Here is a 108,042-nt window from a genome sequence, read left to right on the forward strand (position 1 = left end):
CCCCCCACCCGGGCTGTGCTACCAGGGGGCCCCCAGCACCATCTCTATCAGGCATCCCCACCCCGGGAGCGCGAGGCCTGGGACTCTGCCCCGCCTCCAGCGGCATTCTCGGGCGCCCCCTGCCCTGCGCCTTCCTCTGGGCTCCCCCACCCCGTGCGCCCCCCGACCGACCCCCGCAGGCTCTCACCTGGCGCAGGTTGCGGAGCAGCTCTCCGGCCTCGTCCTGGCGTCCCTGGCGCACGAGCGCCAGCAGCTCCTGGATCATGCCCACCCGCCTATGGTAGGGGGGCAGGCCGGCTCCGGCCCCAGCCCCGGCGCGGGCCGCCTTGTCCCCGGAGCGCAGCAGCAGCGCCGCCCACAAGTCGCCCCGCTCGCGGGCCGAGCTCCGGCGGCGGGGAGCTGCCGTGGCCGTAGCGGCGGCGGCGGGGGGCGCGCCAGGGCTCTCGGCCAGGCTGCCCTTGGTCTGCCGGGTGCCCATGCCTGTGGCGCGCTTCAGCGCCGGGCCGCCGCCGCCGGCTGCTCCATCCCCGGGCTCAGCTCGGTGCTGCTGCTGCTGCTGCTGCTGCTCCTCCTCCTCCTCCTCCTCCTCCTCAGCCTCTCAGCTCCGCTCCTCTCGGGTTCTACCCAACGACTCGGGGCCACGAGCGGGGCCGCAGCTCCCGCCCTCGGCCGCCCGCTGCCCACAAGCCCTGCCCAACCCAGCCCTGGCAGCCGCTGGGGCCGCAACTTTGGGGAAACTGTTGCACGCGGGCGGGGCCGCGGAGGGAGGGGAGGGGGCAGGCGGGGCCCGGGCGGCATAGGCTCCGCCCCTGAAGACCACGCCCCCTGGACCGCCCTTCCCGGGCCGGGGCCCCACGCGTGAGCGAGCTCTCGGCCCCACGCCGCCACACGCCTTCGGTGGCGCCTCGCGGTCCCCTCCCCCAACGCAGAATAGGCGGGGCGTGGGGTCCCGGGCTCCCTGGTGGCAGCGGGCTCAGTAGCCTCGCAGAGCTGGTGGCAGATGCCTCGGCTGCGGCGGGCTGGGCTGGGCTGGGCTGGGCTGGGCGGGAGGCACCCCGGGGCCGTCTCGCTCCCCGCTCTTCCTCCTCCTCTTTTCCTCTGCCGGCCCAGCTTCACCGCTCCCTCTGCTGGCGGCCCAGCTGCCCGAGCAAGGGGCGGTGTCTGGGGGTGCCCCGGCTCAGAGGGGGGCTGCAGACTCCGCCCCGGCTGAGCGCCCGTTGCTCTCCCCCACTACTGTGCGGCACCCGAGACTTAGCTGGAGGAGGGGGGGCGCTCTTGTCTCCATCCCCTCCCACGGCTGCGGCGCTATACCGGGACACCTAGCCACTGGGCACAGCCCGTTGTCGCTTCCAGCTCTTGGGTCTCACAGGACCCTCGGTGTTCTCTTCCTTGTTCCCCACTGCCGAGGTTATTCTCAAAGGGGCCGGGGGTGGCGGGGAGAAAGAGAAGACTGAGTCCTCCAATGGCAAAGGCCTCCCTCTGCAATGGAGCAGAGGGCATCAATCGGGCTGGCCCAATCCTCCTTTCTTCCGCCGACCACTGCCCTTTCCCGACCCCAAGCCCTAGCCCAATCCTCAGTCAAAATTAGACTCGTGCCCCGTCCGCTCCAGTTCTGAGGAAACGAGGAAATCGGCCCAAGGGGCCAATAAAGCCACATTAGGTGAAGTGCCGCCTTTCTACCCTCGGTCACCCCCTCATCTCCTCCAGGAAAGTCTGCAAGTCCTACTCCTCACCCATACAACCTACCTAGATCTGCTGGGACGGAAGCGGTCTCGGGCTTTTTCCATGCCTCTCTCTCCATCCCACTAGATCCTTCCCTGGGGTGGAGACAATGTCTCCCCCGTCAGACATGTGAGCCAGCTATAGCCTGCCTATATCTTTTCTATTCCTGATCCCTACACACACACACGTACACACCCACACACCCACCCCCAAAGCTGCTCACAGAATTCCCCTGTGACCTTGAGAGAACCCCTTAATCGCTGCAGGCCTCAGTTTCCTCACCTGTAAAATAAAGGGGTTGCCTTTAAGTTTCTTTCCAGCTGCCGAGCTAAGTCTCTACTCCTCTCCCACACTTGGGCAGGAAGCAGCGACTTAGCTAAAGCTAACTGGACCTCAGCGATCCGAATTGGTCCCTCCGCTCCCATCTCCCCTCAGGCAAGCGCCTGAAGGACTCCTTTGTGCTAGAGGCTCCGAAGGCCGGGGAGGCAGCCCATTTCCCTCTGGTAGAAAGCCTGCTGCGGCTGCTGTTTCAAGAATACAAATCAAATAACACTGTTTCAGTTCAACAATACTGGGTTTTGTGCGGAAACCTCCCAGTCATCCATCCACAGTAGCGGAGGCCAGACCTTTTTGGCCAGAGTTGGAAACTGAGGTCTAGAAGGTGAAAGGACTTCCTTGCCTGGGGTCACACGGAGTTTTAGAGGCAGATCAGAGCCCCTACTTTGCTCCAAAGCCTTACCTGATCCCCCCCCCCCCTGCTGCTAGTGTCTTTCCCTAAAATTATTTTGCTATCTCTTGGTTATGTATCCCAGGAGCCACATGTTGTATCTCTCCTTGCTAGAATGTAATTTCTTTAAGGTCAGGAATTCTTTTACTGCTTCCCCATTGGCTAGCACAGTGCCAGGCACACTGTGAGTGTTTACTAAATAAGTGCCCATTGACTCATGGGGATTCAAAGCCAGATTGCTTGGCCGGAAATCAGTGTTCTATAAGCTACTTCAGCCCTCATCTGTAACATGAGGGGATTGGACTAGATGACCCCTTAAGGTCTTGCCTAGCTCCCAATCTGTGTCCTTCTGCCTGAAGTAAGTACCCACAATTCCCATCCGCTGCTAAAGAGAAATCTCCCAACCCATCCTTCCTCCACCCATTCTACGAAAGCCCAAAAGGCCACCCCTTCTCCCTCCAAAAGCTCGAGAGCCCCTCCCTGGCGTCTTTCCCACAGCCCCTCCCCTTTGCTATCATCTGGCCATAACCATTTACTAAGAGCCTTCTTCCGTGTGCTGGGCACTAGGCAAAGCCCTGGGAATACCAAGGAAAAGTAGTTCCTGCCTTCGAGGAGCTCACACTCTCCTAGAGGGGAGGCTGGGCACAAAACGCCCAGGGCAGGGGGGGACCAAGGCTGAGCCCCTGGTCCAAGGGTTCCTCACGATTTGGGGTGTCCCAGATCCCTTTGGCAGGCAGTCTAGTGAAGTCAATGGATCGCTTTTCAGAAGTATGTTTTGAAATGTCTAAGCTAAGACACAAGACTAGGAAGGAAACCAATTCTACTGAAATATAGTCATCCCCTCCCTCCCTCCCCAATCTAACTCCAAAGCAAGGTCACAGACCCCACGTTAAGAACCCCTGGACCCTAAAGCCACAGGAGTCCTGCCTTCCCAGCCCTAACAGAGAGTAGGGGGAGGTTCCTCTTAAAGTCAGTCTCGCATTGATGTTGCTCGTTATCTTTGTGGCTGGGCTTTGGAACAGGAAATGGGCATGAGGTGGAAGGGAGAGTTTCTCCCTCTTTCCCTCCCTCCCTCCCAGCCCCTCTGGAAGCTGCTCCCTCCTGATGGCTCATTAAGGTTGAGGGAGAGGACGGAAACATTTCTAGGCTCTGGGGAAGGCTGAGAGCCACAGCTGCTGCCTGCATTGCTGAGGAAACCATCCCCAAGGGGAAGGAGGGATGTCAGGAAAGGGGAAAAAAACAACTCAAGGCCCCTTGTCCTTTAGCCCATTTCCGGCTTAGGAAGGAGGAGATCCTGTTTGCTGGAAGGCTCACCTCCCTGGAAAAGACATCTGGGAAGTCCCAGGACCCCAACCCAGCCTGGGCAAAAGAAGGCTGTGCCCACCTCAGTTCTTCTTCCTCAGCCTCTCGAGGCAGATCCCCTAATCACATCTCCAAGTAAGGGACTTGCCCAAGGTCACACACATCTGGTGAGCTACTTAAATCGCCCAGTGACCTTGGACTTGTCTGTTACCTGACCCCAGTCATCCAATCTTGTCAAATGATGGAGCTGGACTAGTGAGATAGCCCCCAATATCCCCTCTTACCTTAAAGGGAATGTCTATGGTGTCCATACAAAGAAGAGCTTTCCTGTTCAAGGGAGAGGGAGAGACAAACAGCTTAGAAAGTCAGAAAAGGAAGAGGTGGCCACCTCACTCTGACACTTGCCATTTAACAGGCTGAAAGACAGAGAATGGGGAGGGAGGACACAGACAGAGAAGGACAGGGGAGAGGGCGAAGAGGCAAGGGGAACAGGGAGACAGAGACAGAGGAAAGACATAGGAGAGAGAAGAGAGAAACAGAGGGAGAGAGAAAAAAGAGAAACACAAACACACAGAGCCAGAGGCAGATTGGCTCATAACCAGGAGGCATAAACTGCATACTATTGTCCAAATATGCACTGATTTTATAAGCCAGAGGGTCTATGGCAGGAAGGGACCTGGGACACGATTTAATCCAATCCTTTCATTTTACAGATGAGGAAACTGAGGCTGAGAGAGTCAAGTGATTTGCCCAAAGTTACACAGGTAGTAAGTCCCAGAAGCAGGATTTGAACCCAGGTCCTCTGATTCTCTAACCAGTGTGGCTCCATATTGTCCCCCCTCCCCCCCATTAGAATGTAAGATCCTTGAGAGCAAAGACATTTAATTTTTATTCCCCAGTGCTTGGCACATCACTGGCACTTGCTGATTGAGGCTTCATTGAGTGGTGCCACTGAAATTCTTTTCATTCCTCCTGGAAAGACCCTCAGAGGTCAGGCAATCAGTCTGTAGTCCCTCCCTCCATTTGACAGAAGAACAGAAACCACTGAGGCCCAGAGAGAGAAAGTGGCCCGTTTGGGGTCAAAGAGCTGGTGAGTATCAGAAACAAAATCTAAACCAGGTGTGCTCTGGCACCAGCTCTAACCCGGCTAATGGGAGCTGGGTGTTAAATTTTCAACATGAGCATTTACACCTCGGACACTGACAAAGTCATATATTAATGACTGCTTTGTTGATTGCTTACACTTAAGAAAGTGATGGAGGAAATGTTGATAATTCAGATTTAAAGTGTGTCTGCATTTCCCCCAGAAATCAATAAATGCTGAAAAAGCCTTTGACAAAATACAACACCCATTCCTACTGAAAACACTAGAAAGTATAGGAATAGAAGGACCTTTCCTAAAAATAATAAACGGTATAGAAACAAGCATCATATGCAATGGGGACAAATGAGAAGCATTTCCAATAAGATCCGGAGTGAAACAAGGATGCCCATTATCACCTCTATTATTTAACATTGTATTAGAAACATTAGTAATTGCAATTAGAGAAGAAAAAGAAAGTGAAGGTATTAAAATAGGCAAGGAGGAGACTAAGCTATCACTCTTTGCAGATGATATGATGGTCTACTTAAAAAATCCTAGAGAATCAACTAAAAAGCTAATGGAAATAATCAACAACTTTAGTAAAGTTGCGGGTTGCAAAATAAATGCACATAAATCATCAGCATTTCTATATATTTCCAACACATCACAGCAGCAAGAGGTAGAAAGAGAAACACCATTTAAAATCACCCTAGACAATATAAAATACTTAGGAGTCTATCAAAACAAACACAGGAATCATATGAACACAACTACGAAACACTTCCCAAACAATTAAAACTAGATCTAAACAAGTGGAAAAACATTGATTGCTCGTGGGTAGGATGAGCTAACATAAAAAAAAAAAAATCCTTACCTCTGTTTTAGAATCTAAACTGTGTGTCAGTTCTGAAACAGAAGACTGGTAAGGGCTAGGCAATTAAGTGACTTGACCAGGGTCACACAGCTTGGAAGTGTCTGGGACCAAATTTGAACCCAAGACCTCCCATCACTTAGCCTGGTTCTCAATCCACTGAGTCACTAGAGTTAAAAAGAAAATGATGGGGGGCAGCTGGGTAGCTCAGTGGATTGAGAGCCAGGCCTAGAGATGGGAGGTCCTAGGTTCAAATCCGGCCTCAGACACTTCCCAGCTGTGTGACCCTGGGCAAGTCACTTGATCCCCATTGCCTACCCTTACCACTCTTCCACCTATGAGTCAATGCACAGAAGTTAAGGGTTTAAAATAAAAAAATAATAATTAAAAAAAAAAAGAAAATGATGGATAGAATATCTCTATCTCTATCTCTGGATCTTGGAGAATGGATGGTATATATGGATCTCAGAGATAGTACACATGGAGGAGGGATTGTATGCCCAGGCCTAAGCTGGTTATAATTGGTGAGAGAAAGCACACTTTCCTCTCACAAATGTTGTGGTATAATCTATGCCTCTCCTCCCTAGCAGGCTTGATTGACTAAACCTGTCAGTTGTTCCCTTCTAACAATTTGCATAGGCAGGGACCCCTTGAGAGGCTGTGTGGATGATTAGCCTCCCTAGGTCCCAACCTGAGGTTGGATTAGTTGTGGATAAGGGCTATTGATTGGCTATTGGAAACAGTATAATCTGACTGTGTGTTGATCTCCCCTTCCCAAGGGCTTTAGTATAGTAACCACTCAGGAAAGGTACTTGTTGGTAAAACACTATATTGAATCTATTGATGGGGTAAGGAAACAAGGTAACAGGATTGAGGATCTAGGAACCCTATTGCTAATTGATTGGCTATTATGTAATTGTTGATCAAGGTCTGGAGATTGCTAGGCTTGTAGAAACTGGAGGTTCTTCACCCTCTCCCTAACTCTGACCTGACTTGGCCACAGCCAAATCAGAGATTAGGGAAGGCTATTGATATGTTGATAGATGAATCAGTAAACTCTCTCAGCTATAACAATAATGTCGATGGTTCTCTAGCTCTCTCAGTAGGATCATAGGTCACATGTTTCAGGCCTACCCCTTTCACTCTTCACCTCCCACCTTCCCAAGTCCCTGCTCCAATCTGAGCCAACTTGGGGGTATTTATAGGGCTGGGGCCAACTGCTTTTTGCCCCTTGGCTCATGACACCTGGGAACATTCCAAGGTTCTCAATTGCCAGTCCTGTCACTCAAAGTGGCATCCATCTTGTCCTGGATCATGATTTTAACACTAGCTGCCCCCAGCTGTTCACTTTCCAATGGAATGTTTTCCTTATGCATCCTTTGTTTTCAATGGGCAACTTCAAGACAAAAAATAACCTGTGCTCCTTTGGTCTACAGTTTCTTGCCCAACTTTGCAATCATTGGTAATCCTTTCGGTATTGCTTCTGGTAGTGTTGTTTATGCCCATATGAATCACCATAAGTGAGTAGGAGTCATCCATTTGGACAAGTCCTGGGAAGTTCTCAGTTCTGGGTCAGAAACAGGCCTGGGAAAGAGAAGAGACCTATTGTTGTTATCTCTGCTCTGGACTCTGAGTGGTGCCGTCAGCTCTTTTCCCTTGGCAAGCTGATTTCTGATCTGACAGTACCTGTGACTCCATTATTACTTGGGAGACAAGCCGATGCTTCCTTTTCAGCATCCATTTTCCTTCTCTTTATGAACAACCTCATCTTTGTCTCTTAGACTCAGAAAGTACAAGTATTCCTTCCCTTCCCTTCCCTTCCCTTCCCTTCCCTTCCCTTGCCATCTTTTGACTTCTCTTGTCTTCCCTTGCCTTGCCTTCTACTCTCTCACCCCAGGACCTCAGTCACCTCCAATCCTTTATTTATCTGCTTTTTATTTATCACTTCCATAGCCTAGCCCTAGATTACTCCCACCGTCTGCCTTCTCTGCCTGTGTGCTGTTAGAAGGTGCTGAAGGAAGTGGGGCAGCCACGCTAACTGGGGCTATGGCAAGCGGCTGTTCTATAGTCTTAGGTGGGCTCTTGCCCCAGCCCAATGATGCTTTTAATCTTCCTGGATTGGTTTCCTATTGCAGTCCCTTTAGTGGTGGCTCCAAACCTTTTCTCAAACCACATCCTGGCTCCCTCTCACCTGAGAGCCTCTTTTTCCGTGCTCAAAAATGAGCCCATCAAGTTTATGGTCCTTCTCAAGAGCCTAAACTTCATCTTTCGCCTTCTCTCCTCTTTTGTTCCAGCCCTGGGAGATGGTGAAGAGGCCCTTCTGGTTGCCAAGGCCAACCCCTCTACTTGTGCCCTGGATCTTGGCAGTGCCAACCCTCCACTAGGACTCACACCCACTTGTCTCCTCCTCTGTCTTGTCACTTTCCACCATTTCCTCCTTCTTAATTTTCTTTTCTTTTCTTCTTTTTTTACAGATTGGTCTCCCCCTCTTATGCAAGCTGGAAGTATGGGAGCTTCTCCCAAATGTGCCTGACTCTCAGGTATGTGCCAGATTCCAATCCCATTGCAGCATGGGAACTTTGAATTATTCCTCTTTTTTCTGACCAGGGCCAGTTACTTGCCAGGAGAGAGGTGGGGAGGAGGTGAGACTCATCATATTAATTCAGAACTTAGTGAAGGCACCCAATTGCCAACTCCCACTGCACCTCAGAACCCCCATGCTCAAGAGATCCACCAGCCCCATCCTTCTTGGGAGCAAAGATTATAGGCATTCAACCCTATCTCCTGTGGATTCCCTTAATTTTTTTAACCTTATCTTCCACCTTGGAATCAACATTGTGCATTAGTTCCAAGAGAAAAGAGTGATAAGGGCTAAGCTAGGGGGTTTAGGTTAAGTGACTTGCTCAAGGTGATACAGCTAGAAAGATTTGAAGCCAGGAACTCCCATCTCCAGGTCTAATTCTCTATCCCCTGAGCCACCAAATTAGAGCTCTTACTCTAATTTTTAATCTCTCCTCATCCATTGGCTCCTTTTCTGGTCTCTCCTAATCCTAAAAACAAATGAAAATTGTTCTCTTAATCCTATGTCGATGTGGAATCTAGAGACCCCAAACTTGTGGCCTAGTAGATCTGATGAACCCCAAGTTTTAGGAATAGCTTGCAGGTTGGGGACTCCCAAATCTTGTGCTTGTTCCCTGTTCCCGTGAGAATCCACCCTGAAGGGAATCTCAGACTAGCAGTTGCAGACCGAATAATGGACCCTAGTGTAAAAGCTAAGTGATTCTTTTGCCTTAGAAGATTCTCCCATTGGCCCACATCCCCCTTTCAGGGATCGAACTCAGGACCTTCAGCTTACAAGACTGACACACTGCCAACTGCACTAGAGTCACTTAGCTTTTACCCTAGGGTCCATTATTCAGTCTTCAACTGCTAGTCTGAGATTTCATTCAGGGTGGATTCTCACGGGAACAGGGAACAAGCACAAGATTTGGGGGTCCCCAACCTATAAGCTATTCCTAAAACTTGGGGTTCATCAGATCTACTAGGCCACAAGTTTGGGGTCTCTAGATTCCACTTCAACACCTATTATTGTCTCACAATACCCATCCCAGCCCTTTCTTAGCCAAATCCTTGAAAAATCTGTCTACACTCACTAATTCCACTTGCTTAAAATGTTTGTTTGTTTTTTCAAATTGAACCCCCTGCCTCCATTTTTTTAAGGAAAGCTTCTCATCCTCTTGCATGCTGGTTTCTATCCCCAGCAACTCAAGTGAAAATGATCTTCCCCATGCCACCAGTGATCTGTTTGTTGCTAAATCCAGTGCCATTCTTGGTCTCACAACAGAAACTGTCGGGAAGGAATTCTTGGTTTGTGAGTTGAGAGAGAGCTCCCAAGAATGGTGAGTAGAGCCAATGGTGGATGGGAAAGGGAGCATATGTTTATGAAGAGCCTACTATTTGGGGAGCAGTTAAGTGGTTCAGTGGATTGAGTGCCAGACCAAGAGATGGGGGGTCCTGGGTTCAAATGTGGCCTCTAATACTTCCTAGCTGTGTGACCGTGGGTAAGTCACTTATAACCCCCATTACCTACCCCTTTCTGCTTTCTCTTCTGCCTTGAAATACACAGTATTGATTCTAAGGCAGAAGATAAAGGTTTAAATTTTTAAATTTTTAAAATTTTTATTTTTTTAATTGATAGTTGGACTAGAGTTATAATTTAGTGTCTACCTCCCCAATAATATTTCTATCAGCCCATGTGTTCAAGCAGTTGTTTTTCTTCTATGTTTCTCCTCTCGCAGTTCTTCCTCTGAATGTGGCTAGTTTTCTTTCTCATAAGTCCCTCAGAGTTGTCCTGGATCCTTGCATTGCTGCTAGTAGAGAAGTCCAATATGTGTGATTGTACCACAGTGTATCAGTCTCTGTGTACAAGGTTCTCCTGGTTCTGCTCCTTTCACTCTGTATCAGTTCCTGGAGGTCATTCCAGTTCACATGGAATTCCTCCAGTTCTTTATTCCTTTGAGCACAGTAGTATTCCATCACCAACAGATACCACAATTTGTTCAGCCATTCCCCAATTGAAGGACATTCTCTCATTTTCCAATTTTTTGCCACCATAAAGAGCGTGGCTATAAATATTTTTGTTCAAGTCTTTTTCCTTATTATCTCTTTGGGGTATAAACCCAGCAGTGCTATGGCTGGATCAAAAGGCAGATAGTCTTTTAAAGCCCTTTGAGCATAGTTCCAAATTGCCATTCAGAATGGTTGGATCAATTGACAACTCCACCAGCAATGCATTAATGTCCCAATTTTGCCACATCCCCTCCAACATTCATTACTTTCATCTGCTTTCATTTAGCCAATCTGCTAGGTGTGAGGTGATACCTCAGAGTTGTTTTGATTTGCATTTCTCTAATTATTAGAGATTTAGAACACTTTCTCATGTGCTTATTGATAGTTTTGATTTCTTTATCTGAAAATTGTCTATTCATGTCCCCTGCCCATTTATTGATTGGGGGATGGCTTGATTTTTTTAAATTCTTTTTTTTAAAACCCTTAACTTCTGTGTATTGGCTCCTTGGTGGAAGAGTGGTAAGGGTGGGCAATGGGGGGGTCAAGTGACTTGCCCAGGATCACACAGCTGGGAAGTGTCTGAGGCCAGATTTGAACCTAGGACCTCCCGTCTCTAGGCCTGACTCTCAATCCACTGAACTACCCAGCTGCCACTTGATTTTTTGTACAATTGATTTAGCTCCTTGTATATTTGAGTAATTAGACCTTTGTCTGAGTCTTTCGTTATAAAGATTTTCCCCCCAATTTGTTGCTTCCCTTTTAATTTTGGTAGCATTGGTTTTGTCTGTAGATAACCTTTTTAATTTAATGTAGCCAAAATTATTTATTTTACATTTTGACATTTTTTCTAACTCTTGCTTGGTTTTAAAATCTTTCCTTTCCCGGAAATCTGACAAGTACACTACTCTGTGCTCACCTAATTTACTTATAGTTTCCTTCTTTATATTAAAGTCATTCACCCATTCTGAGTTTATCTTGGTATAGGGTATGAGATGTTGATCTAGACCCAGTCTCTCCCATATTGTTTTCCAATTTTCCCCAGCAGTTTTTGTCAAATAGTGGGTTTTTGTCCCCAAAGCTGGATTCTTTGGGTTTATCGTAGACTGTCTTGTTAAGGTTGTTTACCCCTAGTCTATTCCACTGATCCTCCTTTCTGTGTCTTTGCCAGTACCACATTGTTTTGATGACTACTGCTTCATAGTACAGTTTAAGATCTAGTATTGCTAGGCCTTTAAATTTTTTAAAAAATCACTATCATTTCCTATAATGCCATTCCATGGGCTGGATCCCAAAGATATTTTTTTAAGGGGGAAAGGACCTACTTGTACAAAAATATTTATAGCAGCTCTTTTTGTGGTGGCAAAGAACTGGAAATTGAGGGGATGTCCCTCAGTTGGGGAATGGCTGAACAAATCATGGTATATGATGGTGACGAAATACTATTATGCTATAAGAAATGATAAACAGGATGATTTCAGAAGAAGCTGGAAAGATCTACATGAATTGATGCAGAGTGAAATAAGCAGAACCAGGAGAACATTGTACACAGTAATAGCAATATTGTGAAAGACTTAGCTACTCCCAACAATACAATGATTTAGGACAATTTTTAAGGACTTGTGACAAAGAATGCTATCCACTTCCAAAGAAAGAACTGTTGGAATTGGAATTCAGATCAAAGGATACTATTTTCTACATTGGTTTATTTGTGTTTTTATTTTGGGGTTTTGGTTTTAGATGAGTTTGCTCTTATAACAATGACCAGTATGGTAGTATGTTTTGCATGATAATACAATGTATAACCCAGATCTAATTGCTTACCATCTCTGGAAGGAGTGAGGGGAGAGAAAGGTAATTTGGATCTTATAATTTTGGGAAACATAAGTTGAAAATTGCTATTACATGTAATTGTGAAAATAAAATATCTTAAAAAAATTAAAATATCAAAATATCAAAAAACTTATTTTTTCTTCCTCCCCTCCACTTCCCAAGAGATACCTCTATAAAGGCAAAGCAAATCACACATTGTTCATATCTGAAAATGTATACCTCATTCTGTACTTCTGTTTATGGGATCATAAGATTTAGGACTGAAAGGAGTCTTGATGGCCACCTAGGCATCTTCCTGCTCTGTAAACTCTCTGCTAAGAGATGCTTCATCATCAGTCTTCTGACATCTGGATTATACACAACCCTGATTTATCTTCCCTGTTTCCTTGATTGCTCTTCCTTCACCAGTCAGAGTGCTGAAGTCTTGCATTATTTTCTTTGTCATTGACATCAATGGGTTGTTCCATTGCTTCTTCCTAATTCCCTCTGCATGGGTTCATGCATGTATTCTCAAGTTTCTCTAAATTTTTCATATTCATCATTTCTTAATATTTAAATATTATTCCATTAAACTCAGAGGCCACAATTTATTCAGCCGCTCCCAGATTGATCACTATCCAATTTCCTTCTCATACTTTGCTAATACAAAAAATTTCTGATATAAATATTTCTAGGGGTCTTTTCCTTTGACCTCCTCAGAGAACATTCCTAATAATGGTATTAGTGGGTTAAATTGTATGGAGAGTTAAATGATTGTGGCAGGATAATTTCAAATCGGTTTTCTAAATGGTCAGACTTGTTCTTAACTCAACCAACCATCTTGTCTTCCCATAGCTCCTACAACAGATCTCCTTTTGTCTTCTTTGCTAACTGATGGATGTATGAGATGAAACCTCAGGGTTGTTTTAATTTAAATTTCTTTTATTACTAGTGAGTTAGAATATTCTTTTATATGGTTGGTTGTTGACAGCTTTGTTTTGAAAGTTACCTATTTGGGGAGCACCTAGGTGGCTCAGTGGACTGAGAGCCAGGCCCAGAGAAGGGAGGTCCTGGGTTCAAATCTGACTTCAGACACTTCCTAGCTGTGTGACCCCAGACAAGTCATTTAACCTCCATTGCCCCTAACCCTTACCACTCTTCTGTTTTAGAACCAATACACAGTATTGATTCTAAGATGGAAGGCAAGGGTTTGATTTTTTTAATTAAAAAGAAAACTACCTATTTGAACACATTAAATGGAGAATAGCTTTTATTCTTATATATTTGTATCCATTTCCTACATAGCTTTGAAATCAGACTTTTATCTGAATTTTTTAATAAAGATTATTTCTAATTGACTCCTCTCCTAATTCTAGCACACCTATTCATTTGTGCAAAATTCATTTGTGCATTTTCAATTTTACTTAATTAAAACTGTCCCATTTACCTCCTATGATCCTCTCCATCCTTTGTTTAGCCAAGAATTCTTTCCCTAGTCTTTGATGGGCAAGCTGCTTTCATCTATTTTCCTCAAAGACCTTCAGTGGCTCCCATGAATGATAAAGGCAAACCGGTTAGCCTAGCATTCAAATTACCTCCAACCTAGACTTTTAGCCTTATTTAAACACATTTCTCCCAGTACTCCAGGGTCCATTCAAACTTTTCCAATACTTGTCTTGCCCTTTCCCATCTGCATCCATTTTTATTCAGTCTTACTTGGAATCTCTCTCTCACTCACATTTCTTCTTCTTTTTTTTTTTTTTCAACCCTTAACTTCTGTGTATTGGCTCCTTGGTGGAAGAGTGGAAAAAGGGTGGGCAATGGGTCAAGTGACTTGCCCAGGGTCACCCAGCTGGGACATGTCTGAGGCCGGATTTGAACCTAGGACCTCCTGTCTCTAGGCCTGACTCTCAATCCACTGAGCTACCCAGCTGCCCCCCACATTTCTTCTTGATAGAATCCATCACTTTCTGCCCTCCACAGCTCTGAGTGCCCAATTCTCCATGAAGTTCACTGACCCCAGTTATCCGTGAGTGATCTGACTGGTTTTTAATTTTACCTGGCTGTTTTTGCACACATAATGTGTATTCTGCTTATCCTTTTCCTTAGGGTGTAAGCTCCCTGAGGGTAGGGACTGTGCCTCCTTCTGTCTTTACGTGTCCCTGGGAATTTAGCTCAGGTGAAATGAATTGATCTATCCCATTGATTCCCCAACTAAGGATTCCTCCAAATTACAAAGCAGTGGGGACCCCTTCAGAGCACTTCTTCCATTCCACCTCATAACAGCCCATTGGCAGGGCAAGGAAGGTATTTTCATCACCCCCATGTGCCAGAGACAAAACTAAGGCTGAGTAAGGTGAAGTCTGTTAGCCAAGATCATTTAGAGAGTAAATCGGCAGAGTTAAAGACTTGCACCCAGGTGTCCAAATTGCAAATCCTTCATCTTTTCCTTAGCCCAAGCTGCCTCTAATATGTCTATGGATTCCGTGTCTCTCAGCCAGCTCTCAAAAGCTGTCTGTGTCTTTGGCATAGTTGGCAGAGAGTCCCAGGCTCAGCCTCTGTTTCTTTATGTGTGAAATGGGCACAATAATGGCATCCATCTCACAGGATTGTTCTGAGGATCAAATGAGATAATACACATAAGGTTTCTGCAAACCCCAATTGTTGTTACTGTTGTTACTGTTATTACTACTATGAGAAGCCTGTTAAGAAGGCATCAGGAATACTCAGTAAATCATATTACTCTATTGATATTACTCTATTGAAACAAATTCATCATTGGGGCAGTTAGGCGACATAATGAATAAAGCACATGCTTCTTGGAGTAAGGAGGATCTGAGTTCAAATCTAGACTCCTTTACTAACTAGCTTTGTGACTCTGAATAAGTCATTGACCTCTATCTCAGTTTCCTCATCAGTGAAAATTGGAATAATCATACTAATCTTAGTGCTAACCTCCCAGAATTGTTTGAGGATAAAATGAGATATTTACAAAGGACTTTACAAACCTTAAAGGGCCTTATTAATAGCAGCAATGATTACTATTATTACTTCTTATGTGCATAAGCAGATAAATTCTAGAATGTATTACCTTTTGTATTAAATTGGATTGTGGGAAGATTAAGTCAAAGCCAAGGGGTGGGTACAGGGACCAAAAGCAAGTGAGACCTCCATAGCTCAGGGTAACAAATTTATTGGGCATGGAATAGAAGATTTGTTGTGAAGTCATTTTTCAGTCGTGTTTAATTCTTCCTGACTCCATTTGGGGTTTTCTTGTCAAAGATACTGAAGTATTTCCTTCTTCAGCCCATTTTATAGATGTGGAAACTGAGGCAAACAGGTAAAAGTGACTTGCCCAAGGTCACACAGCCAGTAAGAGCCAGAGGCCAAATTTGATCTCAGGAAAATAAATCTTCCTCCTCTAGATCCAGGGTTCTATCCACTCTGTGCCCTAGCTGAGTGGTTTCCAAGGAAGGGAAGGTGACAGGGATATACTGGGAAATGTAGGCACTATCAGCATGTAAGATAGCGACAAAATCAAAACACATCTTCTCCTAACTTCTTCTTTCTCAGGATCCAGGGGGTAAATTGGAGCCCCTGGAATCCTGCAGCATGGCGTGTAGTCAGCAGCTGCAGGGGTTATTTAGGACTCGGGACTATTTATGGGCAAAGCCAAAAGCCACACCTGCTAGCTCAGCTTCCTCTTCCCTTCCCCGCTCTCCAGAATGACAGTCTTTCTCCCAGCTGAGCTTTTGACTCCTCCAAGGAGGTAGCCAGCTCTCCCTGTGCTCATAGCGGAGCCTCCTCCAGCTGGGGTGGGCACTGGCCAGGAACTGGCTCTCAATCACGGCTCCTTCCAGCAGCAATCTCAGCCCCATTCATCTGGCACCTGATTCATGAGTCAACTGACTGTCTGGGAGTCGCTGCTATCCCAGATGGACGGGTGTCTTCCCAAGAGAGCTGACCAGGGTCTTATTCCAGATCACTGATCCTGGATGGGTCCTCCCAACATCCCCAACATCCCCATAAGCACACTCACTCTTCTCATTTTGCCAAAGGCAGCCCCCTCTAGGACCCACCTTCTCGGATTCTACCCGGGTTTCCCATACTTTGATGATGTCTCCCCACAGATTGGTGACGTCTTCCCTCAGCTTGCTGACTTCTCTTCCCAGTTTGGTGACTTCTCTCCTAGTTTGGGGACATCTACCCAATTTGGGAACTTCTCCCCACAGTCTGGTGACATCCCCTAGTTTGGTGACTTCTCCCCAGTGTGGGGACATCTCCTCAGTTTGGAGACATCTTCCCAGTTTGGTGACATCTGCCAATTTTGGTGACTTCTCCCCACTGTTTGGGTACATCCTCATTTTGGTGACATCTCGCCAGTTTGATGATATCTCCGCAGTTTGGAGACATTTTTCCAGTTTGGTGACATACCCTAGTTTGGTGACTTTTCCCTTGTTTGGTGATTTTCCCCAGTTTGGTGACCTCTGCCCAATTTGGTGACATCCCAGAGTTTGGTGACATTTCCCCTGTTTGGGGACATCTGCCCTGATTGTTGACACCAATTAGTTTACTGATTTCCCCCCAGTTTGGTGACTTCTCAGCAGTTTGGGGACAACTCCCAGGTTTGGTGACATCCCCTAGTTTGGTGAGTTTCCCCCAGTTTGGGAACATCTCATAGTTTGGTCACTTTCCCCCAGTTTGGGGACATCTCCCCAGTTTTGGGATGACCCTAGTTTGGTGGCTTTTCCCCAGTGTGGGGACATCCTCTAATTTGATGACTTCCCCCAATTTGGTGATATCCCTGTAGTTTGGTGACATCTACCCAGTTTGGTGACCTCTGCCCAGTTTGGTGTTATCTCCCCAGATTGGTGATATCTCTCAGGTTTAGTTTCTCTAGCTTCCAGCAGTCTGTCTAGGTATAAGCTCGGATGTTCCTCCTCCCCCTGCTTCAACTTTTCAAATGAGCCCCATGCATTTGATTGTTTAGCATGAAGTCTCATCACCTCTGCCAAGTCCTCCCTGCATCTCCTAAGATATGTCATGTTTGCATGAGATGACAACTCTAGATCTTGATGTTGCTCAGGCCACAATGCTAAATTGGGATTGTTCCTTGTTTCTGCAAGAAATTTATGGGATTTGGCAAACCTGTGCTACATTTTGGTTTGTCACTGTTCCCCAATTTTTTAGGTCAATAATAGAATCCCATAAATTAAAACAGCAGAGCACCCCAAGGTAACGATTGCTTTATTGAACATGTTGGCCATCTATCTCTTCTCCACTAGGTCTTATAGTACAAATCCTAGGCTGGCTGGCCAAAACTGTTATGATGATAATAACAGATAGTTTGGAGAAGCAGATAAATGTGTCAGGGCCAAATAGAGCTTTAAGTCAAGAGCCAGAGATTGACAGGCTTCAGTGAGGAAAGGAGGGGGCTAAACACTCCTGGCTCTCAAACCCCTCCCCCTCTAACTGCTTCTGCTTCAGTTGATAATGAAGACAGGAATAAGATTCTTCTGGTAAGTTTCTGTTATGGCTGAAACCCCAATAATGTTCCTTTTCTTTAATTTATATTCCTCTCAGGTCAGTTAGAGGAGATATAGAAGCTAGCTATCTAACAGTTGAGGACAGAGAAGATCTTCTTAAACTGGCAGCCAACAGGATTCAAACTAGATGTTCAGACTGAGTTGTGAGTATCTTTCCCAAATAATTATCAGGCCCAGATTTGAAGATAAAGGTAATAACAAGGAAAACTAGAGAAGTTAATGAAGGTTTTAGGATAATGAGAGGAGACCCCGAACTGCTGATGCTGCCCTTCCCCCTCCTCACAGGAGGGGATGAAGACACTTAACTAAAACTGGCACTCTTGCTATTGATAAATATCTTTACTCTCTAATCACTAAGTAATTATATAATTATATTAATGAAGAATAGTAATAACAAACAGGCTAACCCTATGAGTAGAAACCACTGGCTTATGCTACAATGGCCACCTCAGGAGAAACCCCAAGTAAGGAGTAGCAAGCAGAGTGTCTGCTCACATCTACTCCCACTAAATAACTGTCTCCAACCCTTCTCAACTGCCCCCTCACCCAAAGTTCTCCAGGGGGTCCCCTGGAATTCTGGGTGAGGCTATCCCTGTACCTTTGCAGGGATTCCATGCTTTGCATCTCCCCACAACAGTAAACTTTCCATCATTGTAAGGAGATCAATCCAGCTACACTAATGCCAGACTTACCGTTAGAAGGGGAACCCATCCATAGCTGTGCAGATACCTTGGACATAGTTCAGAAGACGAGAGATAACCTGACCGATATTCCTTTGGTCTCTCCCGATCTCACTTTGTTTACTGATGGTTCTGCATTTGTGGTAGATGGAGAACGGTATACCGGCGCGGCTGTAGTAACTCAAGATGAGACTTTATGGTATGCAGCTCTACCTAAGTCCATGAGTGCTCAAGGGGCTGAAATCCTGAGTCTCACCAGAGCTTTAGAAATTGGCCAGGGTCAAAGGTTGAACGTATGGACCGATAGTAAATATGCATTGTAGGTCACATCAAAAGGGTATGGATGAAGTCTCATTAGGAAACAGGAGGGCAGATGTAACTGCAAAATTTGGGGCCCGGTTCGGCCCAGTCCATGTGCTTTTTGGTGACAATTCCCCAGGTTGGTGACACCTCCAGTTTACTGACATCATATAATTTGGTGACATTTCTCCAGTTTGGTGACATCACTTAATTTGGTGGCTGTTTGGTGACATCTCCCCAGTTTGGTGACATCTTCTCATTTGGTTGACATCACCTAATTTGGTGACTGGTGTCATATTCCCAGTTTTGTGTCATATCCCCATTTTGGGGACATCTCCCCAGTTTGGTGACATCTTCCCATTTTGGTGAAATCACCTAATTTGGTGGCTTTTTGGTGACATCTCCCCAGTTTGGTGACATCTTTCCTATTTGGTGACAATTCCCCAGGTTGATAACATCTCCAGTTTACTGACATAATATAAATTGGTGGCATATCCCCATTTTGGTGATATCTTCCCATTTTGGTGACATCACCTAATTTGCTGGCTCTTTGGTGAAATCTCCCCAGTTTGGTGACATCATCTCATTTTGGTGACATCGCCTAATTTGGTGACTGGTGTCATATTCCCAGTTTTGTGTCATATCCCCATTTTGGGGACATCTCCCCAGTTTGGTTATATGCCCTTGTTTGGTGACATCTTTATAGTTTGGAGAAAATTCCCCAGGTTGGTGACACCTGCAGTTTACTGACATCATATAATTTGGTGACATTTCTCCAGTTTGGTGACATCACTTAATTTGGTGTCTATTTGGTGACATCTCCTCATTTTGGTGACATCGCCTAATTTGGTGACTCGTGTCATATCCCCAGTTTTGTATCATATCCCTAGTTTGATGACATCTTCCCATTTTGGTGACATCACCTAATTTGGTGGCTTTTTGGTGACATCTCCCCAGTTTGGTGACATATTTCCTGTTTGGTGACAATTCCCCAGGTTGATGACATCTCCAGTTTACTGACATCATATAAATTGGTGTCATATCCCCAGTTTGGTGACATCGCCTTAGATTTTGGCTCTTTGGTGATATCTCCCCAGTTTGGTGACATCTTTCCTGTTTGGCGACGTTTCATCAGGTTGCTGAATGGTGTCATATTACCAGTATTGTGTTATATCCCCATTTTGGGGACATCTCCCAGTTTGGTGACATCTTCTCATTTTGTTGACATCGCCTAATTTGGTGGCAGTTTGGTGACTTCTCCCCTATTTGATGACAACTCCCCAGTTTGTGACATCTCCAGTTTACTGACAACATATAATTTGGTGGTATATCCACAGTTTGGTGACATCTTCCTATTTTGGTGACATTGCCTAATTTGTTGAATGGTGTCATATTCCCAGTTTTGTGTTATATCCCCATCTTGGGGACGTCTCCCAGTTTGGTAACATCTCCTAATTTGGTGGCAGTTTGGTGACCTCTCCCCTGTTTGGTGACATCTTTCCTGTTTGGTGACAATTCCCCAGGTTGGTGACATCTCCAGTTTACTGACATCACATCCCCAGTTTGGTGACATCTTCCCATTTTGGTGACATCACCTAATTTGCTGGCTCTTTGGTGAAATATCCCCAGTTTGGTGACATCATCTCATTTTGGTGACATTGCCTAATTTGGTGACTGGTGTCATATTCCCAGTTTTGTGTCATATCCCCATTTTGGGGACATCTCCCAGTTTGGTGACATCTTCTTATTTTGGTGACATCACCTAATTTGGTGGCAGTTTGGTGACCTCTCCCCTGTTTGGTGACATCTCCCCAGCTTGTGACATCTTTCCTTTTTGGTGACAATTGCCCAGGTTGGTGACATCTCCAGTTTACTGACATCATATAATTCGGTGGCATATCCCCAGTTTGGTGACATCTTCCCATTTTGGTGACATCACCTAATTTGGTGGCTCTTTGGTGACATCTCCCCAGTTTGGTGACATCTTTCCTTTGTGGTGACAATTCCCCAGGTTGGTGACATCTACAGGTAACTAACATCATATAAATTGGTGTCATCTCCCCAGTTTGGTGACATCTTCTCATTTTGGTGACATCGCCTAATTTGGTGACTGATGTCATATTCCCATTTTTGTGTCCTATCCCCATTTTGGGGACATCTCCCCTGTTTGGTGACATGCCCTTGTTCGGTGACATCGTTATGGTTTGGAGACAATTCTCCAGGTTGGTGACATCTCCAGTTTCCTGACATCATTTAATTTGGTGGCATATCCCCAATTTGGTGGCATTTCCCCATTTTGGTGACATAGCCTAATTGGCTGAATGATGTCATATTCCCAGTTTTGTGTTATATCCCCATTTTGGGGACATCTCCCAGTTTGGTGACATCTCCCCATTTTGGTGACATCACCTAATTTGGTGGCAGTTTGGTGACTTCTCCCATGTTTGGTGACATATCCCCCATTTGTGGCATCTTTCCTTTTTGGTGACAATTCCCCAGGTTGGTGACATCTCCAGTTTACTGACATCATATAATTTGGTGGTATATCCCCATTTTGGTGACATCTTCCCATTTTGGTGACATCATCTAATTTGGTGACTCTTTGGTGACATCTCCCCAGTTTGGTGACATATTTCCTGTTTGGTGACATTTCACCAGTTGAGTGACATCTCATTTTGGAGACATTGCCCAATTTGGTGGCTCTGTGGTGACATCTCCCCAGTTTGGTAACATCTTCCCATTTTGGTGACATCGCCTAATTTGGAAACTGTTGTCATATCCCCAGTTTGGTGACATCATCCTAGTTTGATGACATTCCCTTTTCCCCACTTTGGTGACATGCCCTTGTGTGGTGACATTTTTCCTGTTTGATGACAATTTCAAAGGTTGCTGACATTGCCAGTTTAGTGACATCCCATAATTTGGTGACATCTCCCCAGTTTGGCAGCATCTTCCCCTTCTGGTGACATCACCTAATTTGGTTACTGTTTGGTGTCATCTCCCCATTTTGGTGACATCGCCTAATTTGGTGACTGGTGTCATCTCCCCAGTTTGGGGACATCTCCCCACTTTCATGACATTCTCTAGTTGGTGGCTTTTCCCCAGTTGTGAGACATGTCTCAAGTTTAGTGATATCTCCCCAGTTTGTCAACATCTAACCATTTTGGTGACATCTCCTAATTTGGTTACTGTTTGGTGTTATATCCCCAGTTTGGTGACATCTCCCCAGTTTGGTGACATTCTGTAGTATGGTGACTTTTGGTGACTGGAGTCATCTCCCCAGTTTAGTGACATCCCCTAGTTTGTTGATATCTCCCCTCGTTTGGTGACATTTCCCCAGGTTGGTTACATCCCCTCGTTTGGTGACAGCTACCCAGCTTGGTTATATCCCCTCGTTTGGTGACAGCTACCCAGCTTGGTTATATCCTCTCGTTTGGTGACAGCTACCCAGTTTGGGTGCATCTCCACGGTTTGGAGATATTTCTCTAGCTTCTTTATATCTCCTAGTTCAGTGATATCTCCCTAGATTGGTGACATTTCCCCTATTTGTTTACACCCCCCAGTTGTGAGACATCTCCCCACTTTGGCAACATTTCTCCATTTTGCTGACATTGTCTACTTTTTTGACTGTTTTGTATCATCTCCCCAGTTTGGTGACATTCCCTAGTATAGTGACTTTTCCCCACTTTGGTGATATGCTCTTGTTTGGTGACATCTCCCCACTTCAGCGACATCTTCCCATTTGGTGACATCGCCTAATTTGGTGACTGGAGTCATATCCCCAGTTTAGTGACATCCCGTACTTTGTTGATATCTCCCGAGTTTGCAGATACCTCCCCTTTTTGGTGACATTTCCCCAGGTTGGTTACATCTCATTTGGTGACATCTCCCCAGCGTGGTGATATCCCCTCGTTTGGTGACAACTACCCAGTTTGGGGATATGTCCACAGTTTGGAGATATTTCTCTAGCTCATTTATATCTCCTAGATCAGTGACATCTTCCTAGATTGGTGACATTTCCTCTGTTTGTTTATACCCCCTAGTTGTGAGATATCTCTCCACTTTGGTGACATCTCCCCACTTTGGCAACATCTCTCCATTCTGCTGACATTGCCTACTTTTTTGACTGTTTTGTATCATCTCCCCAGTTTGGTGACATTCCCTAGTATAGTGACTTTTCCCCACTTTGGTGACATGCCCTTGTTTGGTGACATCTCCTCAGTTTGGTGACATCTGCCCAGTTTGGCGACATTTTCCCATGACATCGCCTAATTTGGTGACTGTTTGGTGTGATCTCAGTTTGGAGACATCTTCCCATTTTGGTAACATCGCCTAATTTGGTGACTGGTGTTGTCTCCCCAGTTTGGGGACATATACCCCCTTTCATGACGTCCCCTAGTTGGTGGCTCACCAATTTGGTGACATCCCCTAGTTTGGTGACAACTACCCAGTTTGGGGACATATCTCCAGTTTGTGGATATTTCTCTAGCTTGTTTATATCCCCTAGTTGGGTGACATCTCCCTTGTTTGGGGACATAATCCCTACTTTGGTGACTTTTCCAAAATTTGGTGAAATCTCCCCAATTTGGGGACATTTCTCCAGTTTGGTGACATCCCTTAGTTAGGTGACTTTTCCCCAATTTGGGGATATCCCCTAGTTTCTTTACTTTTCCCCAGGTTTGGGACATCCCCTAGTTTTATGACTTTTTCCCAGTTTGGTGGTATCTCCCCAGGTTGGGGTCATCTCCCAGTTTCGTTACATTTACTAATTTGTTTACTTCTCCAAATTGTGTGAGTTTTTCCCAGTCTGCTCTTATGCTCTAGTTTGGTGAAATCTCCCCTATTAGGAGAAATCCCCTAGTTAGGTGACTTCCCCAGCTTGGTAACATCCCCTAGTTTTGTGACTTTACCCCAGTTTGGGACATTGCCTAGTTTGGTGACATTTCCCCAGTTTTTGGACATTTCCACATTTTGGTGACATTTCCACGGTTTGTTTATATCCCCTACTTGGGTGGCATCTCCCTCGTTTGGCAACATCACCTCAGTTTGGTTAAATCCTCTACTTTGGACACTTTTCTCAAGTTTAGTGATATCTTCCCAGTTTGGTGACATCCCCTAGTTTGGTGCCTTCTCTTCAGTTTGGTGGGGAGAAGTTCACAGTCCATTTGCCATATTAAAGGACATGGGTCTGAGCTCCATCTCCCAGGATACCCTCAACCAGTATCCCCTGCTCTGTTCCCCACTCTGTCCTTTCCGCCCCATTGCTTACAACCGAACTGAGTATAGTCCTAACTACAAATGTCTAGTTATGGCTCTGGGTAATGGTGGTAATAAAAATAGCCTTGCTTAGCACATACTGGGTGCTTAATAAATGCTTTTCATTCATAATAATAGTAACATTCTTTTATATGAAGATTTATAAGGTGCTTTTCTCACCCCCACCCTGGAGGAATGTGACCATTGTTACCCCCATTTGCTGATAAGGAAACGGGATCAGAGGAACCAAATGGCTTGTCCAAAGTCAGTGAGTCAACAGTGAACCAGCATTTACTAAGTGACTGCTGCTGAGCATTTGGTGGGGTATCAAAAAAGGTGAGCAAAAAGGAGGCCCTGCTTCTAAGGAGTTTATAGTCTAATAGGGGAGAGAGAACATGGGATATGGGGTACAGGTAAGATATGTACTGTGTAGGGGTAGTTAGGCGGTTCAGTGGATAGAGAGCCAGGCTTGGAAATGGGTGGTCCTGGGTTCAAATCTAGCCTGACACTTCCTAGCTGGGTCACCCTGGGCAAGTCACTTAACGCCATTTGTCTAGCACTTAACCACTCTTCTGCCTTGGAACCGATACTTAATATTGATTCTTAGAAGGTAAGAGAATATCCATCCATCCATCCATTCATCTAAGCAAATAGGTGATCTGAGAAAGGAAAGCATGAGGAGCTTGAGCTGGGGATCTGAGCTGAGGCTGGAAGGAAAGGTAGCAAGCACCAGGCTCGGTGGCGGTGGGGGGGGGGGCCGGGAGAGCCCCCCGAGCAGGTCAGGGACAGGCCAGACCAGCTTTTCTGGGAACTTCCTGAGTGCTTGTTCTCTTTCCCCCTCCCTCCATGTCCCTCGCACCTGGAAAGGCTCTGACGCACAGTAGGGCTTTCTGAAGGACTAGAATTTCCAGGCTGTCTGCTAGGGTCCAGCTGCATCACGTAGTCCCATTCATTTAAAAGAATCAATAAGGGAGACGTGTCTATATCTATGTGTTTGTTGATGTTACATACTTATAGGTTTCATGTTGTTTCTATGCATTTCTATATCACATATAAAATGACAAAGATATGATTTCTAGAATTTTTATTTCAAAGTAAAATTAAATCCATCTCTGTGTGCGTGTGGGGGTCGCCCCGAGTGCTTGTTCCAGGGGCTCTTCCCGAGGGCTCCTGGGGAACCAGTGGAGCCAGAGCAGCCTCTGTTTTCTTTCTGTCTTACAACCCTCTGGATGACGTCCTTTCCTCCCATTCTTCCTCACTGATTATCTGGGGTATATCCTATTGATTATATAAGCTCATGTTGTTCTTATTCTATTTTTATTGATGGAAGTCAAGGGCTTGACTTCCCAGGATCACAAATCGATTAAGTATCTGAGGTTGGATTTGAATTCCTGACTCAAAGTGGTCTTTGGAGCTTTTTCCAAGTACTTCTAGAAGTCTATGGACCCCAGAGAACTGCTCCTACCCTAGTTCTTAGGATTCTGGGGTCATAACAAGAGCTGGACATATCCTCCATCCTTTCCCCTCATTGGGCAGAACAGGAAACTGAGGTCCAGGGAAAGGAAGCGACTTGCCCAAGGTCAAATATAGGTAGTATGTAAATAGCAGTCAGAATTAGAACTCAGGTCTTCTGACTCCAAATCCTTTTATTCTCTCTGTTGCACAAATTGCTCATTAACTCTGATGCTCCCCAGATTTGGGCCATTGTCCTCCCTCTCTTTCACTGGCCAAGATTCGCTTCCAGTCCCCAGGGCTTGGCAGTCCCTAGAAGACATACAAATGCCTGTGGGTTAGGGAGTAGTGAGCGTGGGCCAGAAAGGCTTTGGGGCGCCATCTTCCGGCGAAATAGGGACTCTGCACCCCCCAGTGGTACTGATGCTCTGCCAAAGGACGCCTGCCTGCGCCTATCCCCCACCTGTCCTAGTTGAGAAGGTGATTTCTCCCTTGACTCTCCTCCCCCTTCTCACTCTCCCCAAAAGCCAGAAGATCTGGGTTCAAAACTCACCTCTGATGTTTACAAGCTACGTCATCTCAGCCAAATCACTTTCCTCTCAGTTTCCTCACCCACAAAACGAGGGGGACACCATGATCCACCTCCTTCCCTCCTCTTCCCCAGTATGGACTCGTGGGATTCAGAGCTGGAAAGGAACCACCATCTAGTCCACCCCCATTTATTTTTCAGAGAAAGAAATTAAGGCTGAACGATGACTCGCCGCCATGATAGTAATCCGAGTTGAACCCAGGTCCTCTGACCCCCAGAGGAAGGGCCACGCACATCTTGGCTCGGAGTTCGGCTTTGATTACACCATCTTGGGTGTGAGAACGACTCCCTTCCACTTGGCAGGCCGGGTGATCTCTGGGGCCGAGTGGGCTGAGTCTGCCTCGGGCATTCCTTCTTGGTGCTCCAATCTCAGCTGAGATGTTCCCTTCCAGAGCCTAACTGAGGCAGTGAGCAAATGAGGGGCAGAGCCTCGGCCTTCTGCCACGCGCTCCTAAGCAACTTTATCGAACAATCAATTCAGAGACAATTGGGGCAAGAGAAAAAGCTCACTTTTTTACATCACTCAAGAGTTTTGGGGCAGCTCGAGGCTCAGTGGATAGAGCACTGGGCTAGGAATCAGGACGACTCGTCTTGTTGAGCTCAAATCCAGCCTCAGACGCTTACTGGCTATGTGACCCTGAGCAAGTCACCTAACACTTTTTACTCCAGCTTCCTCATCTGTCAAATGAGCTGGTGAAGGAACTGGCAAATCACTCCAGTATCTCTGCCAGGAAAAGTCCAAACTCTTTTTGCCTCAGTTTCCTCATCTGTCAAATGAGCTGGTGAAGGAAATGGCCAACCACTCCAGTATCTCTGCCAGGAAAAGTCCAAACTCTTTTTGTCTCAGTTTCCTCATCTGTCAAATGAACTGGAGAAGGAAATGGCCAACCACTTCAGCATTTTTGCCAAGAAAACCCCAAATGGGATCATGAAGAATCAGACACAACTGAACAATATAAGGGTTTTCACAAAGAACTTGCTCTGGAACAACCCTGGGGGCCAGGACAAAGAAGTGTGGCTAGAGGGGAAAATAAACCCCAGAGAATGAAGGGGATTGGCCTGCCCACCGCCACATGGTCAGCTAAGGGTCAGAAGTAGGATCGCTCGTGACTCTGTGCCCTCACACCACACAGCCTCTAATAAAGAATCTGGTCCTGGCATGTCTGGGCTTCAAGGAATACCATCTGCTGTTTGTGGAGAAGAACACTGGCCCAGGGCTCAGGCACTTTTTGTCAGTGGTAGAGTCTAGTCCAGGGGTTCCCAAACTTTTTTGGCCTGCCGCCCCCTTTCCAGAAAACATATTACTCAGCCCCCTGGAAAGTAATTTTTAAAAAATTTTAATAGCAATTAATAGGAAAGATAAATGCCCCTGTGGCCATCACCGCTTCCCCTGGATCCCTGCAGCACCCACCAGGGGGCGGTGGCACCCACTTGGGAATCACTGGTCTAGAGGAAGACACAAGTGGAATTTTGGGAGCTGGAATTGACTCCTCTGGACGGTGAGCAAGGTCACCTGGTTCCTCTTCTATCAAATAAGGATGGTATTGCTTATTTTGCCTGACCTTCCACAGTGGTGAAGGCTCCAATGAGATAACTTAGGGGAAGATGGATGTTAAACCATAAAGGGTTCCCAGGGATGCTCAGTCACTATTGGGAGGCAGAGGGGAAAGAATGCTGGACTTGGAGATGGAATCCTGCAGCAATATTTGCTGTGATTCCCAGCAAGCTGCCTCAGTTTCCTCACCTGTTAAGTAGGGATAATCTGACCTGTAGTACCTACCCTGTCGGGTATGTGACTGACATTTAGAAGGTGTTTTTGTGTGGTAGATAAAGAACTAGCCTCCGAGTCAGGAAAACTCGGCTTCAAATGCTGCCTCTTATGGATGTTGGCTATGTGACCCTGGACAAGTCACTTCAAATACTCTGATGCCTTCAGGCTTGTCTCATGTCTGTGACTTGCAGAAATTTCTTCTCTATTCTAGACCAAGTAAATCAGTGGTCCCCACCCCTCTAGCTATGTCTGTCTATTCCTTTGTACCTATGTACATAGGGGTATATCCCCATGGAAACAGCAATATACCTCACATTTCTGTGGTGCCTTTTTTTTAACCCTTGCCTTCCATCTTAGACGCAATACTATGTATTGGTTCTAAAGCAGAATAGTAAAGGCTAGGCAATGAGGGTTGAGTATCTTGTTCAGGGTCACCCGGCTTCGAAGTACTTGGGGTCAGATTTGAACCCAGGACCTCCCACCTCCAGGCCCTGCACTCTATCCACTAAACCATCTAGCTGGCCCCTATGTATGTGACGCTTTTAAGATACACAAAGTATTTTACATTTATGAAGATTTCTTGGATCCTCAGTTTATCCCCCATTTGATGACCTGCTCCAAGTGTGAGGGGCTGAGAGAGGCACAGAGAAAGGAGAATCAGAGAGAGAACAAGGAAGGGGAAGAGAATAAGCATTTCTATGATACCTGCTATGGGCCAGGCACTGTGCAAAGCACTTTACAAATATCTCATTTGATCTTTGTAACAATCCATTAAGATATCTCATTGGAGAGAGGGGCTAGGGAAGAGAGAAGGGGAATGGATGGATGGATGGATGGATGGATGGATGGATGGATGGATGGATGGACAGATGAATGGATGGATGGATTGATGGGCAGATGGACTGATGAATGGACGGACGGATGGATGGATGGATGGACAGATGAATGGATGGATGGATTGATGGGCAGATGGACTGATGAATGGATGGATGATGAATGGACGGATGGATGAATGGATGGATGGATGGACAGATGAATGGATGGATGGATTGATGGGCAGATGGACTGATGAATGGACGGACGGATGGATGAATGGATGGATGGATAGATGGATGGATGGATGGATGAATGGACAGATGGATGGATGAATGGATAGATGGATGGATAGAAAAAATGCTTACTATGTGCAAAGCGCTGAGCTAAGTCCTGGGGATACAGATCAAAGACAGTTGGGTGTCTGCTCTCCAAGAGCTTACAGTCTAATGGGGAAGACAACACACATGGACGGTTTCAGCTGCTAGTCATATGGAAAGGCCCCACAGTCCTTAGGGTATATATAGTGAAAGAAGATGGTGGCAGACAATCAAGGAGGGAAGAGGAGAGCTCTGTACCATTCTCTAGTTCTTCCCTGGATCTCTGGAATCCAAGCAAGAATTATCAAAGGAAGAAGAGGTGCAACTGATACTCATACCCAATTGTTCAGGTCCAATCTGGAGCAGGTTCCCCCAAACCAAAACTTACAAGATTAGAGCTTGGGGGAATGAGGAAACAACCACCATTCATTTTATAAGGAGAGGCACAGAAATGGGAGATCCAGGCCTCTCCAGGCACACTTAGCAGCTGCCCAACTGGAGTTTAGAGTCTTGTCATGGTGGTATTCAAGGGAAGGAGCTGCTGTGGGAGGAGGCAAGAGAACGAGACTGGCTTCCCTAAATCTCCACTGGGAAAAGTCAGATAGAACTGTTCCTCTGCCCTTTCTCCAACAAGGCCTGGAGACGGGGGGAGGAGGAGAGATGTCATTCAGGAAGCAACATCTCATTTGCCAGATAGTGCTGCGCTTTAAATATTTTCCTTTTTCTCAGTGGACTCGAGATGGTAAACCAGGCAGCTTGAACTTTTCTCATGGCCGGGCCAATCTGGGGGAGCCATTTAATGGAATCATTTTGATCAGTTAAAACCACTGCCTGTCTGTGCTTTGCTGGCTGACCTCATCACTTGGTCTGGTTCTCTCCCTTCCTCATTCACTACCAGGGATTTCTCGTAGTGAATCATCTCTCAGGGAGGCAGGACAGGTATAAGGGGAAGAGTGCTGGCCCTCAAACTTGGGCTGTGACCAGTCATCTCTAATGCTTCTCTTAAGGCTTCTATCAGAGTAATTTGGTGCTGGATACGGAGACAACTAGAGAATTCTGGATTTGGGGGTCAGAAGAGCTGGATTCAAATCCTGACTGTGGCTGTGCAAGGTTAGACAGGCCTGTTTCTTTATTGTAGAAGTTTGGACAAAATGGTTTTTCTTTTCTTTCCTTGTTTCTTCCTTCCTTCTCTCTCCCTTTCTACCTTTTCTTTCTTTCCCTCACCTTCCATTTTAGAATCAATATTGTGTTGATTCCAAGGCAGAAGAGTGGTGAGGACTAGGTAATGGGAGTTAAATAACTTGCCCAGGGTCACACAGCTGGGAAGTGTCTGATGCCACATTTGAACTCAGGACCTCCCATCTCTAGAACTGGCTCTCCATCCACTGAGCCATCTAGCTACTCCCAGGATGAAATGATTTCTAAGGTTCTTACCAGCTCTAAATTTTATAGTTGATCCCAAATGGAATCAATAAATGACTTTAATGTTAGATAGACTAAATGACTGCCAAGGTGCCCAATCCAAGCTTTAATGACTTAGCACCTTTCTGACCAGTGAGGTTGGAGACTATTTGCTTAGGGAAAGGGCAGGAGAGGCAGGGCAGAAGCAGAGGTGACTCCCCTGGCCAGTCTTTACTGTCGTTCTTACCTCCCAAGGCAGGAGCTGGTTTCAACAATGAGCCAGATCTTTTGCCCCAGCTCAGACTGAAGAGACCAGAGGATTTAAGGCTCAGATCCCTTCATTTTACTGAGGAGGAGATAAGGGACAGTGTAGAATTTTTAAAAGACAAGAGTAGTAGTAGAGTTCATTAAGGAAGAAAGGCTTTGTCATGGTTTGTTTTAAAAAGAAGTCATGGGCTCAGGGGATTGAGAACCAGACCAAGAGATGGGAGGTCCCGAGTTCAAATGTGATTTCAGCCACTTCCTAGCTATGTGATCCTGGGTAAGTCACTTAACTCCCAATTGTTAAGTTCTATCCCTTACCATTCTTCTGCCTTGGAATCAATACAAAGTATTGATTCTAAGAGAAAAAAGGGTTAAAAAAAAAATCATGGCGTCACTCTTGGTTTGGAGGATTTACCAATTTTGTCTTGTTGGTAGAGTTGTTTGCATTTCAAAGGGCTCTGAGCTCTTGGAAAGGAGGGTCTCGAACCTTTGCATCCTCAGCACACAGTAGACACTTGATAAATGCTGACATGACTTCTGATCTTCACTTCCTGTCTCCTGCCCTCTCCCTAACTAAATTTTCTCCATATTTTGAGAGGAACAGTGGCTAATGGAAAGAATGCTAGATGTAGAATGAGAGGGCTTGAGTTTGAGTTGTAAGGATTTCCCTTTACTAGCCATCTGACCCTGGACAAATCACCCAGTTCCCATTCATTTCTACCTCCATCCAGAAAGGGAAGCGAGCCTAGCCAGAATCTCCAAGGTCTCGTGGAATTTCAGGGCTGGAAGGGACCTGAGGTCGTGTTTAACCCATACTTACATCCTCCCTCCAAATCTCATATTCCAGCTCCTCTGCAAAATTCCGTGACCGCCTCAGCCCAAAGACCACTGTCCCTTCTCTTCCTAGCTCTCTTGGCCCCTGCTCCCCTGCATTATCAGGACCCAACTGGATTGTATGCTCCTGGGAGAGGGGAAGAGAACAAGACTGGCTTTCACGTTCTTCCTTGCCCAGATTCGGGAGGTGCTCAATAAATGCACAGATTGATTAAAACTATTTTGCCAGGCATCAGACTCGGTATCAGGAACACAAATCAAAGTTCCTCCCCGTAAGGGACTTCAGTTCTAAAAGGGATACATAATAGGTGTGTACACACTCTGTCTGTCTGTCTGTCTGTCTGTCTGTCTGTCTGTGTCTCTCTCTCTCTCTCTCTCTCTCTCTCCACACACATACATGTGACCAGGTATATAGAGAACATACAAAGGAGATAGAAAGTAACCTTGGAGGGGACAATGTGAGCAACTCAACTATTCCAGTCCCTGAGACCCTCTGTGAAGGCGACTTTCTTTTTATTTTTTAAACTCTTACCTTCTGTCTTAGAGGTGATGCCATGTATTGGTTCCAAGACAGAAAAGTGGTAAAGGACCTGGTAGTTGGAGTTGAGTGATTTGCCCAGGGTCACACAGCTAGGAAGTATCTGAGACTATAGATTTGAACCCAGGACCTCCCATCTCCAAGCCAGATGACTATCCACCGAGCCACCAGGCTGCCCATGAACGTTACTTTCATCAGGAAAATGCACAGACCTGCCGGCTCTGTGTCTAACAGAGACTGAAGGGGCTCAAGTCAGGCTTGCTGCCGTCTTTAGAGGGCAAAGACCACTTATCCATCCCTCAGCTCTCACGCAGTTTAAAAACCTGACATTTTGGTAACCCTTTTGGTTTACAAAGCACAGTCCCCAGTAATTCCAGGGCTACAAATCCTTCCATTATTTCAGATGAGGAAGCTGGGGCTGATAGACACTAGGCGCCTTGCCCCCTGCATCTCCCAGTGACGGGAGCTGAAGCTGATCTGCTGACTTCCAAGAGCCCAGGCCTGTGGGCTGGGCCAGCCTGCCAGGGAGGCTCTGACTCGCTAATTCTCACGGCTGGTTATTTCTAAAGAGCCGGCCTGGCAGCTGCTGAAGGGCCAGCCTGTGCAAAGAGGTCAGAGCAGGGCCTGGCCCTGCGATTTCCCTGGTAGAGGCGACTCTCCGAGTACAGGTCAGCACCTTCTCTACGACTGATCCTGAAGGGTTATCTATATAGCACTGGCAAGTGGAGGAGGGACTGGCCCAGAGTCTTCCTGTTTTAAGCCAATTCTCTGCCAAGGCACACTCGCCTGTCCCCCCAAGAGTTGGGTTCTTTGCAACAAAAAAGGTGGGTTGGTTTTTTCATCGCGAGCCTGTAATGAACCCTCGGTCCAAGTCTGGACCTCTCCCTGCTATGGGAACACAATTTCCCCAAGAGGAAACAGAAGGCACCATTGAGGTGTTGGATTTCTGGCTTCTCACAAAGCAGCGTTGTTTGTGATTTCATCATCAGAATGGCCTGGTGCTGAACTGCACAACCTGGGCTCTTCCTGGGAACGGAGGAAAGTGCTCTTCAGGAGAAAAGAGGAGCCTCCTTGGTCTCATGGTCTCCAAGAGGAGAGGAGAACCAGGACACCCAATTATGCTGGGAATAACTGAGGGGCTTTGTAATAGGAGATGGGCACTAGAGGCAGGAGTCCCGTTTGGGTAACTAAGACATAAGGCTCTAACTGGTTGATGTAACCAAGATGGATGCTCTTTTCCTTCTACCTATTTAAACATTTTGTACTCAGCTGACTGATTTACCTTTGGGGGCAGGTTTGCTACTGTTTGTTCTTCCAATAAATTGATAAGCTCAGAGAGCACCTCAACAGCTTAGAGAGAAGACAAGACCCACTGGGTAAATATATAGCTTTCAGCAGGGAAAGGCAGCCCACTGGAAATCTCACTCTGGGAAAAAGAAAATGCTGAGCTACATTAAAGATGTTCTATTAATATGTTCTAGAACCAACAGATCCAGAAAAACCTTCAGAATGGGGAGGCAGAAGGCTATGGTGGAATGAGCATTGGACTCTGCAGTCAGAGGACTTGGGTTCAAATTCCAACTACCATTTATTACTTAGTATGACCTTCAGCAAACTTCTGGTTCAACTAGATGGCCTTTAAGGTCCCTTCCAGCTCCAAGTTTATGATCTAACCCAACGGTCGGCAACCTTTTTGGCCGTGAGAGCCGTAAACGCCTCTGGAAGGAGGAGGATGGAGGTAGAAGGCGCTGGAATAAGGGGGGGGGCTGAAGGGCCCTCTGGGGCACATCCTGGGGCTCTGCCCGGACTGGCTGGTGGGGAGGTGGAGCCAGATAGGGCTCGAGAGCCATAAGTTGCCGACCCCTGGTCTAACCCCTTCACCTTCAGCTGAGGAAACAGAAGACCACTTACTTAAGGTATGACTGAGGAGTCCTCTCCCTCCCCCGTCGTTACCACCAGTCTCTTTCTAGATTATTCTTCCCAATGATCTAATTCAGGGCAGAGCCTGATGGTCTAGAATCCAGTATTTCAATTCTATTTCTTCTTTTGTATGCTTTACCCGTGGCCCTCAAAAAAGCACAAGCAACCCAAGCAGAACAAATACCAAGAGAAACCTAAGTAAACTCAGGTGTTTTTATTCAGTAAAGCATATATGCACATCTTACAAACACAGAAAATTAACCTAGCAGAGAATGCCATTACCGGATCAACTACTAGCCATCATGCAACGAGAGAAGTGAATGGGATCATCCGGCCGTTTGGGCATTGACCTAAAAGATGATCAACAGCCAAGGCTCTGACTCTCTACAGGATGCCAAAAGATAGACAACAGTTTGCTAACTACAGGAAAAAAACACTTACCAAGAGAATCGAGCCGGATTCAAGTCACACGGTGAAAGGGAACAAAAAAGGAGATCAATATGATCCGAAACCACCACTCTGACGTTTAAGTCCTTGACCTTCTAGCAGCCACATTTGAGGGCCCCTCCAAGGGGCTGCACCCCACCCCCCACCCTACCAGACCCAAGAGCGAGTCTCAAGGAAGAGACACCAGCCTGAGGAGTCAATCCCATGGTATGAATGGGTGTCCCTGCCTTTGAGGAGTTCCAAGGAAGCCTCCATTTCCTCAAGATCTCAGCCATAGCCTGGAAGCTGCCTCTCTGCTCAGCCCTTCAATTGCCCCAGGGGCCCATCTTCTCCAACCTGCTACCCTTTGACAGGTGCTTGTTTGACTAAATAATGAACATTGGTTATTTTCCACTCTTACCTTAAGCAAGGTTGGATTCTCGGGGTATTTTTTGGCACTTCCTAGCACCATTCTTGACTTCATTTCTTACCTTGGCTATCAATTCCCCACTCCACCCCACTCCCTTCAATTAAAATATCAATTATCTGCAACATATATACATATCTGACAAAACTGAGAGCAGAACAAATCAGATAAATTTTTTCGGCTGCATCTCCCACCCCTAAACACACACTCGAGAGACACACACATACACACATACATACACCAGCTATAAATCTATTCATATAGCTTCACTTCATCAGGATTCTAAGTCAGTAGCAGCTTCAACTAAAATCTGGAAGCCTTTTAATGATAAGACATTTCTGGAAATCAAGCCTAAGAGTGATTTCCGAATCTGCTCCTGTCTGGAGCTCAAGGTCTCCAGAAAGAAACCTACATTCAACAAGTTACCCATGCGTCACGTCAGCAACAAATACCATAGAGAAAAAACATTGTCTATCAGAAAAAGATGATTATTGTGCTTGAAATGTACTCAGGAGAAACACTGAAACAGCACATTCCTGCGATGGCCTGTCGGAACAGTCTTCTGGGAAAAAGCCCACAGCAGCTTTCCATCTAAGGGAGTCTGGGACAGAGTCTTGAGGCCAAACTAGCTAAGTCTGAGGACCCAGGATTAAAGGAAAGAATATGGGCTGCTCTTTCCAAGGCAATACATTAAAGGTCCTTAATTATGAAAGGTCATCAAGGTGACCCACATTTCAGATGAGTAGGGAAAGTTTATAAAATGTTCTCCCTTCTTGCAGACTGAGGAGGAAACATAAGAAGAGAGTGTTAGAAAAGGTAATACAAATTCTTTTTTAAAAAAGGGGGAGAAAAAAAAATCAAACCACAATGAGAGAAGGAAAATCAAGGGAAAAAAATGAGATGAACAAAGTGTCATGGGAGAACCAAGACTCATCTGGCTTTCATCGAGGGAAGAGGAATGAAAATCAGTCACAAACATGTTCTTTTCAGTGTTACCAATTCATGATGTGCAATTCTGCTTCCTGAAGCTGCCCTGGATGAGAATGAGGAGGGATGAGCTCAACTCCTTATCTTCTTGTTTCGTTCAGGCCCAGATTTCCTCTCAGCCCCTCAGGCCAGAGGGTGACATGGCTCAGCTCCTTGGAACAAGGAAGCCACTTTTTCATTTCAAAAGGGAAAGAGGCCAAGAGAGGAAGGAAAAAATGACTGTGAAGCATCCGGCCACAAAGGCCAACAAGGCCATATCTTTCCACAGTCCCCACACAAAAAATGAAACTTAGCACTTTAACATGGGATGACTCAAAGGGATTCATCTTTTAAAGATATTTGCTTTACTTGGGATAAAAGCACAGGTTTGTCCTAACTACTGCAGTACTAAAACGTGAATATGTATTTTAAAATTTTTCTTCTTCCTCCCCCTCACAAAAAGAAAAAGAACAAACCTAGAAAGATGGATATCTTTTCTTGCAAGCAAAGAGCGAACTGAAGAACGGGCATTATTATTATTATTGTTATCCTTATTAAGCCACAAAACCACTCTGGATCAGTGGCTTTGGAAATGGAATATCCTATCAAAGGTGCAGACAGCTTCAAACCCCACTGTACGCATACTACTGCTGGGCTAAAACAAAAACCAAACTCAAACAGCCCCCGATGAAGAATCTGTATCCTCTGAGACATTTGCCAAGGCATTGTCCCCAGCTCTGACGCCTCCAGCCAGGCGAGATGTAGCCACATTATTACCCTATTTACACAAACACACAGCGGCAGCGGTGGTGAAGTCCACAGGTAAAAGATTGAAAGGTTCTGGTCGCACCCCGGTGCGAAGTGAGTGCATCATCTGACCAGCTTCTGAATATATTGTTTTCTTTTATAAATATGTACAAATCAATTAACAGGCACTTGAAATGTCTTTGGTTGGAATAACCCAACATTGCCAGATAATATATTCACAGAGTGTCCAGATACAGGCTGGGCTCAGCAGGCAACGATTGCGGTTCTTTCGGTCACTCACAGAAAAGGGGAGTCACAGGACTAGGCTTCAGCCAAAGCCACCTGGAACAGAGCACAGGAAAGGGGACTGGTTAGGATGGGGAAGCTCCCATGGGCTCTCATTCCTTTATTACATATTACTCCCTTTGGTACACTCCATGTCCTAGGCCAACCAGCCCACTTCCTGTTCCATGTGTACTAGATTCCATCTCCTGAGGGGCAGCCAGGTAGATCAGTGGATAATGCACAAGGCTTGGAGATGGGGGTTCTGAGTTCAAATCTGACCTCAGACACTTTCTAGATGTGTGGCCCTGGGAAAGTCACTTAAGCCCCATTGCCTAGCCCTTATCATTCTTCTTGCATTAGAACAAATACATAGGACTGATCCTACTACAGAAGTTAAGGATTTATTAAAAAAAAAAAAAAAAAAGATTGCATTCCTCTCCCTTTACTTTTGCCCAGGCTGTACCCCAGGCCTGTCTGTACTCCCTCATCCCTCACCTCCCCCCCTCCTAGAATCTCTAGCTGCCTCCAGAGCTACCTCCTATAAGAGATCTATCCTGACGCTCCCAAATGATTTCCTCCTCCAACAAAACAAAACAAAATAAAACCAGCATGACTTTATTTTTTTGTCTGTGCACAAGTTGACTCCCCCCCCAAACAGAATATAAGTTTGAAAGTAAGGATTATTTTATTATGGCCTCTGTCTCCTCCACTGCCTAGTAAAAATGCCCAGCATATATATACAAGGGGCTAAACGTGTGTGAATGATTCCATCCAGAGCTGGCTGCAAGTATCAGCCGGGATGGACCTCTTAAGGAGGGGCTGAAATGGAATCTAGCCACCATGACGTGCTGCCCAAGCTGACCATGGGCTTTGCCCATGGCCTAACTCCTACGCCACACCCTTCTCTTCTGGCATCTGCACAGAAAGGCCGAGGAGGGGGCTCCCAGAACAATTCAGAGGGTCACATGGTTCCCCTGGCCATGGTCTAAAAAGCTAAGAGCCAACCAATGTCAGATCCTTCAACTCACACAAGGAAGATGATTGGCAGAGGCCACAGAAAGGACGAGAACCAAAGGAAAATGCCGGACAAGAGACATGAAGGGATGAAGGCAATGAGGCTTTTTTTTTTTAAACCCTCACCTCCCGTCTTGGAGTCAATACTTTGTACTGGCTCCAAGACAGAAGAGTAGTAAGGGCTAGGCAATGGGGACCATTGCCCAGGGTCACATAGCTAGGAAGTATCCGAGGCCAGATTTGAACCCAGAACCTCCTGTGTCTAGGCCTGGCTCTCCATCCACTGAGCTACCCAGGAGCCCCCTACTGAGGCCTTTTGCTTATGGAATAGACACCCCCTTCCCCTTGAGTTTGTTCCTTTATTCTCAGGTAGGGAGCAAAGATGAAAGCCTCCCAACCTGGGAAAAGATGCTCATCTCCCCGCTATCTGAGGTCCAGGATGGGGAAAGGTGGCCATCTCCCTCCCATCTTCCTGCTTACCTTTTCTGGGCAGAATTCCGCATTGTTTTGTCGAAGTTTGCTTGGCCTGCCCTTGATGACAGCATAGCAGAACATGGTAATCACCATCACAAAGAGGAAATAACTGGTATGCATGAGATGCAGGTTTATCAGGGACCGATCATCCTGCACAAAGGGAAAGAGTTGAAAAACCAAGCTGCAGCAGGCAGTCTGAGGAGGGGGTGGAGGGGAGGCTCCTGTTCTCAACCTACTGGAGAAGCCTTCACCTGCCTCAGTATGAAGGTAGTGAATCTTTCTGGTGTCACAGACCCCGAGAGAAACCATGGATAAATGATAAGAAAGTACAAGAGAAACTAACTATATGGCAAAATATTTTTTAATAAACACGTTCAGGGACCCCAGCTTGAGAACTCCCATATTCTGCAAGTTTACGCTGGGAAAAGAGTTTTCTTTCTGTTTCTGGATTCCACAGGGCCAAAGCTTGAAAGGATGAAACCAAAAGTCATGTGGCTGAAATACTAATACCCCAAACCAGCCAAACCTGGCAATCAGCTGCTAGGCCAGCATCCTCCTTTTCCATCCCCAGTCCTGCCTGGAATACACCCCCTTCTCCCTGATACCCTGGAGGAGGGAGGGGAGAGTCCCTCAGGCTCAGGCCAAGACCTTTCCTCATTCCCCAGCTCCAAAGCCAGGAGTTCCGCCGAGCTCCTCTCACCCCTTCTAAACAACTCTATTTACTTCATGTTATTTTGCTGCAGCAGACTAGAAGCTCCTTAAGGTAAAGCTGTTTCCTATTTTTAAACTTTGCACCTGTAAGGTCTGGCATACAGCAGCAGGTCCTTAATGAGTGCTTGCTAAACTGAAATGCTTCACCTCCAGGAAAACACTTCTCCTTGGCCTTCTTGGACATTCCAAAGCCTGGGCTGCCCCTCTTCCCCCTTCTTCCTTTCCTCTTCTCTCTTCCCTGGAGATCCAAACTACTCTCCTGACTACAATCATCTCCCAGCTCAGGCAAGAGCAGAAGGAAGCCCTGCTCAGCTCCTGGCACGCCCACGTGTCCACCTTGCCTGCTTTCTGCAGCCCAGGGTTGGGAGGTTATGGCAGGAGGGTAGGGGGCTGGTACTAGACTGGCCCTGCACCTACAGTCCACTCCTTGTATCCTGCCTCTCACCCAATCTCCAGTCTGAGCACACCCAGCTCACACAGAAATGTCCCACTTATCTGGGAAGACCAAGCATGGCCAAACGTTTGTCCCAGTGGAACATGAGGAGAATGCCACACATGCAAAACCAGCCACCTCTGCTTCCTTGAAGGCCAGCTTGCTGGGGAACTGGCCAGAACCTACATTTCTAATATGAAAACTGGCCCTGGAGCTTGGTGGGGACCTTTCTGGGGAAGGTCTATGTGAATTCCAGCCCCTTCCCTCCAATGCTGGTGCTGGCCAGTGTGCTCACGGGGCAGCAAGATCTGTCAAGAAGGATCATTTGTTTCCCACCACAATACTGAAGCCTGAACTTTGGTCTCCTCCTCATTTTCTATGTCCAACATGCTCATTCTCTAATGATGTTTTAAAGTTTCTCTTGTCTAAGCTTTTGGGACAAAGGCTTTGGACTTTGGCCTGATAAAGTGACCCAATGTAGATGCTTTTCTAAGGCTTGTTAAATGTCACATAAGAGGGGAAAAATGGCTAAAGCTTCCGCCTGTGCTCTCCAACCAACTCCACTTCTACAGAAAAGGAGGTCCTCATTGACCAGACAAGATAACATGGTAAAAGGGGAGACCACAGCTTCTTCAACACAGAAATGAAAGAAAGCTGATTTTGGTCCAACACACAAGGAAAGCTCCTAAGAATTAGAGGTACACAAAAGTGCTCTGGAAGGTGGAGGGCTTTAGGGAAAGACCGAATGATCCCTCACCATTAGGCTGGACTAGAGGCTCTTCCAATTTGGAGATTCTGCAATGATTCCACTCTAAGTTTTCCACCTGGAGGTTGGCAAAAGAACCCCATGGTTTATCAAGTAGGACCTCAGGCTCACTGAGTGGGAAGCAAGTCTGTAACATCCCTGCCTGCATTGTTTTCCACCTCTCCTAACCTCTTCACCTTCCCATGCAGCCAAGCTCCTGGCCCAATGGCCCTGTCCACTAGGAGGCCTTTCCTCACCCACTCTGGCCTGGGGAGCTTGTCTGTGGGCTCCTCTGGGCCTATCCTGTACTCTTCAGTGCATTCTATATCTAGAGGTCTTTGGGGATATCAGTGTCCTGCACAGGCTCTCAGGGTGTGACTTTCCTCCAGGAAAGGGTTTTCTGGGATGCTGAATGTCCCTGACAATGGCAGGCATGTAGGAGGTGCTCACTACCTCAATGAAGATAGACAGAAACCAAAAGAACAGAACTAAAGCCGTCTGGCCTCAAGTGGCCAGCTTATTCTGACCCCCAGTGCATTTGACTTTCCAGAGAATGTTTCAATGGAAAGAAATGTTCCAAGACAAAGAAACCCACAGCTCCACCCCAAAGATGAACAGAACACACAAGGCTTTTGTCACTTACGTCTGGTACAATGACAGTGAGTTTGGGATTTAGAGTATGGTAGACCTTCCCGATGGCCCCTTTGTAACACCAGAGAGGATTGTAATCCTGGGCATATTTTGTATTTGGGTCTCTGGCGGTGGTGAAGACTTTATACCAAAGTGTGGCGTTGCTGTAGGTTTCCGGAATGCAATGTGGTGGTTGTCTGGGAAGGAGGAAAAAAACCTTGATTTGTGCCAATCACTACCCAACTGCCCAATCTGTTGGGAGCCCCAAAGCAGCCAGGCAGGGCTTCCTGATTCCTCCAAGAAAGTTGCTGCCTGCACACAAGGCCTGCAGGTCACTCACTGTTTGTTAGGCACATGAACAAATGGCCACATTCAGTGGGGCCTGGGCATAAAGGGAAATAAGGGCTGCAAGTCCCAGGACCCTAAACAGCTCCTCTGGCTTCCTGAAGGGAAAACCCAGCTCCCCCAATCCCCACCCTAAGTAGCATGGTAACAGGGCACCCTCCCTCATTTTTTTTTTAAACTCTTACCTTCCACCTTAGAATCAATACTGTGGATTGGTTCCAAGACAGAAGAGCAGCAAGGGAGAGGCAATGGGGGTCAAGTGACTTGCAAAGGGTCACAACTAGCAAGTTTCTGAGGCCACAATTGAACCCAGGGCCTCCCTTCTCAAGGTCTGACTCTCAATCCACTGAGCCACCTAACAGCTCCTGACACGCTCATTTTGAGAAAGATCACTCCTAAGGGAAGAGAGGCCAAGCCTGATAGGAGGTTTGGGCCCCAGATCTAGCTGTCTGTGCCCATGTCCACACCTGTATGCGCGTTGGCTATACCAGGTGTCTGTGACTGCCAATTCGCACAGATCTGCTATCAAAGCCATTGCATCTCGGCAGGCACGAGGGTTTCGTCAATCACTGCTATGGGCCCCACTGAGAGAATTCAAAATGAATCCTCCCATGCTTAAAGGGGTCTTCAAAGAGATGTGGCCGAGGAAGATGCTCCAGACCTCAAAAGAAGTGTCTCAGTCATCTCTCAGACTGCTGTATAGGCATGTTTTCTGTCTAGACCTGAGAGCAAGGAGATCTGGGAACCCCGACAGGTCAGGCAGGCACTTACATGGTGACAGGAAACACAGTGGTAGCAGCTGTGAGAGTCATACAGGCAGTGAAGACCACCTGCTCGCAGTGACCATGGAGCACACAGTCATCAGAGTTCCAAGCTGCAGGCAGAGTAAACGTAATATTGATCTCCTCATGGGCTTCTCTACCTGCGAAAAGGAAGCAGTCAAGGAAGAGATCATTGGAGTGATGTTTCTCTCTCACTCAGTGCAGATAAGTCTGCCACTCACCCGGTACCCGAGGAGCAAGGCTGCAGGGATTAGGAACACAGCGGAACTATAAAATAAATAAAGTGTAAGTGAGAAGCATCCACTCAACTGGGAACCACAGAAAGAAGTTAAATGTTAACTGGGGTCTGAGGAGTCAAAGAAAACCCCCGAAGCTTTGGCAAGGAGAAAGGGCTGAGCTGCTAAGAGTGGGAGCTGACCTACCAGGCGCCTCCTCCCAAGTCTGAGAGAGCCAGAAGGCAACAGTAATAACTTCAAGCTCAACTAGTGAGGGGGAGGCAAGAGCTCTGAGTTCCCAGGTCTCTTCTGAAGTATCCATTCATGTTTTGGCAGGTCCCAGCCCTAAGATTCCCAGGACACATCCCTGGGCCTCTGAGGCCGTGGGACATTAACAGTTTGGCATCTAACTGGGCTTGTTTCATGTGCTAAGTCTTGTCTCATAAGCACTTCAAGGACGGGAACTAGGTCTTGCACTTCCCTAGTGACCCGCATGGCCCTGACTATCCATGAGCCTTCACTATGTACAAGGCCCCAGAGATACAAAGTCAGAAAGGTGCCCTCAAAGGCTTTAGTCTTTCAGGGGAAGCAGCTGATGTCTGTGTATTTATAAGTAGGTATATATACAAAGTGTGGGCAGGATGAATCCAAGAACATTTTGGAGGGGAGGCAAAATAGCTAGCTAAGGAGACTCAGGGAAAAGAAAAGAAGGAGGACAGCATTCTCAACATGGGGGGACATCATAGGCTAAAGATGGAGTGTGTGAAGGATGACAAGAAGGCTAGTATGACCAAACCAGAGTATGTGTGAAGAGGAGTCAAGTACAATGAAGTTGTCTGGTTTTAGAGGGCCTTAATTACCAACCACAGAAATCTATTTTTGACCCTCAGAGTAACAGGCTGATGCTGGGGTTTACTGCTGAACATGCAGCAGACTTAAAAGGATTTATGACTGATAATGGCTATTAGGACCAGGATTAAATGGACCTCAAAGAGAGACAAAGCCTGAATCCAAATCAGAGTCTGGCAGCTTAAGGACAACTGTTCTACCTTAGTGCAGGCTCCATCAGCCCTGTGCTAACTACTTACTGCCTATGGGAAAATGGAGAAGACCAAAGAGATTTAAAAAAAAAAAAAAAAAAAAAGGAAAGAACCTACTTGTACAAAAATATTCACTTTTTTTGTGGTGGCAAAGAATTAGAAATTGAGAGGATGTCCAATAACTCAGGAATGGCTGAACAATCTGGGGTATATGGTGATGGAATACTACTGTGCTGTAAGGAATGATAAGCAAGACAATTTCAGAGAAAGCTGGAAAGATCTACATGAACTGATGCAGAGTAAAATAAGCAGAACCAGGAGAACACAGTCCCCAGTAATAGTAATATTGTTTGATGATCAACTGTGAAAGACTTAGCTACTCTGAGCAATACAATGATCTGGGACAATTCAGAAGGATTTATGACAAAAGTTGGAATGCAGATCAAAACATATGATTTTCCACATTAGTTTATTTGGTTTTATTTTGGAGTTTTGGTTTCATATGAGTATTCTTTTATAACAATAACCAATATGGAAGTATGCTCTGCATAATACATAGATAACTGACATCAAATTGCTTACGATCTCTGGGAGAAGGGAGACAATTTGGATCTTATAATTTTGGGAAATGTATGTTGGAAACCAATTACATGTAACTGGGAAAACAAAACACTTATTAGAAAGAAAATGAAAAAATGAAAAAAAAGAAAAGAGAGAAAAAAGATGGTCTCCAGCATACCTGAAAGCCCAATCTGATGGCCCAAAATGGTGGAATACAGGTGTGTGACATTTCGGGAATACCCTCCAAAGGGCTTTAACGGATCCAAGGTCAGAGTGATAGCAACAGAAATGTTGGTTGGACCGGAGTCTTCGACGGCCTGAGGTGCCTGGGTGGCTGACCGAGCCTGCCCACTGGTCACTGCAGTCTCTGAGGTGGCAGTGTCATTCAGGAGATGCTTTAAAGTTTCATTCTCCGAAACACACAAGTCCAAGTCATTATACCTCAGAAGAAAAGTGTTCCAATCCTTATACAAAGAACAAAACCATGAGATGCCCTGAGTGTGATAAATCATATAAGATGTGTTATTTGTGTCTGATGTCCCCCAAAGTACTGCTATCCCTGTCTCCATTCAATTCCTATTCTAGTCCCCTCAGTGGTCCCAAAGTATGTGCCACTGAGGCAGAGCTCTACTAGGCCTTCCCTTCAATGCTAGAAAAGATTCACAACAGACAGGCTCAAGAACACATCTAGCTAATAAGCTCAGGGAGATCCATCCAGGCTGACAACCAAGTGGTAAGGTTTCTTCTGGCCACAAAAGGGCTGTGATCTACACTGGCCAAGAGAAAACTGTCTAAACTGAGAAGATCACAGCTCTTTCTAAGTAAGACCACCATCACTTTTCATCTTCAGGGCAGTTAGAACCTTTTCAAAATACTTTTCTTTATGATCAGAGAGGCAAGCAATCCTTTACTTGCATGGGAGTGTTTGTTAGGTAAGCTAGGGAGCTAAGCCATAGCTTCCTGTCATCCAAATAGGACAGCAGAAAGGACTTTGTTTTCAGTTCCAGGAAGTTTTGAAAACTGCCTAATCCATAAGCTTAGAAATTTGGACAAAGGTGGTACTACCAAAGTGGCAACCTTACTTCTTAGAAATCATTTTGACTTTATTTATGGTGAAAAGCAATTCCTCCTGAAAGCCTTGTCCCTCCCAAGATCTGGCATCCATCAATCCTTACTGAATGTCGCCAACACTGTTTACCTGGGTCTATCTACCTCCCCTTCCCCACAATGGACTCTGGACTACAATCCTGAAGAGGGACATCTTTTAAACTCTACAAGTTGTTGTTCTTCTTCTTTTAAACTCTTACCTTCTATCTTAGCATCAATGTTAAGTATCAGTTCCAAGGCAGGAGAGCATTAAGGGATAGGCAATGGGGGTTAAGGGACTTGTCTAGGACCACACAACTAGGCAGTGTCTGCAGTCAAATATGAACCCAGGACCTCCATCTTGGCACTCTATCCATTGCCCCTCTACAAATTCCAATGACTTCAGGATCTTGAGGGCTTTCCAAACACATGCGTGATAATGGGTCCTATCTAGGTTTAATTTTGAAAATGACACAAGCCCTATATTAATTTTAACAGAAGCTCAAAATAAGACATCTTGCTTACTATGACAATTCCCATTTGAACAGTTTGCTTATTTTTCTTCTGCATGACATTAATTTACCAAAAGCAGCCGGCTCTTCTCTAAGACAAAACTAAGGGGGGACATTTAACCTTCTCACTGTTCTCATCCTAACTTCAGTTATGGGATCTCTTGGATCTGATGAAAGTAGCTCCAGTTAAGCATGGCTGCCCTAATGAATATACCAGCTAGATCAACTGAAGTTGGGAGTAAAAGCTCCTAACTTACATGCTTCAACACAGGGCCTTATACACACAAACAGCTTAACAAATACTGGTTGATCTGAATTGAAGTGAACTGATGAAGAAATGATGGCTCCAGGCCATTTGGGAACACAACTACCTATACCTAAAACCTGAAAAACCTTGGAATTCCCTCTCACCGGGCATCAAAGCCCACAACTCTAACTGAAAACTCCTAGTGAATTGTAGACAGTGTGTAGATTCCTCCAGGGCAAGTTCTCCAGTCTATAACTGATCCAGGTTCTGCAGTTATCTTCCTCTCCCAGAGGCTGCCTGTCCACCTTTTGGTCAAGGTTGTTAGGACTCCCATCACAGGGGAAGAAGAGGGACAACTAAAACTAGCTAAAAATTCCCCTTAATTGCATGCTGGGAAAAGATTTCATGGTAGATATGGCTGAAACACTTTTGATTAAAACATTACAAAGGACTGATTTATCTTGCCTCCTTCTGTTCCCCTACAACATCATCACCGTCAACACAAGCTAACTATAATAAAGAATCTAGAACCTCATTTGGCATCAGGAAGTCAGGATCCCAACAATAACAATGAACCAAGGTAACTCTCCCTCTTCTTTATTCTTTTTCATATACAAATACAGCTTAAGAGAAAACTGGTTTTTAAAGGAAAATGAACCAGAGATTTGTTTACATATATTAAAGAAACACTTTCCAGGTTACTTAATCCATTAGAAAGCTGTATCCAATATAAACAATGACGTATAAAACAGTAAGAAGTAAATGTATTATTTCAAATGGATTTTATCTTTCAAAACTTATTTAATTTAGAAAATTCAATATGTGGTACTTAAAATTTCCTCTGAAGGAATAAACCTTTTCTAAAAACTACTGAACAGACTGGACTGATTGAGAGCAGAGGAATCTGGAGTTAGACACCTGAGTTTGAAGTCTAGTCCTGATACTGTCTATATGACGTTGGGCAAGTTACAAAATTTCACTGGGTTTCCTCATTTGTAAAAATCAGGGAGAGGGATTGTTTTCTTGATTTCAAAAGTAAACTTATAGGCTCATCAGCAGGGCAATAGTACAGCAACCTTTCTACCTTGCAATCCCCAAAGCAGGGTATGGTTTCCAAACTTCATATGGCCTTAATTTTCTCAGTCTGCCTTGACCCAAGGAAGGCCAAGACTGGAGCTCTCAGCTACAATCTCTGACATTCTTGATGCTAATACCAAGTGGAAGTTGCTTAAAGCTCCAAAGCATTTCCCTAGAAGCAGTGATGAACTCTGCTGTAGGGGAGGAGAACAAAGCTGTGATTTAATCAGTGGAGGGAGCTTCCATCATTTGGATTCCCTTACTAAGGCAGGCTAGCTACTCCTGTTATTTCATATGTCGGCATGGAAAGATTAAAAGCCTTCCAATTTCTTTACCAACCTGTCACAATGACTGTATTGTATAGGTTCAATTATAAAATATATATGAACCAAAATCTTTGCTGGAAGGACAAATAATATTTTTCTGGCAAGGGGAAAAGGAGAGGAAACTCTTTGTTGTATTACACTTAAAATAAGGCTTCCCTAGGTATAAAAAGTTCAAATTAAGATGCTATCCAGGAGTAGCTGAGTAATACAGTGGATAAAAAATATGGCTTAGAGACTGGTCCTAGGTCCTGGGTTCAAATATGGCCATAGATACTTCCTAGCTGTGTAAGCCTGGGCAAGTCACTTAACCCTCATTGCCTAGCTCTTACCGTCCTTCTGACGTAGAAGCAATACTAGTATTAATTCTAAGACAGAAAGTAAGGATTTAAAAAAAAAAAAAAGACACATCATCAAAAGTGGCTGTTAATGTTTTTCCCCTTCCCACAAAGCCCAGCTAGCGTCAAGTAGAGAAGAATCTACAGTATTCCCTTACCTCTGCCATTTCTGGTGACTTGATCTCCTTTATTTTAAAGAAATAGCCGAGGGTCAAGAAAGCAATGGCCATGGCACTCACGCTGACCATAAAGACGACCAGTGGAGGGCGACTGCTGATGTGGGCCTTCAGGTTCTCCAAAGGGTTGATGGTAAACATTATTCTCATTAGTTCCACCTGAAGGAAGAACACACCGCAGAGAACAGAAAAGACTTCTAAGAAAATCAAACCATCTCAAAAGGTCATTTTATCTCCTATTGAAAAAGCTTCTCACTCCCGAAACTGAGAAATGTGACCAACTCATTCGAAAAGGGGCTGGCCAACTGGTGCAATACAAAATGCATGGTGACATGAATTAAACATCTTCAAAATAAGAGGTGTCTGGTTTCCTTTGCCACCAAAATTTCCACCCACAAAAATAATTACTCTAAGGCTGAAAATATAGGCTGCACTTTCATACAAAGTCTGGTCTGTGTAAAACCTAATATATCTGCATAGTGTGATGGAGAGGGTCCGGGGTGTGAGTCCTGTCTCGGCCACTAACTGCTCAGTCTGAGTTTTCTTGTCTTTAAATGAGGTTGTGTTAAATGACCTCTAAGGTCCCTAAGGCTCTAAATATATGATATAAATCAGTGTTATTTTTAAATATACAGAATAATATCTATAATGTATAGTACTCTATAGCCATCTATTCATGTATATTTTTTTCTTTCAAAGACATTTCTCTTTGGAGGGAAGGGGAGGTTGGCCTTCATTCAGATCAATGAACCAAGCTGTTCACCTGGATGGCATAGTCTTCATATAAAAAACTGCAACTTGAGCCCCCAATGTAAATACAATACTACCTCAACTGGACTAGAAGGCCCAGATCGTGCAAGTTTCCATGAAGGGAAACTAAATAATATATTCTTACTACCCTGACACAACCCCGTTGGGAGGCCAGCTGCCAACTGGTAGACTTTAAGTCTAGAGAGGGGAAAAAAGACACAATGTCTCTGTCTCTATCCTCCCACCCCTCAAGCCACCATCTGCCCTTCCTTAAGGGACAGTAACCATTGTGTAGGCATATTATGAAATAAGAAGTCCAAATTTAAGAGGCCTGGGTTGTTCTGGGTCCACAGGTGAACCAGGACAAGATTGTAGAGGGTTCAAACGCACACATTTTGGCCACTAAAGGAAGGATCAAAGGCTACAAAAAGCAATAGTTTCTGTTGGTGGATCAACATTTCCAATTTGGCTCTCAGAATTCAAAGACCATGCCAGGTGGCCAAACTGCTAATAGGGAGAAAATATGTTGTTTGATGACAAAGACCTCAACGGTTCTTTAGTAAAATTCAAACCTCTCTAGAAAGAGATCCTGCCAGCTGTGTGGTTATGGTGGGTTCACTTTCAGTGTACTGTTGAATGTTATCTTAGCAGATAAGGCCCATGACAAAAAAAAAAAAAAAACCACACCAACAGAAAGGCACTAGCAATCTATCTGAAAGTTGTGTGCCCTCCTATTCTCTTCCAGTCACAAAATCTCAGTCATCCATAATTCCTTCCTTCCTTCCTCCCCATCCCAACCTTCTGCTGGCTTTTGAAATCTCTCTTCCATTCACCTAATTCTTCTTCCTTTTCATTCCTGTTGGTCACCACCATCACATAGGCCTCAGTTCCTACTGTGGACCCTGCAATAAAGAGGAACCTCCCTACTAAAGAAATGTATCCCACATAGTAAGGGAACAGCCACAAGGAGGGAAGGCAGAGGTATGAGCAAGCCTGAGAGGCTTATAATATACCTAGTGCCTGACTGGCTTAAGAACACAAGTTTAGTCAATAATTGGTAAGGCAAGCACTGACTTCATTCATTCACACATCCATCCAAACTATACTTGAATACTTATTCCCTGTAAAACACTACCAGATAGTAAAAGGCTTATTCCTGCTTTCAAGGAGATGGTCACTCTTGTCCATCACTAGTTTAAATGTCCACAACATTCTGCTCATAGTCCAGAACTACTCCCAAACACCAACCACCCTTCACTGTACTAAGAAAAGCCAAATATTCCTGCTTCTCTTTTGGGGATGCCCAGGCAGGGATATCATTTAATAGTCTGATTTTTGTTTTGGGAAGTAATGTCTTAAATAAAGATTATTTGTGAGTTGCTTTGAGTTTTCTTCTTTTTCCAGAAGGGAGGGAAGCCAATGAAATGAAACCCTCAAAGACTATAATTTTACCAAAAGAAAAGAATTCCACCAATATTTGGTGGCCACTGATGTCACAGCAAAGAGATGCCAAAGATCTTGAAATGGGGGGGAGTTACTTTAAAAGTAATGGAATTTAGAGGCAACCTGACATAGTAGATGAGAGATGGAATTGGAGTCAGGAAAACCTGTGTTCAAATCCCACCTCAGAAATTTACCAGCTGTGTAACCCTTCACCCCTCTAGGCCTCATTCTCCTCATCTGTAAAATGGAGGAAAGGGGGTTATCAAAATAGGCTATCTCTAAGGTTCCAAGGTTCCTTCTAACTCTAATGAGAAGAGCTGAGAAAATATGCTGCCTTCCTTTCACTGATGGAGGATTGTGCACCTGCAGGATTGCAGAGGTTGTTAAATGCTGGGTTTTCTGAACCATTTTCTTTCTTTTTTTAATCTTTGTTACAAAGCCAGGGACAGGGGTGGCTCCTTGGGTGGAGGAGTGTGTAAATGGAATTAGCTCACCCTCATTCATTCTTTAGACTTTAGCCACCAGGAATAATGTCACTCCACCCAACTTAGAATTAAGTGGGGAGGGGGAGGTCTGTGACCTGCCTCGATAGTAAGTGACAAATCAAAAAACAAGTGACCCCCTCCCCCCCCACAGTCCAAAACAGGGTTGAGGCTACCATTTGTCCACGTGAAACTGGAGGTGGACACAGGAAGTAATGAAAACTCTTAAATACGATGGCAACTTCCTGTGAGGGGCTTTTTCCCTTGGCACTGGAGGAACTCAGGTGAGATCTCAGACTGCTTCCCCTTGAATTGTCACGTGGGTAAATTAGGCTGACTCTCTTTCCTTTTTCCCTTGGCATCTCTGGAGACTCTAGCCTCAAAGAGGCCTCTCATCTTGGAGGAAGCCTTGCGGCTAGAAGCCTTATTTAATTAACCTCTGTGCTGTCAATAGTCATTTCTTTTCTCTTTTTCTGTAGCTTGCTCGTGTTTTTTCCCCCTTCCCGGTTCTGCTAATTTGAGAAGATGTATTTAATGATCTTTGATGAAAGATCTTCCCCCCAGGGGTAAATTACTTTCTCTACCCTGGGAAGACTTCTGGTCCGTCCAATTGTTGGGATTAAATCTGTATGGATTGGATTAATCTGCCCTGAGGCTAAAACCTCAAAGCCTTGAGGGAAGGGAAAAACAAACAAACAAACAAACAAACAAAACCAAAAAAGGTGACAAGGAGGGTTGTTTGTTTTTTTTTCTGAACTGAGCTCTCCAGCAGTGGGGTCCCCCTGCGCTATCCACTGTGTTTGATCTGGTTTTCTTTCCTCTTGAAACCCTGCGTTCTCTATCTCGGTATGAGGAAGCCAAGCTGTCTTCGCTCTGGGGTTTGGCTCTCTCTAAGCCACCATCTTCTGGGCGTTTTTGCTGTGTTTCTCTGGTTTTTTCCTCCAATCACCTCTCCAGTGTCTGTGTTTGACTCCCTGAGTCCTATGCCAGCAAGGCCCTCTCTCCAGACCGGTGCACCCACCAGCCCTGAGATTTCCCGGGCAGCTGGAGACTCCGCACAGCGCGTGGGGGAGGCATCTTGGGATCCTGGGATTCACCTTCTAAGCCCTCAGTCCCGACAGTTCAAGTATTGAAGCCTTTTTCTTGGCGTACCTCTTTAGCTGTGCTGCAGTAGGGTTCCCCCTGCTCTGGCCCATTCTTAGAAAGGCTGCTCTAAGTATTCTTTCTTCTCAAAGCACATTGTTTTCTATCTCGGTGCGTAAGGGTGCGTAGGTTTTAAGATTCGCTCCATCTCCGCCGCCATCTTAACCAGAACTCTTAATTCACCTCTGTGCCCCTCTGCTGGGGCCTCTGAAGCCTTACCTGGTTCGGGCCTTTGGTCTAGGCCAAAGTTTCTCTCTCATTTTCCTTACTGTCAACCTTCCTAATTGTAAATAAACCATCATAAAAGTCATTCTGACTTGGGTCTTTTATTTTGGAATCAGGTAATCAATTCCTAGTGACCAAACTTTAAATATACAGTCCAACCATAATCTCCCCATTTTCCCCCTTTACAGGAAATGGGCAGAAATTGATATAAAAAGAAAAGATATCAAAAATAGAGGAATTAAATTAATAAAATTAAATTAAAATAGAAAAACAACATTCTCTTGTCTCTAATCAGAAAACTATTTTAAAAGTTAGGATCTGAGGAGTTTTGAAAGAAGATAGAGCATTTGTAAGTGAAACCCGAGGGTACAGGCATGGCCTTAACTGGAAGCCAGCTTGAAGTTAGTCTGATATAGGAAGAGGGAGCAGAAGAGGCAGAGATGATAGGAGCAGGTGAAGACTGGTACGAACTGGTGTGTAATCTGCCACTTAGCTGGTTCTTGCATAACAAAGAGGCCCTACCTCCTTTTGTAATGAATACTGGGAGCTAAGAAGTTCACCACCTGAACCTGTGATCATGAGTTATTCAAACATCTCAGGACTAAACAAAACTGAAAAAAATGATTTGGGGAGAGGCATCATTTCCTGGTTCTTTGTTACCCTAAGAAAGGCTGCTCTAAGTATTTTTGTACACATGGGACTTTCCTTCTGTCTCTGAACTCCTTGGGGTGTATGCCTACTAGTGTTACTAATATACTGTATAACCCTGGACAAGTCCCCTCACCAGCATGAGACTCTATTCCCTTCTTTGTAAAAAGAGACGTTTGGATGAGAAGGTCTCATCCAGCTGTAAGACTCTACAAACTAATAGCTGCCAATTAGATTCCAGGGGACTATCTGGAGTCAGTCACTTAGTGCCATTTGGGAACATGTCAAAATGTACACTAAGTTCTAAACAAAATGAAATCAGAGCTAGACCAGCTATCTCATGAGCTCACAGCTAATCACTGATCCTTTGCAAATTTATCCTGGAAGCATCAAATTTAAATGTTTCCCTAACTAAACTCTTTTCCTCTGCAACCAAAGAATGACTGAGTTTTGCCTTGGCAACTGATGTCTGTGAGTGTGAAACCCCTTGCCCCCTTTTATGATTATAGCAGTATTAGCCTTTATGATTATTTTAATAACATAATCATTAGTTTTGAGTGAATAGCCAAAGTGTTGACATTTGCTTTATAAAAACTGTAAAGATTAGCTAAGAAAGTTACAGTTTAAGGTGGTATCAAATCTTGTTTACATCCTTTTGACCTTAGGCCTATAACCAAAAGTTACTACCAAGCCCACCACACCCTGCCTTGGGTGCAAGCACAAGATGGTGAAGGGGTGGAGGCCTGCTTTGGGTGAAAGCCCAAGATGGACACACCGGAGGAGGGCCCTCCTGTTTCTCTAAACTGCTGACTCCTAATATTGTCAGTAAAAGATACCAAGAGTGTAAAGGCCTTTAAAAGGTCAGCAATAATAATAGCCTTAAGTTACCACCCAAAGTGATCTTTTACAATCACTTGCTTAATCAGCAGTTGCATTACTAATTAAGTATCACCTATGTGAAAGATTTTAGCATCTTTTTCCATTTTTGTATCACTGACACTATGTCCTAAGATTTCTCTATAAAAACGGCCAGTTCCTAAGGCACGGGTCTCTGGTTCTGATGGGACCAGGGTCCAGCTTTATTGTGAGGTGGGCCTCCTCTCAATAAACCTATTATTTAGCTTGGAATTCTGTATTGGCGTGACAAATTTTTACCACGTCTTGAATAAAAATTAAGATTGTGGGTTTTTGTTGAGTCCTTTTCTCTTTGGGAGGGGAGGGAAGCAAGTGAAAAGAAACACTCAAAGAATAGAATTTTAGAATTCAAAGGAGATGAGGTACAGTTGCTTAGTCCATTGACTTGTTTGATGATTGATTTATTAAGTAATTTTCTTCTACAATAAAAAGTTCTATTTGGAGATATTAAGGAAAAAGGTGGTAGTTGTTTGAGTCATGTTTGACTCTTTGGGGTTTTCTTGGCAAAGATACTGGAGTGGTTTGCTATTTCCTTCTCCAGCTCATTTTGCAGATGAAAAAAACAGAGGCAAACAGGGTTAAGTGACTTGACCAGGGTCACACAATTAGGGATGTCTGAGGTCAGATTTGAACTAGGTCCTCCCTACTCCAGGCCTGATGCTCCATCCACTGTGCCAATGGAGAAAAGACTATGGCACCAAAACAGAAGGCAACAATAAAGAAACGATTACTGTAGAATAGCAAGTAGCTTGTGCCTCCTCAGCTGATGTGAGCTGCAAGGTTTCCTATAAGTTGGGGCTCCTTTTCACAAAGGGGTTTATAGTAGAAGTTGTGAAATCATGGGATTTTCAAGTATATATTCCTCAGGGAGCCTGGAGCATAATGTCAGCTCAATAAAAAGCAAGAATCAAATGGATATTAGGTAACAAAGAATGAAGCTAGGGTTAACTTAAAATTCCAGGCCAATCAGTCCTACTCACTTGAACTCTACTCTCCTAAGAAACCAAGTAAATAAGGACATAAGGAGCAAGCAGACAAGGCTCCCAGCTGATCTTCCTGTCCTCGATCTAGTTTATTTCCTTCATTAGCAAGGAATGGACAGAAAAGGAGCACTCTGGAGGGGTCACAATTCTGGATTATACTGACTTCGTCAAGGAGAGAGGGTTCTGAAGCAGCCTGTCATGATACACTCAGGATTTGAATGATTTGCCAGTTAGTCCCACATATCACTTCTGGAACTCCAGGCACATAGCAAATACCAGGCCTCCAAGCAAACCTGAGGAGATGGAAGATCCCCATCTCAGCTGTGACACCAGCATTTATTACATGGTCACTTCATTCTGGAATCATGTTTGTAGACTGGAAACTGGAAGGTACCTCAAAGATTGTCTGGGTCAATCCAGCACATTTGGGAATAAATGGGAGATTAAAGCCAAAAGTGCCACTAAAACTCTAATCTAAGGATCCCAATGAAAGTGTCCTTCACCTTCTGATTTCTTATAGCAAGTTAAGGCAGAAGCTTAAGATTAATTCAAGAAATAGAATCAACTATCACGTGGCATAGAGCCTTTCTTTATTCCTTCAGATGATGTCACTCCCCCACCCCGCCCACTGATTTTGTCTCTATGTATCTTCATTTGTGTACCTATTTCTGTACAGGCTGTGTCCTCCTCTAGACCAGAAGCTCTGGGAGTAGGGACTAGCCTCACTTTTCTCTTCTGATCTCCAGCATAGTGCCTTGCACACAGAAGGCACTCAATAAATGCTTAATGATTAAGAATATTGAGTGCCTCCTGTGTGTAAGGCAATTCAAAGAATGAAACTCTGAACTCAGAAGTCCATCGATATTCTAATCATAGGAAATACAACCCCATCTGATTATTATTTTGGTCTGTTTTCATTAGTGTAGATGCACTCCAGAAGGTATCATGGTACAGTTGCCCAAGGGCTAACCTAAGAGTCCAGAAGCCCTGGATTCCAGTTTTGCCTTGGCCACTCTGTATAATTAATTCTGGACAAGTCACCTGACTTCACTCTCATGGCAGGTGTCATCTGCATGGCAGCTCCCCTCCCAAGGATATCTTATCCCATCCTGAGGACATGTTCTACCTTCAAAGCCTGGAAGTCGTAGATTTTGATGGTGTTTGAAACTTTTTATATAGAAACTGGCCATGGGGCCCTTTGTGAGGCACTGAACCCCTTATTTTACCCCTCTGGGATGGGAAAATGAGCTATGCCCCACATAATTCCAAATGAGAGACTCTTCTCCAGGAGCCCAAGTGATAATCCTAAATGGGGAAATCCTCTGCAGAGTCCCATTGAGAAGAGAGCTCTCTAAGCTACTACTATAGGCCGGAGCCATCAAAGGAAGTCTGCCTGCCTGCCAGGCCATGTGCTCAGAAGGCAAGAACAGCTCAGATGGACTAGGACAGTACAGTCACGTGGGGCTTCCCGAGCTTAGCACAGCTCCAACTGCACCAGAGAACATATAGCAGAGGCTCATGTTTCTGCTGCCCCTTTCCTTAAACAACATCGACCCCAATGCACCAAGGAGAAAACTGACACTCCAAAAGCTGGAGAGATGGGCTATGATCATCCAGCCAGCCAGTGGCAAAGCTAGGACTCAAATCCACATAAGAGTCTCTCTTCATGGGCAGCTAGGTGGCTCAATGGAAAGAGATCTGGGCCTAGAGATGGCAGGTCCTGGGTTCAAATATGACCTCAGACACTTCCTAGATACATGACCCTGGACAAGTCAATTAACCCCAACTGCCTAGCCCTTACCACTCTTCTGCCTACACAGAACTGATTCTAAGGCAGAAAGTAAGGGTTAAAAAACCCCAAAAACCTCTCTTCTTACTCTCAGGAAGGAACAGGGCTCTTCTGGAAAGCTTCCTGGAGTGCTGGCCAGCAGGAGCTATCCAATGCTCCCTTCCTAACATTCCTACAAGGGAACAAGAGAATAACCCTTGTCTGCTGTCTGAGACTTTACAGAAGGAAAAATGAAGAAAGAACAACCTATTACTCATGAGCAAAGTCAAGATACTAAACATGTAGGTGAAAGATAGATTAGACTGAGTCTGAGAAGCTGGGGAGAAATCCCACCTAAGTCCCTTCATGACTCTGGGCTATTCCCCCCACAAAGGGTAAAGGGAAAGAAAAGATGGACTAGAAGACCTGAGGTCTATTCCAGTTCTAAACTGTGTACCTGGAACATTGCAAGGCACCATAGGGGCACAAAAGAAAAGTCTCTATCTATGAGGAGTTCACAATCTATTTGGAGAAACAAGAAAAAACAACAACACTCCTCCCCAACCCCTAACAAAGTATCATACAGATTTAATGACAAAGGGATGATTAGAAGAAAAAAGACAATAGCTAAGAAGATACAAAACTGTACAATGAAGGCATCTGGTGCTCAAAGAGTTACAGAAAAGAGAGAGCAATCATGGAGGTGGGCAGCCACTGTCGCGGAAAGCTTCACAGAAAAGGGGGACTTACTCGAGCTTGAGAAACAGACAAGATGGGGACAACTGGAGAAAAGAGGGAGGGCATCTCAGGCAAGGGCCTAGGAAAGAATGGAAGAAGACAAAAAGAACAAAGGCCCTGAGGTGGGAGTGAACACAACACATTGAACAGACAGTAAGGGGATTGCCCCCATTAGAAAGGACCCCCATTGGGGTCCAGAGGGAATAAGATTGGATCAATGGTCAGGCTGGATTTAGAAAACAAGAGAGTCACTGTGAGAATTTAAGCAGGGATGAGACATGGTGAAGAACAGGATACGAGACAGGGGTAGGGATCAGAGAGGGTTTGAAGGCAGGGAGACCAGTTCAGAATTCATAGATAGGAATACTGGGTTACAGATTTAAAGTCCCAAGTTCCCTTAGAGGAAATCCAGATGAGGAAAATAAGGTTCAGAGTCAGGGACTAGCCAAGGGTCACACAGCCCATTAATGACCATGGCCAGAATTATTCAAGTGTGGGGTAAGAAGGGCCTAGCCCAGGAGACTGAAGGGGAAGATTCACAAGGCATTTCAAATGAAGAATGGGTGATGCCACTGCAATGGGTAGATTTGAAACATGGGAAGGAAAGAAGGAGGGGACCCCAAGTACTAAGCCTGGGAAATAGCATGAATCCTGGTACCCATAGAGATGGGGAAGGAAGTTAATAGGGAGAAGAGTTGCTTCAGGAATAAACTCAAGGTGACAATAGGCATTCAGGAGGGAAGGTTCTCAGAAACAAAATGATCACCTTTGTCTGTGGGGTAGATACCCAGAGATGAGGCTGACCAAAGAGCTTAGAACTCTCAGTTTAAAGAAGAGAATGCACTGTGAAAGGAAGCATGGGCAAGTGACTGAGGGCAAACAGTAGGGCAATCAAGTCCCTGAAGAAATTTTTTTTCCATTTGTTCAACCACTCTGAAAAATCATTTGTATTAAGCTAATAAAGTGACCAATACAAAGATGCCACTCCTTCCTGGCCATTCCCAAACCTACATGTTCTTCCATCTGCAAGATTGTGGACTGGACCACTAGGGCCATGGATTTAAACATATAAACCCTCATTCTCAGCCTACCTGGAATGAGACCAGCGTGGTCCTCCCATCTCTAATTCCTCACTTCCTTCTATCTCTGACCTCCTTTTACCATCTCCTAAAGAACAGAAGCCCTTCAAAGAGAGACTATTCTGCTTTTTCTTTGTTTGCATTTGGTTCCTTGTGCCAGCACAGTGCCTGGCACAAGGAACTCATTAGTTCATTCATTCAAATACCCTGCAAGGAGATCAAAAACAAAAATAAGGCCTCCCTGCCCCCCATAATATTACAATATTCACAATGACACTTTCTGTAGTAGTGAAGAACTAGTAACAAAGCAGATGCCCACTGCCTAAGGAATGAAGGGTGAGAAGGAAGGGGAAAAAAAAGCATTTATATAACATTTACTATGAGTCAGGTACTATGTGAAACACTTTACAAATATGATCTCATTCTCTGATTCTCCCAACAACCCTGGGAGAAGAGAAAACTGAGGCAGGTGAAGTTCACTGACTTCCTAAATGTAGTACATTTAGGCCTGACTGAGGCCAGATTTGAACTCAGGGCTTCTTAACTCCAGGCCAGGTGCTCTATCCACTGTGTCACCAGCTGCCTAAACAAACTTCGGTACAGGAATATTCCTGTGCTGTAAGAAACAATGACTAGATGAATACAGAGAAGTATAGAAAGACTGATATGAACTGATACAAAGTGAAGCAAGGAGGACCAAAAAAACTGATACAAAGTGAAGCAAGGAGGACCAGAAATACATGTTGACAACACCAATGCAAATGGAAAGAACCCCTGCCAATGCAACAATCCAAAAAGAAGAGACAGGAGAATCCTCTCCCCTCCTTCTCTTCAAAGGTGGAGGATAACATGTGTCAAACACCCTTAGCTTGTCCAGTCTTTGTTGACATAAATTCATCTTGCTGAACCTCCTCCAGGAAGATAGCCCTTCAGGAAGGGGTAGGAGTGGGGATACACTGGAAAATGATGTCAAAACAAAGAGGTCAATAAAAACTTATTTAAAAAGAGAATAGTGGCTCAGGATGGACCTATGAATTAGTCCAACCACTCTGCAGAGAAATTTGACTTTATAGAAACAAAAAGACTACATTGACCACATGCCCTGGACCCAGCAATCCTATAACTGAGCAAACACACCAAGAAAATCCAAAACAGAAAAACAAAGGTTCCACACATCCCAAGATATTCATAGCAGCATTCTTCCCAGGCACAAAGAATTGAGGAAAAACAGATGCCTGCCCACTGACTATGGAATGGCTTAAAAACACTGGTAGTGTTCAGTAAAAAAGGACACTCACGAGGGACACAGGAAACATTAATGCCAAGTCAGAGGTTGACCTAGGAATGGATGCCAAGACTCCAACAACATAGATGACAGGACACTAAGAGGAAGCTAAACAACCAATGTAGAACAGACAACAGAACCTGGGTCCTTCCTTGTGGCAAGTGCAAGGAGGGGGCTGTCAATGAGGACAGAGGTAGAAGGGGTCACTGCCTTCATCAGATGTTTCTGCTCAATTGCTATTCCTTGTCACAATGGAAGGTCCCATCTGTGGGCATAACAACCAAAAGGCCTGAGACCCTGATATATAATCAATTCCATAGATAAGGGGCCTTTTAAAAAGCTTTGTGGCAAGCAGGAGGTAAGAACAAAGAAAGGTAAGAATGGATGATAAAGAAAAAGAACTTACTTGACTCCTGAATCAGTTCTGTTTTTCTCCAGCAAGGAGGATTCTCTTCAGACTAGGAAGAAGAGAACAAAAAATATAAGCAGAGTGAAAACAAAGATAAGGAAGCATTCAACTCTCTAGAGAAAGAGAATGGCTGAATAACATCTAAGACAGGGGTCGGCAACCTTTTTGGCCATGAGAGCCATAAATGCCACATTTTTTAAAATGTAATTTCGTGAGAGCCGTACAGTGCTCACAGTGCAGCTCCTGTAACAACACCTGAAAAAAAATTGACTTTATGGCGCCTGCAGAAAGAGCCATATGTTGCCGACCCCTGATCTAAGAGAATCTAGTAAGACTGTACTGTCTGAAACCAAGAGGAGGAACACTCCAGAAGCTACACAAACTAAAAGCAGAATAAGGAAGAACTGAAAGCAGAGACATACCAGTCCCAGGCACAGAAAGGAAACCTGCACTAAATTAGATTAGAATACAGGTTAATGAATCCATCCATCCATCTTGACATCTGAAGATGTTCCTCCTCTCAAGAGAGGTACAGGGGACTATATCTGGGGAAAGTTTACACCCACCAACAAGAAATGACTTTGGTTCTCTTTACTACAAAGAGTTTGGTGGAGGTGGGAATTTTGGGGAAATGACAATTATTTTTTTAAAGCACTTTTTAAAAAAGTCACCTAAGCTAGACAAATGACATCCCAAGGTACTAAAAATAACTCATGGATGTGACTGCTATGACCTTGCAGAGAAGAGGAGACAGGTCTGGTGAAGGGCCAATGAATGAATGAATGTTGCCCTAATTTTCTTGAGAAGGCAGCATATTATGGGAAGAATACTACATCTGGAATCAAAGGATCTAAGTTTGAATCTCAGCCCTTTTAACCTGGATCACCTTGGGCAAGTCACTGAACCTTGCCTGCCCTGACTCTTTTCTATAAAATGAGTCACGCCTAATTCACTACTGAGGTCTAGCTCCTCCAGAGCCAATGATTCTGAGGTGGGTCCTTTAAACCAGATTAGAGAACTGGACTTCAGTTCCTGGCAAAATCCCAGTGAGATGAATTATTTAAGAAGAGACAAGGAGGACTTGGAAAGGGAGGATACAACCACTAAGAACAATCATATCAGATTAGCCCCATTTCCATTTCTGACAAATAATAAACTAGGATTGTTATGGATTAAATATGCCTGTACCTCACAGAGACATGATAAAGTCTCCCCTAACATCCTTGCAGACAAGATGGAGAGATGGGGACCAGATGATAGCATAAGGACGTGCACCAGGACCTCACTGAACAACCAGGTTCAAAAAGTATTGACTAATGGATTGATGCAAATGAGAAGTCTTTAGTAGTCTGTAGGGGCAAATTCTTGTCAATTAGACTGCTACAAATCAAACATCCATCCTCTCCCTCCATCCTAGCTAAGACCTTCATGAGCTCCCTTGTCCCCTAATAGCCACCTCCTCCTCCTCAGTCTCCCTGCCACATCAGCCCTCTACACTGCTGCCAAAGAAATTTCCCTAAAACCCTGTGGCATGCGAGTCTGTTTAACATTTTTATGAAAAATATGTATTTAAGGCATTAGTGGGCATGCTTATCAAATATGCAATGATATAAAGCCTGGGAGAATTGATTGCTATAACACCAAATTGCAGAATGGGGATATACAATGATCAAGACACTTTACTGTGGGAGGGCTGAAGCTAAGAGGATGAAATGAAATATATAAATGTGTCTTCACTTTAAGAGATCAAGATCCAGGGAGCTTAAGACTCACAGGCAGAAAGCATCAGAGGCAGGATCTGAAGCTCAGTCAGAGCTCCTTCTCCACTGTATCCTTTGCCACCACAGCTAAAGTGGAGTTTCTCTGAAGGGAAACACCTAGTGAGCTCAAGGGGATGACAAGCCCAACAGGAGTTACTGAGTCAATCCAATTGATCATCAAACATTAAGCATCCAGGATCACAGATTGCTAGGGCCAGAAGGGGCCCTACTCTACTACTCCATTCTTTGGAGACAGACAGCCAAGTAGGGTGTGGCCAGCCAGGGAAGAGCTCACAGGACTCCATCCTCCCAGTCCTTCAGGATAGTAAGCTCAGGATTAACAAGGACTCCTCACTATCTCTCATCCCCATATCCAAGCTTTTGCAGGATCTCTTGAATATACTCTTCTCTTTTCGGATGCTGTCCCCACGCTCATCACCACATGCCCAGTTTGCTGCCCTAGCCAAGTGGTGGGGTCTATGTGCCTCAAGTTGCTCCATCCTCTAATCTATCTTCAATTCAGTCACTAGTAATTTTCCTAAAGTACAGATCTAACCATGTCACCCCCTACTCAATAAATTCCAGAGACTTCCTATTGCCTCCAAGACCATACATAAAATACTCTGCTAGGTATTCAAAGCTCTTCATAACATGACCTCCTCTTCCCTTTCCAGGTTTCTGACACCTTATTCTCTGACATATTCTTTGATCCTAGGGACATTGGCCTCCTGCCTATTCTATGAACAAGAGCATCACCTCTTGACTCTAGGTATTTTCTCTGTCTCCCATGCCTGGAACACTTTCTCTCTTCATCTTCACCTCCTGGCTTCCTCTGAGTTCCAACAAACACCCCATCTTCTACAGGAAGCCTTTCCCAAACTCTTTTCATTCTAGTGCCTTTCCTCTCTTAGTTCTTTCCTATTGATCTTTAATAAGCTCATTTGTAAATATCTGCTACTTGATGTTGCCCCTATTAGATTGTAAACTGCTTGAGAATAGTGGCTGTCTTTAGTCTCTTTTTGTATTTCCAGCATTGGCACAGTACTTGGCACATTTGTTTTTCAGTTGTGTCTGGTTGTTGGTGTTTTCTTGGCAGAGATACTGGAGTGGTTTGCCATTTACTTCTCCAGCTTATTTTAGAGATGAAGAACTAAGACAAACAGGGTCAAGTGACTTGGCCAAGGTCACACTGATAATTTCTGAAGCCTGATTTGAACTTGGGAAGATGAGTATTCCTGACTCTAGGGTTGGCTCTCTATCCACTGCACCACCTAGCTGCCTGGGCCATAGTAGACTCTTAATAATATCTAATGACTGACTAATAATGTAACTGTCAATTGTCATTATTATTGGTTAAAAAAAATGGGGATGATTAATCTGGAAAAGATAAGGGGAGGGTAGAGAGTGAACACATGACTGATATCTTCAAATATCACATGATAGAAAGAAATTTGTCCTGCTTAGGGACACAACTTACATTTATATACTGCTTTAGAGTTGGCAAAATATTTGCTTTCTTTATAATAACTTGGAGAGGTAATATAAATGTAATTAAAATATTATCCTCACGTTATAGACAGGGACGTTGAGGTCTTGTATGCTTTCAGTGCTTTGTTGACTTTCAGAGATGAGATTCAAAATCAGGTCTCCTGGCTCACTGTACCATTCCCGTTGCTGATCACCAGAGAACAACCCAGGACAGATGGGGAAGTAACAGGGAGGCAGATTTCTGTTCAATATAAGGAAAAACTTTCCTAACAATTAAAGCTGTCCCAAAGTGGAGTGGGCTACTTCCAGGGGGTAGTGAGGGCCATCACAGAGGAATGGTTAGAACACTGGCCTTGGAATAAGACTTTGGATGTGAACCCCACCTCAGCCCTTCCTTCTCTATGGGGCCCTCAGTGTCCCCAGATGGCAAGGCTACAGAGCAGGTACAGATCTGTACTGCTTAGTTCTCAGTGGGAATTCCTATACTGGATGACACCACATGTGAGGTCCAAAAGAAAGGATTATGACTGAATTCCTTGTCACCGGAGGTCCCAAATTGATTTAGGGGCAGAAGTCATCATTCCATAGAACTAGACTATTGACTACTGTAGTCCCTTCCTGACCTAAAATTTTAGGACTGGCCAAACAATGGTCAAAAGCAAAGGTCGGAGGCAAAAGAATATTCAAGAGAGGAACGTCAAAGAAGGAAGGAGAAAAGTTTCATGAAGGTGGCAGTCAGATGCTGCTAAAAGGTTAAAAAAGAGGGTCACTAAAACAAAGTCTCTGGATATAGCTAGCAGGAAGCCATAAGAGCCTTCAAACACGAAATTCTAATGATGTGACAGAGATGGGATCCAGACTGCAAGGAGTTAAATATTGGAATGTATGGTAAGGAAATGAAGGCAGAAGGAAGAGTCTATTCCTTTTTTAAAAATGTGACAGCAAAGAGGAGGAGAGACAGTGTGATGCTAAAACGGATAACGGGAAACAAACTAACCAAGAGGAGATGATTTAAGAATGTTCAAAAACCAGAAGGGAGCTGAGGAGAAATTTGAAGATACCAAAGAAAGGCTCCAAATGGCAGAAGACCCTCAGGAAAGATGGCAACAGGGGTCAAACCCAATATTTCTAAATTAGATGTAACTAGGATTTCATACTCTGAGTCTAACTTCAAATATGAAAATTGGGAATTTTAAAAAGAGCTCCATATTTTGAGACTCTCCTGACTAATACCAGCTTGTTTACTGAATGTGGGTTGAACTGACTCATAAAGGAATGCATCTCCCAGAGGCAGTAGGTAGTGCAGTGGATAAACAACAGGCCTACAGTCAGGAAGGTCGGAGTTCAAATCCAGCCGCAGACACTTACTAACTGTGTGACCCTAAGCAAGTCTCTTCACCCTGTTTGCCTCAGTTTCCTCATCTGTAAAATGAGCTAGAGAAGAAAAGAGGAAAATCACTCCAGCATCTTTGCCAAAGAAATTCCATATGGGATCATGTAGCATCAGACTCAACTAAACAACATCTCCCAAAAGTCTCTTACCAAGCACTTTTTAAATTAAAATCACAGGAACTGTAGAGCTGGAATGAGCCTTGGATTAGAAGTCATCTAGTCCAACCTCCTCATCTTAGAGAACAATACTTCGGGGAAGTGGCAAGTGACTTGCCCAAGGTCACTTACCATCTGGTTACTCATCAATAGAGTCAAGGTCAGAATCCAGATCTCCTGCCTTCTTTTCAGTGTCCTCTCCATACAGGGAAGGATGCCCTAAAGGTCTCTTTGTGATCTAGACCAAAATAAGTTTAAACAACTCACCTGACTACAAGCCATCACAAAACTGCCATTCAGTTTAAAGGAGATTTCTCAACTCTTAGGGGAAATCAGCTCACTCATAAGCACATGCTTAACACACTTTTTTTTTTTTTTAAGTGAAAACAGAGCAGCTCAAGTGTCATTAATTGCACTAGTGAGGCATCAAAACTGCACATTAGTAGATTTAAAACTTGAGGAAAAAGTCTCAAGGGATTTTAAGCAAACTTCTTGTCCTGAAAGCCCTGGCCTTTACTTCCTGAATTATTTAGCAACCCAACAATGCTTTAGAGCCATGTTGTCAAACCTATGGCACAAATGCTAGAGGGGGCAGTTCCCTTCCCCCTCTCCACAAGCACCTAAGGACATTACTCACTTCACTCACCCCTCTGCCCAGCAGCCTAGTAGGAATGCTTCCTCCCTCCACTGTCTGGGTAAAGGGGGGAGGTGGCAGCAGGGGACAGCTCACATTTGGTGAGGGTTGCAGTTTGGGCACTTGGTCTCTAAAAGGTTTGCCAACACTGCTTAAGTGTATACAAGGTATTTTAAAAATAAATCACTGCTCCAGCCAAAGGCCCAATCTTCATATGTCTTAAGAAAAAAAAAAGAAAAAATGGTTTTAAAGATGGTTATGCCATTATCCAGTGCTGGCAATAAAACGCCAAAAGAAAGAAATGAGGGCCTTCTTGGTCCCTTCACAGTTGAAATAACACTGCACTTAAATCAACTGAAGAAGGCAGATAATCTCAAGACAATTCAACTTTCTCCAGAATAGCAATGGCAAAGACATGGCACTCAGGGCTAGCAATGGGGAGCTACTCTGTTCCCCCTCTTCCCAGAGCCCAAGGACATTTTTTGCATGCCCCTCCTGTCCAGCCCCCCAAAGCAAGCACTTTCTCAACTCTCTCCAGTAATCAGGGACTCACAGACAGCTTGAATTTGCCCTCTGGGCACTTGAACTTGCCAAGGAGGCTCTATAATTTCAGCCCATCAGTTCAAGATGGGGAAGCCAAAGAATCCAGTGAAAAGAGAACAGGTCATTATGCAGGACCCATGTGAGGAGGTAAAGGTGATTTCACAGTTTAATAACCTTTCTACAATCTGAACACAGAGTTGGCTCTCCCACCCCAGGCTGGAACAAGGAATTCTCCTTTAATGGATATAAGGAGAAAACAATGCACTCCAAAGACAGACATCATGACCTCTCTTCAGGCAGTATCACAAAGAGCAAATATATCTTCCCTGAGCAACACAAGTAGAGCCAACCCCCCCAAGCATTTTGAATCACCTCTTCTGTACTGGCTAGGCAAGACCCTGTGCTATAGTAGGTGCTGGGGGTAAAAAGGAGAGGTGAAAAGCAGCCCCTGCCTTCTAATGTAGAGAAGCTACATTTCACTGTCAACTACTCCCCAGCCTGGTCCAAGAGGGTACTGGAAAACATGAGAAGGAGCATTGGTTACTAAGTGCAATGGCTATTTGTGCCCAAACCCTTCCATTTGCACACACTATTAGGGATGGAAAATGAGCCTCTAAATACAGAATTTCCAAAGTCTAATTCAGCTTCCAACTTATTAACAGGTGTGGTTGTAATGTGTGACTCACTGGACCACTTAGGCTTGGCAGGAGTAAGAGGGTAGGAAGAGGATAAAATGTTACTACTGCCCCCAGGTATTCCACATGATGATCCATGAACCACACACGGATTCATTTAACAGTGTTTACTTTGCAGGTTGAACAAGTGTTCTCACTTCTTTGGCCTCAGTTTACTTATTTATAAAAAGGAGGGTGTTAGCCTAGATGACCCCGAAGGTCCAAAGAGCCTTATGACCCTCTAACCATCTGTGCTAGGTAATACACAACCTTGGCCCTGTGCCATTGTGGGAGTTAAAAGATGACAGAGAACAAATACACACTGCTTCTGGAAGACCCCAACTCTTAGGCTGCCTATCCCCTACCTTCACCCCTGCTTTCCTCATCTGTAAAATGAGGGGATTAGCCTGAAGGACCCCTGAGGTCCTGTCCAGCTCTGAATCTATGACAGGAGGAGGATAAGTGGCAGATTGAAAAGGGCACAGCATCGTAGTTTATAATTCCTGGGTTAGAAGCCTGGCTTTGCCACTTGTTAGCTGTGTGTTAGCTGCCTGTCCTCAGAAGTCATCTACAAAATGAGAGGACTGGCCAAGATGACCTTGAGTTTCCCTTTCATCTATCCTTTAATCCTATAAATTCCCTCAAGTGTAAAGAACAGAGTTCCTTCTGGGGCCTTGCGACAGTCCCACTTACAAATTCTGCCAGGGCTGTAAAGTCCCAAATATTTGAAGACCGGCACCTTCAATGTTCTGGAACTTAGGAAGGGGAGCTGCTGCCTCTATGTAGGACAACAGGGTGAGAAAGGTCAGAAAATGTGGTAAGAAGCTTCTGTTATGGAATTTCAAGGACTCCATTTTTAAAAAAGCTCATTTGTCTGCTAAAATAGTGTATGATGTGGCCAAGGCTGCACTGTTATTAAAGATTAGCAGCCCACTGCTTAATCACGCGTTAGCATGAGCCACATGAGAGGTGCCTGGGAACAGAATGCAAATCAGGAGGTCATTTCTTACCCTATAAAGTCACTACAAAAAAATGTCAGATATGGTAGACCACACAAGTGTCTAGGCCTCAGGCACCCAAGATTGGTCAAAGTCCCATTTTTTTTAAAGGAATGAAAATGCTAAAAGAAAGTGCCGGTTATTTAATGATCTCTTGATAAAGAGAATGCTGAGGTCATTTAACGTAATCTATTAAGGGTTGCTGACCACAAGGCCAATGCTACAGTAGTGGCCAGAAGAGCTGGCTGAAGGCTCACCCCAAAAATGTTTAATGAGAATTATGAGCCTGTTTGGGACCCCAATTAACACCCAAACTAAATTACAAGCAAAAATCTGAAGGAAAGGATGTAGTAAAGGAACTCTGGGTTCCATTTGTTCCTGAAGACAGCACCGAAAAATAAAGCAGTGAAAAGGAACAGAAGGGCAGGACACTGAAAAGCTAGCAGAGCCTGGAAACAGACTGTTTCTATGATCAGGCATTATTGTGATCACAAACAATTAGAGGGTGCTTTTAATTTCAAAGAACCTCCAAGTACCAGTTGAGATGAATAGCACTGGGAAGGCCAAGGCCACTAGCTAAATTACTGTTCTGTAGACAATAACAAATTTTTCAAGTCCATGGGGGTAGGTACTATATAGATGGCCATATTTTCACTCTGTTGACCTAACCACAAATACTGCAGCTGACTCACCCAGAGATCAAATTAAATTCTCTGATCATTAGAAGAGTGGTCAGCAATCTGCTTCCTTTTTCATCATCCTTAAAACCAGCTTAAATACTGCTTCCCACCATTTGCTGCTTAATAAGGACTCAAAAGAATTCAGATTTATAAAATGCCAACTGCATGCCGCTGTTTAGAAGGGAATAGTCTCACCATTCCTCAGAAAGGCACATAACCTAAAGGCCCCTCTACTCCCAGACTTCTGAGCTGAAGGGATCTGGCCTGGAGACCTTCCATTCTCAAGTCTCATGCAGGGAAGGGGAATCAAGTACAGAGTGACCACCTGGGATCTGCTGCCTCAGAAGTGTGTCCTTTACAAAGGAAAAATGATGGAGGGCTGCCCTTTCTCATGGAGTAAAAATATGTACCTCCAAAAGTTTTTACTACTATTTGGAGTAAAATTTATAGATATGACGGCTAAAAAGGTGTATCATGTGGACTATGATGTGGACAAGGCTGAACTGTTATAAAAGATTAGCAGCCTATTGCTTAATCATGCATTAGCATGAACCACAGGAGAGAGGTGCCTGGGAACAGAATGCAAATCAGGAGGTCATTTCTTGCCCTATAAAGTCACAGAAAGAAATGTCAGCTCTGGCAGAACACACAAGTGTCTAGGCCTCAGGCTTCCAAGACTCATCAAATCCCCATTTTTTGTTAACCTTTGGGAGAAGACTGGTGGGGAGAGGGGGAGAAGGACTGGACCCATGGCCACCCAGTTAACCAAACCCATGTCACCACAAGCAGCAGCTTTCTTTCCCACACAATCACTGGCTCACCTCTGAAATCAAAGTAGTGACCCAGTCCGGAGGATTAAGTCTCTCAATAGGAACTTGTGATCTTCTCTGAAGGCGTCTGCAAAGGAGGTCCAAAACCAACATGGAGCTGAGATAGAAGCTGCCTCCTGGCAGCCAATCCCTCTTTTGGCCATGAAACAGCCTGGCCACCAGAAAGATGGGCAGGGCCTCGGGGCCATTACAATGGATGACCTGGACCTAGCTTGGTGATGAGACCTTGGGGTTGCACCAGCTTTAGAAAAAGTTTTCATTATGGAATCCACAGAGGCTGGGGGTTAGGGTTGCCTTGGGATTCTCTCTCTTCTTTTTCTCCTTTAAAAAAAACAAAAAGCCCAAATCTTCTGTCTTAGAATCTATATCGGTTCTATGGCAGAAAAGGTTAGGGGCTAGGCAATTGGGGTTAAGTGACTTGCCCAGGGTCTCATAGCTAGGAAAGGATTCTTTTGGACTTTAGAAAAAAAGAAAGGTAATTTTGCCTCGGGCCAGGGAGAAGTTAGGTGAGTGGAGGCAGGTTCCCCAAGGGGCAAACACCCTAACCAACTTCTTTCTCCTGGTCCCTTGCACCTGCAGTTATACTCTTTAAGTCACCTGCTTCCCCAACCCCTTCTCTAGGCAACGTGTTCAGTGACTTGTCAAGAGGGAAACGAGCCCAGACACAGCGCGGATCTCCTCTTTCCCACCTCCGAGTCCCAGTCTACCACCCCCAGTCTTTGAAAGAAGGGCCCTGAGGCGAGGGGACTCCCCGCCGTCCCGCCTCACTCTCTAGGCCGGAGGGTCCCGGCGGGCCGCCCATTGCCTAGGACGGACACGAGCCTCGAGGATTCTGAGTCATGTAAACGCCAGGTAACCAAACCTAAGGAGGAGAGCAGTCCTCTCCCCAATCTCTCCAGGCCTCAGTTTACCCCCAAGTAAGAAAAGGAGACAGGTGGAATGGGTTGGGGTCCCCCCCAGCTCTGGAGGGGAGACACGTGGCCAACTCTAGCTCTTCCTTCAAGCAGAGGGGGACAGGGAGGAGGAAAGGGATCTCCAGGCACGCGCCGCCCCCACTCTCCGGGCCCGGGCACTCACCCCTCCGCTGGCTGGCCGGTGGGCCGGGATGGAGGTTTCGCTAACGGGCCGCGTATACACGCAACAGCAGCGGCGGAGGCAGCGGGGCGGACGCGGGCACAGGGCCGCTCTGCACCATTCTCCCCCCGGCCCGCTCCTGCCTATCGTTCCCCGCTCCGCTCGGAGGCCCCCGGACGCTGACAGGCCCAGGCCGCGGCAGCCGCCTCCGCCCCAGACACCGCCGCTCCGGCTCCGGCTCTGGGCCGCAGCAGTTTCCGGGTAACCACGCCGCCGTGACCCCTGACCCCGGCCGGCCCCGACGGCGGCCGGGCGGAGACAAGACTCCTCAGTCCGCGTGGAGCCGGCAGGACGGGACGAAGCGGGGAGGGGCGGGGCAAAGTGACGCCCTAGCCAATGGCTGCGAACCTAGCGAATGGGGCGGGGGGGGGGAGGGGGAGCTCGCCTAACAGCCCTGGCACAGTAGGCACTTAATGGATGATGCATCCTTATCCGCTGCCTTTACGGGCTCATCCAGCTCTTTTTCTGATACGGGAGGCAACGTTCATTCATTTCCAAAAATGCATTTATTAAGCACCTACTGTGTACCATGTCCTATGGGAACAAGCATCTATATAGCGCCTACCACCATGTGCTAAGAGGATCTCGTTTGACCCTCACATCCACCCTGGGAGGTAGTGGTGGTAGCAATAATAATAGCAAACATTTATATGGCACTTACTATTGTCATATCCACTCTGGAAGTAGTAGTTGTAATAATAATAATGGCAAATATTTAGATAGTCGTTACTAAGCAGTAGCAGCAGCAAGAATAGCAACAGCTAACATTTATAGACCACTTACTACATTCCAGGCTCTGTGATAAGCACTTTGCAATTATTATCCCATTCCCTCCTCACTACAGCCCTGGGAGGGAGGTGCTATTATCATAATACCCATTTTATAGATGAGGAAACTGAGGCAGAGGGGAAGTGATTGGCCCAGGGTCCCACAGAGCAGTATAGTAAATAAGCGGAGGGTTGATGGTCCAAGTCCAGGAGATGTTAGTGCCTCAGTGAAGTGAGGGCAATAATAGTCTTGTCCTCAGAAGATTGTTTGGAGGAGCAAAAGAATTAAGTGGGAAGGGGAAGGGAACAAGCATGTATTAAGCACTATGTGTCAGACACGCTCCCCCTGGGATGGGGAGTGGGGGGTTGATTTAATACAGTGAAGCTTAATAAAAGCTTCATAATAAAAAAAATTAAAATAAAAAAAAAAGACTTTAAAAGAAAAAGTTTGTTCCCTCCTCTTGGGCAATTCTTTTTCATCCCCGCCCTCCCCTTGGAGACCTTCCTCTGTTTGCCAGCTCTTGGCCCAACTAGCTTTTTTGTTTGTTTGTTTGTTTTGGACCAAATCTGTGATTTCATCAGAGTAAAGGGAAACTTACTCTACAGCTGGAAATGGTGCCTTTGCTGCCCCCTCTCCCACTGTCCCACTTCCCAGGGAATTTCCAGATTTCTATGATCTCTTTTAAGCCCCAACCCAAGTCCCACCTTCTACAAGAAGTCTCTCCCAACCCCTCTCAGTTCCAGGGCCTTCCTGCTGTTAATTATTTACTATTTATCCTGTATAAAGTTGGTTTATTCATCCTTCTTTGCTTGTGGTCTCCTCCATTAGATTGTAAGCTCTTTGAGGGCAGGAATTGTCTTTTGCCTTTTTTTATAACCTGGCACATAAAAGGGGCTTAATAATTTTTATTATTTGAGTAAAATTTTTTTATTGTTGTTTATTCATGGACTGAAGAGACATCTGCTTGAAGGAATGAACTCATCCTTTGAAAAGTGGTTCCATCCCTTCTAAATCCCAGTCTGAGAGAGTTGCCTGGGACACAGAGGGGTGAACTGACTTGCTCTGGGGTGCCCAGCCATTAAATTTCGGGGACAGGACTTAAACCTGGGTTTTCTTCCTGAGTCCTGTGACCAACTATCTGTTTGCTTCACCAGGCCATCCTTCAGACTCTCTCTTCCCTTCTGCCTTTGATTTTTTTCTTTCTTTACATTTCCTTCAATAGATTTTTGTATTTCTTGTGCAGAAAATATTTCTGGATGTGGAGTCAGGAAGATAATATTTATTTAGCTCCTATGTGCCAGGTAATGTGCTCCTAAGTATTTTAGTATTTCATTTGAGCTTGACAACAATGCTAGGACCTGGGTGTTGATTATCCCCATTTGACAAAAAGAGAAATCTGGGTTTGAATTCCATCTCAGACATAGACTAGTTGTGTGATTCAGGGTCAACCATTTAATCTTGCTGAGCTTTTCCTTTTCTGTCATGTTAGCCAAGCTCATCGTGTGAGGGTTATCTCAGAGTTGTTTTAATTTTCATTTCTCTCATTAATAGTGATTTGGAGCATTTTTATATGACAACAGATAGCTTTGAGTTCTTCTTCTTTCCCAGTACTGACTTTCAAAGAGCCCTGGCCCTTGTGAATAGATTTGAAGTCTGGGTGCTACTAGAAGCTAAACTACACCCCATCCCACTTCCTTTGTGTCTTCCAGAGAGATGTGGGAGATTTGCCCAAGATCTCGAACATGTCCTTGACAAGTCCCCATCGATCGATCCCATTTCTAACCCCCTCCCCTCCTCACTTACCCATTCATTCAAGACTTGCCTTATCTTCATTTCCAATCAATCTTCCATTGGTAAGGCTCACTGGTCACGGTAGTTTTAACTTCCTTTGTTCAACCAGCTCTTTTTGTTTGGGAAGGTAGTTAATGATAAACTCCTCTCTGAAATGCATCAGCCTGGTTCTGATTTAAAGGGGCAGCAGGAAAACATCTACCCTTAAAGGTTCAAAAATTCAGATTTCTTTTGGGTGTTCAGCTCATCCTCCCTGATTTATGGCGACTCACTTCTTGGGGCAGTAGCTACAGAGGAAGGTATTTTTGTGATGGAAACAATCACCTTTCAGGCTCTCAGGGGGAGGTTTTTTTCCTATTGGGGAGTACACAGAATAAATTAATTTTACATGATAAAAGCAGATTTGATGTGGCAGCTGACATAATTATCCCATGACAAAAATGCAGTAGCTTGTGTGCGTTACTGAACTGGGCACTGAATAGCCAAGATCAGGCCATTCATCCAAGGTCTTAAGAAGGCAAGGTTACATGACCTGAATAACTACAAGCTAAGGCGTGTTTTAGGTGGCAGCAAAAATTACACTGGTTTTGGAGTCAGAGGACCTAGGTTCATATCCAGACTCTGCCACGACACTACCAGTTTCTCCCTCTATAAATGAGGTTGACTGGATGACCTCTAAGGTCTTGGGTTCTGATGGTCAGTGACTAGATGATCAAATCCTTCCCGGAATGTTCTCCTGTCCCCCTCCAAATCCTACCTCTTTTTTTTGAAGGCTAAGATCAAATCTCATTTCTTCCAGACAGCTTTCCCAGGCATCGTAGGTCCTATCGAGCTTTCCTCCAAACTCAGAGCATGTATTGCGTAGACCTTTCATTTTGTCATTAGCCCTACATTACCTTGGAACATCTCTGATTAGGGTTTCATAATATTTCTTGAATGATTTGACTTTTTCCATCTCTGTCTAGCCTTTCTCACTAGAGCATAAACTTCAGGAGGCCAGAACTGCCCAGCTCTAGAATGCAGCCCAACCCTGTTTGATCAATTGAGTCTAATGAGCGCTTACCCTACAAATGGACTTGTCTTAGCTGGAGAAACTTTTCTTTTAAAACAGTTTTTACTGCAGCCTGTGTCCCATAGAGGCCAATCAATCTAACAGCGAGCATCTATCTATTTGCCTACTCATTTATTTATTGATTTGTTTATTCATTCATTTATTTATTTGTCTGCCTGTCTTTTTATTTATTTATTTTTTAAGACCTTGCCTTCTGTTTTGGAGCCAATACTATGTATTGGCTCCAAGGCAGAAGAGTGGTAAGGGTAGGCAATCGGGGTCAAGTGACTTGCCCAGGATCACACAGCTGGGAAGTGTCTTGAGGCCAGATTTGAACCTAGGACCTCCCATCTCTAGGCCTGGCTCTCAATCCACTGAGCTACCCAGCTGCCCCCAATAGCTAGTATTTATTAAGTGACTACCATACACCAAGAAGGGAGCTGCCCAACGGGGATGCAAAGTTTAAAGATGAAAGTCATTGCTTTAAAGAAATGTACATCCTAAGAAGGGAGATGTGTACTCAGATACTACAAAAGAAATGCCAAGTATTTGGAGGAGAAAGGCACCAGTCACTTGGAGGCAATCCAATTTGGAAAGGCTTCCTGTAGAAGGTGATGTCGTAGCTAAATTCTGAAGGAAGCAAGGGATTCTATCAAACAGGTAAGGGAGGAATACTATCCTTTGAGCACCTCTGGTTGTCCAATGGCTCCGGGTTGGGGTGAGAGTTGAAGCTGGGAAATCAGCTACTGAAATAGCCCAGGTGAGAGGCAATGAAGCTTAAACCAGGGTGGTGGCTGTTGTGAGTGGAGAGGAGAGAGATGGGAGAAATATTGGGGCGATAGAAACATAATTTTCCAACTGATTAGGAGATGTAGGGGTGAAAGAGTGAGGCGCTGAGGATGACGGTGTGAACCTGGATGACTGGAAGATAATAGTCCCCTTGAGTGAAAGGGAAATTTGGAAAAGGGGTGGATGTTGAGGGGAAAGCCAACTGAGTTCAGTTTTGGATATGTTGAGGTTGAGATGCCTATGCGGCACCCAGTTTGCAATATCTACTAGGAAGATGGAGAGGTGCGACTAGAGGACAAGAGAAAGGTTTAGGACTGGAGCTGAGAAGTTATCTGTGGAGAGGTGATCGTTAAATCCACCAGAGCTGGTTAAGGTCCCCAAATGAGAAGAGCAGAGAGAGAAGGCCTAGGACAGAGCTCTGGGGTAGCCCATAATAAAATGGATTTGACAAGGATGATGCAAAGGGGAGGAATGGTCAGACATGTAGGAGGACCAGAAGGGAGTGCCATGAAAACCCAGAGAAGAGAACGCAGGAGGGGACGGTCAATAGCCCTAGAAAAGGATAAAGGCTGAAAAAAAATCTCATCTGATTTGGCAATTAGGAAATTACCAATAATTTGAGAGAGCAGTTTCAGTTGAGTGATGAGCTCGGAAGGCAGGCTGCAAAGGGTTAAAAAGAAAGGGATGAGGAAGTGGAGGTAAAGGGTACTGGACAGTTTTTTTTCTAGGAGTTTGGCCATGAAAGGGAGAAATATAGGGCAATAACTTAAGGGAATGGTAGAATTTTTTTCAAGATGAGGGGAGACTCGGACATGTATGAAGGCAGAAGGATCCAGTAGACATGGAGAGATTGAAAATTGGAGAGAATGATTGAAGTGGGGAAGCTGCAATTTGCTAGAGAAAATCAGGGAGGATGTGATCAAGGGTCTGGCCTTGGCAAAGGCAAAGAGAAGATCATTTCATTAAATACTGGAGGAAAAGAGAAAATGGGGAATGAGCTGTAGAGAAGAGGGAGCCCATAGTGAATAGCCTCTATTTTCTCAGCAAAGTATGAAGTGAGGTCCTCGATTCAGAGGATGGGTAGGAAAAGCCTGAAAAGAAAAGAGGTCTGGAACAGCTTTTCTGGACATGGGAAGAGAGAATGAATCAGAGAGGGTAAAGGATTGCCTTGTTGCTGTGAGAGCTCAATTTGCAGTTGGCTACACCCAGGGCCCAATTTGACTCCTCGTCGGTCCTAGCCAGGGCCGTCAATATCAGTCAGTGCCCATTGTAGTGGTAGGTTTATATATAGTACATCTTTAATAAGTATCATTTAATTTATTTAATAATTAATAATAATATATTATAGAGTCCCTTTACTTGCTTTTTAAAAAAATTCTTATCTACTGTCTTGGAATTGATGCAAAATATTGGTTCCAAGGCAGCAGAGCCGTAAGGGCTAGGCAACTGGGGTTAAATGACTTGCCCAGGGTCACACAGCTAGGAAGTATCTCAGGACAGCTATAAACCTAGGTGCCCCCCATTACTTGCTTCTAAAGATGCTTACCAGTCTCTGGCTGCCCTCCCAGTGCAGGAAACTGGATTTCTTCTTACTTGATGGACTTCTATTAAGCACTGTTGTTCCTTGGGACTCCTAGGAACAGTTCTGGCATAAGAGGGCAGCAAAGGGATACCTAGAACTGCCCCACAGCCATCGGCATCTCCGCTCCTTTTGAGAAAAGGGTTGATTCTAACTTAACAGCTCACATTCTGTTTTGGCAACAGTGATGGGCATTACCCAGTAACTGCTTTCATAAGTGGATTCCTTTTCAAAACAAACTCTTAAAAATTCTGTGTACCATAGGAATTGCTGAATCCATACAGAGTGGCCCCTTTGGGTGGTGCCCCTTATCACACGCTTGATGGCTGCTCCTGTGTACTCAATCTGTAAATGATTATTCCTTCGAAGAGGGCATGCGAATCACGGAGGTGATGCACTTTTATTGGTTTGCAGGTTACATAAGCAATCGATAAGCCTTTATTTAGCAGCTATTATGTGCCAGGAACCGTGCTAAGAGGCTGGACAGCGATACGATAACAGAAGTCCACTGGAGGTGCTATATACTTCAGTCTGCCATCTGGTTCCAATCCAGTTCAGAGTTGATTCAGCACCCTCATGATTACTGGAGCAACATGGGGGATTAAGAAAGGATTCCTGTAAGAGGCAGCCCCCTAGCTGAGCTTTGAAGGAGGCTGAAGGATCCTAAGAGGCAAAGAGGAGGAATGAGAGCATCCCACCATGGAAGACAAAGGCACAGGGGACAAGAGACAGAATTGAGTTTGCTAGAACAAATGTTCATTGTGACTGGGGAAGGGAATTGTGAAATAAACCTAAGAAGGAAAGGCTGGAGCCAGATTGTGAATCACTTTCAATACTAACAGAAGGAATTTGTATTTTATCCTCAAGGTAATAGGGAACCATTGAAGGTTCTTGATCAGAGGAATGACATGGTCACACTTGTGCTGAAGTAAGATTATACTGACAACCTACTGGAAGTTGGAATGGAAAAGGGAGAAAGGAGGAGCCAGGAATCCAAAGATGAGGCAGTTGCCATATGGTAGCATTCTGTCATTATCTAAGCAGTGAGGTATAAGGCCAAAATGTTGGCCTGACAGAGAAAAGGGGCTTCTCTCTGACCAGGGGCAGATGTGTCTGAAATGAATCCAGATCCTAACCCACTTTATTGACAGGCGAGAAAGACACTGAAAGAAGTCAGCCTTAAGGAGAGGGTGATGGACAGATCTTTATTCCACAGAAGCAGTATACAGCCAGAAGAAATGTGTACATTTATGGGCAAGTGAGACACTGTTGCGTGTACCTGGATTAGCACCTTAGAGACTGCAGAGGAAATGAACAGCCCAAAGGAAAAGAAGAGTGATCGGGGTCATGGATTACCTAAGAGCAGTGGCAGGAACGAGCCCCCTCAGGTGGCCTTGCTGACCGGCCCCTGAGTCACCTGCTTCTTCCCAGCACTCACGGGGAGCAGTCCTTGTTGGGACAAGCTGTGCACAGCCTGGCAGGTCATACGAGTAAATAAAGTGTGTTTGTGGGGTGGGAGGAACAGCTGCACCCCGATTGGGGTCTGAAATCACTGCTGAGCAAACTCTACCACTGAGAGGGTTTGTGGGAGAACAAGGGAGTCACCGTTAACTGATGGGGAAATGGGGGAAGCATGGGAGACGGATAAGTACACAGGTAAGTTCGGGTGAGATTTACCCTTAAAAGTTAGAAAACATTCCCCTGGAATACTTGCCTCCATCCTGTGGGGGGCCTCACAGAGTTTCAGAAAACAGCAAACTGTCAGGTGAAGACACACGGTGCCCAGAATGTACCATCTGTGATGAGTGCCAGTTGGCGGCACGGAGGGTGAGGGCTTTGCTTTCTCTTTCACAGAGCAGGGCGTGCAGGCCTGCTCTATCCTGCTCAGGCCCAAATGCCGGGCATGGCCAAACAGTTCTGACAATGGAATGTGTTCCCTGCAGGCAGGCAGAGCCCACCACCGCTTTGGCCCCGGGGCCAAACATCCCCCTGACAGCACTACTTTCCCCTGACCATCCCCATCTGCACATCATTCCCTGTTCTTTATTCACAGCAACCCAAGCCCTGGGCCAGTTGCCTCCACTTCTCAGCTGCCCTGAGCAAGGGAAACGCATTCCAAGACGGGCTCACCTAAGTGGTTCAGGGGCCGCAGAGCGGGTCGGTGTTCAGCGGCTGCGTACTAAACAGTGACAGGCAGGACATGAAGGAAATCGCTGCCTCGATACGGTCTAGTCTGGGTTTGCAGAAGAGCAAGGTCAGTGCAGGACCCAAACGGACCCACCTTGGACGGCCAAACCTCTCCGTTCTGCCAGCTTCGTTTTAAAGGGCTCACCAAAAACCATTCAAAAGGCAGACAGTCAAAGATCATTTTTCACCAAAAACAAAAACTCACACGTTGCCATGCGCAGCAGAATACCGATTTTCTTTACATATTTACAATTCTACATATTGACTCCTCAATAGTTTCCATCTTTGTAATTACAGAGTCATCGCAAACCTGGGGACAGCAGTACCATTAAGTTCCCTCTTGAACACACATGACCTTCACTAGTCTTCTTACATGGAAAGTAATGATTGAACCCAAACCAAACCACAGTGCATGCCCGGGAGGAAGCATGAGGAAAACCTGTTAATGACGCTAGTGTTTCTTAAAAATGACAGTGGCTTTGTGTAGAAAAGGCAGGTTCAGTTAAAAAAAACACACCAAAGCCTCCTAGGAACCTACTTCAATAACTAAAATAAATAGTATTTATTACACATTAACCCTCCCCCAACTGTACCTTGAGAAACGTACTTCTTTCACCCTTCCTTCTAAGTAGGTCTTTCTACGCTGGCTTCCGATCAGCAGGAAGTGAGTAATACAGCCTAACTCGGGCCTAGGTCCCAGCCAATCCTTCCCCGTCGGGGCTTATCATCCCGCATAGACCTGGGGTTGCAAGGGTGGGGGGAGTTTGTCATTTTCGACATTTTCAGAGTCAATCGCTGCTAAGGGCTGGCTGGGGGGCTTGATTTCCAGGGGATACTTCTCCACGATATCTTGAACTTCCTTAGCAATTCCATCTGTCCAGTCGATGAGGTCTTTTTCAAGCTTCTTGGCTTGGCTCATGAGCCTTTCCTGCCGCTCGTTCAGTTGAGAGAGAAGATCCAAGTTTTTGTACATCTGCTGCACCCCGAGGCAGGCATCTGGAGCCCAGGGCTCGGACTCGGGCTTCTTGGGAGAGCTCTGGCCAGACATGTAGCGATCGAAATCTTCTTGACTTAAATTCAAAGACTGGGCATCCAGTTTCTCAATGAAAGCCACTGCACAGCACTGTGAAAGGAGAGAGAATGACCGTGAGCCCAGGAGACAAGCCAGCGGCCTGGACAGGCCCAGAGTGTCCAGGGACAAGGCGGCCATGGAGAGGCCCCATAATGCCAGGAGACGGAAGGGCTTTCTCTGAGAAGCCACTCACTGGGCCCTTGCCTGCAGATGGTAGAAAGACAGACAAGCAATTCTCCAAGGCATACTTTGCCCACGTGGCATATATAAAAGCATACAAAATAGAGATGGAAACATATTGAATTGTTAATAGAATCATTAAGAACCAAACCAATGAGGATCTCAGTGGCTGAAAATACGTTCACCTCCTTCCAACTCTCAATGGATTTTTTTAAGCAGTCTCTGCTCAAATTGTCACCTTGAAGATCATGAAAAAAGTGACCTCCATTTTCCTTGCCCTGTGTGTGGCTGGAACATGGTCCCCTCAACTTAAGAATCACAACCTCAGTGAGTGCCTCTGAGGTGAATTAGGCTGGCCATACCCTGTACGGAACCTTCCCAGCTCCGCGGGGATTAAGTGATGTGCTAATAAACACATGAGCTCTGGCTAAATCCTGGATGAGGAAGTGTGGCTGGAGGTGGAGGAAATCTCTACTGACATGGAGAATTGGAACCAGCAAGGGCTCACATCTTCTGGGCAGCCACATTCGGTACAAGGGCTGCCTCTTGCTGGTTTCTGCCTGGAGAATGCTAAGCCAGCCTCAGGCCTAGGAGGGATTTGTTCTGATCCCGTTAGTGGTAAGCTATTGGTCCAGAGATGCCTGGAGAGTCATGGACTTCCCAGGAGAGGAGGTTGGGGTTCACTCCCAGCTCACAGGGGCCCTCTAGTGGACTAAGTGCCCAGCCCAGGCTACAATACCGAGGAAACCAGCTGAGCCAAACACCCACCAAGTTGGTAAAGTAGTAGCCATCCTCTCCAGTCATCAGGCGGCTTGGGTTACAGAATCGGGTGATATACTGGATATTCGACTGAAGGCGTGGGGGGTTGCCCTTCAGAACGATGTAGATGAGGGTGGGCAAGAAGTCGTCGGCAGATGCTGGCTCATTCTTGGTGATCTTGATAGCATTGAAGATGTGTTTGCTACATTTGGTGATGCAGGCCAGCTTGTCCCGAGGAACACGCTTAGAGTCCATCTCGATAATGTCTACGGAGCAGAAAAGATGCGGTCTTCAGTCAAGAGCTCCCCACATGATCTACATCTTGGCATCAGTGCACCCACTTTAAGCAAAGTCCAGTAAAGGAAAATCTTGGCTTTTCAAACAGACAAGTTAGGAGAGAATTCTCTGCTTTAAAAGAATGAATGGCCAGTTAGAGCTCACTGTCATTAACCTAAGGAGCTCTTCTAATGCCTTCTGATTCTCAGACTCCAAAGTGTACAGTCCCCAGACGAAGGGGAAGTAACATCCCCTGCACAGGAAGGGTCCATTTGTTGGCTTACCCTCTCCCCAGCCTACCAGCCCACATTATATCGGACAAGTTTTCAATTTACACACAGCTCCTACAGAAAAAGGGCAGTAAACCACCCCGCCCCCCCACCCCCCGCCACATAAAAATCCTTTGTCAGTAATCGGCCCATTCAGATCTAAACTTGCAGAGCCCTATGGAGCAGGTATGTCACTGTGCAGTCTCTGAATACCTACAAAACTGAAAATGTGATTGAAGATGGGTTTTTTCTTTTCTTCACTATGAATTTAAATTCCACAACACAAATATTTTTGTATATGACAAATAACAGGAGAGGAAGAGCGCTTTGACTTTTAGAAGCCTGGACTGGATTGGAGAACTCAATGGTCTGGGTCATGGAAGGAAACTAAGATCACAAGTTTAATCCCTATTTGGACTTGTTGCCTACACACAGGAGACTGATACATCGCGTCATTAAAAGGGCTGAGAAAGGCTGGAGATGGCTTACCATAACCATAGCCACTACTGGAAAAAAGGATGCCAGGTGCCCATCCTCCTGATGAAGGCCAAGGAGAAGCATCTGCACCTGTGAAGATGGCCTTGCTGCATGGTACATTCTCCCTGGGTATATGCCAGAAGTTGAGCAGCCTGAGTGCTCTGGTCACATTGGGAATCCACATTTACCAGCTGTTTGGTTCAATGGACAAGGAGTAGGCACCTCAGGCCCAAGACCAGGAATGGGCATCCCTTCCTCATGATCAGAGGCCCCCAAGTAGGTCAGTGTCACTGTTCCCCTGTCTGCCAAGGCAATCTGCACTTAAATAATAGCTAGCGGTCAACTCAGGCCTCCCTTCCTAAAAGGAAGAATGTGGATCACTCCAGTCCTACAACAAACAGCAACCTCAAAAGGACCCTCCTGCCAAGCCAGACCTATCTTTTACTGACCTGTAATTGCTTTCACCACCATATCTGAGACTTCTGGGATTTCTTCATTAACAGGAACACAAAGCATCTGTGGAGTGACCCAGTGCAAGGCTCTAGAAAAAAGTAAGAAATGAATGAAAATTTACCATGCCAGTGAAGAAATTTCCCAACTATCTGCGGGGGGCCATGGAGCTTGCTAGTTCAGTTAATGGAAAGTAAGGAGCAAAATTGTCTAATCAGGCAATTCAGGAATCAAACCCAGAGTTGCAAATGGTGTAGGTGCTCCATAATTATTTGTTATCTGACGAACCAGTGTCCCCATTAGGGTACAAATGCCTGCCATGAGAATAATAAATGTGAACATTTATGAAATGAAATGAAGTTGTCCTTCAGAGCCATTTGTAAAGGTCTCTTTACAAACAAAGGAGAGAGGTCTCCTGTTCTCCATTCCCAGGGATGGCAGAAGTGATGAAATGGGGCTGATCCCAGCTAACTGAGAGAGTACAGGCTCAGCACTCAGAAAACGGATGCTAAAGCCAATTCTGCTTCCTACTAGCAGCATGCTGACATCAGGCATGTCCTTAGGACTCTGGGGGCCTTAATTCCTCCTCTTCTAAAATGCAGAGGTTGGACTAAATTGGAGGTTCTTCATCTGTTCTCTGCCATGACCCCCTTTGGCAGCCAGTCCAGTGAAGCTTATGGATCTCTTCTCAGAATAATGGTTTTAAATGGGTAAAGTCAAGACCATGGGATTACTAAGGGGATCAGCTATGTTGAAATGTAATGATCCTAATAGTTACCAAACAGTTCACAGACCCATGGCCCTGATGAGCTCTAAGAAAGACCCCTCCCAGCTCTACATTCTATGTTTGTACTCTAAGTTGTTGAGGGTAGGGTAGACATTTGAAGATTTCTGGGAGTTGGGGTTAAAACAATGGAACAGGACACCGAAATACCTTATCTGAGGAGAGTGTTAAGCATATGACAAAAACTCAATAGGCCTTTGTGTGAGTTAGGGGATACTGAGGATCAGGTGGATTTAGTTTTCAATCACTGCTATTATTGGCCTTCAGAATTCCTTCAATATTAAGCCACAAATATGATTGCAGATCAAAGCACACTGTCCTTCAGTTTATTTCCTTCAGGAGGTTTTTTTATTGTCTATGTGTCATGTCTTCAGTCGCGACATGGGAAATATGTATTACATGAAAGCCCTGGTATAACCTATATCAGACTATTTACCTCCTTGGGGAGAGAAGGAAGAGAGAGAATCTGAATCACAAAATGTCAACGCCACTGTTAAAAATTCTACATGTAATTGAAAAAAAAATTCAATTAAAAAAAGTATTAAGCCACAAATGTTTTCCTTTACAGTGGACCCAGGACAGGGAAAAAGGAGCCTGCAGTTTTGTTGCTTTCCCTCCTAACTTCTAAATCATTCTAAGAGCCTCTGTTCCCTCCACCACCCACCCCAGATTTTTTTCCTCAGACAAGAACAAGGAAACACACACCTGATCCGCTTTTGAACAGCAAGATCCTTCTTCTCATCGTCAGTAGTTTCTGGACAAAACACATACTTATACAGGCGTGTCATGATATATTTCTCAATCTGGTCCATTGCTTTCTCCATCTTCTCTGGGGGCACTGAGAAATACACACATCTACATTGATTAGAGATCCTCGGGGAGTTGGGGGCCTTTGGTTAGCATTCCCTAAAAATGCCACGAGATCACCAAATATGAAGGAGGAATCTGACAGTCATATACTTGGAAACGAACATGTGCAAACACACACATATATATACATATATATGCGGACTTTCGTTTTTCAAATGATCTGAACTCTTACTCCTGACTTTTAGAGTGAATCTATACCTGGACTGGCCTGTTGGTTTGTGGGATTAGAAAGAGGTGAACTTGGGATACAAAGTCTACTTGGAGGGTATACTCAAAACCTATTCAAGTGCCCTGAACTCCCATCCCAGCTGTCCCACATGGAGTCCAAGGGTCTTCCTCTCATTTCTCTGGAGCGAAAGTCCACTGGAATGTGTGCCTACTTGATGGAAAGGCACATATTCCAAGTACTCACTCATTCAGTAGATTTCATAGCCTGGATGCACTGCTTTGAGACGCATCCTCTCCTCTACCATCTGTTTTCTCTGACCAAACAATAAATCCAGTTGTCCTGGCCTGAGTTTTTTGGTGATGCCTCGAGGACTAAGAGGTCTGATACTGACCCTAGAAAGCAACCACCATTTCTACTTGAGCAGGAATCAGATCTGCTGGCTGCCAGGGAAAGCCTGCCTCTGTGGGGGTCTGTAGCCTCTCAGCATCCCGGTCCCAGCTAATGTGGAAGGACAGAGACAGAAGCAGATCTCTTACCTTTCCCCCGGGTCTGGAGTCTCTCGGCCACATTCTGGTAAAAATCTTGAGTGCACTCCGACTGCTCCTCAATACTCAATTCCTACAACAGAAGCCAATGAGATACAATCAGCGCCAGCTACGCTGTGACGGTGAGTCTAGGAATGCCAAGAAGCCTCTGACAACTTCTCCTTCAGCAAAGCCAGCCCAAGCTGTCCTCTCGGCACTGTCTCCAGAGATGGACGTGGCTGCTCTGACAGTCTGGGCATAAACAAGGCATAACAGTTTTTGCCTTGTGGCCTCAGACTCTAAGGGGAAGCATGGTCTTCAAAGCTGACATAGGAACGTTCCAGAAAAGGCATGCACCAGTTCATGGGGAGGTAAACCAAAGTGGGGTCATCCAATCAGACAAAACTTAGGGGAGCCAGACCACTGCCTGTTCACTGGGTAGTGAGACATGCCAAAGGCTAGATGGAAAAACTGAACAATTATTTGTTCAGTGACTCCTGGGTGCCAGACATTTGCCAGGTGCTGAGGTAACAGACACGAAAGGGAATGAACTGCACCCCATTCACAGATAAAATGTAGGCTCCATGCAAACTGAGTACAAAGACAAAAATTGGGGGTAGGGTTGGTAACAGAAACTGGAACAGCCTTCAGAGGGAGAAAGGGAAGGAGGGAAAGAGGCAGCAGCCCTAGAATTGAGCCTGGGAAGGTGTGAGGGATGCTAAGAGGCACCCAATTTCAGGTCTGGGGGCAGTCTAGGCAAGGCTTTGCAGAAGGATTTGAGGGCTTGGATAAGCTCCTTCTGATTTCCTGAGCACTATAAACCAGGCTGATCAGTGCAGGGGATAAGGAGGCCCAGAGGCATCTCCCTTTTTGTCCCATCCCTTCCCCCAAAGCATCAAGCTCCTGGGTCCTTAGTAGGAGGCCTCAAAGTGAATCAGTTCCTGTCTGCAGTGTCTCTTCACTTCAAGGCATTCTCCTTCAGCCAGTACATTCTTAGGAATGGAGCAAGCTTGGGGCTGGAAGCCAAGAACCCTGGGTACTCTTTTCTGGTTCTGCAATGAATTCCGTAGGTGACCTTGGGCACAAATGCCTTCTCCTAAAAGAAGAGGGATCTGGGCCAAGTGATCTCTCCAGTACTTTCAAGCTCTATCCCTAAGGGCTGATTGTTCTGCTGAATTTCCCAATGAGTATGATGGAAAGAAGGCCATAAAGAAAGCCTTGCTTTGTTGTTCCTGGCCTACCACAAACCAAAAGATTCTGTCAGACTCTGCAAACATAAGACTAGCTTGGAGAAAGCCAATGGAAGGGCCACAAGAGTGTAGGCCACAAAGGTCTATCTGGAGTCAGCTGCATAAACACCCCATTGCCCCAGGACTTCTCTGGCAGTTTTCCCATGCTAACTCCAGACAAAAAGAGAAGCAAAAGAATTCTAAGGTTCCAACCCTCACCTTGCTTCTGGTTTGATGTGTGGCACCTTCATCTGAAAGATGAGGGACCTTCTAGTTCCAACACCTGATGTGCCCAATTATGAGTCCTGGCCACCTACCCTTTTGTGATGCATAGCTTCCAAAAAGATCTTAGTCTGCTTATAGATCTCTTGGCCTGTTTTGTGGAAGGTCTTGAGAAATTCTATGAACTCCTTGGACACCCTGTCCGTCTCCAGGCTGGCCTGTCGGTTAATGGAAGGGCTTGCGGCTTTTGCCTCTTGAATCTCTGCTGGGAAGAACAAATATCATCAGGCTTCTCATGTGAAACCATGGTTTCAAGGCTTGTAATTTAAGGGCCCTGGAGTTATTTATGATGCAGGTTAAAATGGAATTAAGACTGTTTTATGTCTACACATCAGACAACTCACTCAAACCAAGCTGAGCTTCCACGAGTAATAAAGACCAAGTTCTTACAGAACACACAGTTTGAAGTGTTCAAAGTCAAGAACAAACTGCTGCTGGACCCTGTGTGTGCTCTGGCCCCACTATGGGCAAGCTAAGCTCATGCTGCTCACTGCAGAAATCACTGTGGTGCTCTGCCTGGTGCCTTTAATCACTAACTCAGAAATGCCATTGAGGATTTGGAAGGCATATTTTTGCTCAAAAGTCCCCCAGGAGTTCAAAGTAATCCATGGGCAAACTGACAATGGGCAGATGTGCTTATAAGTCCTAGAGAGAATTATGGGTAGTTTAAGAAATGATTGGGCCGCCCTGGCCTCTCTCAGTGTCCATCTGTCCATCCCACCCCACCATACGTACATCTGACCAAAAATAAGAAATTGAATTTAAACAACAGAGGTCTTGAGTGAGCTCACCCAGCTCTTAATCTGACTGTCAGCCCTGTTCAACGGGAAGGAATAAGCCCAAATGATTGATGAGCATGATGGAACATAAAAGAGACTGGGGGGCTGGGAAGATATTGAAGACTTTTTCCAATCAGCCCATTCCAAACATCAATCTCTTCTCCCTTTACCCCACTTCCACATGCAGAAAAAGGAATGTGATTTTAGTGTCACACACGGAAAAAGAAAAAAGCCATAGCTCTCTCAAAGAAAAAGGAACTCCCTCAACAAAATTTGAGCTTGTCAGGCCTTGCAAGTCTTCCTAGTAGAATTCTGCAGCTTCAATCCCATTTCAAAGATACTGGACTCACTCATGGCAACTAAGTGACAGAACAGCATCAGGGACACCCACCAACGAGCTCAGAATTTTCTTTTCTCCAGCAGGAAAACTAGTAAACTCATGAAGGAAATAGCTTTCTGAAGAAACAAAATAGACCTTCTCCCCCACTTCTCAGTATTAACAGGGAATGGAGAGTACTGGTATACTTGGACTTCAAGTGATGGCTTAACCTTTGGATTTTAGGCTTGAAACTCATACAACTAAACTTCAATAACGATTTAAGATAATAAAACTCACTATTCCAATTAGAGGAATTAATTTATTTCAAGGAGAAATCTTGTGCTAGCCAAGTTGGTGGATGATACTCTTTAATAACTGTAGCTATCAAACTGAGAAATCTACCTGTCCCTTGAAAGGGTATTAACTGGCAATTAAGATGATACAGCATTTGCTAATGTCATCTTTAATCTTTATCGTGTTAAAGCAATAGAAGCCAAGTTTCCCACATAGTATTATAAGGTCCAGGAGAAAGAAAATGTGCTTTTATGGCTATCTATTTGATTTAGAATAAAATGTACATGTAATTCTAACGCACTAGTTAATATAAAAATGTAAACGACACATTCTCCTTTGAAAAGTGGTTTTTCTGACCTCCCTGAAAAGTTTGAAAGAATCTTTTCAGTTTAAGAATTTCTTCTTAACCTTCCTTTCAATGCAATATACTATAGGAGGAACCTGAAAATTAGAGATTCAAAGCAGGAAAAGACCCTAAAGACCATAAAGGCCAGTTCTCTCATTTTACAGATGAAGAAACTGAGGTACAGAGAATTAAGTAAAAGTAAAAAGATATATGGTGGATAAAGTGCTGGACTTGGGCTCAGGAAGACCCATTCAGATCTCTGATACTTACTACCTCAATGACCTTAGCCAAGTCACTTCCACTTAATCTGTTTCCTTTACGAAACTTTGAGAATATAGCTCAAATGAAATGATGCTCTACAAGATAAGCAAGCAACTTTTCGGAAGTAAGATGTCAAGCTGCTGATCCTTGTTATTGTCTATGATTCTATGATTATCACATAAAGAAATGGTACCAGATGGTAAAAATATTCAAAATTCAATCAATAATCACTAAGTTAAAAATCATTAAGTACTAAGTATAAGCCAAATACTTCCTCTATTAAAGGACATTTTGAAATAAGAAAATTTACTTTTTAAATGCAAATATCTTCCACAGTAATTATGCCAGTCATTGGTACCTTAGTGTGAGTTACTTAAAAATTGTTTAATCAGTTTTTCCCCACCAACTATTTACCTGAGATCCTTTTCCTCAGAAGGAATGAGAATTTTGAATGGAGGATGGGGAAGGAAAAGCATGGAACAAAATTATGGAACAGGGACACAGGTAACCCAGTAATGGTCAAAAGGCCTTAAGAAGACGGGAAAGAAAAAACCCCAAAACACTCATTTTGCAATTTTGCCTAGGGCTCTAGTGGAAACTGCCTGCCAGGTGCTACTGAAAGTAATCCCAGGGCCCAAGTGGAGAGCAAGGCCTACACTCCAGCAGCAAGTCTGATGTTTTAAACATCCCACTCCTGGTTTTAGAAAATTCAGTAGACACATTCTGCAGTTCTTTTCTGTGGATTGACTCAAAATCAATCCACAATTGACTGGGGTGCTGGTATTGCTACAGCTCTACATGGAAGTGAAGCTTGTTGTTTAAGCAAAGAACACCCCCCACATTTCCCCTTTTTTATAGGTTTATTCCACCAACAGGCTGAGGAAGGTTAAGTTAGGAATGAGACGACCCAACAGAGAACAGGAGGAAAGATCCTATTTGATAAGGATAATAATCAAGGCCAGGACTAGACTAGTGCCCCACCCCATTGCTATCCCACAGCTTCTCAGATAGATCCCTCTATGCAAGAAGAGAATATCAGAGCAAGAATGGAAGCATTCCAGGAGTTTGCAACTAGAGTTGTGCCAATGTAGGGATTCATATTCAAGCTGCCCACCACCTATGCTCCTGATACAAACTAGGTGTTTTAGTTCAGGTATTTATGCAGACTGTAGCCCAACTCTGACAAGTGTCCAAAGAGAGAGCCTTCAAGTTTTTCAATGTGACCTTTAAGCCTTCCAGCTTTCTCACATTTAGATGTTTTCCCCTTTTTGTTTTCTTGAGTTAACCCATCACCAAAGGCATATTTTGGTTATTTCCAAAAGGTAATATTGATGCTCTTGTGCAGGGATATCTAGCCACAGAATAAAGGGAGCCCTCATGCATTTCTTCAAGGCATGCTGAATTATTTAAAAAAAAAATACAACCACCAAGAACAAAAAATTTTAGTCATGAAGAAAGGGCCTTTGAAGTACTGTTTTTGCACATACAACGAGCTTATTAAAATATCAAATTATACTGGGCAGATAGAGAATTCTTCTCTATGATGGTAGCTCTTTAAGAGTTAAAGTAATTGGGTTTAAAGGAACATTCTAAGGTTACTTAAAGAAAGCATTCAGGCCTGGTTTTGATTTTCCCAAACCAAAACTGGTTTGTAAAAGGTTCCCACCACCCAGTTGCAGGAATCAAAGCTGGCACAACCTTAGTTTGCAGACTGTAGAGTCAACTAAGTCAGCTCACTCAATCTACGCAGCCAGTGCCGGGACGGGCGGTCCCGGAAGGTTACCTTCAGAAGGCGAAGCCAGCTCCCAGGCAGGAGCAAAAATCTCCTTCAAATCCCTGAGCAGGTTATCAGTGTTTCGCTCCCTCCCAAGCTGTCCTTGCTTAAGAGTTTTCTCTTGAGCCACTGAAATAAATGCAGGAGCAAGAAAAACACCAAAAGCAAGAAAAGCAAGTAACAGGGGCATGAAAAGGAAGAACCCAGGGCCTTAAAAGCAACATGCCTGGAGCTGCTCTGGGCTCCAAGGCTGCACCCAGGCCAAACTGAGGCAGTCAGGCATCCTAACTAACTAACAGACATCATCTGGGAAAGAGCCGATCAAAAGGGACCCTTTGGACACTGAAATACACACAAATAGCAAAGTTTTTACAACATGATTTCTAAAACCTCCTCACCCATTCCAGCTTTCTACAGAGATGTGAAAGGAGGTAGACTCTCATTTCTAAATAAAAAGACAATTATTTCCAAGCAAAAGCATCCAGACCAAAGCACCAGAAGGTGTTTTATTTAAAGGGAAAAAAAGATTTGGGCTACTTTAGAAATGCTCTTTATATAACATACTCCACATCTTGCCTAATATTCCTTCTCCACGCTACGTTTTTCAGTCCCAGAGGGCAGTCCCAACACATGGCCATTAGGCACGCCAGCCAAAAATCAGACTCCAAGCCTGAGTCTACACATTAGACACATGTTAGTGGCAGCCTGACCTGAGCACCTGGGGCCAAGAGATCTGGATCCTAATCCCAGTGGGCCTGCTCCTAATGACCAACAAGTCCATCGAGCACCTCTGAGGCTCTGCTTTCTACTTTGCAAAATGGAGTTTACCAGCTGATCCTAAAGGCTTCTCTTTTGCTCTAACAGATCCATTCTCAACCCTGAAGCCATCACCTTATTATCTGGCTCATACAACTTAGCCTGACTCACACATTCTCAAGACTGATGGGGTTTCTGCCAAAGTAGACAATTTAATTCCAGAGAAGGGGATTAGCAAATAACTATACTCAAGCTCCTCAGCTTGAATAATAAAGTAAGTGTCCACCAGAGCTGCAGGAGATGTCCCTATCACAAGGGCTCAGTCCATTGGAAATACAATCTGTTGAGAATCACATTATGATAAGTTCTTCACTCAGACTCTGGATAGAGGCCAGACCCTCTTCTCTAGCTAGATCACTCAGTGTGCTACTGTGAAATAAGGCAAGTGAGTGGACATTGAAATCACACAGAAGACATGAGGAGATGGTCTTTTTAAACAGATTATGCTTTAGTTAAAAGTGAATTTTCATCTTAATGAAAAAAGATAGCAATAGGCTCCCAGGACTAGAAAAGACCTGAGGAAACTGTTTCATTCATTCCTTTGGCGCTAGGTCAGGCTCTGGCTAGTCTTTCCTTGGGGTTCTAAGATTGGAATCTTTTGAAAATGGGCTGCAAGTGAGCAGCTGCTTAGAAATAATAAGGCTGGCTCTCAAAATTACCCAGTTTCCTATACAACTTTAGGAAGCCCCTCCTCCCCAGTAACCCTTGGGTCCTAGGCTATAATAATGGGGAGTCTTCCTAACAGCCCCCTGCTTCAGCTCACTTGTCTGGTGATACTAGAGACCATTCCAGAAGTTGGCTAAGAATAGACTCCCCACATTGACTCGAAACCTTAGAATTGTCTCTGCCAGGACCACTCTCCCACTCTGATGACTCCCAGCAAAGCTTTCCAGCTTTAGCTGGTTTTTACACAGGCAATGGAGTTGTCACAAAGCTGCTGATGTGGTCTTGAGAAAGCAATTAAACATCTCTGGGGAAAGAGGGCCTCTCTTTCTCAAATGAGATTTGAACATGGGGCCAGAGACCTCGGAGGAATGATGTACAGGAGAAGAAATGCTATAAAAGACCAGAATGTTCAAGTCCTGTGTGTGGTGATTCCAAGTCTTTTGGTGACTCTTCCTCCTTAGAATATTATCCCCTATAAGATACAAACTCCTAAAAAACCAGAGCCTAGGGGTGGCTTGCTAATGCTATGCCTGTAAGCCCAAGCTCTGCCCCACATTAGAGCCTGTGTTCTCTAAAGACTTCTCCAAGTGGAAAGGTAGAAGAGGAGAAGAGGGGACAGTTACCCTTCTTGGGGCCACCTCGGGAAGAAGCACTAAAGAATTTCTTCACTGTTGTCACCTTGCGACTCTTCTCATTGGTTTTCTTTCCCTCAAATTTGGAAAAAGTGAGGGATTGGGCCCCTTGGCTGCTCTGACTGCTAGCAAAGGCTTCTTCTTCTTCCCTTTGGAGCCTGCAATGCAAGAGATGTGGATAAGTCATGGATAAGTTGGCATGTTCACAAAAATACTCCAAGGAAAGGGGCTTCCCCTGTGTCTAAAGCAGATTTCCTCTGAGCTCAATGATCTGGGGAGAAGCTGGAGTTTTAGAACCAGATGGTATATCTACCCCAAAGATGGGGAAAAGACAGTTCTCCTTCACAATTACACAGGCCCCTCTATTAGGCTGCCCTCTTGCTCAAGGGGAATCTTTCCTATGAACAGCATTGTCTCTGTATCCCCAATATCTAGCAAGGTGCTCCCAAGCAGTAGAATTGAATTTATCGCGTTTCCTTAATTAGAATACAAAGTGGTTGAGGACAGGAACAACAGTCTATGCCTCTCTATGCAGTATATGTACGAAATTAGACAACTTCACTCCTAGAAGCCAGCCTTCTGGGCTCCTGGTACCACGGCCCTAAGACATTCTGGATGTAGCACTGGGGAAGAAGTTGCCCCAATTAGCATTCTTAATGGATTTATGGTCATAAACTATTAGTATTTCCCAGATATCTTTAGCTATTACTTCTACTCTCTCTTCACCAGAAAATTGGCCTCTGTCCCTGAGACCCCTCCTCAGCCTCTGCTGGGCCAGCTGTGACCTTATCTAGCTCAGCCCCAGGTCTCCAAAGCATCTCCTGGTCACCTCTAGCCATAGCATTGAGTGCTCCTCCCACTCCCCTCCCCCACCCCCGCAGCTCCTCATGTGTAGTCTTCCCTCATTAGAATGTCAGATCCTTGAGGGCAGGAACTGTCTTATTTGCTTTTATTCCTAGCACTTAGCAGAGTACCTGTCATACATACTCCAGCTGTCCACCCACTGGCTCAGTTTACTAGTTGTTTCCATATTCTGAGTGTTATTACAATCTCATTCCTGGAGAATACAAACCACCTTTGCCTGCATTATTTTTAGGGGAAAGGTCTGTTTCCGGATTAAAGGTTCTATGCCTCAAAACAACCAATCAGAGTTATTGCTCGTCTATCATAGGGATAGAAGTCTTTGCCCTCAAAGGGATTATAGTACAGGCAGTGATACCTTGGCACACATGTGCAATCTGTTCCATGCCAAGCTTGTAACTTAATTTGCTTGTGTGTCAAATCGAATTTCCCCACTTAAATGAATGGAAATGCAAGCAATCTGTTCTGGTCCAAAAAAACACGAATTTTTTGTTTTACTACATGCTTTTAAGTATGAAAATATACTTTATAAATAACAAATGATATATTTCTAGATAATAAAAAGAATGTAAAGAAATAAACTTGCTCATGAAATGTTATTTACTTTCAAGGTCACACGAAGATGCTGGCGGAGGTTTTCATTTTGTGCACTATCCCTTAACGTGACTTACTCTCTACACAGGTAATGCTACATTTAAATGCAAAATTGACCTTACACATTTCTTAGGATATGTAACTTTACTGCTATTTTTTTAGTTTACTTAATCATCATCATTTTCTTCACTGAATTTTGGCTGTTTTGCCATACTTTCCTCAATTTCACTTAAAGGCTATTTCAACAAAAACCTTTCCATGAAGATTTGTTTCTTTCTCCCTTTCAGAATGTTTTGATAATATGTGAAACAAGCATCATTATGCAGCTCCAATGCATGACCTGCTGCAACTTTTTCTGGGTCTTTTCAATAAACTGTTTAAATTTTTCCCAAATCCTCAATATTTCCTTAATCTGGTTTGTACTAATGACCTCATCTACCTTGGGCTCCTCCCCACTAATTTCCTGCAGAATCTCTGTATGCTGCTGCTGCTGTAACTCCTTCAGTTCCTTCGTTGTCAGTTCCTTGCGGTGATTCTCGATGAGGTCATCAACGTCAAGCAAAGGCACTTCAATCCAGATGCTCCCTCCAACAGATCAACACTGAACATGAGGCAGCCTCGTGAAACTTGTGAAACCAAATGTTTGGCAGGCTATCTTGTGGAGGGTGGCAGAAGCTCGTGACTCAAATATCCACTCGTGACTGCTCATATCTCAACTTGCTCCGATATCAAGGTACATTGAACTCCAAAAGGACTCCCCCACAGGAAACAATTAGGGAATACATCAGGTGGCCTGCGGCAGCAGAAAGAGCTCTGAACTCAGACTCAAAAGAACTGAGTTCAAATCCTCCCTCTGCTACTTAATACTTATAGGAACTGAGGATAAATCACTTTACTTCCCCAAGCCTCAATTCCAACATCTGTAAAATGAAGGGCTGAATTTCATATCTGTGTAGGGTCCCTGTCAGCTTGAACATTCTCTGATTTATTGCCTGGGGCAGCTAGGGAGCACAGTGGATAGAATACTAGATCTGGAGTATGGAGGACCAAATCTGACCTCAAGACACTTCTTAGCTGTATAAGCCTAAGCAAGTCACTTAACCTCAACTGCTTAGCCCCTGCCACTCTTCTGCCTTAGAATCAAGATCAATTCTAAGATAGAAGGTAAGAGTTAAAAAAAATCACCAACTATTGCCTAAATTGGGTCTCACAAAGAATCAAAAAAGAAATGGAAAATTTCCTTTTCCTCATATGTTAAGTCAATGTTCAGGAAAGGGAAAAGAGTTAGTTTTCAGTGAGAGGAACCCACTAAGCCCTTTCCAGCAGTAGGAAGCCCGTCCTCACCTTTCGGCCAGCTCCCAGTCCTCCTGAATCTGCCGCTGCCGGGCCTTCTGATATTCTTCCCTCCAGCACTTGGAGCAGAAGCCCTGCCAAGCTGAGTTGCCATAATAACCACATCCTTTCTTGCATAGGAGCTCAGACTGGTCCACATGAATCCCTCTGCGTTCAGACTTAAGGCTCATCTTCTTTCTGTGAGCCAAGGAACAAAAGAAAGACATTACAAAAGGCCTTCTTCAATCTTAGGTATGTTCCTCCCCAGGAAGGAAGATCAACAAAAACCCAGTGGAATTCCTACACAGCTCTGAACTCTCTCTAAACCAGGGGAGAAAAGATGAAAAAGCCATCAGGTCCCAGCCAACATTCTGGAGACGCGTGGAGAGCTCTAGAGATAAGGTTAAAAGGCTACCTTTGAGGGAGAGGAAGCCCTTTCCAGGTAAAAGAAAACTCTCTATAGTCCTTGCCCCCAAAATACCATTCAGCAATACTCTTGTGTCTTCTTATTCTACAATATTTCCTGTGGCTTTCTGCCACTAAAGAAATATTTATACACTAGCCCTTTATACAGCAATGCTGACCCTAAGAGGAAGGAGGAGGTAGTTAAGGCATCATACTTTGGGAAGTGACAGGGCTGTTTTGTTCCCAACAACCCCGCCTTCATTGGTCAATGGAGGAGTTTCTCTTTAAGATTTGATGTGACACTTCCTGCAGATTCATATAAGAAACGACGTCAGTCAGCTGGGGGACCCATGAGAAGGAAACCAATGAAAGATTCATCTTGGGAAGATTATGAAACTAGGGAAGTTTATTAGCACATCCTTTTCCTTTTTTAGGTTCTAAGGAGAAAGAATATTTCTAATTTGGAGAAGCGGATTCCCAGCAAAAATGCTGACTTTGGGGCCAAGAAGACCAACAGCTGGCCTACCTTTCTGCAATTCAACTAGAACATTCAGAAAAGATGACAAATAGACTTCATCAAACTGGTTTGGTTGACTCATTTTGCCAATATCTACTTTCTCTATCCACTCACTATTTTCTCTGTCACTCACAGGGGTTAGAGGAAGAAGAGCCATTCTAGGATCTCAGTATAGAAATCCTTTGGGTGGAAATAACATGTAGTTAGTAAAATATACAATATTCCCCCCCCACACACTCTGCATCAGAAAAGCTATCGCTTATATAAACACTCCTATAGTTCTTTATGGACTGCAAAACATTTTTTATCCCCCCTCTTCTTTTTTTAGGGCAGCAGGATGGCTCAGTGGATTGAGAGCCCGGTCTAGAGACAGGAGGTCCTGGGTTCAAATCTGACTTCAGACACTTCCTCGCTACGTGACCCTGGACAAGTCACTTAACTCCCATGGCCTAGCCCTTAACACTCTTCTGCCTTGAAACCAGTATTTAGTATTGATTCTAAGCCAGAATTTGAGACTTTTGAAGGATGAGGAAAAAGAGAGGAGGACAAGCTCTTGTTTGTCTAAGAGTTCAGAAGAGAAGGGAGGAATAGAAGGGAGGGCATGTAAGAGAAGACTTGTGAAAGTAGAGATAGGGCTGGGTAACATATGGGATATATGAAGTGAGTACAAGGGAGGAGATGGGAGGCTACTGGTGCTGGGAGGATGACAAGGCCCTTGATAATAACAGAGAGAAAGGGGAGAGGAGACCTTTGGGGGAAAGATAATCAGTCTGTTTTGGAGAGGCTGAGTGAGATGTCCAGGAGGCGGCTGGTAAGATATGACTGTAGAGGGGATGGGGCTGGAGATGGACATCTTGGAATCACCTGCACAGAGATCCCAAATGAACTCTATGGGATCTGATGAGATCTCCAATGGAGACGGTCCTGAGGAAAGAGAGGAGGGGGCCCAGGAAAGGGCCTTCATGGACATCACAGTTAGTGGGTGTGACTCAGATGAAGGTCTTGCAAAAGAAAGAGTGAAGGAAGGATCAGACACAGAGGAAAGTCAGGAGGAAGCAGTGTCTTGAAAAGCTAGGGAGAAAAGAGTAACCAAGGGGCCACAGGTGGTGGGTATTAACAGTGTCAAGGCTGTAGAGAGCTCAAAGAGAAGAAGGATCAAAGAGAAAGAAGTCTCTTCAATTTGGCAAGTAAGATCACTGGTCAGTTTGGAAAGGGCAATTTCAGTTGAGTAATAATGGGGTTGAAAGCCAGCCTGTAGAGAGCTTAGGAGAAAGTAAGAGGAAGTAGAGGCATGTAGTTTAGGCCACTTTCTCAAGAAGGAAATGAAGATAAGAGAGAATAGGATGAAAGTAAGGGACTAGAGAAGATAGGAATGGATGGGATCAAGGAGGCATGAAGATGGGTTTGCTTAAGATCTCTAGTTCATAAGAGCTAAGAGTGAAGGAAGGAACAGTGAGATAAGGAACAAGTAGAAAGAGGGAGCTCTCCGTGGAGGGCTTCAATTTTTTCAGTGAATTATGAGGAGAGGTTCTCAGCTAGAAGATTCGGGGAGGTGGGGCCACAGCAAGCTTAATGGGAGTCAGGCATGCTTTGAACAGCCCCTATGATTAGCAGGATGATCAATCAAATTGTTGTCATTTGTCCTTTGTATTTGAAGAGGACCAGTGACCTCATGGGGTGGTAACTTGACTTGCATGTGAACTGGATTTAAGCAAGGCTGAGTTGCACAAAGTCACCAGCCTTACTTTCACTTCCAGAGACATCCATGTCCTGGGGCAGGGCAAAAGTCAAGATGCCTGGTGATGGCTTCGGACACAGCAGATGACACTGGCACCTTTGACGGCAGCAGTTTCTCCAGCCACCTCCATGACCCAATTGTACTCATCTGCCCAATCTGTCAGGGGAAGTCTTCACATTCTTGGGATAGACATCCCCCTAACTCACTGTGGGTATGAAGCCGGCTAGTTATTCTCAACCTCATTTAGCCCATCTGCCGAGATGGTTTTCCTGGGGTGTGGCCACTGTACATGCTATGGTTTCTATAGTTTCCAAATCCAGTAGAGAAGAAAACAATGGATGTCTGCTTCAGGAGTACAGTCAGGCAAACCCCCCACGCACTGGCCATGTCTGCACCTCTAAACCATCTTCTCTTTTGCCAAGGAGGCAGAGTTAAATTCCACTGTAAGGCTTCAAAATACTCATGATGGAACCTTAAAGTCTTCATTTGTCCCCCTTTCACCATAATGAACCTGACAAGCATCAACAAGCATATTTTCCTAGACAAAGAAAAGAAAAACAACTAAAAGTATTGTAAAGAAACCACAAATCCCCACTCCATAGAGCTTTAAAAGAAGACTTCAAATTTAACATGGCAGTCCCAATACTGCCCTGCTTGTTTGTGGCCCCTTCTGACCTTTCCTATGCACTTTACTCTTTATTATTGCTCTTTTTCATCTTTAAAAATTTTCAGCAATATTGTTTTTCCCATTATATGAAAAACAATATTTAAAATTTATTTTCTAACATTAGTCCCAATTTTTTCCCTTCCTGAGACAGTAAGCGCTTTAACCTAGGCTTTACATATGCGATCCTGCAGGGCATAGCTTTAAATTTTTTCAGCCACTTATCTCACTATCCTTAAATAAAAGTTCTCTCTTCCACCATCTCTGTCTTGGTCATTCTTCTGTGGCCTAAATCAGTGATCTCACTCTGGGCAACAGAGCTACAGACTCATTCCCTAATCTGTACCTGTTCTAAGCTTAGGGCCACAGAGCTGCAGGCCCACCCCTAACCTGGGCAGTGGGCTGAATTGGAGATCCTTATGGCATGCTATAGCTTTGATCCCATCCTGGGAGGCCTCCCTACTCCACCATCTATGCCAATCTCCCCTAAGATTCCAGAAGCAGCACTGAGTCTTCCCTAAGCAAACAATAAATACCTTTGGTCTTCTATTGCAGACTTTAACCTGGAAAACAGAGTCACACTTACAAATCCTCTGCTTGGCTTTCTTAGGAGACTCTAAAGACAAAATTAAGTCTCCAAGTTCTTGCCATTTAAAACCAGCAGGACAGGTTGGAGTGGAAAGGCCCCAAAGGGGTTAATTTTATTAAATATACCATAAGGGATGAATTTCAAACTGAGTGAGCTGCCCATGGGTTTTTCTATGCTCAGAATCTTTTATCATTTCCATGCCAGAACTGGCTCTGCATGAAGGCTAGAGCATTCTTTTTTTTTTTTTTTTTTAAAGTTATAGACCAAAAGTTTATTATCTTTCATGGCTGACAGACAACAAATTCCCATGCTACATATATAGACCTCAAAATATCCCATAAGAACTCAAGCAGTAAATTGAATTAGAACTCGAACATTATCACAGACAGATCTGTTTTCTACAAGTGCCTGGATGCAACATTGGTCCCTAAACATTTAAGAACAACATTTTAAAAGCACATCTCTATACAAATTACCTATCATCTCCAAGACTAGAACATTCTTAAAGGGCCTACTGTGTGCAGATGCCAGTGCTCACCCTTAGGGTACAAATACAAGCCCAGAAGACAGCCTTTGCTCCCTGAGGTGAAGATGGAACAAGAACTGGCTAGAAAAGAGGGAGGGAGTGCACCCTGGAGGGCCCTGGGGTGGAGACTGAAGGAGGCAACATAAGGCAAAAGGCTGGATGGAGTTAGAGTGCGAGTCCAAGAACCTCAGTCTAAAAAGGAGAGGAAGGAGTAGGAAGAAGCAAAGGAGGGCCTTCCATGAGCCACCTGAGAGCTATCTTAGTACCTTTTGAACAGTATTTTGGTAAATCTATAATGTCCCTTAAACTTAACTCCTCAATAACAGAGAGCCTTTAGCCCAGCATAAGGCTGGACACAGAGTACTTGCTTAATAAATAAATGCTCTATCTAGTTAGCTATAAACCTCAAATATTAAAATAATAATAATAATAGCTAGCATTTATATAGTGCCTACATCTGCCAGGCATAGCACCAAGCTTTACCTCTTGATCCTCACAACAACCCTGGAAAGTTGATGCTGTTATTATCTCCATTTTACAGTTGAAGAGACTGGGGGAGCCTGAGGTTAAGTGACTTGCCCAGGGACACACAATAAATACCTTAAGTGTCAGCAAGTCCGCCCCACCACCTGCTCCCTGCATATTTCATTGACACCTTAGGTATAAATAGAATTGAAGGCTTCAGAGCTGGTCAGGACTTTAGGGATAACCTAGTCCAAATCCCTCATTTTACAGATGAGGAATTTAAGGTGAGGGCAGTGACCTGACTTGTCCAAAGTCGCACAGGACCTATAAAATAGCAGAGCTGGAATTTGAATTCAAATCTCCCACCCCATGTTGATTTTCTATCTATGCAATCCTATCTGCAAAATTCCATTCAACAAGTCTTGGCATGCCTAGGTCTTGGTGGTTAGAAATTAGAGACAAAGTTCAGGAAGTTCTCTAAACATGGACTATCAAGACTTGTACTTTCTGAGTGTAGTGAAGAAACCTCGGGCTGGTGAAGTCCTGATTCTTATCCTAGCTCAGTTACTAATAATAACACTAAACAGCAATATTTATAGGACACTTTACAATCAGATTATTTGATATAGCCCAAGCCTACAGAAATAAGAGGCCGAACCTTGGGTAAACACTGTCAGCTCTCTCCTCCCTAAGACAGCAGGGCTGGAGGAAATGATCCCTATGGCTCCTCCTACTTCAGACAATCACAGCTTCAGGGACTTGGAAACTATGAGATGCCACATCAGGAAGTACCAGTTTGTGCAATGGCACCACCTTCCAGGTCCCAGTTCATGACCTAACTCAATTTATATAGCAACAGACATCTGGCATCTCCTAAGAATAAGTGGAATTCTTAAACTCCTTTAAAAAAAACTTCATTGGTTGATCACTTTATAGACTCAGAGGCTCATAGTCCTTAGAGGCCCTGATTTTACAGATAAAGAAACTGAAATAAGAAGTGATTTGTGATGGTCTCATAGGCAGGAAGAGTCAGAGCTAGGTCTCAAACCTAGATTCTTGGACTACAAACCCCATTCTCTTTCCACTGGACCATGCTGCCTCTCAAAAGTCATCAAATAGTTTTAATATACTGACTTGCCTTTCTTTTTTTTTTAACCCTTACCTTCTGACTTAGAATCAATATTAAGTATTGGTTCACGGAAGAAAAGTGGAAAGGGCTAGGCAATTGGGATTAAGGGACTTGCCCAGGGTCACACATCTAGGAAGTATCTAAAGATAAATTTAAATCCAAGACCTCTCATCTCCAGTGTTACTTTTAAAAAATAACACCAGACCTGGCTCTCTATCCACTGAGCCACCTATCTGCCCCTGCCTTTTTTTTTTTTTTAATGAGTTTTAGAACTCTAAGCTCAGGTGTATAAGACTCCTAAAGAAGGTAAGATATTTTAAATGCCATCAACATTAAAACTGGACAAAACGATTATCTACAGAATCTCACTAGGACCACTTAAACCACAATAAATTAAATTCTGGAGGGAACTGCAACAGTTTCAACTAGAGGGAAGAAAAGAAAGCACATATTCCAAACAAGGCCTTCTCTGCTTACGATTTCTTCAGAGCAAAATAAGATATTTTAAGAGATTTACCAGAGATCCTGAGTAGTAATAAAAACCTATTCTTTTGATGGAAACAAGCTCGCAGTCAGAGAGAATGACAATGAAGGAGGCCCAGAAGGGCAGCCCCAGGATCCAACCCTGACCTAAATACACTACTCCTTTCAACTTCTGGGCTTCAGGTACTTCCTGAAGAACAACAATTCCTACATGCTTCTTCTGAAATTAAGCTATGTAAGTTTTCTGCATTCCAAAATAGAACCGTAATCAGGCTGAAGCTTGCTAGAAGAGCTGACCATTTTTGGAAGACAGAAGCATCCACGAATGAAGGGGCACTGACTGAGAAGAACTCTAGAATTCTTCAAGTTCTCAAAGTTTTTTAAATCCAAGGCTTAAAGAATTCAAGAATATTAGACCTAGAAAGACCTGTATGGTCAGCTTCACTGCCCTCAACTCTAAGTGCTCAAGCCGCAGAACTCATAGCTCTAAAACATGCATATATAATTGCCAAAGATAAAAGGATACAATTTATACAGATTCTCGATATGCATTTGGAATATGTCATGCAGTGGGTATGTTATGGCTCCAGAGAGGATTTTTAACCTCAGCTGGAAAAATCTATAGCTAATGCAAAAATTATTAATGAAGTTCTTTCTGCTCTCCAACTACCCAAAGCCCTAGCTGTAGTTCACTGCTCTGCCCATACAGGTGGCACTGACCCTGTCTCTAAGGGAAATAATCGGGCAGATATTGCTGCAAAGCTAGCAGCAATAGAAGGGCCTGAATTAATTTTAACATTAACAACCACTCATGACTTAAATTTATCACTTTCCTATGATGAGAAGGAAGTAACAAAATGGAAGCAGAAATTTAAAGCCAAACAGATAAATGGAGTATGGGTTTCCTCTGAAGGAAAACCCCTGCTCCCTAGACACTTTTATCGCCAAATTTGCCACTCTATTCATAAAAATGGTCATTTTGGTACCCAGGGCATCATGGACTCTGTTAAGAGAGTATGGATGGGGCAGCTGGGTAGCTCAGTGGATTGAGAGCCAAGCCTAGAGACGGGAGGTCCTAGGTTCAAATCCGGCCTCAGACACTTCCCAGCTGTGTGACCCTGAGCAAGTCACTTGACCCCCATTGCCTACCCTTACCACTCTTCCACCTATAAGTCAATACACAGAAGTTAAGGGTTTAAAATAAAAAAAAAAAAATTTAAAAAAAAAAAAAAGAGAGAGAGTATGGATAGCTCCTGGCATAACCACTATAGCCTCTAAAGTGTGTGCAGCTTGCCCTACTTGCCAAGCATATAACCAACACGCTTTTCATGGCAAGGCTTTTGGTGGGCGTCCATTGGCTTACACACCTTTTGAGCACCTACAAATTGACTTCATAACAATGCCAAAGGCTGGACAATATAAATTCTGTCTGGTCATAGTGGATCAACTGACCAGGTGGCCGGAAGCATTTCCTACTGCCCGAGCCACATCAACCTTTGTAGCCAAGGTGCTTTTAAAAGAAATCATTCCTCGTTTTGGTCTGCCTGCACGTATTGACTCGGACGGGGGAGTCACTTTACTGATTCAGTTTTATCTGAAATATATTCCTGTCTGGGGATAACTCCAAAATTCCATGTACCATATCATCCCCAGAGCTCAGGCCAAGTTGAACGGATGAACAGAGAACTTAAAACCATGATTGGCAGATTATGTACTGAGACACATCTAAAATGGCCTGAAATTCTCCCTCTAGCTCTATTTTATCTTAGAAGCAGACCTAGGGGAGATCTACACATCTCACCATATGAGATGCTTTTTGGACATCCTCCTATACAGGCTAAACCTTTTTCTCCTGCATATACATCACTATTAGGAGGAGATACTTCTATTGCTTCCTATATACAGGAATTGCAACACAGACTGCGTGAACTCCATGAATCTGGAACTGCAGTACAAGCAGGACCAATAGACTTTTCACTTCACGACCTGAATCCAGGAGACAAAGTGTATATAAAGAACTTCCAGCGCACTGGGGCAACCCAGCCTTCGTGGGATGGCCCGTTTGAAATTTTAATAACCACCCCAACAGCTATAAAGATCGGAGAAAAGGACTCTTGGATTCATTGCTCACATGTAAAGAGGGCATCTTCTATTGAACCTGATTGACCGTTTCCTGTTACCTGCATTGGAGATAACAGTTCATAAACTCATGGATGCTAATTTGGAATCATTGGTTTGTCTTGATTCTTTCCCTGATTTATTTTAAATTTCTTATTGATTTTCCTAATATCTTTTAATAGAATAATTGATATTTTTGTCTTTTTCTCATTTCTTGTACTTGAGTACATATAATCACTTAATTTTTTCATTATTTTTTGCAATGCTATAATTTTAATATATATATAATTGCTGTAATATTACTGCTTACTCACAAGGTTTAGACTCCAAGAACTTGCCATGTACTGTTAAATGTTATGGGACTGTGATTAATGCTTCTGTCTAATTCCAGGAGAAGGGAACACATGAGCCATTAATAATGCTAAGAAAAGCACAAGGTCATGGAGACCGACCGACCAATCCAATGGGATTGCTGAGAACATCTGCACAGTGCCAAGGCGCACAAGGTTAAAGATCATACATATACAGGTGGGATTGAGGTACTCCCACGCCAACACTGAGGACTTGAACTCAGTGTAAGAATCAAAGCTGCGACACTTAACATATGTTAAGACGTAGGACTCTCCGAATTACACTGCCAGTCAGGTACCGCAGGTTGGCCATCATCTGGCTCACCCATATATTCCTGAGAGTAAAGGGAATGACAGACGCTTCCCTTGCATATAAATCTGGTCCTTTTTTCTCTTATAGAATGGCAACTTCCTGTAGTCTTAGCTGCAAATGGGTAAGTGCAGTATTACTGCATTGTATCCTACAGACTAGTAGGATGGAAATTATAATTGATTAGACCCTAATACAAGGGCCTGTTATTTTGTTTTCTTCAAAAATTTTTTATGTACATAACTTTTGATATTTGATTTTGATTTTAATGCCTTTTTAAACTGTTTCCTCCTTGTTAAATGCTTAGCATGGTTTTTTATATAAGCCAGCAGTTGCTCTAGGCCTTCCTCCATATTCTCCATTCTCTTCTCCATCTTACTAAATCTCTCTGAGTTAGTGTCATCCAGCTTCTCTGGCAGTTTCTTTTGAGAGAAGTAAAGATAAACTATTCCGCCTACAATGAGTATTATCACACTTACTATCACACCTACATACAGTGCATCAAACAGTCCTTGCTATGTATTTTCTGGTGTTGCTTTTCCAAAACAAATCATCGTAACAGTCCATAATATGGACTGGATCCAGAGTCTTATAGTTTGAATTCTAGTATTTATTTCCTCAGTAATGCTTCGAAACCCCCACATTCTTACTCACAGTAGATATCACTAGTGGGCAAGGTCTTCCTTTCACTAAGGGTTGGGCTATAGAACAAGTTGTATTGTTTTGGGTCAAGGCTTCCTTTTGTTCCTGCCTGGCTGAGGACAAAGGCTATAGCCTGAGGCTGAGTACTAGAGATAAAGCTCTTTGAGGGTAGGCAGGGCTTTTCCTGAGGCAAAAGTTGGGAGTGTCTTTCAAAAGCTAATTTTGGTTCTGGGAGGCTCTATTGGATTATAAAAGTCTGAAGAATTTCTTTTCTTTAAAGTTATGTGCCTTCTACAGTGGGGGAAAAAGAAAAACGGCTTTTTAAATTCTAGCTGGCCCCACCAGGCTTTTGCTTTTTCTAAAGATTTTAAAACTAAAAGTACGGTTTGAAATAGAACAGAGTTTTAGCCTATTTGTAGCCTAAAAAAATTTACTCTCCCTAATTCTACTAAATAAGTCTATCTTATTCAGGTGTGCTCCTGGCCTGGCTAGGAGAACTGAGCAGTCCTTCCCAGGTGTGGCCAAGGCCTCCTACTAGGCTTAGTTCTTTCCTTAAGACAAAGAGACAACCTACCTAAATTTTCAGGGTCCCCAGGTTTTTTTGATCTCACCAATCTAGCAGCTTTATATCGACCGAAGCTCCACGGCGTGCTGTGAGAAGGCTGACTTAAGGATAGGTATAAAGAAGAATTCAAGAAAATTCAGAAAGATTGAGGGAGTTCGAGAGACCGAGTGGTCAGCCAAAAATGTAAAAATTAAAATTTATTTATTATAGCTATATATTAAAATTATGTGGCCGCCAGGAATCAACAATTCAGGTTGATTCCGTAATTAAATCAGACCCAAGTCAGCATCGGGTTGAGGAGTTTATTTACAATCAGGAAGGTAAGTAAGGATAAAGAGAAGAGGGAGGTTAGAAGTCTAAATAAATGAAGCTGTAAGCCGCAAGGCCCAACAGCCGGATAGGCAGAGTTTAGAATTGGCCCAGCTAGGCCAAGGAAGCCAGCCTAACTTACCCACGTGACAATACAGAGTATAAGCTGTCTGTGGTCTCAGGAGATGCTTCTTCCTCCAGTTCCAGACGGGAACTCCCCCACAGGAAGTTCACTCACTTACTTAAAGAGATCCTGTCTTTCATCACTTCCTGTGGTCCACCTCTAATTCAAATGGACAAATGGCAGTTTCTACATTGATTTGGACTGCCCAAAGGGCAGTCCCTTATTCTTAATTTGTTACTTATTGTCACGTGTGGGTAACTCGTCTCCCCTCCCCACTAAGGGAGGTGGGAGTGACATCATTAGCGCGCCTGGGTTGAGTAGATTTTTGACTATTAATGGGATAGAGCTAATTCTATTTACACAGAATGGAGGAGTTTTTACAGTGGAGGGGAAGATGAAAGCAAGGAATGGTGGGAAATAAGTGAATCTTATTCTCATCAGAATCAGCTCAAAGAAGGAATAATATACATACTTATATGGATTTAGAAATCTATCTTACCTTACAGGGAATTAGAAGGGGAATGAGAAAAGAGAAGGGGATGGAGGCTGAGGGAAGGGAAGGTATATTAAGGGAGGTATCAGTCAGAAACAAAACAAACTTTTAGAAGGGATAGAGTAAAAAGGGAGGAATAATGATAAATGGGGTAGTGTCCAATTTTCCTAGAAGTTTTTGTCAGAAAGAATCTTTGCAGCAAGCTTCTTTGATAAAGGTCTCATTTCCAAGATATGTAAAGAGTTGTTTCAAACTCATAAGAAAAAGAGTCATTCTCTAATTGATAAATGGTCTAAGGATATGAACATATAATTCTCAAGGGAAGAAATCCAGGCTACCTATACCCATATGAAAAAATGCTCTAAAATACTATTTAAAAAATACAAATGAAAAGAATTCTGAGATTTCATCTCATACCCATCAGAGTGGCAAAGATGATAAAGAAAATGATAAATGTTGGAGAGGCTGTGGGAAAACAGTCACACTGATGCACTATTCGTAGACCTGTGAATGGGTGCAACTATCCTGGGAAGCAATATGGAATATACACACGATAGTATGTTTTGTGCTCTTTGACCTATCTCCTGCTAGGTCTACCTGCAAAAGACGTAAAAGAAAAAGGAAAAGGACTCATAGGTGCAAAAGTATTTAGAGCAACTCTTTTTTTTTTAATCTGGTAGCAAAAAAACTGGAAACTAAGATGTCCATCAACAGAGAATTGGATAAATAAGTTGTGATATATTAACATGATGGAATACTATGGTGCTGAAAGAAATAAGGAAATAGATGATTTCAAAAAGACATGAAAAGGCTTGTATGAATTGATGCAGTGAAGTGAGCAGAACCAGAAGGACTTATATTATGGCAGGATTATAAAAATGAACAATTTAAAGGACTTTTATAAACTGATGAAAAATGAAATGAGCAGAACCAGGAGAAAAACTTATACAATAACAACACTATGAAAATAAACCACTTGAAGGCTATAAGAAATCTTACAATGACCATTCAGGATTCCAGAGGAAACACGTTATCCATTACAGAGAGATGGATCTAGTATTCAGATACATACATACATACAAATATAATTTATATGAATGTACACAGCCATTAAAGGAGGTAGGAGGGAAGGGATCACATGCAGCAGATCAAAAACAGTAGCTACAAATAAACTAAGGAGAAAAGATCAGGGATTTCTCCCAATTACTTCCTAGGAGGTCCTGCCATTTTTAAACTTCAGAAGGAAGGGATTAAGGTAAAGAAATTTCCAGATATGTAGTGAAAAAAGAGAAGCTGTAAAATAAAGGTATCGTTTTTTTTTTAAAGAAACTAACTCTAGAAGGTATCAAAGTTATCTATAATCATTTAAAAAATACTCTAAATCACTATTGATTAGAGAAATGCAAACTAAAGCAACTTTGAGATACCATCACACACCTATCAGATGGGCTAGCATGACAGAAGGGAAAAATGACAAATGTTTGGAAGCGATATAGAAAAACTGGGACACTAGTACAGTGTTGGTGAAACTGATACAACCATTTTGGAGACTGATCTAGAATGATGCTCAAAGAGGTAAAACTGTGTGTATACCCACTGACCCAAGAATACCACTGTTTAGGTCTGTTTCCAAAATGATCAGGAAAAAAAGAAAAAGAATCTATAGATTCTAAAATATTTTCAGCAGCTTTCTTTGTGTTGGTAAAGAACTGAAAATTGAGGGGATGTCTATCAATAAGTTATGGCATACAACTGTGATTGAATAATATTGGGCTACAAGAAATAATGAGATTGATTTTAGAAAAAGGAAATAACAAAAAGTGAAATGAGCAGAACAAGAGAACACATTAATAGCAATACTGTTCAAAAAGTACCTGTGACCTGCTTTTCTAAATAATATGAAGATTCAATGAACTACAAAGGTCCTATGAAGGAAGATGCCTTCCACCTCCAGAGAAAGTATCAATCTGTGGAGCCACGTATTGTATAGTTTCACATACATAATCTATATTAAATATTGGCCTTCTCTAGTGAGGGGTTGGGAGGAAGGAAAGGAAACAGCTTGGAACTCAAAATGTAATTTTAAAAAAGGTAGATAAATATTAAGAATGAAAAGAAGCCAGTTTTTTTTTTAATGTATTTCTAAACTAAGAAAAGCACTTTGGCATCTGAGCAATTTAGGCTGCCTCTGTGGTGGTTCATGCTCCCTCAGTGACCCGAGCAGCAAGAACTGCTGACTAGGCACAGAGGGCACCTGTCCTTCTTCAGACTAATATGCAACCTCAGGCTGAGTCTCAGGGAACATATTCTGTTCTCTTTGAAAGCCCAAAATGGTACCACTCAAGCAAAAAGGAATTAGAGGACATTTTCCTCTTTCCTGTAGGACTCCAATGCTGTGAACATGTCCCTCTTTGAAGGATTTCAGTAATGACAAATCATGAAGGTATTAAAAGATATATTCAAAAGCTGATGCCAATGAGCAAAGTATTCTTGGATCAGACCTCTCTGGATATATTTCTAACATTTCACATAGTTGACCTCTACTGGAGCCTTCAATTGGATTAGGGTTATAAAATGTTGTGGAACTTAAACATTAAGCTTCAGCTGAAGTCTGAAGCTGACAGGCAGAAAGGAATTCTGAATCTCCAAGGCTCACATTTAACATCTGAATTAGTTTTGACCAGGGTTCCAAAGAAGAAGGTTTTGACTTAGTTCAGGAAAGCAAATGAGTTTCTTTCCTGGCCACTTGACCAAACAATTGTGTAATAACGAGTTTCGTTAAAAACCTTTGCTACTCATTTTGTTCCATGGATACCCTGAAAAAGTTATAATGAATGGTCAGAGACAAGTTCTCATATTCGTTCGCGTGCGCGCTCTCTCTCTCTCTCTCTCTCTCTCTCTCTCTCTCTCTCTCTCTCTCTCTCTCCCCTCCCCTCCCCTCCCCTCCCCT

General features: G+C 44.4%; 2 protein-coding genes across 8 annotated transcripts; both read right to left on the bottom strand.

Annotated features, from left to right (window-relative positions):
- Window positions 1–33,967: 33,967 nt before the first annotated feature.
- Window positions 33,968–69,639, bottom strand: TMEM248 (transmembrane protein 248). 3 transcript variants are annotated; one of them, XM_044673019.1, is made up of 9 exons: window positions 69,429–69,639; window positions 68,343–68,418; window positions 59,194–59,245; window positions 47,311–47,487; window positions 43,748–44,033; window positions 41,743–41,893; window positions 40,640–40,823; window positions 38,114–38,257; window positions 33,968–36,676 (listed from the first exon to the last, which is right to left on the bottom strand). In XM_044673019.1, the coding sequence occupies exons 4-9, from the start codon at window positions 47,476–47,478 to the stop codon at window positions 36,656–36,658; spliced, it is 954 nt and encodes a 317-aa protein (XP_044528954.1). In that variant the 5' UTR covers window positions 47,479–47,487; window positions 59,194–59,245; window positions 68,343–68,418; window positions 69,429–69,639; the 3' UTR covers window positions 33,968–36,655. The 3 variants fall into 3 exon arrangements, with proteins under 3 accessions (XP_044528954.1, XP_044528955.1, XP_044528956.1); XM_044673020.1 differs by lacking the exons at window positions 68,343–68,418; window positions 69,429–69,639 and adding an exon at window positions 62,526–62,568; XM_044673021.1 differs by lacking the exons at window positions 59,194–59,245; window positions 68,343–68,418.
- Window positions 69,640–76,647: 7,008 nt separating this feature from the next.
- Window positions 76,648–93,859, bottom strand: RABGEF1 (RAB guanine nucleotide exchange factor 1). 5 transcript variants are annotated; one of them, XM_044673022.1, is made up of 9 exons: window positions 93,678–93,856; window positions 90,870–91,036; window positions 88,774–88,893; window positions 85,027–85,193; window positions 83,493–83,574; window positions 82,623–82,755; window positions 81,133–81,224; window positions 79,671–79,927; window positions 76,648–78,773 (listed from the first exon to the last, which is right to left on the bottom strand). In XM_044673022.1, exons 1-9 carry the CDS (start codon window positions 93,854–93,856, stop codon window positions 78,375–78,377), a joined length of 1,596 nt encoding a protein of 531 aa, XP_044528957.1. In that variant the 3' UTR covers window positions 76,648–78,374. The 5 variants fall into 5 exon arrangements, with proteins under 5 accessions (XP_044528957.1, XP_044528961.1, XP_044528958.1 ...); XM_044673026.1 differs by lacking the exon at window positions 88,774–88,893 and having other exon boundaries at window positions 93,678–93,859; XM_044673023.1 differs by lacking the exon at window positions 88,774–88,893 and having other exon boundaries at window positions 85,027–85,196.
- Between the last annotated feature and the right edge of the window lie 14,183 nt (window positions 93,860–108,042).

This window comes from Gracilinanus agilis, chromosome 4 (genome assembly GCF_016433145.1).
Source record: "Gracilinanus agilis isolate LMUSP501 chromosome 4, AgileGrace, whole genome shotgun sequence".
In the NCBI taxonomy this organism is placed as follows: Eukaryota; Metazoa; Chordata; class Mammalia; order Didelphimorphia; family Didelphidae; genus Gracilinanus; species Gracilinanus agilis.

Excerpts from the sequence above, each read along its gene's own strand:
- TMEM248 (XM_044673021.1), bottom strand. The coding sequence starts at position 47,478 with ATGAGAATAATGTTTACCATCAACCCTTTGGAGAACCTGAAGGCCCAC. Across the intron at positions 41,894-43,747 it reads CCATCAGATTGGGCTTTCAG|GTAGAGAAGCCCATGAGGAG; the intron begins GTATGCTGGAGA and ends TCCTTTTCGCAG. Across the intron at positions 38,258-40,639 it reads TCACTGTCATTGTACCAGAC|GATGATCGGTCCCTGATAAA; the intron begins GTAAGTGACAAA and ends CCCTTTGTGCAG.
- RABGEF1 (XM_044673022.1), bottom strand. The coding sequence starts at position 93,856 with ATGAGCCTTAAGTCTGAACGCAGAGGGATTCATGTGGACCAGTCTGAG. Across the intron at positions 83,575-85,026 it reads AAGCTATGCATCACAAAAGG|GAATTGAGTATTGAGGAGCA; the intron begins GTAGGTGGCCAG and ends CTTCTGTTGTAG. Across the intron at positions 78,774-79,670 it reads GCTACTACTTTACCAACTTG|TGCTGTGCAGTGGCTTTCAT; the intron begins GTGGGTGTTTGG and ends CTCCTTTCACAG.